The 121,620-nt window shown below is 39.5% G+C and overlaps 5 protein-coding genes across 20 annotated transcripts; 2 read left to right on the top strand and 3 right to left on the bottom strand.

The window, feature by feature from the left end:
- Positions 1 to 24,042: 24,042 nt before the first annotated feature.
- lmo7a (LIM domain 7a) lies at positions 24,043 to 94,404 on the bottom strand. 16 transcript variants are annotated; one of them, XM_047369753.1, is made up of 30 exons: positions 94,389 to 94,404; positions 83,998 to 84,068; positions 77,335 to 77,404; positions 69,492 to 69,598; positions 57,366 to 57,396; positions 56,127 to 56,240; positions 53,744 to 53,954; positions 52,143 to 52,392; positions 45,683 to 45,712; positions 44,981 to 45,095; positions 43,608 to 43,747; positions 42,575 to 43,253; positions 40,672 to 40,926; positions 40,262 to 40,376; positions 39,157 to 39,318; positions 38,178 to 38,344; positions 37,277 to 37,340; positions 36,328 to 36,384; positions 36,010 to 36,051; positions 35,253 to 35,278; positions 33,904 to 34,014; positions 32,152 to 32,238; positions 31,199 to 31,614; positions 30,974 to 31,030; positions 29,432 to 29,487; positions 29,168 to 29,320; positions 27,218 to 27,407; positions 25,239 to 25,347; positions 24,761 to 24,863; positions 24,043 to 24,667 (listed from the first exon to the last, which is right to left on the bottom strand). In XM_047369753.1, the coding sequence occupies exons 8-30, from the start codon at positions 52,352 to 52,354 to the stop codon at positions 24,645 to 24,647; spliced, it is 3,369 nt and encodes a 1,122-aa protein (XP_047225709.1). In that variant the 5' UTR covers positions 52,355 to 52,392; positions 53,744 to 53,954; positions 56,127 to 56,240; positions 57,366 to 57,396; positions 69,492 to 69,598; positions 77,335 to 77,404; positions 83,998 to 84,068; positions 94,389 to 94,404; the 3' UTR covers positions 24,043 to 24,644. The 16 variants fall into 16 exon arrangements, with proteins under 16 accessions (XP_047225709.1, XP_047225711.1, XP_047225696.1 ...); XM_047369755.1 differs by lacking the exon at positions 94,389 to 94,404 and adding an exon at positions 26,694 to 27,008 and having other exon boundaries at positions 83,998 to 84,076; XM_047369740.1 differs by lacking the exon at positions 94,389 to 94,404 and adding an exon at positions 26,694 to 27,008 and having other exon boundaries at positions 27,218 to 27,401.
- On the bottom strand, positions 46,678 to 51,778 carry LOC124870904 (LIM domain only protein 7-like). Its single transcript, XM_047369757.1, has 4 exons — positions 51,661 to 51,778; positions 50,923 to 51,237; positions 49,505 to 49,651; positions 46,678 to 49,084 (listed from the first exon to the last, which is right to left on the bottom strand). The coding sequence occupies exons 2-4, from the start codon at positions 51,147 to 51,149 to the stop codon at positions 48,283 to 48,285; spliced, it is 1,176 nt and encodes a 391-aa protein (XP_047225713.1). The 5' UTR covers positions 51,150 to 51,237; positions 51,661 to 51,778; the 3' UTR covers positions 46,678 to 48,282.
- Positions 94,405 to 99,139: 4,735 nt separating the features above from the next.
- On the bottom strand, positions 99,140 to 102,225 carry uchl3 (ubiquitin carboxyl-terminal esterase L3 (ubiquitin thiolesterase)). The gene is made up of 9 exons (XM_047370860.1): positions 102,077 to 102,225; positions 101,874 to 101,885; positions 101,363 to 101,491; positions 101,083 to 101,239; positions 100,370 to 100,455; positions 100,185 to 100,232; positions 99,997 to 100,072; positions 99,819 to 99,877; positions 99,140 to 99,703 (listed from the first exon to the last, which is right to left on the bottom strand). The coding sequence occupies exons 1-9, from the start codon at positions 102,116 to 102,118 to the stop codon at positions 99,614 to 99,616; spliced, it is 699 nt and encodes a 232-aa protein (XP_047226816.1). The 5' UTR covers positions 102,119 to 102,225; the 3' UTR covers positions 99,140 to 99,613.
- A 4,132-nt stretch (positions 102,226 to 106,357) lies between these two features.
- On the top strand, positions 106,358 to 112,915 carry commd6 (COMM domain containing 6). Its single transcript, XM_047371364.1, has 8 exons — positions 106,358 to 106,431; positions 106,549 to 106,573; positions 109,032 to 109,072; positions 109,405 to 109,470; positions 109,577 to 109,653; positions 109,768 to 109,936; positions 110,624 to 110,776; positions 112,475 to 112,915. Exons 2-8 carry the CDS (start codon positions 106,549 to 106,551, stop codon positions 112,523 to 112,525), a joined length of 582 nt encoding a protein of 193 aa, XP_047227320.1. The 5' UTR covers positions 106,358 to 106,431; the 3' UTR covers positions 112,526 to 112,915.
- A 128-nt stretch (positions 112,916 to 113,043) lies between these two features.
- Positions 113,044 to 120,209, top strand: LOC124871801. The gene is made up of 3 exons (XM_047371363.1): positions 113,044 to 114,038; positions 117,110 to 117,252; positions 117,341 to 120,209. Exons 1-3 carry the CDS (start codon positions 113,867 to 113,869, stop codon positions 118,535 to 118,537), a joined length of 1,512 nt encoding a protein of 503 aa, XP_047227319.1. The 5' UTR covers positions 113,044 to 113,866; the 3' UTR covers positions 118,538 to 120,209.
- Positions 120,210 to 121,620: the final 1,411 nt, after the last annotated feature.

Raw genomic sequence — 121,620 nt, 5'->3', positions numbered from 1 at the left:
TCGTTTCACACTAAACCCACCTCGAGTGTTTGTTAGTGAAAGCCTCAATCTTGGTCTCATGAGACAAAGCACACTGTTCTAGTTAAACTCTCAGTATTAAGTAAAATCTTCATGTTTACATTTGTGACAGTAGACAAAAAACGTTTCTTACCATACCTCTCGCCCACTGGGGTAGGCACCAGCCTTCTCATGACCAAAAAGGATTAAGCAGGTAAATAAATTGGACGGATGGATGTTTTTTACAAAAATAAGAGGGGCCTACAAATATTTGGGCGTCCGGTTTAAACACTGACTCTGGTTATTTTGTTTCACACTGCATGAATCATAGTCAGTGCAGAAATTCAAATCCTTGTTTTATTCCATTCCAAGAATCAGATCACACAAAAACAGACTAATGTATAAACCACATAGGAACAATTGTTCATAAAAAATGGTTAGCTTCTGTCAAGTCTTATTCATCAAAACACTCGTCTTGATTTCTTCTTTCTTAAAATAAAAGATAAAGTATATTCTTTGTTGATTACTCTATTAAATCAAGTGCAATGACACAAAAACAACAATTTAACACAAAGATGTCACAGATGTAAAATGTTACTGAAACATATGTCTGTCTCTACTTAAAGCTCCACGTAGAGAAGGAGAGAAAAGTAAGGTATATCATCTCTGAAAAATTAACATTCATGATTTCTAAAAATAATAATATCCAGGCACAGTTAAACCACATTCAATCCTCAAGGTAAAGAGGCAAGCAGAAGAAAATGACAAGAAAACAGTGGAGCAAAAGATCTAAGGGCTTAAAAACCTCAGCAGTAATTTTTTCCCCCCTTTAGGTCTTTGCTGAAAGTTTTAATTATGAACAGTGCACAAATATGCAGCACGTGCAACCCATCAGTGATCTGCTCCGCACAAGCCCTCATATCTTCCTCCTCTGAGGACATAAAGTATCAGTTCAGAAGAGCATGAAATTGAGTTCTCGAGACAAATGGACATAAGTGATGTTTTTCATGAGCAAACACCCAGGCCATTAGCAAGTTAACAAGCTAAACACTCTTAATAAGCTCAGCTTGTCTCTTTGCTTTGCGACCAACGAAGCCCTCACAGAGCTTAATGTTGAACGGTGGTAATGGTTGAACCGCAAGTAGACAATAAAGTCCAATCCGAGGCTAACCAGTAGTCTGAATACATTACACTGTTTCCCAACAGTTCAGGTGAATCTGAAAGACAGCATACTGAGAGAACCTTGTAGACAGATTTGAACATAAATTAAATCTGCACCTGTGTTTAATCACAACAGCATAATGTTGAGGACATGAATTCATCAGAGAATATTGTTTGCATATGTAAAGTTGACTTAAATTGTCCAATGTCCTTTCATTATACAGCACCAAATTCATACCCCTCACACATATTAATATTTTGTTACATTGTTAATGTTTTTTATTGGAATTTTATACAAAAGACCAACACAAAGTACCATATAATTGTGAAGAGAAGTGAAAAGGATGTATAGTTTTGTCTTTGTCCTGATTAAATAGAACCATCTTTTTATTGCAATTACATCCGCAAATCTTTTAAAGTATGTCTTTACCAGCTTTACATAGAGAATTAACATGCTGCACATTTTTACAAAATAGATCAAGCTAATTCAGATTGAATGGAGAGTGTCTATGAACAGCAACTTTGAAATGTTGCCAATTTTCATTTGGACTGAGGTCTGGACTTCACAGACACCTTGATCTAAAGTAAATACCAGTTTATTTGGGCACTACCATCTTGCATTGATTTTAAACCAGTTCTCTTGGAGATTTTCATTGTTTGTGTTATGTGATAAGAACCAGACAGAAAGAATAAAGAAATGAAAAAAAAAAAACTTTCCTAATCTTTGGCAGTGGCTGATAAATTAGAAGATATGGTGTAATTGTATGGTTCATTTGACCTAAAAGTTGAATTAATGTGAAGTTAGGAAACTCATCAGAGAGATCAGCACAAGTTGGAAATCCATGGAGTTTCACTAACTCCCGCTGGTTTTTGGTTTTCATTTGTGTTTGTTTTCTGATCATTTCTGGGTTTAATATTGTTGGTAAGGTCTCGCCATATTCAGTCAATTTCACAGTTTTGTTTATTATTTTCATTGGGGTCTTTCCAAATTCCATAACATCCTCCTCAGTTTTTAAGCTCCCTTGGCACTCTTCTGTTTTGCTGAATTTTTCTGTCACACTTCCTGGTCTGATGTCCTGTTCTCCCTGTGCCAGGTTCTATGTTTGTCTTCTTTTTGGCCAAATCATTTTGTCACATCATCTCTCTGCCTCGGGTATACCTGCTCTTGGGTCCTATCAGAAATTCACCATGACAATCTCATAATCCAATAGGGCTGCCTTGCAAATAAGTCTTGGTAATAGTCACACAATAGAACAACTTTTTGCACTTTTGATCATTTCAGTCTGTTACTACAAACATTACTTTACAATCTCACTCAACAAACATGTTATTACAGCATTTGAAAGTGCAAATTGCCTAAATATGCATTATCCTTTGTTAACAGTAGCCTGGCCACTGACCATATCAGTTAGCAAATGAAACTGGTTTCAAGCTTGGAAATGAAACAGTTAAGCTGGGTTTGGTGTTATTCTCACCTCCATGTTATCACTTCACAGGTACATGGAGCCACCAGTATTTGTTCCGGGTCCAATATACACTTAACCACTAATTAGTTTGCTTACCATGCAAATATTTGATAACATTTTGTCCAATGCCACGACAGGCAGGACATATCATCAGTGGTACATGCACCATGGTTTGAGAACCACAGAAGTTGTTGACATGCTGGAAGGTGAATCTCTGACCCAGCATCAAGGCTTTTGCAGCCTCTTACAAGTTTTTTTCATGGATTTTCCTGTATTTAGCTCCAACCATCTTCTCATCAAATCTGACAAATTTCCCCGTCCACTGCTAAAGAAAAGCATCCTCACAGCATGATGCTGCCACCACCATGTTTCACACTAATTAGGTGTATCAATAGTGAAAATAAGGACATTCTTGCAACAGATAATAATAATCTCAATGGATTTCATTCCTAGAAAATAAAAATAAAAACTCTGAAAGCAATTTATGACTCTGGGTTTATTTAGGGGAGAAAAAGTAAAGGGCTGTTAAATACAAATGAACAACACTCTTTAACGATTTTCATTTGCATAGACTTTGAAAGCCATGTATCATCCTCTACTATTTGTTGGTCTATCACATAAAATCTCCCAAAAATACATTAACATTCAAGGGATGCAAGTGCTTTTTTCAGGGCCAAGGTGCTTGAATAGAAGGCAACTGGATTTCTCTTGTTCCATGAAGACATTTAACATCTTATCCAAAAGGCATTTTTAGTTTTGAACAGGGGATGGAGTTAACAAGAAGAATCGGGCTTATCCACGCTATCCAACCAATGTTCAGAACTGAAGAAGCCTTTTGGATGAGAGGTGAGACGTCTTCAAGAATCAAGAGAAGACTTCCAGTTGCCGTCGTTTTAAGCACTTGGGATAATCATGCCCTGGATGACTGAGATTCTGCACCAATGTACTTTTATAAGGCACTGTATTACATCAAAGAGCATAATTAATATTTTTTTCTTGCATTTCATACACCAGAGTGTAAAAGGTTTTATGTTTATACCAATATGAGAAAAAAGTTGCTTATTTTTCTTTTTCTTTGCTGAGACCTCTAAGAACATTAATATATAATTTATAACTATGAGCAATCATCCAAAACAAACTGTCAAAATTGTGATTTAGTGAAGAATACCTGAAGGGCATACTGTTTCAGCTCCAGCTTCCTCCCCCCTGGGCCTTCAGTCAAGTATGAAGAAAATGGCAGCTAGGCGTATCAATCACCCATATGCCTATGACTCTAAGGCAAAACTCTGAGCAAGTTCTACTTTTTCGGGTCCAAATAAAATCTTAACCTATGTCCACAAATTATAAAAATAAAAAATCTAATATATTTAGTTCTCAGGGTTGCACCCTCTCCGCAAGTATGCAGCACTGGGGTCTTCTACAATGTCTTCCAAAAATAGGGTTCAATTCTTCCAAATATTAGAGTCTGAGAGGTATTTCATCTCCAAATTTGTCATTTTCCAACTTTGGAGATGCAAGGCACACACACAAAAGCATCCAGCATCACAGTCGTGAAAACTGTTGATATCAATACATTGACAATAGCCCAGGACCTCCGTTGTGGGCCGAACAAAACAAGAAGCTAACGGCACAGGAAATGATGGGTTCTGGAAGGCTATTCTCCATACAGTAATTACATCTTTGCCACAGAGATAATGACATTGAATGGACCACAGACAAAGGCCCAGACATACGACTTCACAGCCACAGCAGTGTTTTTCAGATAAAGCACCGTCCGCTCACTGCACTGGCAACAATATAGTCTTATCTTGTCTGGCTGTGCACCGTTTCAGGTGTCTTTTCACTCCACAGTCCTATGGTCCTTTTGAGATAGATAAAGACAGAGCAAAAGGCAAATTCAGCATGAGAGAGTGAGTCAGGAGATCATTCAAATCCTGAAAATTGGGCACAGGCTGAGGAGCGATCTTTGCTTTTATCCAACAGAAAAGTTCAATCAACATAAATTACAGTTTTTTTCTCCTGTTTAGTGTTTTTTCCCCCTCAAGATCAGAAATTATTCAAAGATTATGTCAAGTTCTTTTCAATATTTTTATTTTTAGCAAAGCAGCAAAATGTTCTTTGAAGGCCAGAACAGGCCTTCAAAGAAGTAGAACGGGCATCAAATATGAAGAACATACAAACCGAATATAATTATATATGTCAAAGATGAAAGAACAGGTAAATTGAAACCCAACAGGGTCTTGTGTTCTGGGTGAAGTGTAGAAGAAGCGATATTTACTGTGGTGCTAAAAAAACTGTACGATGTGCCTCTGAGTCACAGTTGAGAACATAAAGCAAGTGTGAGAGATGTCTGCAAAAATACTCTTCGCTCTGATGTGTCATCGGTCTGGTTTCTACAGAACATTAAAGAGATGTGGAAACCCAAAAACAACTTCCCACATGCTCTTCTTTACACATTTAGGAGTTACTGATAACACCTGACCCCTTTGAGTCACATCTTTGAAAGCTATAAATGTACTCTAAATCAGATGTTATGACTTTTATTACCTCCTGAAGAACATGTCTCACTTTACCTGTCAACAGTGAATTATATTTACCAAGCTTTTTTGTCAGACTGAATCTGCTGCTTGATGAGTAGGGTTTGGTGAGCAGTTTGAGCTTTACGGTGGCAAGCTGTGCCCCAAAGAGGAGCCCACAGTAGGAAAATCAATGCAGTTAAGTTACAGAGCTGGAGGCTTAGCCGTGAGTAAGGACATACCAGAAAAAAAGCTTGCTGAAGTTATTATTTAATAATTCCTTGTTTGTTAAAATTTTAATTCAAAAACAACACAGCACTTTGCAAATATATTCATACATCTTGATCCTTTTCAAATTTTTTCACTTTATTTAATTGGGATTTAAAGTGATAGAGCCACACAAAGCAGTTCATAACAATGAATTGGAAGTGGTTTTCATGAATTGGTTTTCAAATGCTTTGCAAATAAATCTGATAAATGTTGTATGCCTATGTATTTGCAGCCTCTAAAAGGGTTTTTTATGGAAGCAAATCGTTTCCATATTTCAAATGAAAAAGCATGTTCAGAAATGCTTTTTCATTTTAAGAATGTGGATGCATTGTTTGACTCATAAATGAAATTAGTTATCAATAATCCTATTTGCATTTTAATTTTCTTCTTCAAGACTGCTCCTTCTTTCACTTAATTAAAATGAAAAAGACATTTGAGATTTATTTTTCAAAATGTACCCCAGCAAATAGATCCCAAAATTCAATTTGAAATGTAAAATTTGAAAATGAAAAAGCATTTCCAGAAATGCTTTTTCATTTTAAGAATGCGGCTGCTTTATTTGACCCATAAATAAAATTAGTAATCAATCATCCTATTTGCATTTTCTTCTTCATGACTGCACATTTTATGCCATAATCAAAAAGAAAACAAAGCAGATATTGCTTTTTCGTTTTCGTGGTCTGCCCGCAAAGTACTGCCCAGAACTCGAAAACGAAAAAGCATTCCGAGCTGCGGGCGCAGAAGAGTGACGTCAGCAGCCGCTCTTCCTCAGCTCCCTGCTGACCGAGCTACCCATCTTGTTCGGTAGGGGGCGCTGTGCACGTCTACATTGCATTACATTGCAAACGTGCCGAGAAATCGATTGAATTGCAGCAGGACCGAGCTCAATTTGTGGCAGTGGCAGGCAGAACTGGTAGTTCCGGTGGCAGCCTTATGGCCTGGGACATCCAGCATGTTTTTAAGCATTTATTTATAATTTTCTGTGAGTGACGATTCAGAATAGCCGCTCGTGCTCTATAATAAACCGGCTGTTTGTGCAATAAATCTTCGTCATCCTTTCAACACGTCACACATAGTGCTATTTATGTTCCATGTCAAGTAAATACAATCATCTTATGTTATGGGTCTAAAGCTGTTTATTAAATGATAAAAATCAATAATGAAATCATTATTTAAAGGTAACAGGCTATAACAATAATGACATAATGACAACCCATTTGCCGATAATCAGCATCAGCTTCCATAAAAACAGCGGCAACCGCATTGGTAAGCTTTTACGGCCGGTCTGCACCTTCTGGCATCCTCGCGGAATCCCGTGCCACCCTGCGGCAGACTGTGGCAGTTCCGGTGGCAGCTTCGGTGGCAGACTGTGGCAGTTCCGCCACAGTCTGCCACCGGAACTACCAGTTCTGCCTGCCACCGCCACAAATTGAGCTCGGTCCTGCTGCAATTCAATCAATTTCTCGGCACGTTTGCAATGTAATGCACTGCAGACGTGCACAGCGCCCCCTACCGAACAAGATGGGTAGCTCGGTCAGCAGGGAGCTGAGGAAGAGCGGCTGCTGACGTCACTCTTCTGCGCCCGCAGCTCGGAATGCTTTTTCGTTTTCGAGTTCCGGGCAGTACTTTGCGGGCAGACCACGAAACAAAAAAGCAATGTCTGCTTTGTTTTCTTTTTGATTATGGCATAAAATGTGCAGTCGTGAAGAAGAAAATGCAAATAGGATGATTGATTACTAATTTTATTTATGGGTCAAATAATGCAGCCGCATTCTTAAAATGAAAAAGCATTTCTGGAAATGCTTTTTCATTTTCAAATTTTACATTTCAAATTGAATTTTGGTATCTATTTGCTGGGGCATATTTTGAAAAATAAATCTCAAATGTCTTTTTCTTTTTCATTTTAATTAAGTGAAAGAATGAGCAGTCTTGAAGAAGAAAATTAAAATGCAAATAGGATTATTGATAACTAATTTCATTTATGAGTCAAATAATGCAGCCACATTCTTAAAATGAAAAAGCATTTCTGAAAATGCTTTTTCATTTGAAATATGGTAACGATTTGCTTCCATAGTTTTTGTCCAAAACTGCCCTTTACACGCTAACTAGCTTTGCATACCCTGCTGAAAAACAAATTGTGCCCACAGCCTGATGCCGCCTCCACTATGTTTGACCTAGGAGAAGGTTGGTTCAGAGTGATGTGCAGTGTTTTTTGCCTCACACACATTTCAGATTTGTACTTGTAAATATTTATGTCTAAACTTTTTCATATTCCTTGCACATCACAATCTTGTGTTGCAGTTTCACATAAAATCAAACAAAGTACATTGAGGTTTGTGGTGATACCGTGACAAATGTGAAAACCCTGAAGTGGTAGCAATACCTCGCAAGGCACCTAAATTTGAATCCGGCATGACAGCCCCGCAACACATCACCAGGTGCATTAGTTTTACTCAAATAAAAACAACCGTCAGTAAAATATTTACCACTGCATTATCTACCTAACAGTTCATATTTACTTTGAATGACTTCTAAAACAAGATGCTAGTTTTGTGCAAATGAAAGAAAAGATCAAATTGATGTTGATCACAGCACAGATACATTGTTTATCACTTGATATTAAAATTTGGGTAGCAAAATTGACATTGTGCAAATTCTAAGTGAGGGAAGGCATTAGTTGTCCATTAGGATCGACCACTGCGTGTTGAATAGCCGCCTAAAACAAAGAGAGCAAAGTTATTCCTGTCAGTGTGAGTTATCCAGGCTGTTTCAGCCTCAGGCTGGCTTCTGGCTAAAAAGAGGATTACCAGGTTGGCCATATGGTGACTCCCGGAGAGAAAGAGAGAGAGCAGCAAGCTGGATCCTGGAAGTACTACATTCAGGTGAGAATGGGCAGCATTCATGCAGAGTCACTTTTTATGTCTCCCTTAAGGCTTAAAGAGGGAGACTCTCCTCTCAATGAATTTATTAGCTCTTTTTTTGTCAGGTGTTGCAAAAATGACAATTGACACTCACCTGATCTCAGCTGCACTTGAAATCTGTTTTCAACTTGACTCATGTCTACTGTGGGACATTAATGAGTGGGTCCTGCACAGAAGATTAACCACAGAAGAGTAATCACGATTCACCTTTTCTGTTATGCCCCCAATCTTTGTCTGACATAATCAAGTCAGTAGGATCATTTTTCTCTCTGCCATTAATTTTACAAAAGTTAAAGCCAATGAAACAAAACCACAAACATGTAACTTCATAATAGCTTATTGGAGTTTATAATTCACTGGGAAACAATAAGCAAAGGTAAAGAACCCATTATGTCTTTGGGAACACACATTTGGACAGTTTGCTTGCTGTCCAGAGGGGGGGAAAAATACAAAAACACAACAATTAACATCCCGAGAAAGCTGGTAAAGATGCTAAAATAGAAGGCTGACAGTGATTGCACAGAAGAAAAAATATGTAAACACTAAGCTGGTATGGCTTAGTGTCCCCTCAAAATGTTCTTTAACAATAAGGGAGGGGCAGTGAGTCAGAACCCAGGGAAACAGAGACTGGTACAGATTGGGTAACACAGCGTTCATTCCCAGAGGGACCACAACATGACTCAATTGTTTTTGTCTTTTCACATCTAGCACTACACCATAAAACTTTCCTTAAAAAAAAAAAAAAAATTGCTCTAAATGTCCTCTGTCCAGGATGAAATTGTCTCCGATATGTTCAATTAAAGGACTCCGAAGCAGTTGGGATCCCACCAATCCAATTCAGGAGGAGAAGGGATCTCCTCGTTCCACTCAACCAGTCCTGATTTGATTGGCTCCGTCGCACCACAGACACGCCGTGATCCACAACGAGCGCCTTCCGTCACAGCCCTGCAAATACAAACAAACACTGGCCAGAAGCGCTGTCCATTGGGCCGATCTCCTCTATGACACTCTCAAGAAGGCCGGACCCTGCAGATGTCAGTGGAAAATGATATTTACACTGTCAAACCAACGCGTTTTCCACTGACTACCGTCTCCGCTGCGGTTCTGAACCGCCACCTCGGGCCGACCAACTTGTTTGCGTCTGGCTGCTGCTCCCTGCCTTGCAGTCTGAGTTTTCCAGCTTTAGGCTTTCCTCCAGCTCTTTGACAGGTTTGTGACACAGCTGATAGGCCGCTTCCAGGCCCACCCAGAATTTCACAGGTGACAATCATCTAAATTGTCCTTTTCCGAGGAGTCCACAGTGGATTAAAACAACAACAACAAACAATGTTATACAAAACACTAAAAACATCCAATAAAATAAAATAAAAATCATGCACAAAATATATACATAATCACACTAACCACAGGAAATTCCCACTGTGTGACATATGCTTTTATGATGTAAGTTAATTACATAAGAATAATAATGATAGATCACCTGGAAGCACAGAAAACATCAGGAACAATCTTTCATTTCTCTTTCAATGGAGAACAGTCATCTGACTTTCAAGAACTTAGTTTCCCAAGATGTGAAACAATAGAAGTGTACTTGACACATAACATAGAAACTTGCTTGATTAAAAGTAAGAGATCAAAATAATGCATGGATCAACAATCCCTGCTCTTTTAACTGTCACTAAAAGTCAGGTCATGAACATATGACTGTTACCCTAATATATCTTCACTGGCTTCTTGTCCATTTTTGCATTGATTTTAAACTTTGTATTTTATTTTGAAAGTTATAAATGGTCAGGCCAAATCATATTAATGAGATCTCTTCACTATCTATGCACCTTTATGGAGCACTATGGTCAAGTCAGTTTCTCATGGAAGGTGATCTAAGATCCAAACAAAAATGTACAGGTCCTTCTCAAAATATTAGCATATTGGGATAAAGTTAATTATTTTCCATAATGTAATGATGAAAATTTAACATTCACATATTTTAGATTTATTGCACACTAACTGAAATATTTCAGGTCTTTTATTGTCTTAATACGGATGATTTTGGCATACAGCTCATGAAAACCCAAAATTCCTATCTCACAAAATTAGCATATCATTAAAAGGGTCTCTAAACGAGCTATGAACCTAATCATCTGAATCAACGAGTTAACTCTAAACACCTGCAAAAGATTCCTGAGGCCTTTAAAACTCCCAGCCTGGTTCATCACTCAAAACCCCAATCATGGGTAAGACTGCCGACCTGACTGCTGTCCAGAAGGCCACTATTGACACCCTCAAGCAAGAGGGTAAGACACAGAAAGAAATTTCTGAACGAATAGGCTGTTCCCAGAGTGCTGTATCAAGGCACCTCAGTGGGAAGTCTGTGGGAAGGAAAAAGTGTGGCAGAAAACGCTGCACAACGAGAAGAGGTGACCGGACCCTGAGGAAGATTGTGGAGAAGGGCCGATTCCAGACCTTGGGGGACCTGCGGAAGCAGTGGACTGAGTCTGGAGTAGAAACATCCAGAGCCACCGTGCACAGGCGTGTGCAGGAAATGGGCTACAGGGGCCGCATTCCCCAGGTCAAGCCACTTTTGAACCAGAAACAGCGGCAGAAGCGCCTGACCTGGGCTACAGAGAAGCAGCACTGGACTTTTGCTCAGTGGTCCAAAGTACTTTTTTGGGATGAAAGCAAATTCTGCATGTCATTCGGAAATTAAGGTGCCAGAGTCTGGAGGAAGACTGGGGAGAAGGAAATGCCAAAATGCCAGAAGTCCAGTGTCAAGTACCCACAGTCAGTGATGGTCTGGGCTGCCGTGTCAGCTGCTGGTGTCGGTCCACTGTGTTTTATCAAGGGCAGGGTCAATGCAGCTAGCTATCAGGAGATTTTGGAGCACTTCATGCTTCCATGTGCTGAAAAGCTTTATGGAGATGAAGATTTCATTTTTCAGCACGACCTGGCACCTGCTCACAGTGCCAAAACCACTGGTAAATGATTTACTGACCATGGTATCACTGTGCTCAATTGGCCTGCCAACTCTCCTGACCTGAACCCCATAGAGAATCTGTGGGATATTGTGAAGAGAACGTTGAGAGACTCAAGACCCAACACTCTGGATGAGCTAAAGGCCGCTATCGAAGCATCCTGGGCCTCCATAAGACCTCAGCAGTGCCACAGGCTGATTGCCTCCATGCCACGCCGCATTGAAGCAGTCATTTCTGCAAAAGGATTGCCGACCAAGTATTGAGTGCATAACTGTACATGATTATTTGAAGGTTGACGTTTTTTGTATTAAAAACACTTTTCTTTTATTGGTCGGATGAAATATGCTAATTTTGTGAGATAGGAATTTTGGGTTTTCATGAGCTGTATGCCAAAATCATCCGTATTAAGACAATAAAAGACCTGAAATATTTCAGTTAGTGTGCAATGAATCTAAAATATATGAATGTTAAATTTTCATCATGACATTATGGAAAATAATGAACTTTATCACAATATGCTAATATTTTGAGAAGGACCTGTATGGATGAACAAGCTTTTGCTGTGACTGCTACCATGTGTCATAATTTGTTGGTGTTTTTGGGGTTTTATTATTTTTTCTAGATAGGTTTTGAATCATGCTTCTGTTTATTATTTTTCTGGTCATGCTTTAGTTTTTGTCTTCTAGTTCATGTTTTGTAAAGTTAGGTTTTTGGATCTGGTTATGCTTTAGTTTCATGTTTTTCTAGTTGTGTTTTGCTCCAGTCTCGTTTTGCTCTCTCCTGTATGTTGTCAATTAACTATTTGGTCCACCTGCACTAAGAAAATCAGTCTCCTCGTTTCACCTGGTTCTTGCTCTATATATACACATCAGTTCTGTTCATTCCTCACGGAAACATTTCAGATCATGTCACCTTGTTTTCTGCCAGTTCTTGTTCATGCCAAGCCTGTTCATGCCTGTTTTCGCCTTTATCGTCCGTAGTTAGTTTGTTTCATTAAATCATATTACTCACCACCGATGCTTCCTGTCCCTCTGCATTCTGGGGTCCTCCGCCATACCAAACCTGACACCATGATTGTGAATTGTTTTATCTTCATATGTCCCAAACAGGTTTTGCCTTGTCCGGAATGACTGAGAGTCTTCACCAGCACCTTCACATATCCACACTGCTCAAACAAACAAAAACCATGGGCATGTCTGCAAAGACCCCAATGTTTTCTTTGACCTGAGCATTAGACCCGTAATGAATTTTATTCATGTTTTTTTATTTAATTATTATTATTTTATTCAGTGTTTGTTTTATTGTTTGTTTGGTTAAAGTGTAAAGCACTTCATCAACCTACAGTACATTTAAAACAAATCTACCCAACCCAATTAAATAGTAAATAGTATGATACCAAGATGAATCGTTTCAGATCTTTTTCAACCTTCTTATGTGACCTAGAAGCTGTGAAGCTTGATGTACATGCATTTGTGTTCACAACCTTAAATTAATACTTTGCTGAAGCACCTTTTGATTTAATTGGAGCGCTCAGTCTTTTTGGGTGAAAGTCTGTCCTTTTCACTTGATGAAATTTTTTTGTCAGTTCTTCTCTAGCCAAAAATGCTCCAAACCTCCCAGACTGTCACGGCAGCTCCTGTGCACAGCCTCTTAAGATCACCTCAAAAATGTTTAATTACATTCAGTTCTGGGCTTTTCTTCTGGTGAACCAGACTCTTTTGTTGAGTTGGATATATGCTCTGGGTCTTTGTCATGCTGAAAGATGAAGTTCTTCATCATCTTTAAGTGACCTGGAACTGGTTATGATGTTTTCCCGTTCCCGTTCATTTGGCCTTAATTGCAGACACTTTAAATGATGGCAGCTCTGTACTATCTTCAATATAACGTGGTTAAACGTGTTGGTTAATGCTGAACACATTCTAAACAACGGTGTAAACATTTAAGCGACTACAATATTTAAGATAAGGTTATAGGTCACATTAAAGTTGGAAGAAGCTCTGAATGATTTGTAATGGGTTCATTTTTTTATATTACAAAAGGCTTTTTAAACCAGGCTGTGTGGACGTTTTATGTCCACTGTATGGTGTTTTTAAATGTACTGGACAAATCATTTTCGTTTTTAATTTATAACAAAATAATAGTTATAGAGTTTGTTCATAGCTTGTTTAATAATCAGGATACATTTTGAAAGTTAGTAAAAACTATTTTGACTTCTTTCGATTTTAGAAACTTGATTCTGATCTGAATTTGATGGTTAAATATTTCCAGTGATGCCTCAGTCCTGTGTAAGAACTGAACTTAAAGCAAGCAGTTGGTGATCAACATAAATCAGGGCAATGAAGGGGAGCAAATCTTGAATTCAGGGTTCAAAATATTTTGAATCTTCAACAGAAATTTATACAGACTGTTGGGATGCTGTGGAGGATCCTGAGAGTAACCAGAAATATCTGCAGGTAATGTGATACTTTTACTATTCTGTCACAGCTAATGTAAGTGAGAGTGGGCTGGAGGTTGCTGGTGGCTGGTTAAATCACAGCTTGCATTACTCTTCACACTGAATCATGTGTCATCACACAAAGGTTAGATTTGACTTTGCCACACTTTCTTTCAAATTTTCTTCTGATAAAATTCCAAATAACTTCAATCCCAGTTGATGCGTGTGGATGGTTTGAAGTTAGACGACGGGACCTGCAGAAAGGTGACATGAAAACAAACTACAGCTTTAGATCTACATTCCTGTCAGTATACTGCTTTAACACGTGCTGCAAACAGCAAGCCGATGTTAGTGTATTCTTCACGACATATTCAGTCTTTGTAAGTGATTGCTCTTTTTCAGCCCTTGTCCCTGCTTAAAACACCAAATAAAGAGCAGAAAACACTTAACAAAGAATCTGTATTCTAGCCCATGCTCTGCTGTAATACTGAGGCAGGATGAATTAATATCAGGATAGAAAATTTGGTCCCCTGTCACCCAAGGCACAAAGCAGTCTCAAACATATCTGGGTGCCCCAGCTGTGGTCACGGAGGGTTATCATTTTACAACCATGTAACAATTTGCACACTCTTCCTGCCTGCTAGCTGCAAAAGCTACTCAAAGGCATCTTATCACTGGGAATGGTTTTCCTTACAGTGTTTAAGATGTACAGGAAAAAATAGAGTGTTCTTTAAGGTCACAAGGAGAAATTGTGGTACATTATTATTCCTGATTATAACATGGTTCCATGGTGTCTTTATTTGATCAGGGGAAGCAAGATGAAGTAGGGCAGTTCTTTCATCATTTCTTTACTTAAATGAATAATTTTCTTGGTTGTTTTCAGGCAGACCAAGTTTGCTGGAATATGTAACAACAGGGTAATAAAAGGCTCAAGGATAATGGTTCATATTTGCTTTTTCCATTAATAGAAGGTATGCTTGGCCCAGTGATGCTGCATTTAGGAGTTTAGCATTGGTAGAGCTGTTGCTATCATCAACTATGTGTGCTCTTTATTTTTCCTTTTCATACAAAGTAGAGCTGATTCAGTGCTTCTGTGTTCAGCTGTGTCTCCTTGCTGGATGGTGTCATTGACAGAGCAATTGCTTCCATGAGATTTCTGTACTCATTTTGTTTTTCATTCCTAAAGAAACTATTTCTGGCTCAATGATTCTGTGTATAGGGCCATTGTGGACAGTGCCACTGACAGACCAATCACTGCCAAAAACGTCATGTACTCTTTCTTTATTTCTCATTGAAAGTGCCCCCGGTTCCAAACTTCTGAGATAAGGTGTTTCTCTTTTCTGGACGGAGTCATTGACAGAGCTATTGCTACAATTAGCTATATGTACTATTTTCTTTTTGTTTTCTATAAAAAGAACTCCTGGCTGAATGATTTTGTGCTTTGCAATGTTTCAATAATGTCTTTAATGGAGCAAGTGCTGACATTAAACATACAGGGTTTTTTCTACAGAAAAAGTACTCCTGGTCCAGTGCTACTGTGTTTTATTTTTCTGTGTTCTTCCTGTCCTCATAATGCAAGATGGCAGCTCATATGAAACATGGTACTTCTGGAAGTTTCCTGTTATCAACAGGAAGTGGTTCTTGTCCACTGTTGCCACATGCTTGCTCAGGAGGGGAAATTGCTGCATGTATACCAAGGATCAGTGCAATTGACTGGGACACTTCAAATAGATTTCTACCAGGTTTCTAAATTATATTGCAATATAATTTGGATTGTATGTAACTGGATTGGAACCTGACTTTATGAATACATTGAATGAAACCAAACAGGATTATAAATCTGTTTTGTTAAGTGCTTTGAGCTGAACTAAACTGACAATTTAAAGCAAACAAACACACCTCTGTTATAAGGTCGAGTCTTCTTTGAATGAGCTCTGCCCTTTTGTGAGTGGGGAATTAGAGGCATTTTTAATGAAGACAAGTAGGGATCTAAGCTGATCCTTTCTTCGTTGCACAAAAGGTCACAGATCAATAATCCTGATAAAAGTCAGAAAAAAATATGTGTGCTCACTGAAGAGGGCTAATAATCTGTGGGTAATCAAAAAACAAATCACTTTTGCCACAAATAAAGTAGGAGGTTTTGTTTATTATATTAAACTTGCACCACTGATACTTGAAAATCTTACAAACACTTTAACAGGAATGTAAATAATGTTCTAGATTGTTACTTCAAACTGTGGTGGTGAGAGTATAATTTGACAAGGAATTAAATTTATATACTTGCATATGATTTACATAAACTGCTTCATTAATGTACCAGCACACTCCTTGAATCGATATCAATTTAGATTTTTTTTTTACTTTAATCACACGGTGAAAAGCTTTAGATTACACAGGAAAAGACCGTGACAAAGGTAAGAAATGTTTTGTCACTAACACTGCTTTCAGACAATATCTGTTCTACCTTCTACATGTTCTACTTTTCATTTCTACTTTCTACTTAAAATTCAGGGGCGACAAAGTTCAGTCCCCAACGGCCGGTGTTGTGCAACCTTTAGATGTGTCCAATACACCTGAATCCAATGTCCAAATTGTCTCCTAATCATCCAGTCAAGTTCTGCAAAGCTCTGGCCTAATTGATTGATTTTGGGGTGTTGAAGCAGAGGCACATCTATAAGTTGCAGTTTCTGTCCTTGAGGACTGGAGTTTGACACCTGTGATTTAAATAAAGTCTACAGGCCTAGTGACAAAACTGAGTGACCTAGGCCTGTGACCTAGTGTGACCAATGTTAATTTAGAATTTACCTAACATACACCGATCAGACAGGACATGACCACTGACAGCTGAAGTGGAAAGTGGATAACCCTGATTTTCTTCTAATCTTTGCACTTGTTGGATTGGATATATTTGGTAGAGGGTCAGAATTATGAAAAAAAAAATTAGGAAAAAATAGTCCAGCATAAGGATTTGAGCAAGTTTCACAAGAGCCAAATTGTGATGGCTAGACAACTGGGTCAGAGCATATTAAAAACTGCAGCCCTTGTGGGTTGTTCCTGTTCTGCATTGGCAAACATCTATCAAAAGTGGCCCAAGATAGGAACAGTAGGTAACCAGTGAATGATGCCCGAGGCGAGCAAAGCCCAGGCCCAGTGTTCTGACATCTCTTAATCAGACCTTGTTCCAAGTTTACCCGGTCTGATGAATCATGTTTTCTTTTACATTACTTGGATAGCCGTGGGTGTATGCTTCTTTTATCAAAAGTGAAGACCTAACACCAAGATGCACTATGGAAAGAAGACAAGTCAGAAGAGTCAGTTTGATGCTTTGAGAAATGATCTGCAGGGAAACCTTGGGATGTTTCTTTTACATGTACCACCTACTAATGTACTATGTACACTCCATGGAAAAATTATGCCTTGGGCCATTTTTTAGCAAGATTACACACCTCAATCGAAGCAAAAGTGGTTCAGGAGTGGCTTGAGGAGCAAAATATGTTTGAGATATTGACTTGACCTTGAATTTCCCCAGATTTCTGCTCAAATTAACATCTGTGGGATGTGCTGTTCAAACAAGTCCAGTCCATGGAGGAAGTAAATGATCTGCTGCTAATTGCTTTGTGCCAGATTCCACAAACACAGGGGTCTAGAGGAGTTCATAGTTCAATGGGTCTGAGCTGTTTAGGCAGAAAAAACGGGACCAACACACTTTTACAAAGGTAGTCATAATACTATGTCAAAATGATGCTTACGATCATTATGTTTAATGGCTGGACAATTTTTAACAAGCAGAAAAAATCAATAGTCCTGTCTAACTAAATTTTAGCACCTTAAGCCAATGATGTTCAAAGCTGGGCTTGGAAGCTCTAGCGTAGGTCCTTAAACACTAATTATGGAGATATTCAGAAATTAAAAGAAATGTTTAAAATATGGCTGTAAATAATTTTCTGTTGACAATATCTTCAAGATATTAAAATCAGGCGAATAAATACAGTGTAATACCTAGCTACTTAGACAATTTGTGTGTACATTGCTTCTGCTACGGCTTATAGTACTAGTTTTATGCACCATTTTTTAAAATTATTTTTCATATCATACAATGCTTAATTTATTATTATTAACATTATTGCTGTTGTTAAATTTTTTTATTATTCCATACCAAATGTATGAGTAAAATTATTACTATTACTGTATTTTGAATGAATTAGATGCACGCACCCACATTTCATAATTTTGTTCTATGATACGTGCATGGCTTCTTCTCGAATTATTACTTTTTTTGACATTGTATTTTTTGAACTGGATATTTATCCCCATGAAAGAGACACCCTGGCTTGTGTTGATAAAACAGCTGACTTTAAAACTTTAAAGGAATTTACTAAATTGTCACTTTTTTACATGAAAGATTTCCTGGGAGATTGAAAGTCCATTCCTAGCATGAATGAAGAACAGGTCCTCCTGGATGCACTGAGTATTTAGAAATTCATTGAAAGTGCATTTTCTTTAGTCCCTATTGGCAACTGGAGGTGCGAAAGCACTTTGCAGAATATGTATGCAGTCAGCTGTAGCAACAGGTCTTTGGAGACTGTGTCTGCAATTAAATGTCTAATTATAGGATCAGTTTAAGCTGCATGTAATTTAGGCTGGTGACTTCTCTTGATTCAGAGGCGCATTCTGTCTGGGGCAGGATGTACAACCTAGAAGATGATAAGAAATCTGATATGTGCTTTTTAACTGTCAAAAGAAGGTCCTGATCCTATATCCACGTTAGTGATAGTTGAAGCCAGAATATGTAGCAACTTATTTTCATAAACAGCATCCCATAATATTTTGGTTTGCTGCACAATGAACTTTGTTTTATTTGCTGTGTAAATTGCATTAGCTGCATTAGCTATTCTCAGAAAATATATTATGTAAATCTCATGCATTTACAGACGATGCAACCAACAGCAGCTGTCATTCAACTGCAGCTAAAATATCAATGCAGTTTCCATCGGTGAAAAGACATGATCTTACATTACACTGCCCCCTCAAGGCCAGTCCAAGATATAATTTTAAAAAAAGTTTTCAAAGGCTGCTGTTGAAATTAGTGAAATAAAGCTCATATGTGAGTTACACCACCAAAGCTGAAATTAAGGTTGTAAATATATTAACATAAAAAGATGGTCCATTAGGAGGACAAGGATTTTATTGTGTGTGTTATAATTTAACATGTAACATTTAAATGAGAAATAAAGCATCCTGTTTCCCTTTGCTCCCTAGTACACCAACACACAGACAAGCTCTTTGATGTTGCTCAGTGAGAAGCTAGCTCTGGCTTTAAGAGAAAGAAAAAACATAGAACACCTTTATTGGAAGGTTTCAGATTTCTTACCCAGCCTTTCAGCTTTGATTGGCTCCTTCAACATTAAAATCCTTCTGCAACAGAAGCGCCAGGAAATCTAAAAAAAAACCAACAAAATCTAAGAACTTAAGACGTCCGCCTTGGAGGGCTGTTTGTGCTTCACCTCAGAGAATACAGAGAAATCATTGCTCTGTCTAACCTATTTCCTCAAAGTAAATTGACTGAATGGAACTCAATTCCACTGTCTTTTACCTTGCATTGTAAATGCAATTTGGAGCTGCAGACTAAATATGAATATTCGCAAAATATACCAGCAGAAAGGCTAGCATAATGGAATATGCAAGAGGAAAAAAAGAGCCTGTCAAAGTATAATCAAGTGCAATGCATGTGTACTGAATAAAATATGCATGACAAATTGGCTTTGGGAAACTCAGCACAGTCCTCTGAACCTTAGCAAAGAAAAAAAAAGCTCATTGAGATTCCTTTCATTACGAGCGGCGCTGCAGAACACAGAATGAGAGAAAGGATGAGAGTAATGATTTCAGATAACAGAGGCTGGAAAACCTTTGCATCATATTCTAAAATATTATCACACTGAATTAAATTGCCTTGCAAAAGTATTAATACCCTTAGAACTTCTACATTTTGAACCTTACAGTTGCAAACATTAATGTGTTGTGTGTATTTTTTGCCATCCCATTGTATTGTGATACCTTTTAATAAAGTCCAGTGCAACCAGCTGCCTTTAGAGATCACCCAATTAGTAAATATAGTTGACCTCTGAGCCATTTAATCTCGGTATAAATGCAGATGTTCTTTGAAGGCCTCAGAGCTTTGTTAGAGAACATTAAAGAACAAGAAGAATGCTCTATCTCTCTCCTTCACTATAATACACACAGGAGAACACTTACAATACAAACTTAGTTTAGACCTCATATTTACTGATATGAATTTAATATGATTTATCATAAGGAATCTACGTGGAACTGGGAATAACATTGATAAGCATAAATCATAGATCACCTAGAAAAAAATTAAAACAGACATTGTCTCACTTCAGGAAAGCAACATATCTAAATCTGGGCACCAAGAATTCCAGAATTTCCTCCGTTTTATTTAACTATCTATAACTCCAAACTAAGAGGGGTAGCTACTTTAATTAATGGAAGGATACAGTTTACATGGAAAGACAGCATATTTGATCCAGAATGGAGATATGTAATTATTAACATGAACATAAACAACAAAGACTGGTGTATTGCTAATCCGCTCCAAATGTGGATGAAGACCTCGTTCCACCACTTTCACAACATCTCCAAGATCTGTCCATTTCTTTCCCGCTCTGATACAGAAAATCTTATCCAGGCCATTTTTTTAAAGGTTGACTTAAGACATTCCGGTTTAGGAAAGCTTTTAACTGCTAAATATTTATTTTACCCATTTTTATTCTCCTCTACTTTTAATTGTAGCACTCCGAGATTGCTTGGAATGAAAAGTGCATTATAAATAAAACGTACAATTACTATTATTATTATGACTCCAACATTTATCAGTCCCTTTTCTGTCCTTTCAACTCTGGTACAGCACTTGTGGTGGGAGGTAATTTTACCTCACCCTGAGCAGAGAGTTAGACCGCTCAAGAGATCATCTGCTTTTCATAACCTGCTCAGTTAATACCCTAAAGCATTATATAGAGGATTTTCGTCTGTGTGATGCCTGGCGCTCATGTCACCCATTAGATAAGTTGACCTTTTTCTCACCTGTCCACCACTCCTGCTCTTACATAGACTTCTTTCTAATCAGCCCCTGTGGTATGAAGGAGGTATGAGAGGCACAGATTCATCCTGTTTCCTTAAGCAACCATGCACCAGTAACTACAGGTCCTTCTCAAAAAATTAGCATATTGTTATAAAGTTCATTATTTTCCATAATGTCATGATGAAAATTTAACATTCATATATTTTAGATTCATTGCACACTAACTGAAATATTTCAGGTCTTTTATTGTCTTAATACGGATGATTTTGGCATACAGCTCAAGAAAACCCAAAATTCCTATCTCACAAAATTAGCATATCATTAAAAGGGTCTCTAAACGAGCTATGAACCTAATCATCTGAATCAACGAGTTAACTCTAAACACCTGCAAAAGATTCCTGAGGCCTTTAAAACTCCCAGCCTGGTTCATCACTCAAAACCCCAATCATGGGTAAGACTGCCGACCTGACTGCTGTCCAGAAGGCCACTATTGACACCCTCAAGCAAGAGGGTAAGACACAGAAAGAAATGTCTGAACGAATAGGCTGTTCCCAGAGTGCTGTATCAAGGCACCTCAGTGGGAAGTCTGTGGGAAGGAAAAAGTGTGGCAGAAAACGCTGCACAACGAGAAGAGGTGACCGGACCCTGAGGAAGATTGTGGAGAAGGGCCGATTCCAGACCTTGGGGGACCTGCGGAAGCAGTGGACTGAGTCTGGAGTAGAAACATCCAGAGCCACCGTGCACAGGCGTGTGCAGGAAATGGGCTACAGGTGCCGCATTCCCCAGGTCAAGCCACTTTTGAACCAGAAACAGCGGCAGAAGCGCCTGACCTGGGCTACAGAGAAGCAGCACTGGACTGTTGCTCAGTGGTCCAAAGTACTTTTTTCAGATGAAAGCAAATTCTGCATGTCATTCAGAAATCAAGGTGCCAGAGTCTGGAGGAAGACTGGGGAGAAGGAAATGCCAGAAGTCCAGTGTCAAGTACCCACAGTCAGTGATGGTCTGGGGTGCCGTGTCAGCTGCTGGTGTTGGTCCACTGTGTTTTATCAAGGGCAGGGTCAATGCAGCTAGCTATCAGGAGATTTTGGAGCACTTCATGCTTCCATCTGCTGAAAAGCTTTATGGAGATGAAGATTTCATTTTTCAGCACGACCTGGCACCTGCTCACAGTGCCAAAACCACTGGTAAATGGTTTACTGACCATGGTATCACTGTGCTCAATTGGCCTGCCAACTCTCCTGACCTGAACCCCATAGAGAATCTGTGGGATATTGTGAAGAGAACGTTGAGAGACTCAAGACCCAACACTCTGGATGAGCTAAAGGCCGCTATCGAAGCATCCTGGGCCTCCATAAGACCTCAGCAGTGCCACAGGCTGATTGCCTCCATGCCACGCCGCATTGAAGCAGTCATTTCTGCAAAAGGATTCCCGACCAAGTATTGAGTGCATAACTGTACATGATTATTTGAAGGTTGACGTTTTTTGTATTAAAAACTCTTTTCTTTTATTGGTCGGATGAAATATGCTAATTTTGTGAGATAGGAATTTTGGGTTTTCTTGAGCTGTATGCCAAAATCATCCATATTAAGACAATAAAAGACCTGAAATATTTCAGTTAGTGTGCAATGAATCTAAAATATATGAATGTTAAATTTTCATCATTACATTATAGAAAATAATGAACTTTTTCACAATATGCAAATTTTTTGAGAAGGACCTGTATGATAGTCATGGAAAAAAACATTAACACCACCTGTAAAACTTTGGAGGTTTACCAAATCACTACTTAAACGTGTAGATTTCATCAGGTTCATTGAGAGAATGGACTGATTTTTGGAAAATAAATGATCAGCCTATTATTTCTTCTGGTGTCCTCTGGAAGGCAGCAAAAATTGTTATAGGAAAAAAAAAAAAAAAAGCAGCTGAACTGAAACTAGAACAGAAAATAAAAACTTAGAAACATCTTATGCTACATCCCAAGAAGAAAGCGTGTTAAATGAAATAACATAGCTACAATTAGAGCTTAATAAAATAATATTGGCAAGAATACAAGTCCAAATACAGATTTCAGTTGAAGAACTTTGATCATAGTAATAAATCTAGCAAACTACCATTAAACCAGTTTAAAAAAAATAAAGATTTCAACAGCACTGTACCACCTAACAATCCTAAAGACATTTTTACAAAAATCTATAATCAAATAATATTGATCCTTCTGACATAGACAAATTTTTAATTACATTAATCTTAATAAATTAAATGAGCTCCAAGAAGCTGTTAAAAGTATGCCTAATGGCAACATTTGGACATTACTTAAGCTCCAGGTTCAGACTGGTTCACCCCACAGATTCTTCTAATCATCTGTAACCTGTAATCATTCTGTAATCATTCTAATCATCTGTATTTCATATTGACATGTACCTCTTAACTCATAAACTCCTTCCCTTCTCTAAAATAAGTTTTGAACATTTTCTGGCAGTTGGTTATTTTTAGCTTTAAACATTATTAGAGCTGTTTGTAGGTTAATTATATCAATAGGTTTTAATGATTTTGATTGTATAAATAGTGGTTTAGTATGATCCAGGTACTGAACCTCATTAATTACGCTTAATGTTCTTTTTTGTTGTGTGATTATTGACTGTAGTGTTGTTTTTATAGTTGTCTACCCAAACCTCTACACAGTAACTTAAAGATGGTAAAACTAAGGAACAGTACAGAATGCGGAGATTTTTTTACTTTGTGCAATATAGAAAAACTCTTGAATATTTTACTTTGAATATATTTGATGTGATTTTTCCAATTCAGTTTATCGTTAATAAAATCAAGAAGTTTGATCTCATGCACTGTTTCAACATTTACTTCATTTGTCTGTATTTTCAGTTCCAAAACTAAATTATTTTGGTTTTGCTCACATTTAAAACGTTTGTTACAATTAAAACAAATTTACTGCAAACCACTTGCAGGCAAAAATGAGTCCAGAAAGTATGGACTTAGGGTGAGCTGAAAACAAATGCATGCCACACTTTCCGATGTTTATTTAAAAATCAAGTATCATTTTCCGTCCACTTCACAAATTGACTCTATCGCATAAAATTCTAATAAAACGCACTGAAGACTGTGATAAAATGTGAGGCCAAAAGTTATAAATACTTTTGCCCTGTATGCTTTTTCAAAGCAGAACAAAACACCCCAGACTCATCCAAGGTGAGCATTTAGTCTTTTATTTACAGTTACTTTGATTTAATTCAATTCAGAATGATGTGAAACCTTAACATAAAAAGTGTTGTCAAAGCAGACGTTATTTTCAAATATGATGCATAAGGGAATCCTAATCATTTTATTTACGTCTTTCTTACATATACAAAGCCACATACACATCAAAGGCTTACCTTTTTTCCTAACAGACAAATTAATACCACAAGACTAACATGAAAAAGAAGCATGATCCTGCAAGTTTCTCTCACAACATCTACAAAATCTGTCTAAATGGAGTTGGAAAGCAAGTTCTTCCTCTGGAATCTCGCAGAGACACATTTATAGCTAAAACATTGAAAAAACATATAGGGAATGTAGAATCCACGAACATTTGTGCAGATATAGTGTGTAATACAATATAATGATAAAAGTAGATAACTTCTTTGAAACCTTCTCATTCATGCCACACAATGACAAAAACATTTCTCATCAGTACAATTAGGGACACCATAGGTTCTGCTTATTATTGCAGTGGCTTTCAATGTTCACTTTAAAGTTCACGGGTTGTTGTCATATGTAGTCTCCTCGTCGATCTGCTGCAACACACCTGCATCACATAGATGTTGGCTGGCCAGCTAAAAATATATATTAAAAAAAGAACATCATGATTTTGCTGAAAGAAAAATCCAATTTTTCCCTTAGTTTACTCAGCTGGATCGAGCACTCACTTTTAAATCGCATGTAGCAGGGGTTACAGTACAGCTGTTTGTTTCGTATTCGGACTTCAGCCCCGGCCTCGGATCCTCCGAGGTCGGACTTACAGTTGATGCACTGTGGGTTTAAAGAGAGAGGAGAGTTAAACAGCCACTCAGCTGGATAAAGAAGTGTCCACAGAGGCTGGGATGAAGATAGACAGACCATAAGCCTTAATTAAGGGTAAGGAAAGAGACAAATGAATCAATATTAGTCAAAGGACATGGATAATGATGAAAGATTATGATACAGATGCAGGAGATCAGATCTGATTGAAAGATCAACGTCCCTAAAGACAAAAGAACTAATAGAGCAGCTGTGAAGGAAAAAAGATATTTCCCAAGTTAGCAGAGCTAGGAAAAAAGTTCAGAGTGATAGAGTTAGTCTTTTAGGATCAGCCAAGGCGTGCAGATGACACTCTCTGCTGTGCCGACAGGCGTCCCTGAGTCTCACCTTAAAACAGCCCAAATGATAACAGAGCCCGAGGGACTCGATGATCATGGCCGCTCCCTTCCCCAGCGGGGCGTCGCAGAACGTGCAGATTTTCCTGCCACTCACTGACCTGGGTTACAGAATATACAGCTGTGATTTTAGAGCCAAGCACACATGAAATGATGCATGTGTGTCTGCATGCACACACAAAACACAAGGTCATGCTGGTATGGGTTGAGGATGAATTCCTGCACAGTGGATAAAATATGAGCAACACTGGCTTGTTGATTGTCATTTTGCATGCCTGTAGATCAGTGTTCAGACTAGAAGAGCTTTTTAAAGAACTACAGAAATGAATTTACAACTGGTATTTATTTAGCTGCAAAGTCGTCAATCATCTTTTACGGTGCTGGTCAGAAGTTAACTTTCATTCATCAGCATTAATGTCATATTTAGCTTGGTCTTTTAAGGATTTATTAATATCATTCTTTTTCCACAGTGGAATAATTACACAACACACAACTTTATTGATTTTAACAGCAAGAATAAGGTGCAAATCGTGAAATATATTTTTTTGTACACCTAATGTATAAGTAAAGCTAATTAATCTAGGTGTGGACCTCATTTGTGGATGGTAAAGCTTGCTTCACTGTGGGCAATGACACTGCTGTTTCAAAATCTTTGAACATCTTTTCAACATTTCAACCAATTTCCTTTCATCTGGAGGCAACATTTTGGGTCAAATGGTTAAAACCGGATCAACACAAAACTGGCTCTGTCATGGATAAAGCATCCTAACACCGAGCTTATGGATATCTCCGACTATACTCAAAAGCTGTATCCGTGACGAGAAAAATACCATTTTAAATAAACTCCACCTGAGTAAGTTTCAGCCAAAATTATTCCAGAAGCTGATAGCTACAAAAAGTGTGTGGGTTCTCTGCCATTAAGTGAAGGACATTCATCCAAATATCAGTCGTGTGTGTATATTTTTGAGCCTGTTTGGATTAGACAAAATCCACAATAAATTCAAACTTGTATGGTAAATTATTGTTTTATTGTTAATATAGGATTCCTGAAAAAATCAACAGTTCAAATCCATCCAAAAAACAAAGATAATATGAGATTCATGCCCAGGATGAGTTGATGTAAACTTCTGACCAGAACTGTATATTTGACAGCACTGATATGTATATAAGACAAATATGAATGTTAATTTTGTTGCAACTCGATATAAACCACCTGCAAAGCATGTTGAGCATGCATTGGAACACAAATTCAAATACATTGAATAAAAGCAAACTTAACAAATAACCAGAATAAAATCTTGACAAGTATAAAGAGAGGAAAGATACAGAATGCCCTTCACAGAAACTCCTCACCTCACAGATATAAAACGTACCACCCAGTTTACCAGTGGTCAGGTAGAGGCGGGTAGCTGGGGGCCTTAAGAAACGCGGCGCTGTTAGTTTTTACCTGTTCCGCTGGTGATAGGCCTCAGATGTGGGGTCTGGAGAGGTGGTTGGCGACGGAGTAGAAGGTGAAGGGGATGGACGGGACCAAGGGGCCGTGTGGGTTCCAGCCCCACCTTGGAGGGAGCCCATAGAATAGGAGGAGGGTAGAGTGGAGGAGATGGGCCGGCGGGCCCCCGACCCGCCGGTGTAAAAAGAAGAGCTGCCAGAATAGCCAGAATAAGGTCGATAGTAGCTTGGGGCAAAAGAGCCGCTTCTGGGAGTCCAAGATGACCGCTGAGAGTTGTAGGAGGAGTCCAAGTTGTCAAGAGATTCCCCTCTGCAAAGCCAACCCATGCCACACACCCACATTAAGATGTTAGTGGGACAAATAAAACGGTCTGGCTACCAACCGGCCTTCAATTTTCTACCAAATGTGCCGAATCAGTGTTAGTGTGGTAGCCAGACTGTTAAATGTTCCAGCCTTAGCACCCAGACCATTAGTAAAGGTAAAGAACCAACCAGCACCTTGAGAGGTGAGTTGCCTACCTGCGCATAGACGGCATGTCGTTCTCCCTGTTGATGACTGTGCTGGCAGTGCGCTGACGGATCCAGCTGCTGTCCGTTAAGAGCGGAGTCTTCTTCTTCATCTCGTTCAGAATCTGCTGCCGCTCCAGCTCGGCATGCGACAGGGACTGCTGACTCTTCTTCTCAGAAGCTCCGCTTCCTGTCACTGCATCTTAGGAGGAGAGATGAACAGTGTAACCAAGCTTGATAAAAAGAAAGTTTTCTACTTGATAAAATATTTGTATTATTATGAATTTATTATCTAAAATATTGCAGTAGCAACCTTAGTGTGCATTGCGGGGTGCTTGGCAAAAGTCTTCATATTCCCTGAACATTTCATATTTTGTCATGTTTTAACCATAAACTTTTTTAGTTTCATAAATTTTTATAGAGACTTCAATTGTGATAGATCAACACAAAGTGGTGCATAACTGTGAAGTTGAAAGACAACGATACATGTTTTTCAAAATTATTGCAAAAAAAAAAAAAAAGAGGTGTGCTTTATATTCAGCTTCCCTGAGTCAAGACTGCAGAACTGCATTTCTTTTGGGTTTATATCTCCACCAGGTTCACACATATACCACCCTTTTTACTCAGTCATCTTCAACATTAGTCCTGCCATTGATTCTCAATTAGATACAGGCCTTGACTTTGACTGGGCCATTCTAACGCATAAATATGCTTTCATCTAAACCATTCTATGCAGCCCTGGTTGTATATTTAGGGTCGTAGCCACTCTGAAAGGTGAACCTCTACCCCAGTCACTCATCTTTTGGAGCCTGTTTTGCCCTGTATTTATCTTCCTCCATCTTCTCATCAGCTCTGACCAGTTTCTGCTGCTTAACAACAGCATCTTCACCTCATGATGATGCCACCATTGTTTGTGTTCGAGGGATGTGCAAGTTTTTTCTGACACACATACCTCTTGAAATGGAATCCAAAAAGCATAGATTTTGACTCGTCTGACCAGAGCTCCTTCTCCAACATGTCTGTTGTGTCCCCTACATGGCTTGTGGCAAACTTCACCTGGAACTTCTTAAGGCTTTTGCTCAGCAACGGTCTTCTAAACACTTTTCCTTAAAGGCCAGATTTGTGGAGTGCACGACTAATAACTGTCCTATCAACATTTGCTTCCACTTGTGGTGTAGATCTCCACAGATCCTCTCAAGTTACCATGAGCCTCTTTGCTGATTCTCCAAATAATAATCTCTTCTTGCCTAACCTGTTTGGTTGGATGGACATGTCTTGGTAGGTTTCGAGTTGTCCACTACTCTTTCCATTTTCAGGTGATGAATTCAAATGTTCCCTGTGAGATGTGCAAAGTTTGGGATATTTTAGAATCTAACCCTGCTTTAAACTTCTGCTTATTAACGTTCTCTAACAAACCTTTGAGGCCTTCACAGAACAGCTGGATGGATATCTGAGATTAAAATACATACTGGTGGACTCCATCTAATAATCATGTATCTCCTTAAGGCAACACATGAATTTCATTTCAGGATATCAGTTTATGGAGGTCTCAATAGAAATGTATGCACATCTTTGTTGTGTTGATCTATCTCATAAAATCCCAATTAAAGACTTTGAGGTTTGTGGCTCCAATGTGACAAAATACAAAAAACACAAAAGGGGTATGAAAACTCTTCCAATGTACTGTACAGATCAGACTTCAATCATGCATCAAATTAAAACTGCTCTGATCTGAAAGTGATTTTATTGCAATCAATAAGCTTCTGTTCTGCCACAAGGACAGTAATTGAGTCACTGTATTATAAGCCAACTGATTACTGTGCCATTTAGTCGGTCCAATGCAAATCAAACAGCTGTATGTTTTGATTTAGTGAAACAGCAAATGAATTGATCGTAATTGAAGCAGACTGGGAGGGATTAATAGAAACGCAGAGGTGGTGGTGCTTCCAGAACGAAGCCGACCTCTCTCTGCCTCTGCGTATCTCATCGCTCTGAGGTAGTTTCTCCTTTCCAGTTCTGACGCAGCCCTCTGGCTTTGGATTCGATTTTCATGCTCAATCCTCATCTCCTCTTCCAGCTGCCTGAGAACCATGCCCTCTGGCTGCAAAAGCACACCTACGTACAGTAGGACAGGGTCCACACACACACGTTGTCTGTGCAACAACACACCTACATGGAGTCGTTCAGGAAACAACTTCTATGCAAAAGTAAATCAGGCGAACTGACCTCCCCTCTGAAGCTTGTCATCCTCATCGAGCTGGGGGGACGACTGAGATTTCACCCTGTCAAACAAAAGATTAATGTCATAATTAGTTGGAAAAAACAATTACATTAAAGTAGTCATTAAAAGTTATGGGGCACATAGTTATTGTTCCTAACACACTTGTAATTCTACTACTACTTTAACAAAAAGCATGTCAGCTGTTTTGCTCCAATTATAAACATACACTTACAGTCACTCATTTCCATACACATCATGGGAATAAATGCCACACTGATTTTAGGGTATTAATGATACAGTTGAACTACTGTTTTCAAGATGAAAGGAAACAAACAGCAATTTTTTTTAAACATCAATTAGATGCACAAGTTTAAATTTAGGAGTCTTCTCTTATCTACACAGGGCCAAAGTTATAGTGTTACCAGTATAAATATACTTCCTCTGTTAATTTGTAGTACCTAGTTGTACCTAAAACCTCATAGTTTTTGTAGCCATCAGCATGCTTCTGGAATAATTCTGGCTGGATATTTCACCCCTCTTCCAGGCAGAACTGGAAGTTTATTTCAACCGACCCGTTTCTTTTGCTGAGACCAAGCTTTAAAACATAGACCATGAATTTTCAATAGGTTTAAGTCGAGACCATTACAAAAGTTTTGTTAGCCTCTTTGTAAATTGCACCAGTATCACTGGCCATGAAACAGGCACACACCATAATGCTGCCACGACAATGCATAACAGTTGGGACGATGTCTCTTAGGTGTGAAAGCCTCTGCTTGACAACCTTAAACACTGTTAATTGCATTGTGGCTATATAGTTTAATCTTTGCCTCTTTTGTCTAAGAAACGTTTTTCCAGAAAGCCTTTGGCTTGTCTAGATGGCCTGCTGCAAATTTCAGTCAAGTGTGACAGTGTTTATTTTACAGCAGGAGTTTTATTTCTTCCTTGGTAAAACTTCACTGTAGACAATGATACTGGTATACCAGTAGTTTCAAGTTCATGGGGAGCTTGAGTCTCAATGGTTCCTGGATACCTCATAACATCTTAATCAATTTTTGACATCTCAGGGTGACAGTTTGGATCATGTAGGAAAGCCCAGGGTGAAATTGGATGCTCCACTAGGATAATGATCACAAACACACAGCAAACCTGGTTTCGGAATAGAAAGCAGGCTAAGCTGAGTTTATGGAATGACCCCAACCCTATTGGAAATGTGTGGACTATGCTTAAAAGTAGGGTCAATGAGGTGCAACATGCTATGGGAAAATATTAATGTAAATGTCATTTGAAATGTGTCTTTAATTTGAGACTGTATGTGTAATTTTGAAATGACAGCAGAAGTCCCAAACCTGACTTACTGTGTATGAATCCAATAATATATCATGTAAACAACAGCCTAAGCTGAAGCCACAAGCAGACACTGATGTTATTGGACTATGGGGCAAATATGAAGGAAATAAAGCATGTAATGTAGAAACAGTGTTAATGTTATGGCCAAACAAAGAGTCTGGCAGCAGGAACATTTGACAAAGCATCTCTGTAGCACTGACCTGTCAGTAAAGGACAGTGGAGACTGAGTGCTGTCAAAGTCTTGGGAGACAGCAGCCCTTTGGTGAACAGCAGTGTGCACAGACAGGTGGGATGATGGGAGCAGGGAGAGCAAAGCACAGCAAATGCATTAGTTGCAGTTATGTTAATGTGAATTAAATGACATGGAGACATGTGAGTTAAAATGTTAGGATGCACAGGAGGAGCAGCAACTTTACAGTACTGACCATTTCTGCTGCCCAAACACTTTCTGCCTGCGCTGCTGCTCTGCCGCCTCCTGCTGCCTCCTCTCCTCCTCTTGCCTCCTATGCTCCTCCTCTCTTATCCTTAGCTCCTCCTCTCTCATCCTTTGCATTCTCAATTCCTCTTCCCTTCTTTTCCTCTCCTCCTCCTGCTGCATTTCTCTCCTCTTCCTCTCCTCCTCCTCCTGCATTTCTCTCCTCTTCCTCTCCTCCTGGAGTCGTAGGAGCTCTCGCTCCTCCTCCTCCCTCTTTCTCCTCTCCTCTGCCTGCCGCTGGCACTCCTGCTCCACCTTCTTTTGCCTCTCTTCCTCTTCCCACAGAGCAGGTGTAGGCTGCTGGAGAGAAGATGGGGGCGAGTGTGGGCTGACACTGTGGCTGCTCACCTGGAGACTTCCAGGCTGCTGGATAGAAGGAGACCACAAGAGAGGAAGCTTTAAAACACACAATGGCCTTTAGTAGCTCCATCCTAACTAACATTAGGAGCAGCCACTTGTTAAACAAATTCAGTAAATTCCATAATATTTAACAATAATAGTATTTTTATAGCAAAACATAATATTATAATGAGTAGTCTTAGATTATCTAATATCATTACTGAAGAAAAAAGAAGAAGAAAAAGCAGATTATTACAAGGGAAGTTTTTTTTATTGCGAAACCATTGGATCCTGAACAAATATCCATATGACTAAACCTTGCTCTCACTCTACTTTTGTTTCATCCTTTCTCTGAAACAGTCCTATTTTTTAAAAGTCAAATACAGGATTGTGAGAACACATAATGGTTTTATAATTATACCATTTGTGTTCACTAAAGATTTTTGGATACATTTGGACAAATTTCAACTGTGACTCATGACTAAGTGCCACCCTTTCAGCCCAATTGAGACAATATTTCAGGCATTAGTCCATAACTCTTGAGAATGACAATACTTAAATTACCTGTTGGTTGCCCACGCTTGTGACAATCTCCTGCTGAGCCTTGAGCCACTCCTCCTGCAGCTTCTCCTGATCACGCTTGTACTTTTCCTGACAGTAGAAAGAGGTCATTTAATATAAGTAGCATACAAGAAAAACACAGCGCCTTGCACAAAGTATTTATATACCTTGAACCATTTCACCTTTTATGATGTTACAACCCCAACCTTCAATGTTTGGAATATTTTAACAAACCCAAAACTAGTGCAAAACTGTGAAGTGAAAGAAAAATGATACATGGATGAAAAAAATAGATTACCAACAGAAATCTGAAGTTTAAATGAAATCAGCCCCTGAGTCAATACTTTGCAGAATCACCTTCCCATCAGCACTGACTAGTTTCCCTGTGCCTGATGAAGAAAAGCATTGCCCCAACAGGCTCCTGCCACCACTATGTGTCACCATGGGGATGATGTGCATGCAGCGTTTTGCATGTAGGCAATCCAAATTTCCTTGTGTCTCACATGGCTTTTGTCAAACTGTATACAGAACTTCTTATTGCTTACTTTCATCAATGTATTTTTTTCTGCTCTTCCATGAAAGCCAGATTTGTGAAGAGTACCATGGACATCTTGACTGTTTCTCTGATTAATCCTCTCCATGCCTGACCCTTCAGCTTTGGTGGACAGCCATGTCTTGTTAGGTTTTTAGTTGTCCAACACTCTTTCCACTTTCCAATGATGGGTCAAACAGTTCTCAAGTAGATGTTCAAAGCTTGTGCTATTGTTTTCTAAACTAACTCTGCTTTACACATCTTTTCAACTTTATCCCTGACCTGTCTGGTGTGTTCCTTGGTCTTCGTGGTGATATTTATTCTCTAATGTTCTCTAAAAAACCTCAGATGCCAATCACAGAACAGCTAGGTTTATCCTGATATTATAACAAAGAGGTGGACTCTATTGACTTATTTAAAGACTTATTAAGAGGTTTCAGAGTAAATAGGGCTAAATACATTTGCACCCCAGAGTTGTCAGATTATTAGTTTTAATGTTTCATGATTTTCATTTTGAAAATCATTAATCATTTTCCTTCCACTTGTGTGTTGGTCTGTCTTAAAGAAAATCTCAAAGAAATACATTGAGGTTTGTGGCTGTCATGAAACAAAATGTGTCAATACTTTCACAACAAACTGTGGATGCTGTTCCTTTTAACAGAAAGAACAGGTACAGACAGCCTACTGAGAGATTTCAGCTGTAATATCTTTCTAATAGCATTGAGGTCACCCACATCTTATGTAATTATTCAGAGAATCCTCCTCTGAAGAACCTATTAAACCTTGCCAGAACATTTCCTGGCACATCTTGAAATAAGGCTGTTTATCTAACAGGGATGAAGACTACTGAAACAAGAAGCCTTCTGAGATTCACCAGGAAATACCCCCTCGGAAAAATGTTAGTTCACATTCTTGAAGCTTCAAAAATGCTGTGAGTACCGTGGACATGTGAGATACTTCTGGGCTCCTGAATGCTCTCTTGTTTTTAGCTCAGACTATGTATAATTCAAGTGTAATTTTTGCTCTCTTATCATTTTCCAATGAAGGGCCTCTGTTTGAAACAATTAATAGATGATGTAAAACAATACAATTTTATCAATTAAAAAAGGTTCAATTCTATTCTTCGTTTCAGAGTGATAATATGCTTACAGAAACGAAAAGAGAGCTATGCCAATTATTAAACAAATGTGTACTATGACAGCTTTTATATGCCTTCTACATGCCTGTAGGAGGCGCTCCTGCTCCTTCTGCCATTTCTCCTGTCTCTTGCGCTCTTCTTCTGGGTCCCACGACCAGCGGCTTGACGAAGCTGGAGTGATTGCAGGAACAGGGATCTGGAGACACCAAAGGTCATCAGAAAAATGAAATACTTTCACTTCTCTATAAGTATATCCATAAAAACAGGTGGTGTTTATTAGTTTTCCCAAGCCTGGAAAATTTTTATTGAAAAGTGTCTGACAGAAACTAGTTTCTTAAAACCTGATTTCTGTAAATCGGATTGAGTATTAGGTCTTAAAGGACTCTGACGCTTCATGTTAAAGGACTGTTTAACTTTCCGATGTTATAATTACACACAGGGTTTTTTAGGCAGCAACCCTATTGTTCAAATCTTAATGAATTTTAGCCATTCCATATGTTCTGTTTTTTTGTCCTGCAAGGTTTAACCTCAGTGGTGCAAAACTGGCCGATCTTAGCAATACAAAAACGTTTCATCACCAAAAGCTAAAAAGAAAACACGAATTTCATTCAGTTAGAGGGAAAAAGAATTTGGTGAACTGGTTTTCTCCAGCAGTAGAAACAAATGCAATCAGTTGTTACAGCAATGATTGCAATCAGGAACGGCAGCGCATTGAAAGACCTATTTTATGTTAACTACTGAGGGATTATAAGGACGACACTGAAATGTAGGTCTGCAACTAAAACTCAAGTTGTTTGCACCGACTTTTAAAGAGGTGCAAACAGTGCCTTGCACAAGTTTTCACATCCCTTCGACCTTTCCACCTGTTCTCATGTTACAATCAAAACATTTTATGTATTTCATTAGTATTTAATGAGACAAACCAACACAATGTAGTGCATAATTGTAAAGTGAACAGAAAGTGACGGTTGGCAAAAATGTGGTGAACATTTGAATTCACCTTCCTTTAGTGAATACTTTGTAGTTACAGTTGTAAGCATTTTGAGGTGTGTCTCTGCAGGGTTTCTATACTAGACCGGGAGTTGGCTGAATATATCTGCTCATCACACTTTTCAGAATTTTTGTTTTACAAACTTTAAAAACAATGTATCATTTTCCTTCAGCTTTATACTTCACCATTCTACTCCACTTTGTGTTGCTCTGTTACATAAAAACTATAACATCCAATGAAGTTTATGGTTGTTATGCAATCAAATGTGACGTTCAAGGGGTATGACAAGGCACTGTAACTCTGAGATGAACTGCTAAATAATGTGTCCGGGCTTCATGGACACACATTAACAGTATCTACTTTCACAGATGGTGTCATGGGAAAGGAGCAAACACAGAACACAGAAAAAGGAAGATTTCCTCCGATGCGCTAACACTACTCACATCTGGCATGGCAGACTCTGATCCTCCTGGGAAAGAAATAACACTGAGTCAATACCAGAGGCATGCATGGGTGGAGCACATGTAAATAGACAAGTTAACCCTGAGGCCTGAGAATACGTAAACATAGAGGCAAATAGCTTATTAAAGTTCCAGTTTAATTAGAAAGAGTTGATATTTGTTTTAAAATTAAATTAAATTAAATCTAAACCAGTTCTATTTCACCAAGCCTCAGGTAAACTTAGGTTAAATTTCCACTGATTGGGATTCATCGACTCTCTTCATAGCAGATAATAAACGTATTGACATTTACACCTGATCTCAATATTTCTGAGAGAAAAATCAATGAACCAATTGCAAAAACACGACCAAACAAACTAGAATCATCAATATGCATGCAGCAGTAGCAGCAACAACAAGAGAAGCAGGAGACAGCCAGCCTGACAGGCAGACAGATACTTTAATACGTGCATGTCAGGAATCCTTTAAAGTCCATGAAGAGTGTAGCAACACGTTAATCTCTGCAATACCACCAGGATTCAAGGGACGTGCTTTTGTGGTAGGTATGTTAGGATGCTGTCATGCTGCAAACCTTTGGGAGCAGAATACCCTGATTCAATATGCATTATTATTTTCCTTTCCCGATGGGCATCAAGTTGGAGAGGAATATTAAACTGTTTTGGTTTAAACAGGATGTCAGCATTCCAAGTTGTACCAAGCAAAGGGGAGGAAGGCACTGCACACAAAAAACCCTGTTTACCACAGAGGAAGACGAGCGCACTGACACTAGACCCTGAGCCACCTGGGGGAGGGAAGGGGTACAGCACAAGGGTTAAGCTTTGACACCGGACAAGAAATAGAACAAAAATAAAAATGAACCCTGGGAGGATGGCTCCATTTTTATCAATTGGGCAAATTTCTGAGACGGAAAGGAAAACATGCAGCTCTGACTTGGTAATCAAAGGAATTCAGACAGATAAAAAGCACGGGGTAATCAGGCTTCAGAATACACAGAAGTCAGAGTCAGTATTAGGAACCACATACATCTCTTTCAGTCATTCTTCTTTTTGATTTTTACCTTGTTCAAAAAACTCTGACCTCCGTTTTAAGTTTTTCAAAGATATTGGTTCTGACTCTAAGTGAGAAATGGAAAACAGGGTTAAGAGACACACAGCAGAGGAAAGAAATTAGTTCAACCTGAGGAGATGGCACTTAGAGATGCAGACAGATTTCTTGGTACCCTATGTAAAGGGTAATCCCACACAGAAAAATCTGAAAAGATCCAACCTTTGGTTTCAGTGCATTTATTCAGTTGGGAAAAATAGCCCTGGTTAAGAAATAACTACTTTTGAAATAAAAACACAGATGAAACAATTATTGCCACCTAAAAATAAATAATATATGAAAAATCACCAAACACCCACTGTTAAGTATGGTGGAAGATCTGTGATGCTGTGGGCCTCTTTCTATTTCAAAGGATGCATGACATTGTGAGCATAAGAAATCTGGTGTCCTCTGCTAGAAAACTGAAAATATATACTTATTGCGTCTTTCAACAGGATAACATCCCTAAAGACAAAAACTGAAATGATTTAAGACTCAATCCTGATCGGGCCAAACTCCCATGTCTCTGCTCTAACCTTGTCAAATCCTACAGAAAACTCAGAGATGTTCTACTGGCAAGAAGGAGTTTTACAAATAATTACAAGGTGGCTACCTGTGCCATCTTGTTAAAAACAGTTATTTCTTAATGCACTGAATAAAATTACCCAAATTAAAAGTTGGATTTTTCTACATTTTCAACATAACATTATGGTACAACAATAAAACATTAACATATTTAAAAGCTTTTTAAATATCTTTACAAGGTTTACCAACAAATTTGTCTGTTCTGTATATTACCAACATATGGTCAAGAATTACATTCTTGGTCAAAGTTTATATCATTTTTTCACAGCCTAGCTATGGCCAGAAATAATCCCAGAAATCAATTTAATAACCTTTCCAGATTTATCACTGCTCTTTACCTTTGTTCCTCATGGTCACTGGTTCCTCTTGGAGGTCCCCATTAACTCTGTTTGAAGCCACGTCCTGCAGGGAAAGGTTTAACGTTGCACACTCATTAAAGAGTCACTTATTGAGGGAAAATTCTAGAAAAACATTGAACACACAGAACGCTTTTCAGCTTAACTGGCCCTGATAGGTGACCAGCCGGTTGGAAACTCAGAAATCATCTCTTTTTCCAGTCAATGAATGTGCTATAGCTAAGTGCTAACAGATTGTTCAAACGTAGCTATTTTCAGCATCAGTGAGCTGTTGAGGCACAGAGTAGAAGGAAGCTATTCAAAAGGAAGATGCTTTTTCACATTTTGAGGCAGTTCTGCAGTTCATTTGGACTGCTAGAGAGAGAGAGAGAGCAAGCATTCAGCAGAGAACAGAAATACCTAATAGAGAATCATGTAATTACTTTCTTTTATCCTTTTTAGCTATCAACCTCTGTTTGTCATAGAACATGCTCGATTTGAACACTGCAAGTCTATACATGCACAGACTAGGTTTCACTGTTGGAAATGCTAGCCATGTTAATTGAACTAATTACTATGATATAATGCTAAAGACAGTTTAAAATGTAAACTGTGTAATCATTTTGTCTTTATTTAAATTGTAAAATCTTGTTTCACAGTGACTCCTTAATCATACCCACAGTGGTATGACATCTGCCCTAAATATAAATAATTTAAGACCATCCACCTGAAAGGCTAGAAAAACATTTTGAATTTGGTTAATTATACTTGTTAAAGAGGAAGCGGAATCAGCTAAAACTAGCAGTGTCGAGTTTGTTGAATTGAAGATTGACTTCAAAACTCTGATGTTTGCATCCCTAGATAATCCTGAAATAAGAATGCCTTGAGTATTGTTGTCACTTACCACAAGAGGAAGAGTGGGGTGCACTTTTTCTGTGACTGTACGTGAAGTGAAATCCACGTTGGAGTTGAAGGTCTCAGGGGAACCTAGAAGTATTGGATGATCCATACTGGTGAGATTGATGGTCTTATGACTTTTAAATGGCAGGGAAGGTTGATCTCTTTCCCAGTCTGCATGCAGTAAATGCAATGGCAAAAAAAAAAAATATAGATGTTGTGCTTGAAGATAAACCAATGATCTGTGCATTAAAGGTAATGTGTGTATGTGAACCCCAACATCTGGAAACAGAATTTACACACATACCACTATAAAGCAGGGTGAACAAGGGGTGTTGTTACAGTGTTATTGTAGAGAGCATCAGGGGGTGACAGAGAAACCACCTTCCCAGCCATGCAGCCTACCACAGTCATAAACACAAACAGCATTGCCAATAGGCTCAAAATAACTGGGCTTTACTAAACTATTTCAACTAGCCTTTTATGTTAGTTTGAGTGATCTACTCTGGGTCGTTCATCCTTTTCTAAGATGACACTGATATTGTTAAAAGACTGCAAAAACAACACTAACAGTACCATGAATCTGAGTTAGTTCTCCAGAGAAAAAGGCTTTGTGGATACCAAAAAATAAACAGCAAAGAGAACAAAGAACATGAAAAAAATAAAACATGGAAATTGTTAACCAGAAAACTTAAAAAAAGGGGAAAAGGTGAATAAACCACATACGTGAGAACAACCCCAGCCCTCCCCTAGCAGAAGGAAAAAAAAAATCACAGTTCCTTCATCATTTAGCTGTCATGATATCATTCATGGATGACTTCACAATAGTTTACGGAACAATTTAAAGTGTCAAAACTGTTTAGCAACGCCCAGAGGTTAAGCAGCATTGTCAGTCCAGGAGAGTAACCCTTAACCCTTTCTTTCACGTCCAGTCTCTTTGCTCTCACAGCAATCAAACAAACACACAGAGTGTAGAGATGACTCACTGTTCAGGCCGTGACGGCGCACATCCACGACCAGACTGCCCTTCTGCAGGGCCTCCTCCAAGCTGGACTTCCACTGCTCGTAACTCATTTGTTCCACCGGGAGCCCGTTAACTGTGAGCACCTCATCCCGGACCTGCAGCTGACACATTTCAGCCGGGCTTCCTGAAATTTAAAGAGAAACAGGTTTATTAGAAGAAGGAAATCTACAAACTCTTATAACTGATGTCAGAACTGCTCCAGCTTTGCTAATTCGTCTGGTCCAGTGTTCCTTCAAACATCAGTAAACAAAACAAGCATCAAAAGATTGGGAAACAGAAGGGAAACAGAACATTTTGAAATACTAATCAGAGGTTCCCAGACATTGAAATCAAAATTTGAAGTAAAATGACAAAAAAATATATTTTACATTTATTCTACAGAAATGGTTAGCAAGCAATAATGTTCCACCTGTGATTTTATTAAAAGCAAATATTTTGTAAGACGGGCTTTTCTCCGACTGAATAGACGCAGATTAAAGGTTGAAGTTTTCTAAATTGTTGTACCAGGGGTGCCAACAAATTTGTCTGCATCTGTAGTGTTTTATAGGATTTGCATGCTATGTCTGGTAGTAGAAAATCTGTTTTCTTTCTAACAATTGCAACCCCTGTAACTAAAGGTCAATCTTTAAAGCAAAAATAAGAACATAAGGTGAAATTTTAAAAAAATCCATGCATATGAACAAAATTAAGCTCATATAAAGAAAAACTCGGAGCAGGTTTTACGAATTGACGTGGGATGTCAGTATAACTTAAAATACATGGCCTACTGTTCAGTGTTGGTGGGGAGCTGCAGCAGTAAAGAGAGGCTCTGGCCCAACACATCTGACCCAGATAGATGCTGCCCTACATAAGGTTCTGGCATCATAACTGCAGTGGACTCAGAAAATTGCTTACGGCTAACTAGCAGTCTTTAAATGTGAGATAAAACAGGACAGAAGCACCGGTGTTCAGTTTTAACACAGCGCTGCGAACATGCCACACAGCTTTAATAACAACCAATGTATGCATGATCTATGATGACTTGTCAATGGGAAAATAAAGGTACAGTCTTAACTGTGTTGGATTACCTGGTTGGATGGATGTGACCCGAGCTCCTATTGAGTCCCAGGCAGCCTGAAAACCAAAGTCTCGGCTGCTGCTGGGCTTCTGGTTCAGGCTGATTCGCATCTCACAGAAGTTCTCCTGGAAAAAACACAACAGCAGGTGAGTAGTAGTAGGAACGTGGACTACCTTTTCATACATCAATATGTCATGTCAGGAGTATTTGCAGATTTTATTTGGACAGAAACGCTTTTAAAATAAAAGTTTGTTGCTCCACTTTAGTCTTTCCTGCAGAACCCTTGAAGGTTTTCAACAGAAGAGAGACTAAAGATAAATTAATGTCAGTTTCACTACTATAAAACAAAAACACACCTCTGTGTTAAACTGAAACCGATTTTCCTAATCTGAAAATGAACAGCAGAAGAAATCCCAGTACCTTGGTGAGTTCTTTGCCAGGAGCAGGACTGACTGGGGCTTCACTCTTGACAGGAGGCGGGACAGATTTGATGCTCTGAGTTGAGGAGAGGCCCTTCGCTGTGGTATTCTCCTCCTCTTCTTCCTCATCACTGCTGTGTGAAGAACTGGACCGTGCTTCATCCTCTGAGGTCATGTATTGATGATACCGGCTTGGGACCGATGCCTTCTTAGAAACATCAATATTGCCGTTGACACCCTTGTGCGAGTCGTCCGTCTGTGCAGGATTAATATGTACAGTCAGTCAGACGTTTTACAAATGAATCTAAAATAAGTATAACTGAGGTGTTAATTGTTAAAACAAACACCATTGTTATTCCAACCTTAAATTTGTTTTATATAATTTTTTTTAAATGATTTATCTTGATTTGGCATTGCAACAACTATAACTTTATCTGTCTTTCACAACATAGTCAGATCAGGCTACAGAATAATGTTCATGCATTCCAAATGAAAATCTTACCAACATGACAAAGAGTTTGTTAACTCCATGTCAGTTTCAGTTTCTAAGAAATATCAATAGAATGGGATTATTAATTCAGAAATGCTGACCTACGCAAAACTATATTCACGCACTTTGAAGTGATTGCTCTCTACTTGGTTGGGGCTCCTTTTGCATGAATAACTGCGTCAATGTAGCATGAAGGCCATAAGTTTATATGGTAGTCACTGCATAATGCTGTGGGGATCCATTTCTTCATCGCAGACAGGGAAGCTGATTAAAGTTGGAGATGGATATCGTTTGATAGACCTAAATCCAGGTAGGATGCCTGTTAAAAGCTGCAAAAGACTTTAGTCTGAGATGGATGTTCACCATCTAGCAGGACAATTGCCTGAAACATCAGCTGGAGCAACAATGGGTGAGGTGTTGGATGTCTGGTGAGGGCTCACATCACTCCTCCCCAAAGGTTTTGACCCCACCAGTTTGCCTACAGGGCTAATAGATCCACTGAGGTTGCAGTTGCCATAGCACTCCATGATAGTGCAGCTGTGGAGCTACGTCCGGCTGCTTGTTGTGGGCTATAGCTCAGAATTGAACATCATCACCCCCCACAGACTGGTGGAGAAACTGAGGGAGATTGGACTGCCACACAGTATGCCTATAGGGGCGGGGTTGAACAGCACAGAGAACAACTTGTTTCTCAACATCTCCAAGACCAAGGAGATAATAGTGGACTATTGGAAAAAACACTCCTCCTGGGTCATACTGTGTTTTATTGGTTACCTACAGACGCTACAGACCAATTAAAGCAAGGACAAGCGGATTCAACAACAGTTTCTATTGAACAGCTATATTTAAACTCAATACAGCTAGAATGTAAAGGGAGATGCAATCAGTATGATTAAGTTTACTTTATTTGATGTTTTTAACAAACTGCTTCTCCTTTTCTATTTACATAAATTTGTAGTGCTCTGTGCACAGACAGCTTTTTGTGACAATCACAGTAAAGGATATTCTATTCTTATTGTTGAGGCAGCCCAGGTTGCTTTAGTAGCAGCACTTCAGCTCGTTTGCATTGTTAGGTCTGGTGTCCCTCATCTTCCTACTTGACTATACCCTGAGCAAGTAATATGAATCTCTCCTGAGCTTCACTTTTTTCCTTCCACTCAACTTTCCAGTAATAATCCTCAACATACCTATACATGACATTTGTGTTTTTCAAAATCCTTTTTCTTTATGTGATATAAAAAAAAAATCTGAGAAACTCAATTGCAGGTTCTCAATATCTGTGACCCACAATCATCAAAATGAAAAGAACTAAACACTTTTTTATAATAAATATATATAATGGATAATCTATATAATACAATACTAATGTATGTAGATGCCCCTGTACGAACCTGGTACAGTTTGTTGTACTTACTGTGTAGGCTCTGGAAAGAGAGGAGATGTGGGAGGCCTGGGTCCCAAAGGGTCTTGGAGCAACAATCGAGGTTAGCCGCGCGCTGTCCGATCTCTGGTAGCTTCTGGGGAGAGAGCCGGAAATCCGAGACACCCCAGGAGGTTTGGGTTCCATTGAGCTGAACTGTGGTTGTTGTCTGTTCATTGAACCAAAAGAGGGGGCCTCCACCTCAGTCTGCGCTCCCAACAACGAGAGCCTCGGCTTCGGCTCCTTCTGTGTGGAGGTGGAGGTGGAGGAGGGGGGGTCAACGTCTCTTGTAGCCTGCCCTGTGCTTGTTACAGCTGTGCTTTCCTCTGCTGGACTCTTCTGTAGTGGTGCAGGAGCTTGAGAGTGGGAGCTGTGGTTGGCAGGAGTGATGGTGGTGACGGAGTTTCTGACTACAGGACTGTCCACAGTTTCCTGTGAAGTGGGAGGTAAAGGTGATCTGCGAGTGGGTGGGGAAGCAGCTAGGGGCTCCTCAGCTTTCCGAGAGGGCTTGGAGGGCTCTGAGGAATATGAAGGAGTGTCGATGGTGTAGCTTCTGACTGGAAGTGTTCGGGTAGGCGCGTGAACCGCAGGCTTCTCAAATACGTCCTCGTCGTCAACCAAGTAAGAGAGAGATGACAAACGGCTGCCGATGCTGTTCTTTCCTTTATTTTCTCTGTGGATGGAACGGAGGAGGAGAAAGGTGAGAGCAGTGAGTGGGATGGAGGTTTGAATTGGGGAGTAACACGCAACATTAAAAATTAGGTGAGGTGGGCATGACGGGAAGAGATGTGGGGCACTAAACTGGGTGATACTTATAGATTTAAACACTGAAAATAATCACGCAGTCTCTCTTTAACAACACAAAACATCCCATACACATTTTTTGCCTTTATTACCTTAGCAAAGTATCCCCCCTCTGAGGGTAAAAAGGTGCAGAAGAGGAACAAATTCATTAGGCAGTATAGCATCCTGATACATTATCCTTGGACCATCTCAGGTACATGTGTGTTTCTTTCTTTTTCCTCACCTCTCCTCTTGCATATCCTTGAAGGACTTGGACCTTCTGTCGCTGCCATACGTGATGTGCTCCATCTTCTCCCGCTCCTCCTTCTTTTTCATTATATCAGAGTTCACGCTCCGGCGCCTGTTTTTCCATTTGTTGAGGTCCTGAAAAGAAAAGATATCCAAGATCACTCAAATCACATTTAAGCTTGAATTTAGATTATAGTGACAGGCTGTCTCGGACCGCTTAGGGTGCGATCCAGAAGTTTGGGAAGAACAAAAACAGGGCTGCATTTGAAGGTGTTCTATTTGTGAGCCTGAAGCTCCTCCCGGCTCCCTTCCCCTGTGGATTGGGGACTCTGTGACCTAAATGTTGCTTTAGGACTCCATTACTTTGCTGCGACACCAATCAGACAGCAAGCAGGTACCACAGCAAGTATACAAAGACAACTTTTATGTATTATGCATTTTATTTCTTATCAAGTAACAAAGCTGGTAAACAATTGCTGGTTGTCATTTTTCAAAAGACTTTGTTCTTGTATTAAATTGATTTTGCCTTTCTGTGCCACAGCTTTCCATCTTTATTAAATCATAACATTATTTCATTTTAATGCTATTCACTTATTCTTGCCTACAGAGGCATTCGCAGACGAGAACAGTCAATAGCCAGAGGGCAGCAGTGCACCAACCAGTTCGAGCCTCTCTGTCTTCATTCCAAACAGCTCTGATTTCACCTGGCAGCTGCCTGCGCTGCAACACTAATCTCAGAGACCATGTGCTCATCTTTCACTACAACCTTATCTCTGCCAGAAGCAAACATCTTTCTTGTCTGTCCTTAAAATGCAGAAAACTTGTGGGAAAGATGGTCTTAAGCATGTATGCATTGCCTTTTTTAACATCCTGTCACATTACAACCACTAAATTCAATGTATTTTATTTGGATTTGATGTGATTGCAAAAAGAAGTGCCTAAATGAGAAGTGGGAGGAAAATGATACATGGTTTTCTTCTTGACAGATACAAATATGAAGTGTTCTGTGCATTTGCTTTTAACCCCTTTCACTTGCATAACCCTTAGTAAAATCCAGTGGAACCAATTGCCTGGAGAAGTCACCTATTTGGTAAATCCACTTGTGTTTAATTGAATCAAATACAGCCAAGGCTACAATTAAATGGTTTAGACCAAAGCATATGCATGTGTTAGAAAAGTTCAGTCAAAGTCCAGAACTAAATCCAATAAAAAAATCTGTGGGAAGACCTGAAATTGATCCTCACAGACTGTCTCCTGCCAGGTGCAAGCCATGTTTCAATTATGCAACACTTTTTGTAAGTCTATCACATAAAATCCCAATTAAATACACTGAAGTGTGTCTGCAATGTGTGTACAAAATAGACTTACATCTTGCCACTTATCCTCACTGTCTTTAATCTGCTCGCGGTACTTCTGAAACTCTTCGAAGCGATTCTGCCGGATGGCTGAGAGGTCCATCTGGATGTCGCTTGTTGATTTGCTCCTGAAAGAAAAAAAAAGTGGAGGAAACATAGAAAAAAGTCACCTTGCTTGCCTTTTAAATATCCAAAATAAATGTCTTGTAAAAATATGAGCTGAAAACATGGTACGCATGCATCATTTCTTACCATACTGTCATATCTGTAAATAAATCATGTTAGACATTTACGTAATGGCGAGTGAGTTAGTATACACACCACAAAGACCAGCCAGAAAACATAAAAGGCAATGAAAGATTAGTGAGTTAATAACATTTATGACTGTCCTTCCCACCATCATGCAAAAAAGGAAAAGTCCCCAATGGGTCACACTTGACAAAAATAGCGTCCCTTTAAAGATTTTATATAACGTTCAGACATCTCACCAGTCATAATGGTCCCACTGCTGTTTTAAACATGTATTTTAAGAAAGGGCTTTCTGCAGGGCCTCATTCCCACTCCCACCCTGGACTTGACCCTATGTTTAATATTACGTGTCAGCAGTTAGCAGCAACAACAGTGAAAACAGCAGATGAAAAGGCAGGGTGCGGCTGGACAGAGGTCTGAACAAATCCAAAACATGCCACATTTCTGGGAGTCCACATCAACTCACCCGTCAGAACTCTCTTCCGTTTGCTGCTCTCTGGGGAACCGGAGAAAATCACAAATAAAAGTCACATTTCTGCAGTACTTGTGTACTCGGCTTGAAACCAGGTAGAGGCTCTTATTAAAGCTCATTTGTATTTAAACCAATTGCTAGCATGACTCTGCTTGCCAGAATCTAAAATTGCGGCTGCCTGTCTCCAGAAGAGAAAGAGTCAAATAGCTGACTTCTGACAGTCCCCTCAGTGGCAGTTTTTTAATATGGCTGATGGGTCATAAGGGCAGTTCCCCAGGGCAGCATTAAAAAAAAAGAGAGGCACAAGAACACCAAGTAAAAAAAAATAAAACATATCTTTCACTTCTGCCCTATAGAATTCTTTATTGCTTTTATGAATATTCATTCAATGGGACGTTGAATAGGTAAACCCTGCATTTTGCTGAGAAGAGAAAGGCTAGCCTATGTGCTTTGTGTAGGACTCTACTGCATTTTTATCACAACCTCTAATCTCAGATATTTTTCTGCATTTCAAATTGTTGGAGTGCAGCAGGGGAAGCTTGCCCAGGGCCCCATTCATACAAGAACCACCACTGACACTACAGTGTAGGGCTTCCTCATCTACAGAGGTTTAAGGGTGTTTGTGGATTTTCCTTTAAACAATCCATCTTCACAGACTCCATGATGCAAAGCGAAACATAACTCTACACATGGCAGTGAAGTAAATCCAGATGAGCTTGACTTAGCTTAAATGGTTGCACTGCAGACATTTTGTGCCTCCACTGTGGTGAAAACTTGAGTTCTGGTTACTGTGGGAGTCCACATGTTGCATGTACTTTCAGAACTGTGGGGAATTTCTATACTCCCTAATGTTGGCACACATTAAACTGCCTGGCTTGTTGCACTCAGAGTGTTGTATTTGTCTCTACCCTGTCCTGCTGCTGCACTGTGAGTTTTACATGTTGGTGTGAAGTTCTTTTCAGCTGAGGAATAACGACACTGAGCTCAGGTCAGATTTATGGAGTTATTGTATTCAACTTATTCCAATGCAAAGTCATGAAGTTGTTCGTTCTTCTTTATTAAAAATCGATATATACATTTACAATTCCCAGACAAACTCAGACTTCCAAGAAAACAAACTAAAGATGACACTATTTGGATCAGTTTGGCACATGACTTATTTAATCCTTTTTGGTCAAGGAGATATGTTGGGGTTTGCTCATGAATCACACCACACAGAAGCAGTAAAGTTTATTGCACAACCAAGACGTCCAAACTGAAAGTAAATACCATGTACCTCTGAATCAAGATACAACAACGTTTTTCAATACATCAGAATATTAAGCCATTTGTACTTAATAATAGAGGAGAAAGCGTTTTGAAACTAGCCACGGGTATCAAGGCAGCCGTTAAAATCTTCCCTCATACAATGGATTGGGTTTAAATTCCTTTTATTAAGATGCCAGAGTGTTGCCTGGCTGTACAGAGCATAGAGTAAGCCACGCTGACCCCCCCCTTCTTGTTGCTGCACACTGCTGGTCAGCTAGATTACCTCACTTACAAGAAGGACATATTTGGCAGTGTGAAATATTTCTAGTCACAAAAACACCTGGAGAGTCAGTCTCTTACAAGGTAAGGCTATTTTAAAACAACAACTGGTATGCTAACAAGCAGCACATCTGTTAAACAGTTGACTGTCAACAACATAGTACCAGCAAAACAACTTGGCAATTTTAGCCATTCTAAATGTAATAAAGCCAATAACATAATCACTTTTCAGTAATGTAAGATAGTATTTTGAGCCAAGGACAAAAATAAAATAAAAGTTATTACCTCATTGGTGCAGTGTTAATTTTTTTTGTTATATATATAATAGCCAATAATGGTCAGTCTCTTCTTATAATGATGGCAATAAAGTTATAACTTAATTATTGACAAAATGTTATTGTGTTATTAGGCCTAAAACTTTCTTACATCATTGGAAAAATATTGCATTATTGGCCAACTAATTAAACAGTTAATATCAGTTCAATGTATTGGTGTTACTCTTTAAAGAGGCAAATGGCAAAAACACACAATATACTGCCCAATAAGCACAAAATATTATCAGTTCAGCAAAAATTTGCCAAATTTAGCTGATGTTTATTCCTGTATTTTTGCTTAAGCCTCTGTATCAAAATAAAAGCCAATAAATATCTGTCAAACACTATAACTGTAATAAAAATATATTAATAATACTAATATGGTTCAAACTTAAGCAACTAGATTATTTTATGCATAAAAAGCATAACATTTGTATAAATACCATCTCACTGTTGTATTTTCACTCGGTCTTTCACTCATACCAGCCCGTGCCAAGAACCAAGTAAACGTTCTAAAGTTTTTCTACAGCAAATGTTTCCACATCTCCTCCTATGTGGCTTAGAACAAAATGTTTAAAAGAGATCCAGTGAGATAAAGAAGTAGCTATTAATTTCACACATAAGCATGACTGGATAAAACTTCCTCATCTGACTGATTCTTAATCAATAATGATGTATCATCTGACAAAAGGGTTATTTGTCTAAAATGGTACATGACACATGAAAAAAAAGAAGTTTTACAACAGTCTGCTTCTACACCTTCAGCGCCACCAGCCTCTCCAATAAGAGCCTCCTCTTGTATCTCAGCTGACAGGCTTCTCTAATTGCCTGCCACCTTTGAAGGTCACCTTCGCTACAGGAGGAAGGCACCGAGGGAGTCATGTGACCAGGTAACAGGCCTCTCTGCTGACTGTGATCTGAATAATCTCGAAGCTTGCGAACCAGCATGTCATCCTTTTCTGACTGCACCTCCTTCCTAGCTTCATCCTGTTTAGTACTGGTTGCTTCCCGGGTCAGAGGGCAGGGAGGGCAGAGGAGTCTGCCTCTGAGTTCAGCAGGGAGGGCCCAGGGCTCTGGGATGTGCATGGGGACGAAGTTGTCTGGGGCTCCTGAGCGAGCTCGCTGCTCCTGAGCCTGCTGAATTTTCTCCTTGCGATAAACAACATCGTCCTGCTCGATGTCTGGAAAATCGTTTTCTTCGGTGTCCCTATGAAGGTGTTGTTGTATGACAATATTGAGCTGTGGTTCGGACGAGTAGAGTCTACGCTTGGCAGGGAGTCGAGTCTTGTACATGGCCAGGTTCATGTTGGACTGAAAAGACAGGGTCCGTCTGGTGAACATGTCATCGTTCTCTAAGTCTGGGTCAATGCTTTCATAGTCAACAGGGTCCGGCAGCTCTCTGGGGTCTTCGCGCCCCAGGAGCGGCCACTTCTTACATTTGACCAGTCTGGGACCTGAGGTGGGGTCCACGGGGGCAAACACCAGTGGAGGGATCTCTAAGAGAGGGGGCACTATCTTGGGGAGCACTGGGGTAGGGTGTGCTTGGAAATGAGGACTGCAGGGTGAGCAGAAGGAGAGAAAAGGATAGAGAGATGATGAGCGCATGCATGGGAACCGGATCAAAGTGCAAGAAAAGGTGAAAAGGTGACATTTGATTCAAACCGATGCTGATCAAAGGTGGATTTTAATAGTAAATGCACACTGCTGTGAAATAAAACTGATGCAGGTTGATTGTAAAGGTAGAGACTGCAATACATTTCATATACTACTGTAACACAGCCCCCCTCACCAAAAAAGGGAAGCAAATTCCTTGTTAGAATTTGTTAGGGCATCTCCAGTAGCTTGAGCATTTCATTAGTTGATTAGAAAGCAGCTTATACAAATTCAGCCCCATTTGGAGCAAATTTTTACGTCGTTTTAAAATGCGATGCTTTAAAGCGAACTCGCATCATCACAGTCGTGCAGCTGTATCAACCTTTTCCCAACAACAAGGGTGGTTTGAGCTGGTGCCTCATGCTTGTGGGAGTGAGAGGGAGATGTTGCAGAAGAAGAGGGAGCAGAGGAGAACCAAGGACTGATGTTGCACTCTGAGTCGTCAGACGAAGAGCCGGACTTCTGACGGCTACAATCAAAAACAGCATGAAGAGAGAGGGACAGAGGAGGTTAACACGGAGCAGAGGGGTTGCAATTATAGGAGAAAAGGAAAACTCGGGAATTTGTACTGCAAAGAAACGTGCTGTTGAATATTTTGTCTGAATTTAGGAACATTTTATATTAGCATGCAGTTAGTTAAAAAGAGCAAGCAAGAAGGAAAACAAACAGCTATATAACACATAGTGCCCTGCTAAAGTCTTCATACCCCTTCAAAGTTTTTTAACTTTTTTCTAATTAATAGCTACAAACTTATTGAGATTTTATGTGACTGACCAATGTAATTGAGCATAGTTGTGAAGTAGAGAGAAAGTGATACGTAGTCTAACTGTTATTTTTACAAATAAAAAAACTGAAAAGTGTGGTGTGCATTTCCATTCAGCCACCTGAGTCAGTACTTTGTAGAATCACCTTTCGCTGCAATTACAGCTGCAGAGTTAAGTGTTTTCGAGTAGTTCTCTACCACCTTTGAACATTTAGAGACCGAAATTTCCGCCTATTCCTTTTTTGCAAACGGCTCAAGCTCCATCTGATAGAATCTGTGAACAGCCTCTAACAAAACTGCCCTCTATTTAGCTCCATCCATCTGCCAATTAACTCTGACCAGCTTCTCTGTCCCTGCTGAAGAAAAGAATCCCCACATCATGATATTGCCAACACCATGCTTCACTGTGTAGATGGTGTTTTCATTGGCCTTATGTGTCTCAGACTGAGAAGGAGATGGGCTGCAACATGGAGGGGAGGATAGAGATAGTGCAGTCTGGGTTGTCATGATGTTCCCTGTGCCTTCTTCCACACATCTGCTGTGTTTCCTATGTGGCTTGTTACAAACTGCCAACAGAGCTTCTCATGGCTTCCTTTCAGCAATGGCTTTCTTCCTGCCATTCTGCTATTAAGGGCTGATTTGTGGAATGCATAATTAATAACAGATTATCCCACCTTAGCTGTGGATTTCTGCAGCTCCTCCAGAGTAATCATGGGCTGCTTTGTTAATGAATGCTCTCCTTGCCCGGCGTGTACGCAGTAATGCCATACTCTTTCATTTAGATTAAGGATTTAACTGCTCTGAGGTTTTCAAATGACAGCTATATTCATACTGTATACTAATTAGGTGTGATTAAAGGGCATTAAAGTGTAATGTGAAAATGTTCAAGGAGTATGAATTCTTTTGCAAGGCATAGTATATGCTAAGGTGTAACTAATGTAATGCCAGTAATGCCACACCTTCAACCCCTCACACACCTGAAGCCTTGCATCTTCTTGTACCAGGGTCTCCTCTGAGAGCCCAGTTTGATCTTCTGTATATGAACGTCTTCTTCGGGCGTCCAGAACTTGGGTAAGAATGTGTTGTAAGACAAGCTGCTCGCCCGCTGGGGTTTGCCGCCTATCTTACGGGCATAGAGATCATCCTGGACGGGATCAGCATAGCCCACCTCATCATCCTCCTCATCTTCAGAGTCATCATACATGTACCTGAACAAGCTGTCAGAGCACACGCCCCGCCGGTGGTCCACCCTCACGTAGCTGCGGTCGAGGGACTGCGTTTTCCTGCTTTTGCTGCTCAAAGGAGACAGCCAACCACAAGTGCCATATAAAAATGTGCTTGTTGCAGGAGTCAAGGTCACAAGTCACGCACAAAAAAAAGCACAGCAGCCTCAATCCAAATGATGTAAGGATTAGGAAACCCAAGCAAGCTCAAATGCAAACTGACAGTTAAAAACAGATTTTAGGATCTATGACAATAACTGATATTCCAACTCAAAGCCCACAACTTTTTCGAAAGAGCAAACATGGATTTACTCCAGCTGGAATCTGTAAATCATTCAAGCAGAATCCAACAATCTGAAGTGTTTAAAGCTGTGTTAGAGGCAGAATAGTTTGGCCAAAGATGTTGCTCATAGCTGCAATAAACCATGCAAACTGAGAGGAAGAGGAGCATTCTGTTTTATCTCTCATCACACAGGCACATCCACACTGCACCTTCACGTTCTCTGACCTGTCACAGGTCACGTTTGGCTGAGTGGGGGAAACAGTGACCTTAGGCCGGGGGCTGCCTTTGACCTGGGCCACCTGCCCCCCTGCTGAGTGACTGACAGGAACAGCAAAGTTGGTGGGAGGAGCAGGGGAGGGACTGTGGAAGCGTCTGCTCGCCAGATCATCTAGGATGAGATCGGGGTCCGGTCGGTCTGGGTCCGAGTCGCTTCCGCTCTCAGAGCCATATTCCCAGCGGGGATGAGCTGATGGTGAGGTGCTCTGGGTGACATGGCTGCTGCCATAGCAGGGAGCGGAAATCCTTGTTTGACTAAGATTGTCATCCCACAGCATAAAAATGAACAACACACAGGGACCAGACTAACACCGTGCAAATAATTGGCAACTAAACAAGCCAAACATTACATTACCAAAAAATATATTTAGTAACTTAAGAAGGAACAGCACCTTTAAGTGGACAAATAATGTACCTGGTGGGCATGTCTTCATCTTCCGCATAGCTGAAGCTGGCCCAGCTGCGCCGGCTGTCCTCATTGCGCTCAGCCCGTTTCTTCCTCAGCGGAGCTGGCACGTAGCCCGACTGCTTGTCTTTAGTGGGTAGAAACTGGTTAAACTGGGCGCTGGCTTTAGGTGTGATGACTAGCGACCTGCGGTAGCTGATGCTGTTATTGTTGTCAGCCATCCTGAAGTCGAAGTCTGCCTCGGTGTCGCTGCAACAACCTGGACCAGGAACCAGGACAGGATCAAGAACTGGTGTGAGACAAGAGGAGGGAAAAGAAAAGAAGACAAACAAAGCCTGGATGTGGAAAAGAGTGAGGTTTGTGTGTTGTGTGTTTTGGAGTGACTTTGGAGGAGTAACTGAGGGGTGCAGGGTGGGGAACAGAGGCCTCTTCATTTACAAGCTGCTGTGGACAACTGTGGAATGTCCCACTGCCCCCAGTAACACAAAAGAACTGCTGGGTAGCACAAACCTCTATTAATGCATACCAGAGAATCAGTCTTACATTACTGTGTCAAAGTTTTGTATTTTTACATATAAAAAAAAAGAAAATCACTTTCAGAGGCCTACCACTAGATGGCGATATATGTTTGTTTTCACAAATGGGAGTCAACTTAACAAGCCACTGGCTCTTCCCAGTTCACAAATATTTGATTCTGGACGGATGAATTAGATTTTAAATATTCAGGCAACCGCACAATATGAGAAACTCTAGACAAAGTTTTAAAAATACCACCTCACTCCAAGTTCCAAGCAGTCCAGACCTTCTAAAACAATACCAGCGCTGGAGAAAGAAAGAAAGAAAGAAAGAAAGAAAGAAAGAAAGAAAGAAAGAAAGACAGAAAAAGGAGAGAAAGAAAGAAAGAAAAAGGAGAGAAAGGAAGAAAGAAAGAAAGAAAGAAAGAAAGAAAGAAAAAGGAGACAAAGAAAGAAAGAAAGACAGAAAGAAAACGATCTTCTAAAGTCAAAATTTGAAGACGGAAACAAACTTCTCACTATTTATCCAACATGATCAGTGAATTTTTTAAACCACTACAGCTACAGTTAAAAACGTTTTATTTGTGCTTCTGGTAGTTTACATCTCAGTTAATAAAAATTCATATACAGCATCTATTTCCGCCTCTTGATGGTTCTTTAGTGTTTAAACGCAGACATTGTAGAGGCATAAGCTGCTATTAGACTGCAACCTATTGGTAATTAGCCGATGAAAAGTCAATGAGTACAACAACTGGTAACTCCTACTGGTTTTTCTCACTTGCAACCAGATGAAAATAGAATGCAACATAAGCAACCATCAGCACTTCTTTGTGTTTCACTTTCTGTGAGATTCTAGAAATATTCCCAACTCCACTTCTCCTCTTCGAATTATCTATGTGAAGTTTAAAGTGTTCAAAGCATGGTGGTCATAGCATAGTTTTATCTATTTGGGTGTATTCACTCTACATTGGAGCTAATTAGCTTGTTAATAGTTTACATTTAGTGTGAGGGGCAGATTTAAATAGCAAAACCCAGTCAAATTTAACAGAAGAAAAAGACAAAGGTAAGAAACAGAGGATAAATCTTCTACTGTACCCTCGCTGCTGCCTTTAAGAGTGGTGTCAGATAAGATGCTGTGGGGTCTTGAGTCCAGCGAGTCCAAACTGTCCAGCGAGTTGTCCCTCCTGTGTCTACCTCCTCCTTCTTCACCTCCTCTAAGATAGTTCTCTCGCTCCGACTGCCAACTGTCTCCAAAACCGCTGTCTCTAACGTCGGAGCCCTTCTGGCTATTTGATTCCTGAAGAGCCTTTAATACATAAACACACACAAGCAGTCACACATTTACACTATAGGGTGCCAGTTATAATATTTAGCTCCTCTGTCATTGTCTACAGTGTCTTCTGGAGTTTTGTAGCCAGAAGAGACAAACTGAGCTACAGTATCTGGCCACTCACACAGGAAATACATTTGGATGACTCAAAGTGAGGCTTTAAGATCTAAAGTACCATCTGTCAAGCATGGTCGTCATAGCATCATGATGTTGCGCTCTTTTACTGCCAGCGGTACGGATACATTGCACGCAGCAAATAAAATAATGAAGACAAAGGACTATCTTCAACTTTTATTCAAAACAACAATTAAAATTGTAACAACGTGGACTAACGGAACAATGATCCCAAACACATATCAATCTCTTTAAGGAACAGAAAAAGTCAGAGGTTGCTGAATGAGAAAGAAGCTACTGCTATTAAAATAAACACGTTTAAGCTCAACTTAAATAGGCAGCCGCCCTGATGGACAAGCCAAACACCTTCAGGAGAAAGGTTTCATGGTCAGAGGACACAAAGAATGAATTATTTGGCTGCAATGACCAGAGGAATGTTTGAAGGAGTCAAGGTGAAGCACAAAAACCAAAGAAAAACTGTATCAACTGCAAAGCATGGAGGTGACAGCCTCATGGTAAGTAATTAATTAAATGCAGGGTGCACTGCACAAAGAGGACTAAATAAGAAAGAAGGATAACCACCTCCAACTTTAGCTTAAATTAACTTTTTGTCAATTGAAAGAAATTTGGACAACTAGGGTGTATAGGACCCCAAATCAGTTAAACTGGTTTAAATGAATAAAACGAATAAACACTAATTTTCTCTCCCCAAAGCCCTGACCTAAACCCAACAGAGAACTAATGGACCATGTTTGAAACCCGGGTAGGTGGCAGGAAACCAACTCATTTAAATGAACTCTAGCATTTCTTATAGGAAGAGTGGTCAAATATCCCAGGACCTTTTTAGTGGTTCTGGCGTATTATATAAAACTTTTGTAAAAGTAGTAGTGAAGGTGGAGGGGTGTATTTGAGCCTTTCAGGGAAAATCTGCAATACTGTTGAGTGGAACTTGCGAACCTAAACCGCGACTCCTTAAAAGTAATTAAAGTTGCATATTATATAATCAAAAAGCCCCAAAACAATATAACATCTTTGCCGATAATCAGTCTATGTAAACTGACGGAGATCATCTGGGCGCTTTATTCCTGCAGAGCCTTTCTATACCTACACACACACAGTCCGTCACACAGTTAGACAACTTACAATATTTAGCTCATTATTTGTGTGTAAAGGGGAGGCGGTGTGCAAGATCTCCCAGGTAGATTTTAAAGTCTATGTTGACTCAGTTACTGCAAACATACAATGAGTTCTAATGAGTGACGGATGGTAAAATCTACATCTAAAAACCTCTTATTTCTTCCTCCCTGGCACTTCTGTCAAAACAAACTTGATCCCCACAACCTTAATCACTGTGTTTACCACAAGGCGAGAATGTCAGAGCACACAAACACATAAAAGCCTCTTCATACACGAGGGCACCAAACAAGCCAAAACGTGTCGGACAATTTAAAAAGAAAGATGGTTTTCAGATCTGTAATCCGTTGAGTCCTGCCAGACAATACAGGTCCACAAATTAAACCCAGCCAAACCTCAGAGCCACTGAACTTGGATTAACGTGGCTAAATGTATAAAATGTGCTCTAACCAACTGCTATTACCAAAAATCCCTGGAGTGAGCTGGATTACAAGGGGCTCGCACACAAGCTACAAATCCACGCGAAACACAAGGTGCCAAGTTCAACACTGGCACAAGCAGCAGGGGAGGTACAGGATGCCTCTCTCAGGAAAAGAAGCGACTATTTTAACATGTGTGCCACGTTGTAAACAAGATTAAAATAGCTGAGTCAAGGGATCAGGTCATTTATGATTTAACCCTGCGCTGGTTTTGGTGCCTGCCAGAGAGTGGCCGCCTTGGCCGTCTGTGGCCGTCCCTCCACACATAGTCCACATACCAGGGAGGATACACAAATGTACTGTGCAGTGGCTTTTGAGGATTTTGATACATGCTAAAGGCTAAGCTTTTGTTTCATGACAACACGGATAAGACAGCTCACATAGTCCAGTGGTATAAGTACCCCCTCTAAAAGGAACTTACCTTGTATAGTGCTGTGCCCAGCAATCCCTCAAATGCCCGGAAATTTAAGTAAGGTCCATCATAGAAACGATCACTCTGAGCTCTTCTACCCAGCCAGTAAATAGTGATTAAAACCTGGAGATAAAAATGAGAGAAGAATTACTATCAGCATCCTTTCGGACTTTGAAATTAAATCACCCTAAGAGAATACAATTTATTAAGCAATCGCTGCACTTTTGCCCTAGGTAGTGAATGATCTGTGCTGTGCTAATGCAGATGATTGTTCTGCTCTGGCTTCCAGGCTCATCCAGAAAACAGCACTACTGTTTGTGCAGGCAATATAAAGCCGTATCAGTAAGCTTAGGGCACTTTCTCCAACAAACATGCACACATCAACAGTCCTGTAAGGCCTGCTACATTCAATGGCCTGGGTCTTTCGTGGCTTTTGAGGACAGGTTCAAAATACACAAGGACTAAAGGGACATGGGATGTTGACATTTGAAAACATAACGCAAAACATGACAAACATATACACCAAAAGAGATGTTGGCAACACAAATAAACAGGAAGTATATAGGTAAACAAACATAAAACTATCCTAATAATGTGATGGAGATAGCATGTCTGTCTCTATGTCAAACTCCATCTTGTCCAAAAGGGAGCAGATGAAAATGCTTATTAAATCCTACCCTTTTTTCTAATCTTATACAGACTACACACCATCCTAAAGGTGTGTCTTCACCATTTTTAAATATTTACATCTATATAATTACCTTTTCATACACGTTACAGTTATGGTTTATACCCTCTATACTGACTGTTCTCCGATTTTAGCAAGAGTTGTGAAATTAGTAGGACAGCGACTTAACCACTGTTTTTCTATGTTTTACACAGCAGATGATCCAATTCAATCTTACTGTTGTGGAAAAATACAATGGCACTTAAGTATTCTATTCTATTGTTTATATCAATATAAATAACTTCATAATATGAGAAGCAAGGATTGCTGTTAGTACATACTGTTTTCTTTGGTTCAAAACATATCTCTAATTATTTTTAAAGGTTTATTTACTTTGCTATTCTCTATTCCCCTCGGTATATATAAATATAACGGTAGAACTGAACAAGGAGTGATATGCTTTAGAAACCAAACATTCATGTTGTCTCTGACAGCACTGTACCGGGAATATATCATGTACCACATTTTAGAAGTGCCCAATAATTCAAAGACCAACAGATGATTTATGAGAAAACACTCACATTTTTCAGCCTCCTGTTTGTCTCTTGATGCCTGTGTGGGAAAAGAGCAGAGAAGAGAGACGTTTGTGTATAAGTTCAAATAACAATACAAGAACAGAGGGCATCGCTGTGAGCTTTTTGTAAGCTGGACGCTGAAAGAGCTGGAAGCTGAGAGCACAATCCTGACTCCTGTCAGCCCTTTACTTGCGCTCACACAACACACACACACAGAGGAGGAGAGAAAAACAAACATTATTTCTGAAATGGAAAAACAATAACATTAAAGCAAACCACAGGCAGAGTTGTTTTTAGCTGCCAAATATGTGGAACTAATATTAAGCTAATTATTAAAAATACACCCAAAACATTTCTTTAAAGAAAGATTCTTGAATATCATTTTTAGTGGCAATAAAACCAAGAACTGGAAACCTAATATAAAGCAAAGCTCTGACTGGAAGAAAGGATTAGTTGATCACTTTCTTTCTGATTGTGGCTCAGCGGTCTGGTACAGCTGTCAGTAAATCACTTTAAAGGAAATCTCTGTTCCTGTGCACACAAACAAGACCCACAATGTCAACCTGGAATCCCAGTATGACTCTCACCTTTGTGCCCTTCTTGTATTCCCGCCATTTAAAGTGACAGATGTGTAAGTATGTCTGTCACTGAAGAGTGATCGGCAGCAGCCACAGATGAAACAGTAACAGGGGATGATTTACAGGCTAGCTTACTTCTTTGCTCTGCATCCTGCTCATTCCTGTTTTTATGTGGTTGTGTCGACAATAGCTAATTAGCTGGTTAAAAGCATGGTCTTGTAAGCCCATAACAAGAGGGTGATTTAAAATCCATATATCAACACCTTCAAATATGCTGACTGATAAATGGTTATTATCGTGACTCAACCTCAAAAAATTATTACTTCTGATTATTACTTTTTTTGGAGTCATTCCCATCATGCTTGCTCCAAGTGTTTCAACAGGAGGCAGATTCATATTTAACTTCTGACTGGAATATTTGAATTTAGATTTGGAATAACTGATTTTTAGGTATCCACATCCTCCTATTACCACAAAGTCGTGTCAGGTTTAGGTTTAACAAAAACAATAATATGTTCTGAGAAGAGCGGTCAGAGGAATTAAAGACACATATTTCCTCTGCTCCCCCAATAACACTGCTGAAGACCGTTAAAGTACAAACAAAGTATAAAAAGTATTTAAAGTGGTGGTGTACTGCTGTAATGTGCAACCCTACAAGCAAAACATCTAACTACTAGCTTAAATCTGTGCATCTGGGTGAATTAATAAAATGTTTACAAGGGAAAACGCAGCAGAATTTAAGAATATTTTCACTCGAGCGTGTTTTGGGGTAGTGTTACAGCTAGTAGCGCGAGAGTAAATTATAGTCAAAAGAAAAGTATGGATGAAATTAAACACCAGCAAATTCTCAAAGCAAACATCATGCTGTGCCACCAGAATAATAATTCCAAACACATCTTAATGTCACTCAACAACATGCAAACTCTGTGGACAGTCTTGAGCAGAGGATAACACAGGAGACAAAGGTCACCGAAGTGAAATAAAGTAGGGTGAAAACAAACACATGTACTAGTTGCTGTACTTGCCATTGCCTCCTACTGAGCACACAGTGTGCCTAAAATGTTAACTTAGGTGGTTTTTCCCTGTTTATGTCAAAGTTATAAAAATGAAAATAAAAAATAATTAACAGGATTAATTATAAATATGTGTCATCAGTTTAAAGTTAAGTTTAAATCTTTTGAAAATTGCTGACAGATTCAAAGAAAATATTTTTCCTAAAACTCTCTGAACGTAACAGATTCATGAGAGCAAATATTTACCATAACGTTATTGACAAAACACTGCAGAAAAAAAAATATTTAGATAAGGGTGTGGGGATGTGTGCACTGTACACAGTTTCACAAGTTTCTCACTAACCTAATTAGATTGCAAACCCTGGTGGTGTCCAATACACTGCTCAACAAACGTTTAGCTTTGTGGCTAAAATTAGCCAATATTCCCCCAACATGCCCAGTAGCACCAATTAAAATATGCCGTTTAAAGCTGGCACAGAGCAAATATCCATACATATTAAAAACATTATTTGCCTTTTTTTCTGAAGCAATAATTCATGACAAAACTGCTACTTTTCTAACTTCCTATGGCAGCAAGCTGTGCTGCAGTGCAAATATCAGTTTGCAGTTAAAAATAAGTTATAATTTGCAGTTGTTTCTTCTTTCATAATAGTGCTACTGCTAACATCTACGTTTGTGAACAAATAGAATTTTCTTCATAATTATGCAAGTGTAAAGTTTCTATTAAGTTAAGACAGATATGGCAATGAATTCAAATCTACAAGCTAAGGCATCTAAACTATATTAAGTTCACCATAACTATACAAAATTATTAAAAAGTATTTTCACTCATCTGTTGTTGAGGACCAGGACTATTCTTGTTGAGTTGTGTGCTTTTTGCCACCTGGTAAATGCAGTTAAAGAATCACAGCAGCTGCATGGACTAAATTTTGGGTCTGTACCAACAACACTTGGTGAGGTCGTCTCTCTAGCTAAATGCCAAGTTGTTGGGGACTTTCTCTGTTGGTTGTAAAGTTCTGTTTTTTCCCCTTGAAAACAGCTGTGTTGTGTCAGAGAGAGAAATATAATCAAGTTGTGGAGTTTACAGCTAAATATTGAGCTCTGTAGAGTCTCAAATTCTTTGTTTCTGGACAAAAGTGAATGTTGTGTATTTTACATGGAAACCTTTTTCTCCTAAATCAGTGGAATCGCTGTGATTACTGCGCTGCAGCCTTCTACCGCTGATGGCATTCCACTGGATGGGAAGCAGATCCCCTTTCCTACCAGTGTGCGTCATCTCACACCAGGAGTTTTCAACGTGGTGATTCGCCAGCAGTGAAAACTGAAGTGGACATTTTTCAGTTGGCACTGCACAAATTTATAGGCACCGTAAGAAAAGGCAGAGGGGGAAAAAAAGCACTTTCTTGTGTTTCTCGGAAAACAGTTTCAAAGCTTGAGATTATAGCAGGGGCAGCCACAACCAAAAACAAGATGACTTACACTTGAAAATAAGCAAGGACTTATGATCATAGATTGCAACAATATGATCATGTAATAGCAACAGCCGAGCAGAGCAGTAGACAAAAAGAGCTGTTTTTGACACTACTGGTGCCTCAGGACTTGCAAATAGATGTTAGAATCAGCTGAGCTCTCATATGATGAAGCAAAATCATTAGGAAAAACATCAGGAGTCTGATACAAAAACTGCACAGAGTGTACAACTCAAAAACACATAATTTAACGCAGGACCGAGTAACAAAACGGTGGAAAGTTCTTCTGTTTACTTTTACGCCCATCAACTATTTTATGGGGTACACTTTCCTTGTACTGGGTTGGACCCCCTTTTTATCTACACAACTGTCTTAAATACCCAAATTCAACAAGGTATCGGAAACAGTTGTCTGTGATTTTGGTCCATATTAACATGACAACATCATACAATTTCTACAGACTGATGTGAATCTGCTTTTACACCCAATCCCAAAGATGTAATGTTGCCGTGCTCATGTGCTCCGTTGTCATGTACACAGAATCTTCCTCTATGGGGAAGCCCTGGCACATGCGCAGTATGTCTGCAATCAGTAGAAATTAATGTGCACAGCATAACGGATGCCAACCAGTTTAAAACCCACAGAAGAAGAAGATATCAACAATAACAATGGTGGATTGCAGAGTACAGATTATGCTGCTGACTCTTTAGAATATAACAACAGTTCTTCAACAAATTGCTCATTTTCTAGCCCTGTTTTTAAGCAGGGACTGTTTGTGCGCATGTGCAAACAACATACTGCCTTCTAGTGGTGTGGCAGGGAATTACATAGTTTTTAACGTTTCTACTAGTGTAGTGTGTACGAAACACTCATTTAAAATGTTGTCATGTAGACGTGTTAACAAAAATGGAATACAAATCCTGTTTTTAAGCACAGGTTGCACAAGGGCTGAGTCCACCGAACTGCTGCTCACCGGATATTTTCAATATTTCACACCATTCTCTGTAAACCCGAGAGATGGTTGTGTGTGAAAATCCCAGCAGAGAAGCACTTTCTGAATCATTCAGACCAGTCCTTCTGGCACCAACTCTTACTCTTTCTTTACCATTGTGAGGTTTGGTTTGAACTTCAGTGCGTCATCTTCTCCATCTCTAGATGTCTAAATTCACTGAATTGCAGACACTCATTTAAAAACTTACCCTAAGTCTAATTGATTACACAGACATTCACACCAGCACAACACAAACCAAGATTTAGTGAATTCCCCCCATTTTACTAAAGGTTATTACTTCGGAAAACCAGGCATCAGAAAAAAAAGCTAAACTGAGACCATCACAAACTAGACATAACAAGCTATGAATGTTCAAATTTTAACCAGGTTTTACAAATCATTTAAATCATTCTCATAGGGAGCGAACATGAGTTTTACCAACAAATATTGAAAACAAAAATGGAGAATGGAAATGAAGAAACATGGGCAACCATTTAAATTTTAAACAAATGAATTCCCAACAGAAAGCAAAGGAAATCATCTTTCTAATTTACTCTTTCCTCAGTGCTGTAACAAAAGTGAAAAGAAGTCTTAAGATCTACAGTATGATTAGCAAGGTGGAACCTATACATGGCCTGAAACTGAAACTGACTGAGTAAACAACAACATACCAGCAAACCTGCTCGTCTTCATCAATAAGATGAAGATAAGCAAAAACACATATCTCAGAAACAAATACCTTAGAAACATATACCTGAGAAATGAAAATCTTTGGCTCCTTCACAGTCCGTCTAACCACACTAGCAAAGTTATCTGATATATTTTTTTCCCAAGTCATAAAACTCTGTGGGTTGAAGCAAGCATCCAGGCAATCTTAGCAGTACTAAAAAAGTGACAGTTTAATTAGTGGAATCAGCTGTGGTTGCGACAGTATTGGACATCGTTGTGGCATTCTTATCTGAAACACAGCAGCCTCTGTGAGCAAGGAGCAGGGTGAGGATGGCATTTCTCTCTCTAGTCAGCTAAAGAGCACAAACATAACCCTTGTGTTGGCCTTGTACAGCCTGGTCGCAAGTAGCAGAGCAAGAAACTTTTATAGATGCTCTGGATCGCTCCTTGCTCGGTTTCATCATTGAACAAAAAGTGATGGCAGCACCATATATATAAAACCCTGAAACCATGAGTGCACAGTGCCAGCTATGTGAACCACACCCTCAATACCGACAAACAAGGCGGCACTCTCTGTTCCTTTTATGGACTTATGAACACTCAAACTTAACTACTAATTTTAAACAACTAAACCATGCACACACATAGGATTTGGTACAATATACATCTAGCTAAAATACATTCTGTATAGTCTGTATAATGTTGTAAAGGGGAAGCAACATGTTCTTTGTGATAGGTCGGACATTTGGTCTGCAGCCAAACAAAGGCATTACATAATGCAATCACTGCACATGCACTCCTCTTCTCTGTTCTACAGCGAATGTCCTTGAAATTCCTGAGTGGTAAAATAAACCCTGATATACCTGCCAATCTCAAGCTGTTTCCTTTTTTTGTTTGGCAGAGCAGTAACATCTTGTCAATAATTTGCTCAATCAAACGGCGAAAAGAACGAGACTTTGGACCTCTCTCTGCAGGAGGTTTGTTTTCTAAGTGACAGAGGTCAATAAGCAGAGACACGGGTTTCTCACTCAATTAAAGTAATACTCTGACCTCTGTGCGAATATATTCTTATGTGTATATATATATATATATATATATATATATATATATTAGAATATAAATATAAATTCTTTTTGCTGTCTGAAAGTGGCCAGAAAGTCAGTATTTCACTCTTTTAAAATAATATATACATATACAGGGGTTGGACAATGAAACTGAAACACTTGTCATTTTAGTGTGGGAGATTTCATGGATAAATTGGACCAGCCTGGTAGCCAGTCTTCATTGATTGCACATTGCACCAGTAAGAGCAGAGAGTTAAGGTTCAATTAGCAGGGTAAGAGCACAGTTTTGCTCAAAATATTGAAATGCACACAACATTATGGGTGACATACCAGAGTTCAAAAGAGGACAAATTGTTGGTGCACGTCTTGCTGGCGCATCTGTGACCAAGACAGCAAGTCTTTGTGATGTATCAAGAGCCACGGTATCCAGGGTAATGGCAGCATACCACCAAGAAGGACGAACCACATCCAACAGGATTAACTGTGGACGCAAGAGGAAGCTGTCTGAAAGGGATGTTCGGGTGCTAACCCGGATTGTATCCAAAAAACATAAAACCACGGCTGCCCAAATCACGGCAGTATTAAATGTGCACCTCAACTCTCCTGTTTCCACCAGAACTGTCCGTCGGGAGCTCCACAGGGTCAATATACACGGCCGGGCTGCTATAGCCAAACCTTTGGTCACTCATGCCAATGCCAAATGCCAGTTTCAATGGTGCAAGGAGCGCAAATCTTGGGCTGTGGACAATGTGAAACATGTATTGTTCTCTGATGAGTCCACCTTTACTGTTTTCCCCACATCCGGGAGAGTTACGGTGTGGAGAAGCCCCAAAGAAGTGTACCATCCAAACTGTTGCATGCCCAGAGTGAAGCATGGGGGTGGATCAGTGATGGTTTGGGCTGCCATATCATGGCATTCCCTTGGCCCAATACTTGTGCTAGATGGGCACATCACTGCCAAGGACTACCGAACCATTCTTGAGGACCATGTGCATCCAATGGTTCAAACATTGTATCCTGAAGGCGGTGCCGTGTATCAGGATGACAATGCACCAATACACACAGCAAGACTGGTGAAAGATTGGTTTGATGAACATGAAAGTGAAGTTGAACATCTCCCATGGCCTGCACAGTCACCAGATCTAAATATTATTGAGCCACTTTGGGGTGTTTTGGGGAGCGAGTCAGGAAATGTTTTCCTCCACCAGTATCACGTAGTGACCTGGTCACTATCCTGCAAGAAGAATGGCTTAAAATCCCTCTGACCACTGTGCAGGACTTGTATATGTCATTCCCAAGACGAATTGACGCTGTATTGGCTGCAAAAGGAGGCCCTACACCATACTAATAAATGATTGTGGTCTAAAACCAGGTGTTTCAGTTTCATTGTCCAACCCCTGTATATATATATATATATATATCAGTGGCAGATGCTGGTCTTTCAAGGAGGGGAAGCTCAATTTCAAGATCACTGATTCGCTCATTTCGCTGTCAATCAAAAAGGGATTCAGTTTTAGACAGATCATCCAATCATCATGCAGAAGCTGAGCGTCCGGGCCAGCCGAGGCCAGCCCACTGACCCATAGACCCCCAGAGACGCTGAGCGTCTGATGGGCGGGACAAAGCCCACCATTTTTGCTTCGCTATTGAACTCACTGTTTAAAGCACTGTGAAGCTGCGGGAATGAGTGAGAGGAAAGCCGCGTCGTGATTCTGAACAAACGTTGAGCGCGTTGTAGCGCATATTTAATCAATGACATGTACACACAACAGTATATATTTGATCACTTATTTTTTGACATTTTACCTTGCAGTCTTAGAGCAATCGCCACTGACTGTGTTGTTGCCTGTTAGCTGGTCACCTATTAGCAACTTGGGCAAGCTATGAACCAACAAGCATTTACCTTAAATTCCTGTTTACTTTTTCATAGAAACACATACTTTCATAGTTTTCAACTATTTTTAAGTGCACTGAAGACTACATATCTGACTATATGACTAGGAGACAGTTTCAAGTTTTCAAGTAAATCACCTACAGGGTTAGAACACATTTGAGACATGTTGTATTCCTTTCATTCGAAATGAGAGGGAAACATTAGGTGGGGTGACAGTTATTTTTGGGTCAAAAAGTAAAAATAAGTATGTGCCCTTTTTAAAGTCTATAGCCACTAGTTTAATTGCTTTAGTTATTTAACAGAATCATAACCCATTATTTAATTTTTTTGTAATATTTTTTGTTTTCACTTAAAAAATATTGATTTAACAGTTACCCTTTTCTCACCCCCCCTGTCTCATGTAGCCAATTTGGAAAAGTGGCCAGTTAGTAACTGACCAATTGCATTTACCCAGCTTGTGCCAACATTGTCTTTGAACTGTTTGGTACTGAGTAGTTAGAGAGCAGAGAAAAGGAAAACTTTACATTGCAAGGCTGGGGGATCAAAAACTATTATTCTGCTACACAGTTCTTGTTGATAAGAAGTGTTAATAAAGTTATACAGGTTGATCCCTTAGGTATTCTCAACAGCTCTCTGCCTTTTTACTTGTAGGTTTTGCATCAGGGCTTGAAGAACTCTTCAATTGTTCACCAAAAATGCTGTATGCTCTTTGATAACATATTACCACTGAGGTTCCAGTTGACAGAGTAAGTCAAGCAAAAGACCCACAGCAGCTACAGCATACAGTGCCTACAACTTTAATAAGTTACAATAAAATTTATAGGTCTTTCTTTTAAACATTTTGTGGGTTCTAGGAGCCTTTAGTTAGATTAGAGAGAAGACAGACTGGACTGAGCGAGAGCCAAGATTTGATGCAAAGGGCCACACACCAGGTCTCACACCCTGCCTGGTCTAGACAAGGACTTCCAGCCTCCATACGTTATAACCCCATAATTCTGCTTCTTTAAATCAGGACAGTCTTAGTCCCAGTTGTGTAACCTATAGAGAGTAATTCTCAAACTAAATCTATGACTTAACAGGCAGTAGGTGGTGTCAAATTCCAATAAACAAGTTCAATGACTCATCTGTATCAGTGGAATGCTGCAATATCCTGTGTAGATGAGAAAAAGCAGCTATGCTGGTTTAAAATAGCAGTGAATCACAGTCTCCCAGTATACATCAGATCCAGTCTGGTCAGGATTTTAAACAAGGTGTTATATTTGCTTGATTACATTTTTATTACAATTCTTAATTGATGCTGAGTCCTGTAGCACAACTACCCCTGTTTATCAGGGAGTTGCTGAATCACAAGAATTTCTTAAGCTGCAATATAATTCTGATACTGACTGAGCTGTTGATTGATAAAGGTCTTTATCTGGAAAAAGGTTGCACAACACAAAGCAGTACAGCAGAGCAAGTGTTAGATCAATACTACAGCATCTTCACAGCTCAAAGGTCAGGAAAGATATTTAATTTGCTTTTACAGTTGTCGTAACAGTTGCGGCAATGCGTCCATGTGTCAGTCAATATCTGACTCTAGTTTGTTTTACAAGATAACCAAACGCAAGACCAATCACCTAAAGGTCAATGATGAGTGTTTTTCACTCTCACACAATAGACTCAAAATTAAAAACAGAGCTTCAATAAATGCATTTTTTAAAATAATTAAGCGTATTTAACAGGTAATTAAGTAGTTGTTTGGTCAAAAAAAGCCAAAGAATAGAAATTAGCCTACCTGAATTGCCAAAAGCCTTATATGCTTGTTTTATTGGACTCTTAACTATCCTAATGATCATATCTGGCACATTTGATGTAATTTAATATTAGAATATTACCAAGAGGTCTGACCAGACTCAGGTGATCTTCAGCTTGATGGGATCTGACTGGCTGGACGCATACTCAAAAATCTGATATATTTTCCGATTAGTGAACGCTCTATACTCGAGTGCTACCAGGTTATAGAGACAACAACTCTTCAGAGAGGATGTTGTTACTACAAGAAGAATAGGCCTACTCAAAGTTAGCAAATGGAGTTTGCAAAGTTAAAAAATAGAGAGTGAGAAATAGCAGATAATAGGAAAGCTAATTATATTATATCAAAATCAGCCTGCTTTATCCATCTGGGCCTTAAACCTCTGTCTGTCATGGAACACGCTGGATTAGGAAATGTTATATTAAGGATTTCAAGGGAATACACACACAGGCTGATGTTTACAGTTATTAATACTAACCACATTAATTATCCTCATCGCCAATGTAAGATGCAGCCACTCTAGTCTCACACACGTTCTGACATCGCTTCTGCTTCGCTTATGAATAATTATTGACCACTCATGACAGGAAGGTTAGAATAAAGATATTTTGAAAGCTGTTCATTATTGCTCTTAAAGAGAAACTGAAACTGGCTAAAATTCGTATTGGCAGATACAATTAGGATAAAATCATCTATAGTACTAACATGAACACTGATTTTCTGGTTAGGTGCACAAGCATATAATGTGAGTTTTATTTAAAATATCAAATAGTTCAGCTCAAAATTATCCTGAAAACGAATTCACGGAGAAAGGTGAAATATTCTGATGTGGTAAAAAACTGAGACACTGTGAGGGTTAAAAGATAAAAGAGAATGTAAGGCACAAGCTGAATAACACCCACATTTCTGTAGAAACAAAGAGGAAAAGAGCTAAGCAAAGCACCTGTCAGACTGGGTTTAAGGGAGTGGAAGTTGGACAAACACCAGGGGAAAAGACAGCTGATAGACAACTTTCTCTCTCTCTGCAGCTAATTTGCCTAGACTCCGATAAGCTCCATGGCAATAAAGCCAGTGGCTGCATGTCTGCAGCCTTGTTTGGCATTTTCAACTCATGTTACCTCTTTGTGCACCATGTCACTTTAACTGCAGTGCAGTAATTATACCTTTAGACCTAAACGTCTCATCTATGGCCATTCTTAGAAGACAAAAAATGGCAACAAAGAGCATGAGTAGCTTCAGGTTCATTTACTGAGTGTGATGCTGTCCAGCAGCAACAATGTCCACATTCCTGTATAAAACAGCAGTTGAAACCCAACCCAACTCTCAAAGCCACATAGAAACAAACACAGGTGTGCTCTAAAGGACTGTATGCAGAAGCAGAACGTACCAATAGGCTATTAAAAGCTCCTTTACTGTGAGTGCTGATACCATTCCAATCAATCCAGCTTGTCAAACTGACCCCCCTCCAGTGCTAAGAATAGAACATCACTCAGAACTAGAGCTCACTCAAAAGACCTCCACAGGCAGAGGGACTTGGAGTTAGCGCTGCAGGATACTTAAAACAATGCTTACGTTTTATCTAACTTCACACACTGATATATTAGTTAGCTCCAACTGGCTGCCATGAAAAGGAATATACTTTTTTACTGTCATTCTGAGAGTACTTTACAGCCTACATCCATTGAATACGTTGTGCAACAGAGTATAACATGGTTATCTTTACATTTACAAGCCTGAATCTGAACGCAGAGTATCATCTGCTGTGGGTCGAGGGTGTGTCTCAATGAAAGGAAGGCAGATTTGTTTATTTAGAGTCCATATTCCAGTGTATGCACAGTACATCAACATTGTGCGCAAACACACAGTGCATGCTCAAATGCTGTATTAGGATGACAGTTTGGAAGGAAAAGAAAATGCTCCAGGAAGTTATGCTACCATTTCAAAGGAATGTCTGAAGTGAAATTAAATGGCGCAATTATGTGACAAAGTTAGGCGTGACTTTCTTGACAGAAAGTACAAAGGTACACTCTAAGGAAACCAACTAACTTTGGTACGAAAGTGAATTCATCAGCTAATAACTGTATCTGAGCACTGTAACTCTTTAAGTATTAACAGCTTTAGGGATTCAGTGCAGCTACAGCAAGTGTTTTTTTTATGCTTGCACAGCGAAACACTGTACAAACAGTTTATCTCAGCAGACAGACTGAAAGTTGGAAAAAACTCAACATGTTGGTCAACATGCCTTTCTGACAGACGGGTAACTGAAAACAAAAACAATGCGTGAAACAGAAATTCAAGTTGGATTTCTGTCTGATCAAACTATTACAAGGGGGATCATTTAAAATGCACCTGCAAATTATGTTGTTCTCACTCAGGTCGTTACACCTCCATGTGTGTGTTCTTGCCTATTAAAGGGTATTCCACTCAAAACAAACACATGCACGCTGAAAATAGCACTGATGTTTTCAAAATACAGTTGAAATCACACTTTACGTGAGAAAAAGCATGCTCCATAACACTTTACAGTGGAAGCTATGAGTACAGTAAAAAATAGTTCTCTTAATTTAGAGTTTTAAATATATACAGAGGTCTGTAATTGTAAAGCAAGTCAACCCTATTTACAGTGCCAGCATTATACAGCACCCACAAAATCAAAACTTACTTTACTGTCACTCTGGTGGAAAAGTCCTGAAGATCTCCGGGGTGAAAGAGCTGCGCCTCCTTTAGTCCGAGCTTCTCACAGGCCTTGAGGAAGACGTTAAGGTTGTCCTGGACAAAGAACAAAGCAGGGATGATTGTTATCCCTCTGTTCAAAGGCAAAGAATAATCACTCGAAGAAAAGGGAAAGAAAAACTCCTTGACAGGGAGCAGCCTACAACTGATTGCTTCCAAAGTACAGGTCACCGCAGGGAACAGGAGCGTGCAGGGAGGAGCATGTGAGTGCAGCAAATAAGAAGTGACCCGGAGCAGCGCTCACTCACATAGACAGTAGAAAGAGGAGGCGGGGGATGTTTGACAGGAGCTGAGTGACAGAGGCAAAGCCACCTGTGGGATGGATTAGGGTGGGGACCTAACCAAAGCAGGAAGAATGACATCAGAGCTGTGCACTTGTCCCACCCAACCTGCCATGCAAGTGCAAAAGTGACGCACGCACACAGCAGCACATGGTCTGCTGCTGCTGCTTCTTCCTCTCACACCCAGAAACTGCCCCCTCACCTCCATGCCAAGCCTTTTTTTTTATTCAAAACATACCTGAGGAGTATTTTAGAGACATTCAATTGCAACGAAACATTAGGTCGGGTGACAGAGGCCGAGAAATATTTCCCTGTAGCTATTCATGAGAACGTGGGAGTGGAAGGGACTGTTTTCCTTCCTACTCCGTGTCAGTCACATTAGATTTCAGTTATGTCTGAGCGCAGGAGCTGCACACACAGATGTGAGCAAGAGTATGTCTGATGCTATAAATGTGCACACGTCTCATGTGTTTAAAACAAACCTTCCACCACAAAAGCGCCATTGCTCTTCAGGGTTATGATTTTTCCAGCAGGCCTCCCCATTGGGAAAGGAACAGCTTCAAAGGGTTTTTTAATGTGATCGCAAATGGTTACACCATCGGCTGGAATAATTAGGGGTTAGATGGGTCTATATTTAAATGACGAGCACGCTTATTAGTAATTGGTCAGAAAAAGATCTAACCTCCCGATACTGGCATACTGATTAAAGCCTAGGAAACAAGCTGAAAATTAGTCCTGCTGTTTCCACCTGTTCTATGGCGAAACTGTCATCCTGAACGCATCACGACACTTAGGTCACCTTTACTGGGCTTTAAATTAGTAGCGCAAATGTCAAGTGATTTTCTCAGGCTCTTACCAAACCCATCATTTGTTCTCATTACAAGCCTCTCCCGTGTACATTTCACTGCCACTAAATTTATGACACTGCCACCGAGTACAGCCTGTACATGAGCCACAAATAACGAAGGACACATGACAGTATACAAACTAACAAGAATGTAAAACTCCATTAAAATGTTTACACACCTTTTGATACCTTCAGTACTGAAAGCATTAGGTAAATGTCTTAGCAGAGAGATATAATTAGTCTGTTAAGAACGAAGAATAAGATACAGGTAAAGCAAAGTTTTAAACCAGTTTGGTTTCAAAGGTACTACTTTTTTTCATATAGCATTCCTATGGTGGTTATTTTCCGGTTGCAAATTTAATTAATTAAATTAGATTATGTCACATATTTTTGTTTTTAATTTTTGTGTCCATAATATGAAACGACAATTATACCTACTTAACATAAAGTGAAACATAAAGCTGACAAAAAAAAAAACAAATAACTAAATGTTTACTATATGTTTCTGCGGAAATGTTGTCAAAAATGTAAGCTCTTTACTTTATATCTAAACTAAACACGGATACACATTTAAACTTATATATATATATATATATATATATATATATATATACATATACAACCCTTCTAATCAAATACATTTCTTTAGTGGTTAAAAAAACTGACATTAAGAAAAAATTTTGTTTTAAAACAAAATCACAGATGCCACATTTATTCGAACCTATTCAAATTACTACATAATAAATATAAAGGACTTTTTTATTTATACATAAAACTTTTATTTAGTAATTAGTAATGGGTATAATTGGAAAATGACAGAGGTCTGTTTCAGCCATTCTCCAAAATGGGAAAGACATGGCATGCAAGTAAAGGATCCCACAGATTTGGGCATACGTGACTCGGAGGAAGTCTGCGCAAAGCTAATTTTTTACGAACGCATACGCTTGCACACACGGCGTGAAAAAGTCTTCACATTGAACTCTTTTATACGTGGCACACTGCTCCAAGCAACGTCACTACCACTCTCTGCGCCACATTGACAGGTGTATTGCAGCTCTTCGTCCCTAGTCTGTTTTAATGGCCGTTAATACCACCTTTTTTTAATTTTTGCTTTTCCAAAGCTACAAGGCAACTTAGCCAATTTCTACAGTCTAATCAATAACTAAAATGTAAAAATGTTTTTTTTTTTTTTTGCCACAACACAATAAGCACAATATGTTGTGCTAAGACAGGTGACGTCTATAACCGCGCTGCTTAGCTTCCATCTTCACAGACAATGCCAGCATGTGGAATATGAGGAAACCAGTAACTGTGGTTTCGAAAGCAATTTTTTTTAAATACTTCATTGATAACAGAATTTGTACTGCTTCCTTTTGTCCTTATGGACTTGCCAAAAATCTGTGGTGTATACTGACAATGGATTGCAGCTCTTCCTGTTCCTTGCAAAGTCCAAAAGTCCAAGGTACCAAAGTAAAAAAAAAAGCATCTAGAATTAAAAAAATGTTTTAGAGATTAAAATGTAACACTTTGCTTCTGTTCATTTTCTGGCATAGCAAATGTTTGAAAATAGGATTTCAACACACAAATTTGTCCAATTCTGTTAAATATAAAATCAAAATAAACCTTAAAGTCCACTTTATTATTTATGAATAATTATTTATAAAGGACCGCACATCTTAAAGCTGGCAGCCGGTCAGATCAGTCAAACATGTTCTACATATGGTGGGTCACCTACATCACATGATCTTTCTCCATTTGTCCTGCTGTTTTGTTGAAAACTGTAAGTGAATAGAATTAAAATCGACTCTGTTAAAAACAAGCATGCCTCTTGTGACATCACAAAAATCCAAAGGCAAGTGATTGGAGTTATTTTGAGTAAATTCTTTAGTATTTTTTGTGCTATTTTCCATATCTTTTTGTATCAGTTAAAAGTTATGGGGACGAGTAATACCCTCATTACTGTTTTACCTTTGCCATCTATAGCAATATCCATCAAGGTATGGTGGTGATCAGAGTAAACTCCTGGCTCAAAAATGTTAAGTTGAACCTTCTGCAACTCAAATGCTTCAGTAATTATGTCAAAATTGGTGAAAAGTTTCTAATTTGCCCTAGTGCTTACCAATCCTAGCTGCTCAGCTGGTTACTTGTGCATCTTGTGATGTCGCTGACCCAAAAACACACAAAGCAGAATTTTTGTCTTTTTCTTTATTGTGCTTTTAATAAAATGTATACAATAAAAGTTTACAATGGAAGTGCATACTTTATTACCTAGCTGTAATGTTTTTTTGTCAGTGTACTTCAGTTAATGAAAAGATACATCACTGGATAGCATCTTTAAGCATTTAGGAAACTAACACTAAATGGTAATTATTATCGGTGTAAATAAATACAATTTAATTAACGAGCATTAAGGCTTTCCTTTTGGGTCAGTCCAAGAACAAGCAGATCTAATAATACCGAAGGAATGTTATGCTGACTTTTGCTTGCACATAATCCTGCGAAATATGCAAGGCCTATCCAACTACTTTTAGTCTCGAGTACACTCAAAAACCCTGATTTAAGCACTGCACACCAAGGAATAAAAAAACTTTCCTCTAAGGGGGTTTAATATAGTGCTGCATCTTTATTTCTAAATGTTCACACTGATGCTCTTTCACTTCGTTAAAGAGCAGGATTACTTTGTGACTACCCTTAGACGACCCAGGAAGCAAACATAGCAAGACAAGCTATGTTTAAAATATCAGGCTACACATTTCCAAATCCTGGGACAAGAAACCAAGAGGAGATGGAATACTTGACATGGTGCCACTCCTCAAACAGGCCTTTATTGGGGCAAGCAGTTCCAAAAGTCATATCCAGTCATAACATGCACCCATACAACATAAACACAGTAACAAAGCATGGTCAAATGCCCGTCATCGCTCAGATGTTTACACAGACATCTGCATGAGTAAAGACACCCTGGGGCCTACCGGAAAGGCCCGTTTGTCTCCTCTTTCTGGTACCTCAACTCACCATGGAGTTGGTGTATGCAGAGAACATCCAGCACCATACCAATTACTGCGTATTTTGGGTGGGCAGAACCAGGCCCAAACTGGGACTGAGATGGTCCAAACCCACAGCTTGCAGAATACTCAGGCAAAGAAATGTGCTGAGAGGAGAGAAAAAAAAATCACTTGGACACATGTAAAATCAAAGAATAGACCCAGGTTGGGAGCCAGCATTGCTAAATATTCCCATCCCTACCTTGGGTTTTTGCTCTGCCAGAGCTGGAAACTGGTATCAATTTGAACCACTTAAAATCCTTCAGGTAGCAAAACTAAAACAACACAGTGTGACAATAGTAAATGTTCACATTTAGGTGGCAATAAGGCGTAGCTGCAAAGAGCTGTTCCAGATAAACAGATTTTAAAGTAATAACCAATTTCACAAACTAGCATAAACAGCTAACAACACCACTTTTGAAGTTGGTCAGCTGGACTTCAATTCAAATTCAATAATACTTTATTAATCCCAAAGGGAAATTAAATGTTGTTGTATCTCATATGATGCAGGTTTCTTCAAAGAGCCATTGTAGATGGTGATGGCTATGGGGAAGGATCTCTTGTAGCGGTCTGTCTTACAGCAGATCTGAAGAAGCCTCTGACTGAAGACACTCATGTCTCATGAAGATGATGCTCAGGGTTCTCCATAATGTTCTTCATTTCATGAAGAACCTTTCTTTGTACAACAATCTCCAAAGGTTCCAGAGGAGTTCCCTGAACAGAGACAGCCTTCTTTATCAGCTTGTTCAGCTTCCTTTTTCCAGATCCACTCCTAAAGGAGTAGTCTGCGTATGTATATGAAACTAAACATGCTATGAGAAATGGGCTGTTGACTAAAATTGGTTGAGTTTCAGTTTGGTAGCCCCGACTGGTGAGCAACCAGTCAGAGACTCGGATCTCCTTCTATTCAGTGAACATGCCATACTGGTGGGCTAACACAAGACGCTATCTACAATGCTCTTCAGTGTGGAAGTTGTTGATGTAAGAGAAAGTCTGATATTTTGAGTATCAGTCAGGTGATGAACAATTAAGTAAATGAGGACTTAATTCAGCTACTGGCAGATATCAGCTATTTAAACAGAAACTGCGTTTTCTATGAAGGCATGTTGGCTGTTCATTCAGGTCGCTCCAAAAAAAAGCCAAAGCTTTGAAAGTTGCTCATTTGACTGCTTCGCCATTTCTGGTCACTTCTGTTTGGGCAAGAAAAGGAGCATTTTATCACGACAGCAGACTTCAGCAGATACCACAAAGGCTGAACATATTACAGCTAAGCTGCTCTGTTTGATCATTTTGAGCTTTCAACTTCTGTTACGGAGCATGCTGGAACTGGAAATGTTGGCAGCCTTTTTGAAATCTCACAGACAAGGTAGGTATCTACAGTCTCTTAGTGGTGTCCAAACCTTTCGCCATGCGAGCAAGTTAAAGGTTCTTGAGGGCGACAAACATTTGGATATTTTTTAAAAGAATGCTAAATTTCAAATTTTTAGCACAATTGTTTGGGAAGGTTTGTGTCAACATTATCACCACCTACTGGCAGTGCATAAGTATAACAATATTTTGGCTTGTAATTTTATATATTCCATAGATGTCGATTTTTTTTTTTTTATGGAACTCCATCATAGTTTTGTCTTGGTCATAAAATGATTAAATCGGCCTTGGCAGATCAAAGCTTTAACAAATCGGAGATCGGAAGTCAGTGATCGGCATTTCTCTACTTAAAACACTGCTAAAGTTGAAACGCGTAGTCCAATTCCCCTTTGAGCATACTCAAAGCTATTTGTAGAGATTGGAGATATCAAGACTACGTGACCCCTGAGGGAGAAAAGTCTCAACAACTCAGAGTGAGAAATGTTTGTTGGGAGAGCATCTAGCCTCGTTCCATGTGGCTGGCAGTAACAGATAGCCTCAGGCCATCTAAAAGCCTTTACATTTAAAGGGAGAATTTATGATCAGGTGGTTTCAGGTTTGCGTCCAAGACTCGGAAATACCACACAAATGCTACCAATGGAGCAGATAACAATAACCTCAGCAGGTGCCCAGTCTGTTGTGTGAGCACAACAAATAAGAGAAATGGTGATTTGCCACAAAGCAGATATGATCACATGGTGCTTCCTATTTTAAGTCTGTTTATCTTACTGCCGACTTTCATTGTCTCGTGAACATGCTGATTGTCCCAGAGAGACACGTGCACACGTGCGCACACACACAAACACACACACACACGCACTGCTTGGGAGAGGGATGTCTCTAATTTCAGACAGCTGGACCCAATTACTCCCACTTGAGAGAACCTTCGAGGGATGGGTATTAAGTAGATTTTCAAGCCTTTACTTCCCAGGAACTTGTTTGCAGGCACTCCCAAAACATCCAGCCATGGTGGCCCAAAAACTTTAACTGGAAGATGTGCAGCATTGGCAGGCATAAAGAGTTTAAAAGACTGAGGGACAATAACTCAAACTAATTGTTCCATCACTATCAAAAACCCTGTTTTTATTCCAGAGATAAATCTGATTGGACTACACTGGGGATAAACTAAGATCAACTGTTTAAATGGTGAAAACTGAACTTACATAGCACTTTTCAATCGTTACTGAACAATTAAAGCACTAGAGCCACATTCAGCCATCCACACTCATAAATGCACATGCAGTCTTACACCATTTTAACAGATTGTAGACAACTTGGGATTAAGTCCCTTCCCCAAGAATAATTTAGCAAATCAGAAAGCTGTAATCAAACATGCAAGCCTAATCCACCATGATGATTGACCAGCCTTGCAGAAACTCAAAACGTTTAGCATTTTCAAATCAGATAATGTACAAGGAGCTATCAAGGTGCATTGTCTACTCTTTGTTGCACTCCCACATTCTTCTGTGTGGAAGCTGTTACTGAAAGAAGACCAAAACTCAGCTTGTCGTTTGTTCATTGGGGCTACAACACTGAGACTTTTGCTGCATGTCTTTCCTCCTCTCTCTGCCAATTTTATGTCCATATACTATGAAGTCCAATAGTGCCACAAAAATAAAAAAAGTAAACTCTGAAATCAATTGTCTTATTTTTATAGTAAAATCCTATTTTAAAGTGACTGTCTTACACTATTATAACATTGGATCTGCTTCTCTGCTCATTGCAGGAATGCTACAAAACAAATATTTTCTATGCTGTTTATTTTATTTCCGAATAAGGAAAACCTGCATCGGCAGGTTATGGCTTTACAAAAACTTGAAATCAGAAATTAAAAAAAAATAAATAAATAAATAAAACTCTTATCTGTGCATCTTTACCCAACATGGTTGTTTAGCATGGTGGATTTCCCTTTTATCGCTTGAATGTATCCATTAAATTATCTAGTTATTCAATAAACCTACTAATTAGAACATATTTAATCACTTTGACCTGTCACCAATCAATTCAGCTGCAAAACCTTATATTGCTTTTGCATTTACTCACAATACTGTACATCAGGAGCTTTGCAAACAAGAAAAAGTAATACATGGCAAAATGATGTGTTGTGAGCTAAGAAATGCTTTCACTGATGGGTGTAACAACATAATTTAAAAAACTCAATCCCAGACTAAACAAGAACCGAAGACAACTTACCAGTCCAGCAATAGGTGTTGGAAGCCTGTTGACCTTTTTGATGATGCCAGGCTTGATCTTGTTTATCAGACTGTAAGCAGATAAAAGAGATGGAGAACATCAGGGAAAATTAGAGGGTAAGCGAAAGAACCAGCTCATTGCTTCCCAAACTACGAAGGAATGAGCAGGACTTGTTGCACAGTCCTGGTGGTGTTGCGTGTTTACGACTTGGTTTAATGGTGGCCACCTGGCTTCAGTTTAGTAAATCACCAGTGCCGCGCCATGGTGTAAACAAAAATGGGCCCTGTGCTTCCAAAAACATGCCCCACCACTGCAGAAGCAACACCAAAACTAACCCAAATAACCACATTTAAACCAAGAAAACAGCTATGGTTTTAGGTAGAGGGCAATAGATTGTGGTGCTATTTAAACCACTCTGAAAGAATGTTATATACTGACAGTCAAAATAAAAAAGAAGAAAACAAAACCAAATATCTGCAATGACAGCCTTTGCAATAAGGCTTTCTAAAAATGCTGCACAAATAAATTGACAGCACAAATTCTGAGCAGAGATATATCTTTCAATCTTCATCTATACTTGTTTCAGTTTTGAATTTAGTATAAAAATAAGTTCAGTTTCAAATTTAATAGGTTTCCAGCATAAGTTGCTCCAGTTGCTATCCATCCTCCACCTTTCTGAGATCAGGTTGCAGAGCTTACAGATCCAGGGGGGAAAGTCAGACATACCTCTGCCCAGAGACATTAACCAGCTATTCATATGAATTTATGAGAGATGCACTCAAAATAAAAATCAGCTGTTAATTGCAATAGGATGATTTTTAGCTGAATCCTCCCTGATGGTCAAGCAGTGTATGGCTGATCAAAAACTCATGAATCTGATCTTTTCCTGACAAGTGAAACCACCACATGTAAGCACAGCCAGGACGCCCTGACCACAGCACTGTTCCATGTGGAAGTTGTTACCAAGTGGAGAAAACTCAAAGTTTATTAACGAGGTCAGTTGAACATCAGAGATGCAAGAAGCTATTTAAAGGAAACTGTATTTTCCACAACATGTTGGGACATGCCAGCAGTTAATTCAGGCTGTGAGAAAGTGCGAGAGAGCTATACTTTTAGCAGATACAGGTCCTTCTCAAAATATTAGCATATTGTGATAAAGTTCATTATTTTCCATAATGTCATGATGAAAATTTAACATTCACATATTTTAGATTCATTGCACACTAACTGAAATATTTCAGGTCTTTTATTGTCTTAATACGGATGATTTTGGCATACAGCTCATGAAAACCCAAAATTCCTATCTCACAAAATTAGCATATTTCATCTGACCAATAAAAGAAAAGTGTTTTTAATACAAAAATGTCAACCTTCAAATAATCATGTACAGTTATGCACTCAATACTTGGTCGGGAATCCTTTTGCAGAAATGACTGCTTCAATGCGGCGTGGCATGGAGGCAATCAGCCTGTGGCACTGCTGAGGTCTTATGGAGGCCCAGGATGCTTCGATAGCGGCCTTTAGCTCATCCAGAGTGTTGGGTCTTGAGTCTCTCAAGGTTCTCTTCACAATATCCCACAGATTCTCTATGGGGTTCAGGTCAGGAGAGTTGGCAGGCCAATTGAGCACAGTGATACCATGGTCAGTAAACCATTTACCAGTGGTTTTGGCACTGTGAGCAGGTGCCAGGTCGTGCTGAAAAATGAAATCTTTATCTCCATAAAGCTTTTCAGCACATGGAAGCATGAAGTGCTCCAAAATCTCCTGATAGCTAGCTGCATTGACCCTGCCCTTGATAAAACACAGTGGACCAACACCAGCAGCTGACACGGCACCCCAGACCATCACTGACTGTGGGTACTTGACACTGGACTTCTGGCATTTTGGCATTTCCTTCTCCCCAGTCTTCCTCCAAACTCTGGCACCTTGATTTCCGAATGACATGCAGAATTTGCTTTCATCCGAAAAAAGTACTTTGGACCACTGAGCAACAGTCCAGTGCTGCTTCTCTGTAGCCCAGGTCAGGCGCTTCTGCCCCTGTTTCTGGTTCAAAAGTGGCTTGACCTGGGGAATGCGGCACCTGTAGCCCATTTCCTGCACACGCCTGTGCACGGTGGCTCTGGATGTTTCTACTCCAGACTCAGTCCACTGCTTCCGCAGGTCCCTCAAGGTCTGGAATCGGCCCTTCTCCACAATCTTCCTCAGGGTCCGGTCACCTCTTCTCGTTGTGCAGCGTTTTCTGCTACACTTTTTCCTTCCCACAGACTTCCCACTGAGGTGCCTTGATACAGCACTCTGGGAACAGCCTATTCGTTCAGAAATGTCTTTCTGTGTCTTACCCTCTTGCTTGAGGGTGTCAATAGTGGCCTTCTGGACAGCAGTCAGGTCGGCAGTCTTACCCATGATTGGGGTTTTGAGTGATGAACCAGGCTGGGAGTTTTAAAGGCCTCAGGAATCTTTTGCAGGTGTTTAGAGTTAACTCGTTGATTCAGATGGTTAGGTTCATAGCTCGTTTAGAGACCCTTTTAATGATATGCTAATTTTGTGAGATAGGAATTTTGGGTTTTCATGAGCTGTATGCCAAAATCATCTGTATTAAGACAATAAAAGACCTGAAATATTTCAGTTAGTGTGCAATGAATCTAAAATATATGAATGTTAAATTTTCATCATGACATTATGGAAAATAATGAACTTTATCACAATATGCTAATATTTTGAGAAGGACCTGTATGTTATAGTTATTAAAATCACACAAACCTTATAACAGCAGGTCAATCAGATGCCCAAACTAGCTTAATTGGCCTTTTTCCGCTTGACGCAGCAGTGGCTACTACAGCAACCTCCACCTGGATTGATGGAGCTTTTCGCCTTATCTCTAACATAGATAGGCCAGTAACAGACAGAAGCAGCGAGGTCATCACTGTTGATAAAGCACTGATCCATCTATTCATGTCCTGCTCCATCTTACCATAACTTCTGAACTAGACATCGTAAAACTTAAACTCATGCGCTTGAGAACATAAGTTCAAAGAAGGTGAAATCTATTTTCTTCTGTTTTAGAAACATGATCTTGGACCCAAAGGAACTGACTTTCCTTTTGAGCCATTTCACCCTTGCTTGCAAACAGCTCCTGATAGTTGAAGCATTTTTGTACATGACTTTACTTCCACTAAATCCAACCACCACAACCAGTTTATCTTAATCCAATTACAACAGTTGAGTAGCGTTGCATTAATCATTGCTTTTGGGATCAACCATCAGATGATGTCTTCAGGATAACACAGCAGTTTAAACTGTGAAACACGAAGAATGTGGTTCAGAAAAGATAAGCGGATGTCTGTGTTTGCCCAGACTACAGTTAAGGCAGGTATCCAATCTACAGGTCCTTCTCAAAATATTAGCATATTGTGATAAAGTTCATTATTTTCCATAATGTCATGATGAAAATTTAACATTCAAATATTTTAGATTCATTGCACACTAACTGGCTGCACGGTGGCGCAGTTGGTAGCACTGTTGCCTTGCAGCAAGAAGGTCCTGGGTTCAATTCCCGGCCTGGGGTCTTTCTGCATGGAGTTTGCATGTTCTCCCTGTGCATGCGTGGGTTCTCACCGGGTACTCTGGCTTCCTCCCACAGTCCAAAGACATGCCTGTTAGGTTAATTGGTCACTCTAAATTGACCTTAGGTGTATGAATGAGTGTGTGCATGGTTGTTTGTGTGTTGCCCTGCGATGGACTGGCGACCTGTCCAGGGTGTACCCCGCCTCTCGCCCATAGACTGCTGGAGATAGGCACCAGCTCCCCCGTGACCCACTATGGAATAAGCGGTAGAAAATGACTGACTGACTGACTGCACACTAACTGAAATATTTCAGGTCTTTTATTGTCTTAATACGGATGATTTTGGCATACAGCTCATGAAAACCAAAAATTCCTATCTCACAAAATTAGCATATTTCATCCGACCAATAAAAGAAAAGTGTTTTTAATACAAAAAACGTCAACCTTCAAATAATCATGTACAGTTATGCACTTAATATTTGGTCGGGAATCCTTTGGCAGAAATGACTGCTTCAATGCGGCGTGGCATGGAGGCAATCAGCCTGTGGCACTGCTGAGGTCTTATGGAGGCCCAGGATGCTTCGATAGCGGCCTTTAGCTCATCCAGAGTGTTGGGTCTTGAGTCTCTCAACGTTCTCTTCACAATATCCCACAGATTCTCTATGGGGTTCAGGTCAGAAGAGTTGGCAGGCCAATTGAGCACAGTGATAACATGGTCAGTAAACCATTTACCAGTGGTTTTGGCACTGTGAGCAGGTGCCAGGTTGTGCTGAAAAATGAAATCTTCATCTCCATAAAGCTTTTCAGCAGATGGAAGCATAAAGTGCTCCAAAATCTCCTGATAGCTAGCTGCATTGACCCTGCCCTTGATAAAACACAGTGGACCAACACCAGCAGCTGACACGGCACCCCAGACCATCACTGACTGTGGGTACTTGACACTGGACTTCTGGCATTTTGGCATTTCCTTCTCCCCAGTCTTCCTCCAGACTCTGGCACCTTGATTTCCGAATGACATGCAGAATTTGCTTTCATCCGAAAAAAGTACTTTGGACCACAACAGTCCAATGCTGCTTCTCTGTAGCCCAGGTCAGGCGCTTCTGCCGCTGTTTCTGGTTCAAAAGTGGCTTGACCTGGGGAATGCGGCACCTGTAGCCCATTTCCTGCACACGCCTGTGCACGGTGGCTCTGGATGTTTCTACTCCAGACTCAGTCCACTGCTTCCGCAGGTCCCCCAAGGTCTGGAATCGGCCCTTCTCCACAATCTTCCTCAGGGTCTGGTCACCTCTTCTCGTTGTGCAGCGTTTTCTGCCAAACTTTTTCCTTCCCACAGACTTCCCACTGAGGTGCCTTGATACAGCACTCTGGGAACAGCCTATTCGTTCAGAAATGTCTCTCTGTGTCTTACCCTCTTGCTTGAGGGTGTCAATAGTGGCCTTCTGGACAGCAGTCAGGTCGGCAGTCTTACCCATGATTGGGGTTTTGAGTGATGAACCAGGCTGGGAGTTTTAAAAGCCTCAGGAATCTTTTGCAGGTGTTTAGAGTTAACTCGTTGATTCAGATGATTAGGTTCATAGCTTGTTTAGAGACCCTTTTAATGATATGCTAATTTTGTGAGATAGGAATTTGGGGTTTTCATGAGCTGTATGCCAAAATCATCCGTATTAAGACAATAAAAGACCTGAAATATTTCAGTTAGTGTGCAATGAATCTAAAATATATGAATGTTAAATTTTCATTATGACATTATGGAAAATAATTAACTTTATCACAATATGCTAATATTTTGAGAAGGACCTGTACTTAAATCCAAGACCATAAGCAGCCCTCAAGCTTTCTATTAGTAAGGTCCAACAGTCATATTATATGACCTTTCTCCACAAAAATTTATGATACACAGTCAGCAAATATTTTCTATTCCTTGAACACCTAGTTATGCATAAATGAGCTTAGAAAGTCAGTTATGGGAAGTTGCTTTAAAAACAAGCAACTAAAGAATCCATTGTTTCAAGGATACAGAACTCCATATGAGGTGAAGCTATTTGCTGGCTGCAGGCGGATGGGATAGGCTGTCAATAGACGTAAAGAAGGGATGTAAGTGGGGTGGGGAGGGGGTCATTCGGCTTCATGTTGGTCATTTAATGTTAAAACAATGGACTTGCATGAGATTAAACACACATACTTAAGCTGAGTAGGATATAATCATGTGTGAGAGCAACACTGAACATTCCTTTCCAAGCAAGAAACTGTGATATCTGCAACACAATGGGAGCAGGAGGTTGGGTCTATAGGTGAAGGTGATTTAATCTGCCTTCCTCTTCCTCGTGCTGAGAATAGACGGACAGCTCAATGATTGAAAAAAGAAAAAAAACTGCTAACAGTGTTGTTTGCCAGAGTCAGGCCCCAATCAGCAGAGTGAGGCGCTTCTTCTTCTAGCGGCTGCCGATAAAGGTTTGGAAGACTGCCTGGGCTGCTACTAATTACAGCCTCCTGCTGATATGTGCAGATCACATCACTATCCGTTAAGCAGTTTGCAGACATACGCACACATGCACACAGTTTCATTATGCTCTGCCTTACAAACTTCTTAATTGAGAAGAGTTATTGAGTCAATGCACAAGCAAATGTCGCAAAGACAAAACTCATAAAACTGATCCTCAGGCTCATCGTTGATCCATTTGGGTAAATTAGAAAGCAGCATGCTCTTAATCTTACAGTGGTCAAAGCTGAAGCTTTTTCATTCACTTCACAGCTTCTCATTACAGCAAGGATGGCACCCAGCCCGATTCACAGATTCATAACATCTGTCCAACAGACAACACAACTCCTCCTGAAACAGATTGCCTTTTTTCCAGCAAGGCATGAGAGAAAGTCTGATCGTGATAACATCAAATGACTACAAATAACAGCCTCCATTGTTCCGTCTGGGAAACCCTGGCTCAGTTTATGCAGCTAACAAACAAACAGCAGCCTGGCAGGGGGTCTGCCTGGGAAATATCAGCAACACTTACGTTGGGAGAGCAGACGTGGAGGAGAGCGGAGGTATTCCTCATGAATGAGTGGCCTAATAGAGGTGCCTGGGATAAAAGGAGTACTTACTCACACAGCAGAACTCCATTCTCCAGGGCTGATCGGAAGTCGCCGTTCCCAAATTTTTTCTTGGTTACTGCCTGGGGGGAAAAAAGCAAGAATACAAAGAACAGTGAGCAACAACAGCCAGCAAAGATTGGGTGAGGAGAGAAGGAGGGTGGGAGGGGGGCAGAATGTGATGAGGGGTGGGGAAGGTTGGAGAATAAAGGTAGGATGTTGAGAACAGTAGCAGAGGAAGTCAAAGGTATTTCCTTCTGAGTTCCTACACTGTCTCTGTAGGGTAGCATTAAGTAAGGTCCTTCAGGTATTCCTCAGGGGGCCCCAAGTGGGTGAGTTCCTCTCACTTTAATGCTGGACGCCACTGGGAAATGTAAGGGCTGTGTTAAAACTTACTGGAGTCAGTCTGCAGAAGCCACAAGGCTGGAACAGTGGAGGAGCACGCACTATGTTACAGCCTCATGCTTTTCCCATGATCTGAAACCACTGCTGCAGAAACACCAGGAACCATTATGTAAGCAAACATGCACACTGCATGCATAGTTTGCAGCCTCAAACAGATGCACATATGCAGTACAAACACGGACATAAACATGCAGGACTTTAAGAGTGACACCTGCCTACATTTCCTGTGCAGCTTCTCTTTTAAACAACATCTGTACAGAAAAAGTGTGCAACTTTATGTTTAATGCTTTTTTATTACAAAGTTCATGCTGTTAGCCACTCCCTGCTTCCTGCAGTGTTTTGTTGGAATGCGTCCGTGTCAAATACACTATAAAGCCGAACCTACGATGAACAACAACAACAACAAAAAACAATCAGAAAAACTGTTTACACTGCAGTCCTACTCAGAAATTTGAGCATGTTTTCTAAGGCTATGTTACTAAAACAGTGTTTGGGTTTGAAAAATAAAATAATAATTGAGAGAAGCATTGTGTGTAAAGTGCAATGTGTGCCTAGTATGCAGCGTTCTAAGGTTGTTTAAACACGTTTCATTTAAAGTGAGTGGCCGTTAACTCAAAAATACAAAATGAAACGTAGCGGCATCTGCTTGCACATTCTGATGAAAAAAAACGGCAAAGAAGCGTGTGATATTTACCAGAACAGTGTCCCATTTAAGTCCAGATGAACAAATATTTTGCATTAGCTCTTAAAAAAAAAGCATTTTTTCTAATTCTGATCTAAATCTTACACTATAATCTTTTTCAGAGCTTATATCCCAGATGGAATCTGTCACCTCAGACTGGCTTCTTGTAAAAATAATCAGCTTACTGAAAGGAAAGGATCAACAAGATCCCTTTAAAGACTCACTACCAGAGAAACTTCTATTATAGTGCTTATCAATGACCAATTTGGAAGCAAACTCCTGATCCACACCAGTACTGAAATAACTGAGCAAATCATAATAAATCCAATAGTTTTTGAAGCAATGGCTCATGGGAGCGTTATGCTTCTTTTCTAACTTTCTGCTGCAGCTAGCTGTGCTACACTGCTGATCCTAGCTTTTACACAAAAATAAAGTATGAGTGGAAATTCAGTTTTAGTTTTTTACGTTTTTCCCTTATTAATATTTCTGTCCTTTATAACTGTGCCTTAGTTAGCTAAATGTAGTCCTACTGAGCTAAGTTTCCACATTTCCCACACATCAATTTGAATCTCTAAATTCCGTCCACATACAGAATCGTCCCATTGAGGTTTGGTCAGTTAGAACGATGGTGACATATAAAAGATTTGTTGCCTTGCAACGAGAAGGTCCTGGGTTTGACTCCCGGCCGGGGTTATTTCTGCATGGCGTTTGATTGTTCTCCCCAGGCTTCTCTGTGGGTACTCCGGTTCCCTCCCACAGTCCAAAAACATGACTGTCAGGTTAATTGGTCTCTCTAAATTAGCTTTAGGTGTGCATGGTCGTTTGTCCCATGCGTCTCTGTGTCACTGTATCACCCTGAGATGGACTGGCGACCTATCCAGGGTAAACCCCGCCTCTCGCAGGTAGACCGCAGGTAGACCGCTCGCAGGTAGACCAGCTCCCCTATGGCCCTGTATGGAAGAAGCGGGTATAGAAAATGGATGGATATTGCTGTTGTTGTTTTAACTCGTTCCTTTTTATGTTAAAGCCAGCATCAGCAGTGTAGCACAGCTAGCTATTGCAGAAAGCTCAAGAAGGAACAAAACCAGAGGCAAAAATATTCTAGATCTTTTAAAATGTAAATAAATGTTCTCGATTTGAGCAAAAAAAAAAACAACAACAAAGAAACATGTAGGTTCTAAGAAGTGTACTACATTACACTGTAAAAGTAAGTGCGCTTGTTGGCATTTATAAAACATATATAAACCCTCTCAGACACAATGCAAAACAAGATGAACAGGTCTCCTTTACAGTCTTTTACCAGTCAGACGTGTGTTGGTTCAATGTCCATTTTTCACAGTAAACTTGAGACAGACTCTTGCAAAGCTAAGTACAGAGCATAATTACTGACTAGACAGGAGAAACCAGAACAGTTAGAGGTGATTAAAAGCCACTATTATTATTTCCAAAACAATTTACGCTACACCTCAGAACACGCCCTGGGTAACCTAAGATGGCCACGGCCTCAAAATACTTATCATTCCAAGAGAATTAGACCATGCCAGGATAGCTGAACAAGATTAAAGTTCTCACACACTTCCACTGCCTCTGGTCCCTATGTATCTTTAAATGATTTGATCAAGCTACATGGTCAGAAATACTTGTTTTATTTCCAACACAGAACAAGAGCTCAGACGGCTTCTTTTTCATCGACAATATTAGTATCCCAACTAACCCCCCCATAAAAAAAAAACACAAACAGCAAGACAAGAGAGGCTCGGAAAGCTGCACATGAAGTAGCCACTATTTTATAAAGAGTAAAAACAACCTTGTCTAACACGCTGTAATAAGACCTTTGCACTTGGCGTACGAAATCCTGACCCCTACTGTTCCACGGATGCGTGGGCAAGCTGCTGGGATTTACCTGCATGCAAATAAAGAATAGAGGTGGAAACAGCTCAGTAAGGATGATTACATCTTTCATCCTCTTTTCAAAGGGTGCTACTTTGATGTTACTCTCCCCTCACATTTTCTTATCCAAAGTGACATCTAATCTGATTGAAAGAGGACAATTAGGATATTAAGTGTGGGACACACCCTGGCTAAAAGCTGGATGTGCTGTAACAGAATACTAGTCTACTGCACTATTATTAGAGATATTATCATCCATCAAGATCAGCAGCTCTAATCTGGAACGACAGACCGGCGGTCTGGTTTCACCAGAGAGATTAAACATATGAGCAGAATCAACACCTGAGTTACACTGCAGTAAGATACAGAAATGTGGTTCTGGTACTTCATGGATAAAGATTCTGATAGCTGAGCAAAATGATAATGTCTTGCAAAAGTAGGCATTAAAATTTTATTGACTTATCATGTTACAAACAGCAAACGTTAATGCATTTTATTCAGTTTTAATGTAATAGACTGACACAAAGCATTGCATAATTGTGAAGGGAAAGAAAAGGATCTATCTATACATCCACCTATCCGTTGTCAATACCTGCATATCACTGGATAGTGCATCTGAGAAATAGCCAAGATACCCATAGTAATTCTGGGGGAACTGCAAAAAACCCAGGTCAGGTGACAGAATCTCTCAACAGGAAAACCTTTAGAAAAAAGCCTTAACATGCTTTGTCCAAAGTTTGCCACAGGCCATTTAGGGGAAACTGTTTTTACCTCAAAGAGAGAGAGAGAGAAAAAACAACACTACACAGCTTTGGTCCAGGGATGTATCCAAACGTTCCAGAACCTATTATATAAAATCCTTGAAGTGGCTGTTATAATGTTGCAATGTATGCTACAAAATGTGACAAAGTTCAAGGGTTATGAATACTTCTACAAGGAAATGTAAATATTATTGGGACAAACTCTAGCGGGAGCCCAGGCAGTGTAATCCAAGGAGTCCATGTTTTTTCATGCAGGAGCCCGAGTCCAACCTGGTTTGTCCTAATGTAGCATCTAACCACTAATTATTCCTGAAATTCTTTGTGCTTCCAGCACAGAAGAATGGGTCAACAGAGGGAACATTATCGCCATATTTTGAGGTTCTAATTGAAAACAAAACATATTCAGCTGCTGAATCCATTAATACCACAATTGGTACAACTGGCTGCTACAACTTGTACATTGCAGTGAATGACTTCCTGAGTAAGGGCCTGTGTCATGTTGACACGTCTGAATGCATGGGGCCTCAGTTCTAATTACCTTCTGTCAAAACAGCCAAAAGGCTCCAAATGTTCCAGAGCGAGGGTGACTAACGGTTAGTCCATATTCTGAGTTTCTACAAAGGTAAAACAATGCAGCAGCATGAGTAGCAGAGAGCAAGCATTTCCCTTGCAGAACCTCTCTAAGTTATTAATAATTTCATTCCAGAAATTCTCCAAAACACAATAAAAAGATGTCCACAGAGACACATTTACTGTTTTGATTGACACCATTTTGTATCTTAAACAGAGCCCAAGAAAGACATTCAAAACAAATTTTGTGAATTATCCAGGAAAAACTCCAGGAAGCCTTGTTTCACATGAACTGTAAATTTCCTTTCCACGCAGTTTCCATGGATAGGGACAGAAAGATTAAAGTGTGATATCATAAAATCCAGTAGTCCCTTGGTTTTCCCAATTCTAGGAAACACAAGCCAATAAAAATGAAAAAGCAGAAAGCTGGTGCATGGGTAAATCTTTTGTTTCCTGAATAACATGGACTAGAAGGAAGCTTACTTTTAATTCAGGTTTATACCACACAGGATTTATAACTACATGTAGATCCACTTACTTGTATCACTTTTGAAAACCCACTTGATCTGGACTATTTAGAGCATTTATGGGAGTGAGACTAATTAAAACCTGCTTAAAGATCTGCAGTTTCTTACAAAGCAATTTTGAATACCAGTGTAAGTAAACTGGAGGATGACCAGCTTTCCAAACAACATACTCTAAAAAGCTACATATCTCTTAGGCATATTGGAAAATATCATTTTATTATCATATTTTCTCAGTTTGAAATCAACAACAAAAGGAAAAGACTGGAGCAAGCTTTTAGCATCAGGCACCTGTTCAACCTGTAAAGGGTTTTCCTGCTCCATTAGATATTTAGGCATTCCTGGAGAGACTACTCTACTGTCTCTTGAGTTAATATTCTATGATTTTTTGGTTCATTTAATAATTTATTGCTGTAGAAGCCTCGAATATATTATCATTGTTTTCCAAGGAATTTTTTAATCCTTGCTTTAAATAGGAAACCAGATTGTTTTCTTAGGAAGCTCAACTTAAGGGTCTCCACCCAGTGAGAACAGCAGAAGACATTGAAGGAATGCCTTGACGGATAGGAAATCAATTTTCCATTCATCTGTGATGTCTTTCCTTTGATACTGGCTGCGGGACAACAGAGAGAAAAATGCATCCCACCACCTTTTGAAAATGTTTTCTTTTCCCTAATCACGTCAGACATGATAGATAAATTTTAGAATGTTAAGACAAGAACTGCTTTTTAATGAAGTCCCTTCTGGGTAAAACCGTGAAGGTTTGGCTCTGTAGTAGATCCGTTCTGCACAACAACAGTGTCTAGTAAACATGTGTGAAGGTTTTCTAACATTCATAAAAGCAGTTCCCCAGGAATATTTTTCATGAACTTCTGTCTTCTGTGTAACTTTTTTCTTTTCATTAAAAAATATAATTTCCTATTTACATTACAATTTGATACTTCTATCTAAAAACATGTATCCATATATTTGAAGTGCTAAGCATCAGAATAACTGGCTGCTAAATTCAAGCACAGACTGAAAACTCCCAGAATAGGGATAGCGCATGTCAGCTTTAGTCTATATTTCTGGAGATTTGCCAAGAAATCAGCTGTTGCCTGGAACCATCACGTTTTAATCTTGATTGATCCTGATTGCTGACAGGCTTGTTGGAAACTCAAAAATATAATCTATTTAACAATCAGGGACGCAAAACATGTGCAACAGCTCCCAGGTCGTGCTGACGGCAACACGTTTACTGAGCGAGGAAGACTCAAACTTACAGTATTTTAAGATCAGTGGAACAATAAATTATATTAGAGGACGCAGATGTAAGAATATTATTTTCTACAACATGTCCTGTCATGTCTGACATCCAGGCTGCAAAAAAGCGAGAGAGCAAGACTTTCAGCAACTGATAGGAAGGCTGAAAAAGAGTACAGCAAAATTGCTTTGTTTTATTGTTTTGAGCCCCGTCTCTCCTGGAAATCTAAAGAGATAAAAAAAGGGTCTACATACCATAAGGAATACACTGCTGACTGGTAATTTTGCAATGCTACCTGTGCTGTGCTAACCCTGCTAATATAAGACCCTAAGCCAGCGTAAAAAAGGACAAAACCATTATGATTTGCCTTGGTTTTCAAAATGTTAATATCCTATTTAGAGGGTTTCGTGTCTTATTCTCAGTGTGATGTTGCCTCTTCTCCCAATATAAAGAAGTACTACAGGAATTCCAGAAGAAATAAGGCTTGAATGCTGTTAATCATATCTTTGAAAGAGAAGCTGGAATGTGCTCAAATCGGTATCAGCAGGTCAAAGTTTAACATCATTGGAGTTTGGAATTTGGCCACAAAATTCAGATGCCTAATTTTTTCTGAAGAACTGAAAAAAATTAAACAATACACTGAAGTTGAGAACACCCATCTCAATGAAGCAAACTATTATTATCACTAATTGTCTTCACAAGCGGCCATATACTTGATCTTTTGACCTGTGAGTTGCATAAACACCACCACTTGTTCAAGGTTGTCATAACAGTGGTACTTGAAGGCTTTTCTATTTAGTTAACAAGAGCTTCCATTATTCTAACAGGCCCTGTGGTCGTAGGACCCCGTGCCCTGCGCTGACAGCCGACTGCCTCTGAGGGGGCCATGTTCACAGCCATGGCAGCAAAACCTGGAATGTGTCCATGTGACTGGCTCTAGACCATTTAGTCTCGTCTTTTACCACCACCGCCAACCTCGTCGTGCACACATGCCTCAGTTTAAAGGTCTGTGAAGCCAAGCAGCTTGTTAAACAGTCAGAGGCACAATCCAATAGCAACAAAAACTCTCTCTGAGTGGGGAAACAGTTCCTCTTGTGCCAGAGTACGGTTTGTTGTTGCTCTTTTATTTCCACCGCGCCAAACATCTCCGCCACATTCTTTTCATCGAACAGTTCCATGGGCTTTACCTTCGCCTTCCTGCGCTGCAGCTTTCAGCCCAGTGCTGCAGCCCCTGTCACCAATGTTAATGCCCCCACCCCGGTCCCACCGGCAAAGGCACTACAATGGGCTAGTGTGTAAATGCTAGAAACGCTGATGTCACATTGAAAGCATTCAGATTCACCCCTTCATGAAATCAGAACAATATTTGTTTAGTTACAGCCATGCAGCAGCTTCATGTCGATGCCATCATGCTGGGAGTTTGCAAAGTGAGGGGGGACAAAACTTGTTCCCTTATTAGATGAGAAGAAAGAGGATGGTAAGATATTGTAACTCCAGGTAATGTGACGTTTTAGAAACTATAGTTTCTGGCAGATCTATGAGTATTTTTAGAGTGTATGTTTAAATTTTATGGACTGCATGGAACAGGAAGTCAGTTATCTCTACAAGTAGGCATACCCGTATCAAGGTATTTCAAAGTTTTAAAACACTACAATTTCAAAACCACTAAATCTTTTTGTCATACTGTTCCTATGGTTTAAACTCATTTTTGACCAAATAAATTGACTGGACTTTATTCTAAATGGAAGGAGCCCCTCCCCAACCTGTTGCTCTACACTGCCATTCAGTAGGCTTGGAGAATGCTAGTACATTCTGTCTGTTTTACCAAATACTTCCTGTAGCAAAAAAAAACAAAACAGTTCTTTTATTGATATACCACCATTTTAAAAATACAGCTGACAAGCCAAGAGCAAAATATCAGTTAAAAAGCTGACCACAGGCTTTGCTGAAGCAGACAGCCCAACTATCAGGTAAGAAGAACAAGAAAATTATTAAAGCTTTGCTGGTGTTTATCCTTTGTTTTTGCCAAAGTCTACAAATAATGAATATGTAATAAATGTTTAAAAGCATATTAAGCAATTGTCACTTTTCTGTTATCCATTTTGTATTGAAGCTTTGCGTAAATTATACCACAAAAACATATTTTTACTCATACTGAGTCTAGTTCTGTTGGAGGTTTCTTGCAGTTACAAGGTAGTCATTCTGTTACACTATCTCCAGATGCTTGTTCAGGAGGGATTGCTGCAAAGGCAATGACCCGATGCAATCAGCTAACCTTAGTGAGATAGTAGATAATTTTTTTACTGTTTACAATATAACCCTATTATAACAACGATCAAATTGGAACTTATATAATTGATTTGCCTCTATGATTGGACTGCATGAGATTGAATATATCACCAAAAAACTGATAAGGAAATGAACAGCTTTGTTTTTTGATTTGAGATGACATATGTTAAGAACTGGTGCTGCATGAATAATTAAAACTGAAGTTAACTAAAACAGAATCTCAGAACAACTCATGCCAAACCGACAAGTGTTATTTTTCCTGTATTGATCATAAACACTATATATCCCATAATATGCAACTGCTTTAAGACTTTCTCATAAATATCTATCACGAATAAACGTGTGACACCAAAACAAACCAAGAATGTTCTGGATTATTTCTTAAAATCTCTGTGGCTTGAACAAGCTGCACTTTTTTATTAATACATTTGTCTGAATTTTTCTGCTTGCGACAAGAGTCCCAAAAACCCAGAAGCATAAAAACAAAAGAGCCAATGAGCAGATTTTGACAAGATCTGGAGAAAGAAAAAGTAGACGAAAGCCGTGTAATGATGAATAGGTTTAACACAATGTACCTTTTCTCTGAGGAGATAAGGCAGCCATTCACTGGGAAGTTACTTTTGCTCTTTAGAAAAAAAGACTGATCTTGTTAACTTGTACATCAGATCAGAAGACACAACATTTATACATATTAATAATTCTGCACATTCAGCCAGAAAGTTAATTGTCACTAAAAGATGCTGAAACATTTTACAGGAAGCCAATTCCAGCCATACATGTGAATCTCAATGAATTTGAACATTACTGACAAGTTATTTCACACTGAAATGCATGCTGCATTGATACAGGCTATTTAATAGTGGCCCTCGGATCATCTGCATTGTTGGGTCTGGTGTCTCTAATCTTCCTCTTGACAATACCCCACAGATTTGCTGTGGGATCAGGTGGGTTCGCTGACCAACACCATGGTCAACGAACCAGTTTATGGCAGTGTGGGCTGGTGCCAAGTCCTGCTGGAAAATTAAATCAGCATCTGACATATGACATTTTATATATATTGTGTGTACACACAAACAAAATCAAAATAACATTCCAACCACAATACAAGTGCTTGAGAGGTGGTCAAACGTAGGTACCCATTCACACCCATATACAACCTACACCCAACAGCATTCAGACCCTCCCCACCCTCCTATCCATCTGCGCAGCAATCCAACCCCATAGACGTCTCCCCAGCCAAACCCGAGCCATAACCCTTCCACCCTCACCCCACTCACCCCCCGCCAATCCCCATTTGCACCTCACAGTGCAAGGGGGAGAACAAAACCCCAGAGACTCCACTGAACCAATTAGGATGTGATAAAGCACACTGGACTATCAGGAAGAGATGGCATGGCTCCCCAAATCTTGAGAGATTGTGGAAGCTTCACACTGGACCTCAAGCAGTGTGTGCCTCTCCATTCTTCCTCCTTACTCTAGGATCTTGACTTCCAAATAAAATGCAAAGTTTACAAAAGTTTCCTTTTACTACTCAGCCAGAGTAAGACACTTCTAAAATTTTCTCTGATTCAGGAGTGGCTCAACATGTGTACGGAGGCTATTGAAGCTCTGACTCTAGCTGCACCTTCTTCTACCACACTTTTTCCTTCCAATACATTTTCCATTATTATGCTTGGATACAGCAATCTGAACAGGCAGCTTCTTCAATAATGACCGTTTGCCAAAGAGGGTGATAATGTTAAGTCAGAAGTTTTCTTCATAATTGTGTATGCCATAATATATGACTTGTCTATTAAAAACATTTTTATTGAACTTATGTAATGACTTTTGGGCTTTCTTCAGCTGTAAGCCTTCATCACTTAAATAATAGAAATAATTGCTTGTAATGTATCATACCGTTTAAAATGGCTCTAAATTAGTCTAACTTTTTGTATTGACTCACTGAAATAAACGAGCTTTTCTAGAATATTATCACTTATGCAAAAGTCTCTGTGTTGAAACATCTCCAGAACAACAGGTTTCATGTAGTTTTGACTCACCTCGATCCATCTCTGCGCCTCCAAGTATGCTTCCTCGCTGCTGACAGAGGACTGCTCACGCCACTCCATCATTAAAACATATGACTCCAGGTTACAAGATGCAAGCGCAACGATCGCCTTCAAAAGTCTTCCCCTGAACTGGCAGAGAACAGGTAACCTTTGTGATCACACCTCTTATTCAGCAAAAAAAAAAAAAAAAAAAAAAGTCTCCTATTGTTCTTTTGCAGCAGGGTGGATGCAAGGTGGAACAGGTTAGTACATTCCGCCTGCATCACCCTGCTGCTGCAGCTGCTTTACCTGTCCTTTCATCCGACACACCTGAAGCCGGCTAAGTTTCTTCAAAGCATCCGAGTCTGCAAATTCAGCCTGAGCTCAGGTTCATCTACAAGCAGAGTTTAGGGCTCCTGGAGCTGCAGACCTGCAGCAGGGAAGGGGTTGGTGGGGGCAGCGCAGAGGCGAGGTCCGGGGAGGATCTACCGTCCCACTCTGGCTTCCAGGTAAACACGAAGCACGATTTCCCGATGATCTCCCCTTCAGGAAGACCATCCGCGTTTAAACATAAAACACACGAAACAAGGTCAGATGCAGGGTAGTTTGGTTTTACACCTAACCGAGGAAGGAGAAGTAACACAATTGGACTACATGTGTAAAATAGTTTGAAAAGAAAACTGAGGTCTGTGGACTGTTAGACCTCACAGAAAACATCGAAAAGTTTGTAAAAACACCTGTAAAAACTCGGACGGTGATCAAAACTTTACATTGAGAACAAAGGGCTTTATTACAGCGCCACTGAGTGGAGCAAACGGAAAATTGCAGGAAAACAATTAAACATTTATATAGTCATAATATATAAACAGTGATGTGTTTGCTTCTCATTTTCTCTTGAATTTATTTAGAGATGTGTTGCTTTTCTTTTCAGATCTTCTAGTCTACTTCATGTTGTCAAACAGGTTCTGCATGTTTAAGTGAAATCCACTCTTGATTAAACTCAAGTTTCTGAAAATTGGTTTGACTGATTTTACTTTTGGACTGAGGTTAACGTTTGCTGAATGCACAGACATTAATTAAAAAAGAAAAAATTACATAAATTAGAGATCAGACATTAGAAGCAGAAAGATAATTTAGTTACCAAACTAGAGACATAATTCCAAAAGTATCCACACCTTTTTTTTCAAATTTTTATAAGTTCATACAGTGTTTTTTTTCCATGTCAAATACCTTCTGAATGCATTTAGGGAAAATTATTATTGTATATACTTTCTATATTATCGGTGTATTGAGTTCTAAAAATTGATCAGATTTTAAGGCTTTCGGTTTAATAAATATATTACTTGCCGGACCTTTATAATGTAAACCATTTATAATTCCTACAGTTTTCTTCTATAGCATATAAACTGGATGAGCGTTGCTTTTATATGTTTTACTCCCATACCTCCACACAGTAAGTCATGTATGGGACTGTTAGGAACCAGTATAGCATATAGAGTTTTGTCCTGTCTTCAGTTTTTATGTAAAAGTTCATTCGTTTGGGACATTTTACTTTTTACATTGTATCTATGAGGTTTCCAACTTAACTAATGATTATCACTGCCAGAAATCTGGGTTCATACACTCTTTCAGGTGAAATATCGTTCACCATGAGACCTAATCTTTTATTTGGCTGTTGTTAAATATTACACATCGTGATTTGAGACGGATAGTTGCTAACATTTTGCCCGTCTTTTTTTTTTTTAGATACTGGCTTTCAGTAGGGTTAGGATGTAGGAGGATCCACAGCTCCCATATTATGATCTGGGAGACAATTATCACCACTGCCTTTTCACATTGTGTTTAATCAGTCTCGAACGTTTATGCATCTCAACCAAGCTGGGCCCATTTTGTTGGTAAAGTTTACTCCTGGAAGGCATTTTGATATTACTCTTTTCTTTACGGCTGTGTTAATGAGCAGAGCTTTGACTAGGCCACCTCCACTGGATGAGAAGCAACCCCAGACATAAATCATGTCAGGCTGTTCTACTTTTAGTATGACGTATCTCCTTGTAGCGCTCATATATTTACCTTTTAGATTAATCAAACAATCTGAAGCAAGATTCATCCAAGAATAACAACTGCACCATTTCACATCCTGCAGAATTTCAGTCTGGCCTTAATGTTTTTCCTTGGACAGAAATGCCATCTTTGCAGGTGTTCTTGTCACAGTTCCATTCTCCAAAGGTCTGCACCCCATGGTTTGTACAAACCTATTCACACCAACCTGCTGTCAACACTGAGCAAACTCTGCACTGGTGGATTCACCAGCACACTCCTCAGGAGATGATCCTGGTGCTTGCTGGACACTCTGGAACATCCTGAAGCGAGCACATGGAGGGCCATGTGGTCCTCCAAAGAAATGCCACCCCACACCATTACTGACCCACTGCCAAACCGGTCATGCTGAAGGATGTTGCAGGCAGCAGATCGCTCTCCACGGTGTCTCCAGACTCTGTCACGTCTGTCACATGTGCTCAGTGTGAACCTGCTTTCATCTGTGAAGAGCACAGGGCGCCAGTGGTGAATTTGCCAACCCTGGTGTTCTATGGTAAATGCCAAGCGTCCTGCACGGTGTTGGGTTGTGAGCACAACCCCCATTTGTGGACGTCGGGCCCTCATACCATCCTCATGGAGTCGGTTTCTAACCGTTTGTGCAGACACATGCACATTTGTGGCCTGCTGGAGGTCATTTTTCAGGGCTCTGGCAGTGCTCCTCCTGTTCCTCCTTGCACAAAGGTAGTGGTCCTGCAGCTGGGTTGTTGTCCTCCTAAGGCCTCCTCCACATCTCCTAGTGTACTGGCCTGTCTCCTGGTAGCGCCTCCAGGCTCTGGACACTACGCTGACTGACACAGCAAACCTTCTTGCCACAGCTCACATTGATGTGCCATCCTGAATTTCCCCCGGTTGTCTTTTCCATTTGGACAACATCATGTGAAATTGATTGTCAATCAGTGTTGCTTCCTAAGTGGACAGTTTGATTTCACAGAAGTTTAATTTACTTGGAGTTATATTGTTGTTTAAGTGTTCCTTTTATTTTTTTGAGTAGTGTAGAAAACTCATATTTACCAAAAACAAAGTTTCAAATAATGTGACCCTTCTTTTAAAGCAGCCTGGCTGCTATAAAAATGAATCTTAGCTGGATGTTTTCACAGCCTCACCTGTGCTTATATGACGATTATATTATACTGAAATCACGTAAGATGAATGTTTCTTTTTGCTGACAAACCAAACAAAAAAAATATACCGTATATATATATTTTTTTTCTGGAAAACATTTAAGGTTGCAAAAGCTCTTTACAATGAGTTATTACGCTTCTGACCACCATAATATAATCTACAATCTAAACCAAATTACTAGAAAAACATCTGCAAAATAATGTTTTTCAGACTGCACCGGTTTTATGAAAAACTATGAACGTGTTTGTAGGTGGGACATTATACCACCTTGAGCTAAATCACACTTTTCTTTGAATATTTTTCTCATAAAATGAAAAGTGACATTAAAAACAGAATTAGGTTAATTTGACCCTTATTAAACTAGTCACTGACTGCAACCCAATCGAGAAGGGAGATCTGATCCCCACTTCACTAAAATTGAACAGCCATGGCCAGATTGGTGATTTCTCTGTGGTGACAAAGCCTGACTATCAACACTTAGTTGCAACTAAAAGTGATTTTTTTTTCTTCCAAATTCACTACAAAACATCACTTTGAACCACTACTATGAAGCCAAACTGATTCAATGTATTTTAGGCATCTTTAGCACTTGGTTCACTCTTGTGTCATCCTGCTCCAAACATCAACTCCTGGCAGTGTTCCCAAGAAATCTTACCACTCCTCGAGGTCTAAAGGCATCTGGTTGATTAATTTTGTCTTGGGTTTGGTGCTGCAGCCAGTTTTCAAATCCTAGCAAAGAATTTCAATGGGGTTTAAATTAGAAGATTAGGATAGTCACTAGTGTCTTCCAGGATAACGTCTGAAACCAAGTCTTGGTGGACTGAGAAATGTTTTTTTTTATGAAAATTCTTTTTTTCCAGAAAAAAAAAAATCTATTGAGAATATTAATTTCTTTGAAAAGGGATGTCCTGGCCAAGATAAAAAGCAAAATATGCTGTTTGAAGGTCCAGTGATGCTCAAGCTTCGGCTTCCTGATATGTTCTCCCAGGATTTCCGCATACTTTATTGAATTATTCCTGCTCTCCGTATGCTGCAGACTTCCAGTGAAACAGAACCCAAAGCAGCCCCAGATCATCACAGAACCACCACCATGCTTCAGGCAACAATCCCGTCCCTAAACATTCGGACAATTCTCTCGACTTAAGGTTTCAGTGCGTGTTAGAAATGTGCTTAACTGTCCAGGTAGCTGAGGTTCTCCCTCAAGCACTCCTGATGCAACTACTGAAGCCTTGATCGGCTGCAGCAGGTATGCCTGAGACCACACCCTGATTTAAAGATGTGAGAGTTTTATCATTTTGTGACTGCATTACTAACTAAAAACAGGAATTAGTGTCGAGTTTGAACGAAAGTCCTTGTAATATTTCTTTTTCCAACTGTTTAACGTTATTTTGTAATATATTACAACCACTTGATCATTGAGTTTTGCCATTAAAGTTAATTTAAAGTGGGGGTTCATTTTAGTTGCAACTACATACAAACTGGAACATAAACCCAAGACAAGAAGAATAAAGATGCAGTTCATGGATAAACCAGCACACAAAAAGCACCTATTAAACTTGCCCTTTATTTGATTTATTGTCTAATAATACAAAAGTGTAGGCACCTTCCACCTGCATGTACAGCCCAGATGTTTATCATCCTCCGACGGTCGTCTTCTTTGAAGCAGCTCAGCATCATTAAATGTTCAAGAGAATGAAATTCAAACATTTTAAAATGTGTTTCCACAGCTCGCCCTCACCATGTGCTTGACGTTATGGTCAAAAATAAACCCAAAACAAAATTAAATAAATTAACAGTGGATTAAATGAAGTTGAAATTTCTCTTTAAATGAGCCTGAAACAGACAGAGTAAGCAAATCATTTTCCAAGGCAGTGGTGCGAATTTCTGTCATTGAACTCATGTCCCTGGCATTCCTTTTAGGTTATATTTACTTGCTGTAACAAAACAATTGTGTTTTAGAACATATTCAGCACTTCAGAATATTTGGCAGTAATGTTTTCTTTGCTTTCTGGGGGCTTTCAGAATGAATCCTTGGACAGAGCGATGATGGTAAAACGGACCTCCTGAGGGTCACGAGCCATGAAAATCTTACAAACTTCTACGGCGTCCTGGAACACAAATTCAAGGAAACTCTCACTCTCCGATATCATGGAAAAACACCAACCAGAAGCGAACTCCCCATGTAATAGACGGGTTTAATATTTCTGTTTAACTAAATCTCACCTCAAGGAACGTATCCTCTGTAGTTTTTCCATGGACAACAGGGAAAGGCTTCCGTCCATCTATGTATGGAAAGAAACTATTGTTTTAAACCTCACAGTGACTGTAGATACATGCATGTTTTGGCAGGGAGTTATTTTCCTATATTCTCAGTTATGCAGAGAAAACAGGGTTAACTCACCGAGTTCATACAACTGTCCTCCGACATTCACAAATGCTATAAAATGCAGATTGACTTTTTCATCTAAACTCGGGGCCTGTGCCAGACGAGAAACAACTTAGTTAGGTTTAACTTGCATATATGCAGGTCAAATTCAATACAAATGAATCTGATGTAACAAGAAAGATTAGAAAGAAGTTCTCCCAAACCTCAGTTTGTCCCTCCTGTGCGCTGGATTCATGTGTGACACGTATACTCTGGGGGGAAAAAGTAAAGTCTCGGTCATTTGAACTTTTGTCCTTTATTCTGGTCTCTCCAGCTGCTACAGTTTTTTTTTATTATTATTATTTTGTTGCCAAAATGAATGTCAATGCTCTCGTCGGCATCGTCTTACCTCGTCTTTCTCCAGAAATGCGGCCCTTTCTTCTGGGGTCATTTTTGTTGTTTGTTCAAGAAACTTCTTAAGGGGGGAATTTGGCTCTGTGAAGAAAAAAAAAAATAGACTATTAACTACACAGTCCTCCTCACTTTTAAAAATAAAATCAGATCTAAACTGTACTACCCATTACTATTGTCAGGGTTCCTAAACATTTCAGACTTTTCCAGAGTTCTCAATCTTCAAGTTCAATGTAAAAAAAGAAAAAAGATACCAAAGTTGACCACGAAAAAACAAAGACATATTTTTTCAAAGAAAGAAAGAGACAAAGAAAGAAAGATCAAGAGTTGGAGTGAGACAAGGAAGGAAGGTGGATAGAGGTAAGGGCAGAAAGAACAAAGGAAGGACATAATGGAGGGATAGGGGAAGGAAAAAAGGACACAAGGAAGGCAGTCAGGACTTGAGGAGGAAAGAAAGAGGATTCCAAAGGAATAGAAACACAAGTATGCAAGGAAGAAAGAAAGGAAACAAGGAAGGATAAAGAAAAAAGAAAAGAGTAAGAGGGAAGGAAGGAAAACTTTTAGACTTTGTGATAGGATATAAATATTTTTCCACACTAACATTGAAATCAAAATACATTAAATACACTAATGTTTTTGGTTTTAATGCAACAAAATTTGAACAGGTCCAGGTGAATGGCTTGCTTTTACGAATACGTAGTCAACACTCACCAAACTGCAGATGAGACTGGTTGTTCGCCACAGCGTGAATTAATCCGATCGTTCCACAGGCATTCCCAATAGTTTGCTTGATAAAGTAGACATCAGGGGAGACCCCCTGGCCTTGGCCTTTGAGTCTCTCCTCCTCTTCTTGCTTAAACGCCTCATACTGGGTGAGAGAAATAATTGATCAACATTTCTGATGGCATGTAAGCTATAAACACCTAAAGTCCAAAAGCACATATTGAAATGGTTGTTCTGTGCGTTTCTTTACTGGATAAATAGTAAATACCTTCTCTGTTACAGGGAAGAGGAGCAGCACTGCACACACAGGTCTTGGTACCATGCTGAGAAGCTCTGGATCCAACCCATAGACATCCCCAAACTGCCAGGATGGCTTCATACCCAAACAGCTGACAAACTATATAGAGACAGAGTAAACTAGCATGCACAATAAGATATGCTGACATTATCTGGCTGGAAATACAGAACCTAGTTCCAACAACATGACTTATTTCTGGCCAGAACTTACTATTGTCAGAACAATTTCTCATACAAATACTGATTAAAGTATCGACAGTAGCAGTTTATTTCATTTGAACATGTTTTCCTATGGCTGGGCACCATTTCTCCACTTCAGTTACCTGATTATCTGTGATTAGCTACATTAATGTGATTTTATTGTTTCATGACAACAATACTGTGATTGTAGCATCATTGTAGCGTGGGCCTTCCACAGCTGAACACCGTTTGCAGCTCTTTATTCTCACGACTATCGTTAAAAAGAGTCAAAAACAACTTACCTTGGTCATGACCTAAAATAATACAAAAAAGAGAGAAATATAAAACGTTAACGAAGCATTGTTTATTAGCAAAGCCCCCCAAACCTGGTGCAGCTTTTGTTCTAGCAGCTAGCCAGCGCAGTAGCTAGTGCTCACATGCTTCACAATGAATGACTTGAATAAAAGGTTGCAGGTAGGTGAGGAAAAAAGCCGACGGTACATACTTCTGGGTTGGACTCCAGAGGCAGCCAGCGTGGAGAATCCATTTTAAGTGAAGTTTGATGAATATGTTGCTGCTAACGGCGAGCTGGGTGTGATTTACTAAGATCTGTTTGACAGCTGGGATTCGCTTCCGTGTGTCTAATCGGGGCACACTGGCCTGGAGGCGACTCACGGGGGTGGATCACTTGCTTTAACTAACAAGGGACACATCATTTAGGGATTTGTATGACTTTTTACAAACAATATCCACTTCGGATTTATTTTAATTTTAATAGTTTTGTATTTTAGTGGTTATCCCTTTGGTACTAGTTCTATAAAATCGAAGATCTTTTGTTTTCCACCCTATTTATGAACCTTATAGTGGATCGTTCCAGAATGTTGGGCGTTGCTCATTTGTTGCCGTGCAACAATTTTATGTCTAAATTTATTCATTAATTGTAAAGTTTAATAAGTCACGTTTATTATTTTACCTAAAAAGAACTTAGATACTTAGTTGATTTGATGGCATTTGTTTGGGTGACTCAAACCCATCCCCCGCAAGACGGGGGCGCTACAGTTTATGCACCGGCCGTGAGGACGCGCTGAGTAGAGGCAGCATTATACGTCAATGTCGCCGCCATATTGAAAGTGGCAGCTTTGGCGGAAACATGCTTATCCTGGCTGTGTCCAGCAGTTCTGTTCCGATAGTTTTTAAGTCAATCTGACAAGTAATCTGTGTAACACAGTCTTCTTCCGTTTCACATGAGATAAAACAGTTGCAGCTTAATGAATACAAATATCAATTTAAAGTTCATTTATTTTAATGTTTCACGTTGTTAGGAATAACCTTTATTAATATTACTCATAGCTTAATGAATAATGATGATATTAAAGGAATCAGAATATTTGATTTAATGGTATGAATGATGTATCAGATAAGTGAATGGCAGATTGATTAAGTGAAATTAGTAAGTTAAGCACATGTCATGAATGAAAGTATAAATAGGACCTTGCAGGTTATTTTTGGTTATGTGTTCACCTCTCCATAGGTTGATTTTTAGGACATGTGTTAGGTAATAAATGGAGGCTGCTTTAAAGTAAAAAGGTTTCTAATTGTGCTAAACCGGTACATTGTTCTTGATCATGATGAAATATTTTTGACTAAGATGTTGATTAAGCCACTATGTGGCCTGCTTTAATGATAATAATAGCAGTTGATAATTACCTACATTTAGGCGCAAGCTGCCCGGTATGAACATATGATTCTATATTCCATTTTAAGACTAACCTTTTTAGGTGGCTGAACCTGCCAAAGGACGTTTGGGGATGGATGTCGCTCAGAGGGGGAGTGAAGATGTACGAAGACAATCCACACTTAGGGTCTACATTAACTGATTCACATGATGTTAGACAGGATTTTCTGCTGTGCTTCAGACTGTTGTCCTTTCTCTCTTTTCTCTAAATCATACACATACAGGTTTGATGGGGTTAGACTTGTCTCCACTAGGTGTATCAACTGTTGCTTAGACACAACCGGCGGTCTACCGGAGAGATGGCATTCCTCCTTGGGGGGGGGGGGGGGGGGACCACGTGACAGCTGGAAGGAGATTCCCTTGTCACATATAGGTTTAACACATACATACAGGGTTGAATGTTTCGGGGGGTGGGTACCCAGTTGCGGGTGGTCCAAGATCTACCCAGTGCCTAGGGGGTTAACTGATCTAAATTAGTGAGGTGCCTTTAAATGACACCTCATCAGGGGGGTTGTTAGGAATAACCTTTATTAATATGACTCATAGCTGTTTTTCCCATTTATAGCATAGTAATATAAAATACAAGTTCTAATGTTTCCCTTTCGTTAGAATAGGATAAGAATGCTCATTGACACACATTACAAGGAGAAATGGCCCAAGGATTGTCATGAACGACCTGAGGTTGGGGCACTGGGTTTGATAGTGGAGCAGCTGGTATAACTGGTTTGATTAGAAAGCCACAGCACACTTAGATCAAGGATGGACACCCGCTACTACACAACCTACCAGAAAGACACCACAATGGTGACACATAGTCTTCTGATAACCACTGCCACTGAGGGAGAGCACATCCATCGCATTGGAGTACCAGATATAAAACTTCATGTGACCTTCTATCAGGGCTCTCCGTCATCCTCTAACAGACTGCGACGGTCCAAGACGGGAGTCTCAGCGCTGATCTCTGTAATCATTCCTCTGCCTAATTTAGATTAAAGGAGCAGAAAATTAGGAACTGTTTGAGAGTCGTTCATTTCAGAGTCAGTATTAGATAGAGTGTGCGATCGCTTCTGGGGACCAAGGACCGGAAGAACTCCAAGACGTCTGACCGCCAACAGGGTGCAGTAGCTCGGACAACTTTGAGTAGTGATATTCATTTGTAGATTCATTACTTTCAGTGATATATTGAGCTATAATAATTTTTTTTATCATGGCTTACAGCTAATAAAAAACAAAAAACAAATTCTGTTTCTCAGAAAGGTAATTAAATATTACATAGGACAAGTAGCCTAAAACATGTTTTTATTAGAGAAATGTAGGTCTACTTTACTATATGCACTCAATTCTTGAGATGGCACACCTTTTGCATAAATGACTGCTGCAATGCGGTGTGGCATGGAGGCAATCAGCCTCTGGCTCTTTTGAAGCTTTAAAATTGCTTTAGTGGCAGTATTCCGCCTGTCTGCATTGAAGGGTGATGCGTCTCTCGTCTTCCCCTGGACAATACTCCACAGGTCCTCTATGGTGTTTATGTCAGGAGAGTTTGCTGGCCAGTCAATCACAGTTATACCACGGCCAATAAAGCAGGTATTGGTACTTTTGTCCTTGTGGGTCCTGTTGAAAAATACAGTTAGCATCTCCATGAAGCTTGTCAGAAGAGAGAAACGTGAAGTGCTCTAAAATTTCCTGATGGATGGCTGCTCTGATCTTGGACTTGATAAACAAAGTGGACCAGCACCATCAGATGACATGCATACACAAATCATCACTTTCATTCGAAAAATGGAGTTTGGATCACTGAACAATAGTCCAGTACTTTTTCTCCTTAGCCAGGATAGGACACATTGTCTCTGATTCAGACTGTGAATCAGGACTGTGACAGTTGTAACCCCTGTGCTGGATACATTGGTGTGTGGTGGCTCTTGCAGCCCTGACCTCAGATACAGTTGCCATAAATTCCTGAATTAGCCTTGCTTTATAGTCCTTTTAAATTTGTGGTTACGTGTGCACCTTTTTCTATCACACTTTTTGCTTCCACTCAACTTTACTATGCTTGGATGCAGCACTCTGCAAACAACCAGCTTCCATAGCAGTGGAAGTTTTTAGTGTACACTTCTTTTGTAGGGAACCATGGCTGTTTGCTGGGCAACTATCAGTTCAGCAGCCCCCCACCTCAGATTATGTGAGCCATGACACACTATTTACCTTTTAAAAAAACTATTTTTCTAGTGGTCTTATGTAATTTTCTGATAAATTGTATGTTGTTTTCATTAGTTTAAGTCATCATCATCAGAATTAACAGGAAACTGCCTGAAATGTATTACTGTGTGTAATAAATCTCTTTAATACATGAGTTTCACTTTTTGATTTAAATTATTAAATTAAAATAGCTTTTCAGTGATATTCTAATTTATTGAAATATCCCTGTATGCATGTGCAACCAACATCCCAAAGCTCAAATATACTACGGTAAATTTAAATTTGTTTTCCACAAGAAAGAGAGTAAAATTATAATTCCGGTAATGTAACAGATATCTTTTTCTTTAACTTATGACGTTGGCTGTGCTAAACTATAGACACTCCTGTGTAGCAGACATCTCAATATAGGTTTTAATCTAGTTTACATTTCTATGGGTACCAGATCATATTGAAATAAAAGGAAATTAGATGGCAGACAAATAAATAAGAGGCAGGGAGTAGATAAATGATTAATAACAAGATTCAGCGGCACTTAACAATTTAAAATAAATAAAGTATAATACAGGGAAATAGAAGACGTTTAGTGGGAATGTCAGAAACATGAGCAGGGAAGAAGATATATGAGGGGAGAATTTGAAAAAAAAAGTCTAACATAATAGACACATTGCAAATAAATTTGGGAAGCAAACATACAAATTATTATTCGATTAAAAAAACAAAACTGATTAACTGAATTTGATTATATAGTATATACATTGACACGCTTGAGATATTGAAACATTATGAACCACACTCCAAACCAGTTGGTGGCAGTAATGCACACCTTCAGTTTTTTGCCAACCGTCCATATTCTCCAGAAGAAGAAGAAGAAGAAGAAGAAGAAGAAGCTGTACTCGGGAGAAAGGCGGTTCTCTGCTAAAAGTAACAGTGTACGCGCATTGCTTCTTTTGCTATGTTTTATTAATTCAGTAAAAAATAAACATAGAAAGGTTTTCAGTGCGATTTAAAAAGCGCCTTGATTAAAACCGTCTGCTTGACTGTCAAAGATGCCCGCTGCAGGGGAATCATACGGTGAGTTCTGAACGAAAGGGTCAGATTTTCTCTACTTTGTAGATCCTGAAATACGAATAGATAGACACAAGGATAAACTTATAAAAGTAGGATCTCTCGGTAGTTATTTATCAGGTAGATTTAAGCAAAAAGTAATAGAAGCTGTTCTCTTCTGACTGCCTCGTTAAAGACAGTAGTTTTATTGACACTTTGATCCTTCTTTTGCTTTTAGCTATGCTTCTGGACAAAACTGCTAGAACACTTTCAATTGTTTACAGGAAAGGAAAACGGGTAGAAATTCTATATTTTACTCTAAACGTTTCTGAGTCTTATGTCTTTGCAATTTATTAATGTATCGTCAGTCCACAACAGATGATACATCGAAGCACTTCACAAGACAAACAGATCCAATTTATATCAAGTTATATAGAAATGTATAAGCAAATGAATCCTTCATAAGCCAATTGTACAGATGATCAATTACACACATGCACTTTGATCCTAGTTATAATACAGCGCAGTCACATGCAGTGTAGTTTATAATGTTAATTGGGTAAATGTTATGTTAAAGGAAGCCCACCAGATTGCATCAAATCATTCACTTTGCAGCAGTCCCCCATCCTGAGCACGTATTTGGCAACAGTGCCAAATAAATAGGGAAATAACTTCCTTTTTAACAGGAATAAACATCCAGCATAATTAGGCTTAGTATTATTGGCTGTCTGGGGGTTTTGAGAAGACAGAGTGGTCACACACAACACAAGAGGGAACAGACCCCCTAAGTCACACAAGGATTTTCGCTCTGACTGCACCTCTCTCATTTCTCATCTAGCTACACTCGCCCAAAATGTCATCCTGTTGGGTGACTTTAATATACACAAGGACTACAAAAATCATGCATACCCTCTCTAAAACCAGTAACCTTTCTCTGACCGTTGACAGTTCCTTAATCTCCTCCTAATCTCTCAATCTCAAAATAATATTATCAGTTCTGCTTATTTCCACCCCTTCTGTCCTTCCCTCAGTCCCCACTCCACTGTTCTCTCCTTTACGGTCTTCCACAAATATCCCTCCATAATCACTTTCATTTTACAACAGCTACACTGGCTCCCCATCAAATCCAGAATTCAATTTAAAATACTCCTCATTACATTCAAGGCCATCCACAACCTTGCCCCACCTTATCTGTCCCATTCACACGCCCTCCCGCTCCCTCAGGTCTTCCTCCTCCATTCACCTCTCTGCCCCCTCTGTCTGCCTCAGCACTATGGGGTGCAGAGCCTCTCTTACTCTCCCCACCAGCTCTGGAATCTGCTGCCAACTCACCTTTTTAAATCAGCATATTCCCTGTAACGTTTTATTTATGTTAAGTTGCTGGTGTTTTGTTGGTTTATTGTCCTTTGTTTGCTGTTTTTAATCTGTCTTGCACAGCTTGAGTGTTATGAAAGGCGCTTCTAAATAAAATGTATTATTGTTATTATTATGATCTATGTTTAAAAAAACCTCAGTACAAATATTTATTGGCAGCAGTAGCTCAGTTAGTGGCTTCTTCAAGGACAGCTCAACAGCTAAGCTGTAAGCCCGTAGTACAATCTATGGGATGGAAAACAAAGTAAACATAGTTAGTAAAAGCAGTAGCTCCTTCAATAACTTTGTCCATGCTAGGGACAAAGCTAAACACAGAAAGATATGAATAATCGTGCCATGTCTAGAGAGAAAGGTATTGGCAGCAATAGCTCAGCTGACAGCTCCTTCCAGGAAAGGGAGATAATTAATAAAAATGTTTACATGGAGAGTAGTAGGAGAAAATCATGGTGTAAAAAATTGTTGTTCCCTTTGCCCTCTAGGTTCTTATGTTCTGATGAAGGAGTTTGAGTTATTTTCCCCAGTGCCACCTCAAGCTACAGTGGTGTCAAATAGTCTTGATACCAACCTTGTTTAGGTTTTTGATTTCTTTCACAATGAGTTAGTTTGGAGCTTTTACAAGCAGTACTGATCATTATATTATCAAGCTTTATTAGTATCTTTTAAATTTATTTATAATATATTTTTATTTATCTATATGCTAGTTTTTGTTATTTATCGGCTTTATTGTCTTTTCACACATTTTCACTCCAGTAGCCCGCGATTTTCAGAGTAACATATTTTTATTTTTTGCTAAGGCCATTAGCTGGCTTATGTATCACTCAGACCAAAGAAGTTGGGTCTACTCATAACGTACAACGTTGAAAGTGCAAGAAAGTCTGGCACTTGAAGCAATGTATGAGGAAATTAGGGGGATTTAAACTTTAGCACAGTGCTGCACATTATAATTAATCATGTAGTTATCTGCTCTTGGGAAAAGATAGGGAAATTATGTCATAATTAATGCAGTTATACTTATATGGAGTTCGGATTTACATTGTCTTTTTTTTTTATTCTGATGGTTGGTCCAGGAAGTGAGTGGGACTTACTCGAAACACTTCTTTCTGTATTTCAGAAACAATTTGCAGGCTGCCCCCAGATCTGTTAACTGAAGCAGTAAGTAACACAAAGCATCATCTTAATAAGTTTAGCATTTCCATGTTTAAGGTGAAAAAGCATCCTTGCATTGATTTCTTCTTCATATCTTCAACAACTATTGGCACACATGCAGCTTGTAAGAGAGTAAAATCCAAGAGACTCTCTAACGTCTAACGAGACTCAAGAATTGCTGCATAATGTGTTTGCCGAGATAACAGGAAGATGTAAACAGAGCTGAGTAATGTTGATGTTTCAGCTCAGCTACCCTCTGCACAAATCAGTCAGGATGTGTTGGTGGAACGTTTGAGGTTGAACTGCACTTCTGATAACAAATCTTTTAATCTTCTCAGTCTCAGCACATTCTGACTTATCTTCGAGGGCAAATCAGTGGGGTAGATTCAGCTGAAATGTCTCATGTGAGTTAGTATTTTTTTTTTTTTCAAACATCCTCTAAAGTGTCTTCCAAAGTTCCTCTTTCCTGATGGTTTTTTTTTTTTTTTTTCGTGTTTATCTTCTGGACAGAGATTTCAGAGGGCTGGAGTAACACTTGATCATGAAGCTGTCCAGAGCATTATCAGATTTCTTCTGTTGACGTTCAGGTAGCTTCATTCGTGTTTTTTTTTTACAGCAAGTCGAAGTGTCTGATCATACAATGCATAGAGGAGCACATGACTCTGCTATCAGTTTGAAACATCAGTGGTTCATATCACCAGGTCAGCTGGAAAGAACAAGCTGTCTGCAGATGAACTTGTGTCAAAACTGGAAGAAGGCAGCAGCAAATGGTCTAAAGCTTCTCTACAGGTGTTGCACACGTTGTGGAGTGAACATGGTGCTTCAGTACATGCTCAGCAGGACGCACAGTCCCTGCTCAGCATTGGTCAGGTACGCTCAGATTTAAGACTATTTTCATCTAAAGTGTTTTGCAAACATCTTTAAGGCTGTAGAACGTTTTCACATTTTGTCACATTCCAACACAAACATCGGTGTTTCTCTTTGGGTGTTTTTATATGATAAATGAACATAAATTAGTGCTTAATTGTGAAATGCAAGGAAAAGGACGCATCGATTTTATATTGTTTCACAAATAAAGATTTGACGAGTGTTTAACAAGTCTGTGTCGGTACTTTGTAAAACCACATTTGGCTGCAGTTACAGCTGTAACCTTTGGGTTATGTCTCTAGCAACTTAGAATTTTCTGCCCATTTTTCTTTGTGAAAAAGCTCAAGCTTAGTTTGCATTCATAGATTCATAAGAGTCAGCAGCACAAGTAAGTAGTCTGCAATCTGCCGTTGTTATTGTTGATATCTTCGTCTTCTGTGGGTTTTAAACTGGTCGGCAGCCGTTATGTTGTGGGCATGCTCATTGATTGAACCTTTTGCAGACCACGCATCACTTTCCTTCTATTTTAGAATCATTGGTTTGTGTTGGTCTATCCCCCTAAAACCCCAATAAAACCCATTGAAGTTGGTGGTTGTAACGTGAGACTTGATGAAAAGGTTAAGGGGCATGAATACTTTTCCGAGTTTGTTCTGATAATCACAATTCATTTAATTTGTGTGTACTCTGCAGCTTGTGGACATGCAGTGGAAGCTGGGGATGGCAGTGAGTTCAGACACATGTCGGTCTCTTAACTCACCATTCGTGTCTCTGCTGCTGAAGATCGTCGAACCCTCTGGACAGATCTGTCAGAAGGCTTTTGAGATGACTATTCCACAGTTTCAGGTTTGTGTTAGCTGACATTAACTTTGTTCTACAGGTCCTTCTCAAAAAATTAGCATATTGTGATGAAGTTAATTATTTTCCATAATGTAATGATGAAAATTTAACATTCATATATTTTAGATTCATTGCTCACTAACTGAAATATTTCAGGTCTTTTATTGTCTTAATACGGATGATTTTGGCATACAGCTCATGAAAACCCAAAATTCATATCTCACAAAATTAGCATATTTCATCCGACCAATAAAAGAAAAGTGTTTTTAATACAAAAAACATCAACCTTCAAATAATCATGTACAGTTATGCACTCAATACTTGGTCGGGAATCCTTTTGCAGAAATGACTGCTTCAATGCGGCGTGGCATGGAGGCTATCAGCCTGTGGCACTGCTGAGGTCTTATGGAGGCCCAGGATGCTTTGATAGCGGCCTTTAGCTCATCCAGAGTGTTGGGTCTTGAGTCTCTCAACGTTCTCTTCACAATATCCCACAGATTCTCTATGGGGTTCAGGTCAGGAGAGTTGGCAGGCCAATTGAGCACAGTGATACCATGGTCAGTAAACCATTTACCAGTGGTTTTGGCACTGTGAGCAGGTGCCAGGTCGTGCTGAAAAATGAAATCTTCATCTCCATAAAGCTTTTCAGCAGATGGAAGCATGAAGTGCTCCAAAATCTCCTGATAGCTAGCTGCATTGACCCTGCCCTTGATAAAACACAGTGGACCAACACCAGCAGCTGACACGGCACCCCAGACCATCACTGACTGTGGGTACTTGACACTGGACTTCTGGCATTTTGGCATTTCCTTCTCCCCAGTCTTCCTCCAGACTCTGGCACCTTGATTTCCGAATGACATGCAGAATTTGCTTTCATCCGAAAAAAGTACTTTGGACCACTGAGCAACAGTCCAGTGCTGCTTCTCTGTAGCCCAGGTCAGGCGCTTCTGCCGCTGTTTCTGGTTCAAAAGTGGCTTGACCTGGGGAATGCGGCACCTGTAGCCCATTTCCTGCACACGCCTGGCTCTGGATGTTTCTACTCCAGACTCAGTCCACTGCTTCCGCAGGTCCCCCAAGGTCTGGAATCGGCCCTTCTCCACAATCTTCCTCAGGGTCCGGTCACCTCTTCTTGTTGTGCAGCGTTTTCTGCCACACATTTTCCTTCCCACAGACTTCCCACTGAGGTGCCTTGATACAGCACACTGGGAACATCCTATTTGTTCAGAAATTTCTTTCTGTGTCTTACCCTCTTGCTTGAGGGTGTCAATAGTGGCCTTCTGGACAGCAGTCAGGTCGGCAGTCTTACCCATGATTGGGGTTTTGAGTGATGAACCAGGCTGGGAGTTTTAAAGGCCTCAGGAATCTTTTGCAGGTGTTTAGAGTTAACTTGTTGATTCAGATGATTAGGTTCATAGCTCGTTTAGAGACCCTTTTAATGATATGCTAATTTTGTGAGATAGGAATTTTGGGTTTTCATGAGCTGTATGCCAAAATCATCCGTATTAAGACAATAAAAGACCTGAAATATTTCAGTTAGTGTGCAATGAATCTAAGATATATGAATGTTAAATTTTCATCATGACATTATGGAAAATAATGAACTTTATCACAATATGCTAATTTTTTGAGAAGGACCTGTATTTTATTGCCAAATGAATTATTGACATACTGACAGTCTTTTGGTTTTTGTTTTTGCCTCTGAAGAATTTTCACAGGCAGTTCAAGGAGATGGCAGCGATTATGGAAACTGTATGATGGCAAGGATGCCTACGTGTGCAGTTTGAGCCATATTATTTACGACGGAACGAAGGAACATCTTTTTTTTCTGCAAGGTGTCTTAAAATGTTGTTGTGACTTGCTGCAAATGTCAGCTCTCAGCTTGTCCTTCTACGGGTTGTATAATCTCCGGTTAGATGTACTTTCAGCACTTCAAGATAAGAACAGCGTAAAGAGACTGCTTTCAGTGTTGTGTAGTTTATCCTACTGCTTCTACTGCAAAACCCTGAATGGTTTGCTTGATTTTGCAACATCTGCTATGTGTTCATAATGTGACTGATTTGTGACAAACTGTAATACATTTTCATTAGTGCACTCCAGCCGTGGATGTAAGTGTTTTTATTAAAAGTAAAGGACTCATGGGAAGCATGTGAGCTTGTTTTTCTCTGTGCATCCTTTTTCTGTCAGATCAATTTTGATGGCTTCATTGAAACGCTGTACATAACCCCTTTAATGCACTCTACAAATAATAAAGTACCCCCCTTCATTTTTGCAGGCTTAAACAGAACTTTGCATTTGAGAAAATTGTAAATGTAATGGTTCATATTATCCTATGTTTACAAAGACAAACACATTCAGAAGGTAAATAGTTGAACTGGATTTTATTTAAGGAGTATAGATAGCTATATATGCATGCCACACTTTTCAGTTTATTTCATTAAGATTTAAGAACATCCATCTTCTTGCTTGATCCACTAATATGCATTCTCTGTTGGACAATCACACAAAATCCTGGAAAAAAAGATCTGTAAGTGGTTGTAAGGCAACAAAATGAGAAAATTTTAAAGAGCTGGAAATGCTTTCACAAGGTATTGTGCCTCAGGAGAAAGGCTTCAGTAAGATAAAAACTTCAAACGCTCTTCCAGTCCTGTACAGATCAATTTTATTTGAAGCAAAGCATATATGTTGAAGTTATTTCTTGATTAAAAAGCTGAATTAAAAATCTGTTCAACAGAGATAACGGGTGCTTAGAAATCAAAGACCAGAAAATGCCCATGTTTGTGAGTTTGTCAATTTTCGACGGAGTTTATAAATGCAAAGTGAATTAAAAGCACATATTGTGGGGAAAAATTATTTGGAATGTTTCTTATTGGGGTTTTAGAGCATTTTTTTTTTTATCAACTTTGCATTACTATGTATTAATGTATTATCCAATGCCTACAAGTCAAGAAAAGTCTCACAACAGCCTTACTTCTGTTTGGACGTCATCGCGCCACACGTCACGTGATATACGTCGCCATTTTGGATATCCGTTGGATACCTTGTCAGTTTTTTGACAACCAGCGCGGAAAGATAAACGAGCAAGTTTAGGAAGATATAATGGCTTGCTGTGTCGCCGTCGGGTGCTCTAATCGCTCAGACAGAAAAGACTTGTCATTTTACCGTTTTCCTAAAGACCCGGAGAGGAGGACCCTGTGGGTGGTAGCCGTGAGCCGCCTCAACTGGAGCCCCACCGATTACTCCAGAATATGCAGTAAACATTTCATATCGGGTAAATATTCAAACCTATGTGTTTATTATTATATCGCTGGGTTTATGTAGCTGACTTGCAGTGCTATAATTTGTTCTATGCTTACACTATCCGCCTGGTCCACAGGTGTTGTGTCGAGTCTGGTTCCACCGTTAAGTTGTTTCCCCAACAGTTCCGCCCTGCTGTCACGCCATGGCGCTTCTACGTCCCATTTTATCCTCCCAGGCCGTAACCACACGGCTTACGCAAGGCTATCTATATATTCAAATAACGTTTTAGAAATATTGAAACAAATTTTGCCTTCAAATGTCTCTGTAACACTTCTAAATAAAACCCCTGATCCGTTTTATGTCGTTTTACTATTTTTTGTGGATTTTATTTATTGAAAAAATCCAATTCACACCCCCAGTTATATAGGTCACTTATTTATTGTGCTGCGAAAAGATAAAATCAATTTGTTAAAAGAACATTTTCATCGGGGTCTTTATTAATAGCTTATAAAGCACACGTTTTAAGTTTGACACAGTTCTACAGAAGCATCCTTGAATATTCAACTTAATTACTAATTAATAACAAGGTTAAACGGACCAGAAAACAGTACCACAGAAATCAGGTCCTGGGTGGAAAACTGCATACACTAGGTCCCTTACACACGAAGGTAAGTCCCCACATTAAAACTTTCGTTTTTGGGGGGAATTTTACAGACCAACATGTCCTATGACATCTTTTGATGCACCCTTAATCTAAGTATTGCATGTGTCTTGGGATGAAGGGTATGGAATTCAGTTTATTGTTTGATGTCAGCAGGGTATGCTACTGTCTAATTTTATTAATTTTTTTATATTTAAGGATCATGTAACCATGTGGGAATTCAATTTTGATGCTCTATGAGTGTCCCTAGAAGTCATGTAATTCTGAGACAGATTATTCAGAAAGCAGGTCGAGCTACAAATTTCACTTTCAGTTTAAAGCATCCTGAGATGAGGAAATCTTCATTGATGCGGACAGCATAACCTAGCGTGAGAGTAGGTAATATTGTTATTGGGTCATCGCTGTGATATCTGTGTCACGGTTGTGTCGACTTGCCAGCAGTGGTATACATGGCGTGCGAGAGCTGTGATGCTCATGCAGCAGAATTTTTCAGCATGATCAATAAAACCAGCCTAATTTGTCTGGTGATCAGATTGTGCATGCAGTAATAAATATGAAGGAAGGCGAAGCAGGGGCTTTTCTCTTATGGTGCTGTGTCTTTCTGTGCCATTGAAATGAAAGAGATATGCAATAGCCTAAACCGGCTCAGTTATGGTTGAGGTTCAAACACACCCTCCATTTCTGCTACCTGTATGACCCCCTTTCTTTTCCAATGGTTATGGTCAATCTGACAGAGAGGTATAACAATCGTTGTAGGTTTTAGTATAGCAATGGCCATCAGTGGGCTCTAGATTGACAAACTGTCTACTTTTAAGGCTAGGCTTAAAACTTTCCTTTTTGATAAAGCTTATAGTTAGAGTGGCTTAGGTTATCCTGAGCTATTTCTGTAGTTATGCTGCTATAAGCTTAGGCTGCTGGAGGACATAATGACCACTTTCACCCTCTTCGCTACATTCTCATACTACTCTCCAATTTTGCATAATTTGCTGTTATTTCAGCTTTTAACTTTGTTCTCTTTCTTTTCTCTTCCTAGAAGCTACACCTGGCCTGACTCTGTGTCTACCTGTGACACCTTTCTGGAGAGGGGCCTCGTCCAAGCTTCTGGTGGCCACAACTTAATGCTCACCCTCTACCGATGATCCACATGGCCCTGTCTTTTAGTGTTTAACCCTTTCTCTCTCCTAGACATGGCGATTGACTGAGCTTTTACTGTGACAAACTATATGTGTTCTCTTTCAGACTAAGCTTGAAAACTGTCTCCGAGTGTATCTGTTTTTTCTTTCTAGGTGAAACGACTAAAGGAGCTACATCCATTAACATTTACTTTTCCTTCCCATAGAAAGTACTCCTGGATCAGTGCTTCTTTGTTCTCTTTGTGTCTCTGCTCTGTTCTCTCAACCCCCCAGTCGGTCGTGGCAGATGGCCGCTCACACTGAGCCTGGTTCTGCTGGAGGTTTCTTCCTGTTAAAAGGGAGTTTTTCCTCTCCACTGTCGCTACATGCATGCTCAGTATGAGGGATTGCTGCAAAGTCAACGCCAGTGACTGTCCACTGTCTCTACATGCTCATCCAGGAGGAGTGAATGCTGCAAGTCACTGACTGGATGCTATCTGCTGGGTTTCCTTAGACAGAAAAACTTTTTATCCAATTTGAATAAATAACTGAATCTAACTGCACTGTTCAATGGTTAGGATTAATTGGAATGTATGAACCTGACTGTTGTGAAGTGCCTTGAGACGACATGTGTTGTGAATTGGTGCTATATAAATAAACTGAATTGAATGACGGGGGTTTAACACTTCAGCGTTTCATCAGGAAGTTCCAGGACATGGCTAGTGACAGTTCAAAAGAGATGCAGACAGATAAATACCAAGAATATTAGGAAACAAATAAGGAAAACAAGGTTAACATTGTAAAGTTCTTTCTAAAGAGCTACTCCTAATTTTAGATTTTTCTTCCAAGGGTTGTAAAATTAAGACCAATGTTACGTTTGTAACAGCATTTTTTTTTTAACTATACAGCATTTTAAAAAGGTGACCATAAAAGACTGTTTGGTGTTTTGCTCATTTAATAAAACCCATGTTAAACACCAAAACTACATTGAAATAGCCAAGAATGTTATGTTATGGCATGTTGATAAAGACCTTGGTGAGATGTTCCTTAAATGACTTCAGCATTTTGGAGTTGGCTCAGTGTAGATTACTTTCTGTACAGATTTGTTTGAATGCACCATGGATTTAATACATCGCTGTTAAGCGGTGTGTGTAATCGCAACCAGTGGGTACACATGTCACCATGGGAAAACTCAGCTCGAGACAATAAACCGAAAATTGGGGTTCAGTATTTAGGAATCCTGACTAGTAATATTATAACTGAATGAGTGGATTTGATGGATTTTTTTGATTGGGTTCCCATGTGCTTAATTCTTGCCTTCACCAACAGGACAAAAAAGCAACAACCCTCTATCTCCGGATTATGTTCCCTCTCTGTTTGCGCATACCCCAGCCGCTGAAAGAAGAGTCAAGAAAAGAGAAGCAGAGAACTGTGAGGAAAGTATAAATATGACTCACGCCGAACCTTATCAGGTACGTGAAATACATCGGATATAAAAGTTAGATTTAAAACCATTGCTATGAGTATTAAAAGTGTATAAATACTGGTGTTACATTTCAGACTAAAATATTAACTGCTGCAACTGCACTGCTGGATCTCTCTGTCACTGGGGCAGCAAGAGCTATGGTGGATGACCATGATCGTGGGGATGACATAGACCTGTATGAGGAAGAGGTTGGTCAAGCAGATCCGCAGGAAGAAGAGGTTGGTCAAGCAGATCTGCAAGAAGCAGAAGAAATGGGGATGGGAGCTCAGACTAACATGACTGGTGCAGATATTGACGCCTTGTCATCTACAGTTCAAACACTGCTTTCACAGAAAGAACTGCTGACGGATCAGCTAAAGATCATGGACCTCTCTGAAGAATCATTTAAAGACAATGATGAAAAAACAAAAGTTTACACAGGTTTACCAACATTTGTCTCATTAATGACTGTCATTAATTTGATCTTGCCTTGTCTACGGAAGCCAAATTCGGCCTTATCGCCGTTTCACAAATGCTTATTGACATTAATGAAGCTAAGACTCAATGTTAGTATGCTGTATCTGTCATATGTATTCAGAGTTCACTACAGCACAGTTGCAAAAACATTTTCTGAAGTGATCACCTTTTTAAATATTAAATTAGTTCCGTCTACTGTGTTTTGGCCAGAAAGAGATCGGGTAATAAGTACAATGCCCCAAGTTTTTAAAGCTACGTTTCCAGATTGTGTTTCAATAATGGACTGTTTTGAGATACTGACTGAAGGACCTTCATACCTTGATACCAAGGCTGTAAACAGTTCACATTACAAAAGTCACAATACCATGAAATATTTCATTTCAGTGACACCCCAAGGTTTCATTAATTTTATATCCAAAGGATGGGTTGGTCGTACGTCCGATCGGTTGCTAGCAGAGAAATGTGGCTACCTGAACAATCTCGCCCCAGGAGATACCGTTCTTGCCAACAGAAGGTTTAATATCGAAGATGTTGTTGCGCTACGTGGTGCAACATTGACAGTTCCTATGATCACAAAAGGTATGAAACACCTGTCTCATGGGGAAATCACAGAAGGTAAAAAACTTTTTTCAGTTCGAATAAATATGGACCGAGCTCTGGGCCATTTAAAGCAAAAATACCCAATCTTACAGAGCACCATTCCAATCAAGTTTCTACTGACTGATCAAACGGTGAAGATGTCAACACTTGATAAAATTATAAGAGTTGCTTGTGGTCTCTGCAATATATGTGACTCTGTGGTACCATTTCATTAGATTATTCCCAGAAAATCTTCCTCAGGGATGATTGTTCAAGATGTACGTCATTTGGGGGAGTCTCCCAAATGGTTTGTACACAGTGGATTTTCTCAGCTGGTACGTGCTAAGGGATAATGGCTCAAGTATGCCTTCGTCATGGTGATATAAAGTCCCTTGAAAAAGGTATTTATTCTCCGTGGAGTTTTCCACATTTGAATCAAGTTAGAACCTGGGTTCTTATTGGTACTCTGTGGAGCTTGGACTGCGCTCAGGTGAGAGTTGAAATTAGTTATACTTTCACTGCTGTGCGTTTTGACGGATACTCATACGGCCAAAAGAGATGGGATATCTAGGCAGCCGGTCAGTTTTGAAACTGAACTCCTGTACAAGCTTCACGCTGCTCTAGGAATCACAGGGTATGATCATAATTTTCCTCTCTGTCTCACTATACCGGGTTTAGATCTGTTCTTGATTTGAACAGCTTGGTTTGTAAATAAATCATAGCTATTATTATTTACTTATTTTGAAAACTCTGCCTCTTTTGTGCTGCACTCTGCTGTGAATGAACAGCGTGGCGGCGTCGGTGTTCCCTTCAGTTTAGCTCCACCTGATCTGCAGACCCTGCGCCAAAAGCTCAGCGAACGTCTCATTCGGTCTGAAGGGGCATCAAACTTCAGCATACATAGCCGCTGGTTTCAGCAGCTGGATCATCCGCCTTCATCCAATGTGGACAGTTTGCTCCTCACATAATCGACCTACCATGTGACTTTTCCATATGCATGCAGGCTAAACTGAATTGTGAAGCAATTTGATATTCCACCTCCACGTGTCTCTAAACTTTACTGGCAGCAAAAATGGGTCGTTTTGGAGGTATTTTGAAGGATATATTGTATTCTATTCAGGCGTGTACATTTTAATTTGGTCTCAATCGACAGAAAACAGTTCCATCTGTATTACTTGAAATTATTTTACATTCATTTATTTTACAGTAAATATCGTTAAACATTGTGGCTTTGGGGCTTGGATACTGTATATAAATGTCACATTTGCCCATTTTTCCATTCATGTACATAAACTGGATTTTAAATATATTTATTAGTTTGCTTTGATTTGAATGTTTTTTACTGTTGCATTAACAGGGCAGTGTTCTTAAAACTGTACTACTTCTATAAATGTAAGTCACATTTGTATTTGATCTCTATTTAATTCCTCCAATCACTTAAACTCCTTTTTTTACCTTAAATTGAGAAATGTGTTAAATTGAACTATTACTGTTTGCTGGTTCTATTTTTAAATATTATTTAGGTTTGGGACCATCTCCAAACCGGTGTGGTCAAAACAGTAAGGTCTTCCAACCAACTGAACATTCAAAGATTTGTTCTTAAGGTCAGTTATAACAACATTTTGCGGGCCCCTAATCTATTCATTTGCAACAGAGCTGAGAAGACCCTTGATCGTTTTGAATTGAGTGCTGGAAAGCAACAGTTCTTCACTGAACGTTTGTCCTAGTTTTGCGTGGTCCCAGAAAATATGTTGTGGAGAGCCCAGAACATCTGTTTTGTAATCTGATGAATATTTAGTATTTGTGAGCTATCCTATCTAGCAATTCCATTAAAATGTTCATCAGAAGCTAAAAAGTGAACACAATTATTACTTCCACACCTAAATAAAATGCAATCCAAGACTATTAGCTGTTTGTCTGGACCCTGCTTGCCTGGTAATTGATGACTAAAATGCAGCCTGTGGGGGGGGGGGGTGTCTAGGCTGCAGGACCCTGCTCAGTGTGATGAGGTTATATATGGCAATGGTACTATTTTGGGATAGGTGTAGTTCTAGGAATTATGTAGTCTGGTAGATAGGAACTTCCTGCTGCATAAAGCAACTAATACTATGATTCAGCAGGGGCAGCTTGTTAACAGTAAACTAATTTACTAGAGTACTCATAAGCCTCCTTAAAGACTTTCTTCAGCACTCTAGGATAGAATTATAACCAACGGGGGCCCTGAGGAGCTGTGTCACAGAGCCTGAAAACATTCCTCAAACTGCCACGGGAAACACTTTCCATTTAACAGCTTCTGTATTGTTGGAGAAAAAGCGGAGCTCTGGCCTGTCATTTTTGACTATGGCAAGCTGACTTATCATTTAACACCAAAAATAAAATCAGCGTTGAAATGAAACTTCAACTTTCTAAAACATTAGAAAGCAAGAAGTTTCAGCTTTCAGTTTCAAAAATAGGCTTTATGATATTGATTAGGTTTGTTAGATAACTAATATACTGTAGTACTCATACATAATGCATGCATTTGAGACACAAACATTCCTATCATTTTTAATAATTGCTACCATATGATTTCATTTTCAATATCTAAATCCTATTGCAAATATTGTAGAAATATAATTCTTAATATCCAGTCCTAAGTAGCTAAAAAGCATTTTCAGATATAGAAACTGGGAAAAGACACAACATATTGTATTTCAGATTGCAACAAGTAATATTTTGGATATAGGTAAATATGTTGAAGGCATACCATTTTATCTTTAAAAAGTGCTGGAGAAAATTGTGAAAATTTCAATATACATCAGAAATGTCTAAAATATGGGTTTTTCCTTGTAAGAACTCTGTTTCAAATATCCATAATGTTCATTCTAGGCTAGAAGAATGTTCTTTTTTTATCTGGAACTAAAAAGCCCATGCAGATGAATAAGAGGAGTAATTTGTAAAACCTAAGAGTGAGGACTGAGCTATCAAAAAATGTTGATTGTTGATGCAAAGGAAACTCTGGGATTCCTGCAATCTTTCTTTTACCTGTAAAGAATTAAATTATCATACAGCATCCTCCACAATCATTGACATCCCCGATAAAGATCCGTACCAAGCTTATAAAACATTTTTATGGAGTAATTTGTAAATTACTATCCTCCTTACTGTGTGCTCTCGTAAGCTTAGGTCCTCCTCCTTTCCTGTTTTTAAGAGTGGCTAAAACAAATCCTCATCTATGTCAGGACACATTTATACCCCCAGGAAACAGGAAATCAGGGATTACTAATTAAAGAGGTACCAATAAATATGGAGGGCACTGTAATACCACTGTAACTATTAT

Source organism: Girardinichthys multiradiatus, chromosome 7 (genome assembly GCF_021462225.1).
Source record: "Girardinichthys multiradiatus isolate DD_20200921_A chromosome 7, DD_fGirMul_XY1, whole genome shotgun sequence".
Taxonomy (NCBI): domain Eukaryota; kingdom Metazoa; phylum Chordata; class Actinopteri; order Cyprinodontiformes; family Goodeidae; genus Girardinichthys; species Girardinichthys multiradiatus.
Note: the sequence above shows the minus strand (reverse complement) of the source record. Positions and strands in the feature narration are given on the sequence as shown.

Coding starts and splice junctions, on each gene's coding strand:
- LOC124870904 (XM_047369757.1), bottom strand. CDS start 51,149: ATGTATGATGACTCTGAAGATGAGGAGGATGATGAGGTGGGCTATGCT. Junction 49,652..50,922: donor AAGAAGATGCAAGGCTTCAG/GTGTGTGAGGGG, acceptor TTTTGATTGTAG/CCGTCAGAAGTCCGGCTCTT. Junction 49,085..49,504: donor ACCCTTGTTGTTGGGAAAAG/GTTGATACAGCT, acceptor CTCACCCTGCAG/TCCTCATTTCCAAGCACACC.
- lmo7a (XM_047369755.1), bottom strand. CDS start 52,354: ATGGCTGACAACAATAACAGCATCAGCTACCGCAGGTCGCTAGTCATC. Junction 35,279..36,009: donor TGCGCTCGTCTTCCTCTGTG/GTAAACAGGGTT, acceptor TTTCTTTCCCAG/GAGGATCAGAGTCTGCCATG. Junction 27,408..29,167: donor ATACGCAGAGGCAGAGAGAG/GTCGGCTTCGTT, acceptor TCTCCTCCTAAG/ATGCAGTGACAGGAAGCGGA.
- uchl3 (XM_047370860.1), bottom strand. CDS start 102,118: ATGGATTCTCCACGCTGGCTGCCTCTGGAGTCCAACCCAGAA. Junction 100,233..100,369: donor CATTTCTGGAGAAAGACGAG/GTAAGACGATGC, acceptor TTTTCCCCCCAG/AGTATACGTGTCACACATGA. Junction 99,704..99,818: donor CAGAGGATACGTTCCTTGAG/GTGAGATTTAGT, acceptor TTTGTGTTCCAG/GACGCCGTAGAAGTTTGTAA.
- commd6 (XM_047371364.1), top strand. CDS start 106,549: ATGCCCGCTGCAGGGGAATCATACG. Junction 109,937..110,623: donor CCCTGCTCAGCATTGGTCAG/GTACGCTCAGAT, acceptor TGTACTCTGCAG/CTTGTGGACATGCAGTGGAA. Junction 110,777..112,474: donor TGACTATTCCACAGTTTCAG/GTTTGTGTTAGC, acceptor TTGCCTCTGAAG/AATTTTCACAGGCAGTTCAA.
- LOC124871801 (XM_047371363.1), top strand. CDS start 113,867: ATGGCTTGCTGTGTCGCCGTCGGGTGCTCTAATCGCTCAGACAGAAAA. Junction 114,039..117,109: donor CAGTAAACATTTCATATCGG/GTAAATATTCAA, acceptor CTTCACCAACAG/GACAAAAAAGCAACAACCCT. Junction 117,253..117,340: donor CTCACGCCGAACCTTATCAG/GTACGTGAAATA, acceptor GTTACATTTCAG/ACTAAAATATTAACTGCTGC.